This window comes from Lissotriton helveticus, chromosome 6 (assembly GCF_964261635.1).
Source record: "Lissotriton helveticus chromosome 6, aLisHel1.1, whole genome shotgun sequence".
NCBI classification, from domain to species: domain Eukaryota; kingdom Metazoa; phylum Chordata; class Amphibia; order Caudata; family Salamandridae; genus Lissotriton; species Lissotriton helveticus.
The window spans coordinates 2,109,498,562-2,109,642,740 of NC_136067.1; the positions used below are offsets into that span (position 1 = coordinate 2,109,498,562).

Here is a 144,179-nt window from a genome sequence, read left to right on the forward strand (position 1 = left end):
CTGCAGTCTCTCACAGGCGCCGAGGCTGCAGTCTCTCACAGGCGCCGAGGCTGCAGTCTCTCACAGGCGCCGAGGCTGCAGTCTCTCACAGGCGCCGAGGCTGCAGTCTCTCACAGGCGCCGAGGCTGCACTCTCTCACATGCGCCGAGGCTGCAGTCTCTCACAGGTGCCGAGGCTGCAGTCTCTCACAGTCGCCGAGGCTGCAGTCTCTCACAGGCGCCGAGGCTGCAGTCTCTCACAGGCGCCGAGGCTGCAGTCTCTCACAGGCGCCGAGGCTGCAGTCTCTCACAGGCGCCGAGGCTGCAGTATCTCACAGGCGCCGAGGCTGCAGTCTCTCACAGGCGCCGAGGCTGCAGTCTCTCACAGGCGCCGAGGCTGCAGTCTCTCACAGGCGCCGAGGCTGCAGTCTCTCACAGGCGCCGAGGCTGCAGTCTCTCACAGGCGCCGAGGCTGCAGTCTCTCACAGGCGCCGAGGCTGCAGTCTCTCACAGGCGCCGAGGCTGCAGTCTCTCACAGGCGCCGAGGCTGCATTCTCTCACAGGCGCCGAGGCTGCAGTCTCTCACAGGCGCCGAGGCTGCAGTCTCTCACAGGCGCCGAGGCTGCACTCTCTCACATGCGCCGAGGTTGCAGTCTCTCACAGGCGCCGAGGCTGCAGTCTCTCACAGGTGCCGAGGCTGCACTCTCTCACAGGCGCCGAGGCTGCAGTCTCTCACAGGCGCCGAGGCTGCAGTCTCTCACAGGCGCCGAGGCTGCAGTCTCTCACAGGCGCCGAGGCTGCAGTCTCTCACAGGCGCCGAGGCTGCAGTCTCTCACAGGCACCGAGGCTGCAGTCTCTCACAGGCACCGAGGCTGCAGTCTCTCACAGGCCCTGAGGCTGCAGTCTCTCACAGGCGCCGAGGCTGCAGTCTCTCACAGGCGCCGAGGCTGCAGTCTCTCACAGGTGCCGAGGCTGCAGTCTCTCACAGGCGCCGAGGCTGCAGTCTCTCACAGGCGCCGAGGCTGCAGTCTCTCACAGGCGCCGAGGCTGCAGTCTCTCACAGGCGCCGAGGCTGCAGTCTCTCACAGGCGCCGAGGCTGCAGTCTATCACAGGCGCCGAGGCTGCAGTCTCTCACAGGCGCCGAGGCTGCAGTCTCTCACAGGCGCCGAGGCTGCAGTCTATCACAGGCGCCGAGGCTGCAGTCTCTCACAGGCGCCGAGGCTGCAGTCTCTCACAGGCGCCGAGGCTGCAGTCTCTCACAGGCGCCGAGGCTGCAGTCTCTCACAGGCGCCGAGGCTGCAGTCTCTCACAGGCGCCGAGGCTGCAGTCTCTCACAGGCGCCGACGCTGCAGTCTCTCACAGGCGCCGAGGCTGCAGTCTCTCACAGGCGCCGAGGCTGCAGTCTATCACAGGCGCCGAGGCTGCAGTCTCTCACAGGCGCCGAGGCTGCAGTCTCTCACAGGCGCCGAGGCTGCAGTCTCTCACAGGCGCCGAGGCTGCAGTCTCTCACAGGCGCCGAGGCTGCAGTCTCTCACAGGCGCCGACGCTGCAGTCTCTCACAGGCGCCGAGGCTGCATTCTCTCACAGGCGCCGAGGCTGCATTCTCTCACAGGCGCCGAGGCTGCAGTCTCTCACAGGCGCCGAGGCTGCAGTCTCTCACAGGTGCTGAGGCTGCAGTCTCTCACAGGCGCCGAGGCTGCAGTCTCTCACAGGCGCCGAGGCTGCAGTCTATCACAGGCGCCGAGGCTGCAGTCTCTCACAGGCGCCGAGGCTGCAGTCTCTCACAGGCGCCGAGGCTGCAGTCTCTCACAGGCGCCGAGGCTGCACTCTCTCACAGGCGCCGAGGCTGCAGTCTCTCACAGGTGCTGAGGCTGCAGTCTCTCACAGGCGCCGAGGCTGCAGTCTCTCACAGGCGCCGAGGCTGCAGTCTCTCACAGGCGCCGAGGCTGCAGTCTCTCACAGGCGCCGAGGCTGCAGTCTCTCACAGGCGCCGAGGCTGCAGTCTCTCACAGGCGCCGAGGCTGCAGTCTCTCACAGGCGCCGAGGCTGCACTCTCTCACATGCGCCGAGGCTGCAGTCTCTCACAGGCGCCGAGGCTGCAGTCTCTCACAGGCGCCGAGGCTGCAGTCTCTCACAGGCGCCGAGGCTGCAGTCTCTCACAGGCGCCGAGGCTGCAGTCTCTCACAGGCGCCGAGGCTGCAGTCTCTCACAGGTGCTGAGGCTGCAGTCTCTCACAGGCGCCGAGGCTGCAGTCTCTCACAGGCACCGAGGCTGCAGTCTCTCACAGGCGCCGAGGCTGCAGTCTCTCACAGGCGCCGAGGCTGCAGTCTCTCACAGGCGCCGAGGCTGCAGTCTCTCACAGGCGCCGAGGCTGCAGTCTCTCACAGGCGCCGAGGCTGCAGTCTCTCACAGGTGTTGAGGCTGCAGTCTCTCACAGGCGCCGAGGCTGCAGTCTCTCACAGGCGCCGAGGCTGCAGTCTCTCACAGGCGCCGAGGCTGCAGTCTCTCACAGGCGCCGAGGCTGCAGTCTCTCACAATCGCCGAGGCTGCAGTCTCTCACAGGCGCCGAGGCTGCAGTCTCTCACAGGCGCCGAGGCTGCAGTCTCTCACAGGTGTTGAGGCTGCAGTCTCTCACAGGCGCCGAGGCTGCAGTCTCTCACAGGCGCCGAGGCTGCAGTCTCTCACAGGCGCCGAGGCTGCAGTCTCTCACAGGCGCCGAGGCTGCAGTCTCTCACAGGCGCCGAGGCTGCAGTCTCTCACAGGCACCGGCGCCGAGGCTGCAGTCTCTCACAGGCGCCGAGGCTGCAGTCTCTCACAGGCACCGAGGCTGCAGTATCTCACAGGCGCCGAGGCTGCAGTCTCTCACAGGCGCCGAGGCTGCAGTCTCTCACAGGCGCCGAGGCTGCAGTATCTCACAGGCGCCGAGGCTGCAGTCTCTCACAGGCGCCGAGGCTGCAGTCTCTCACAGGCGCCGAGGCTGCAGTCTCTCACAGGCGCCGAGGCTGCAGTCTCTCACAGGCACCGAGGCTGCAGTATCTCACAGGTGCCTCTTCGTCCTCTGGTGGCCGCTCCTTCGAGAGACTACTGGAAGCTGCCCCTCCTCCACGTGCAGCTTAGCGCCCGGTCCACTGGTCTCTCTGCTGAGAGCTCTTGCAGAAGATGGCCAAGCCAGATTCCCTCTCAGAAGCACTGCTGTGACAGGTAGCCCTGCCATCATATTTGGGGCTTTGAATTGAAGTTGCTGGGTAGTTTATTTGACTTTATCCCCGCCCCCACAAAAAAACTTACTGTATATTGTGCTCTGCGTTTTGGAAATGCCCATGGGACAAGTATGTTGTACAAAGAACTTTATGACAAGGACACTCGCCTATTGAGCGCTTTTCATGTGCTTGGAACCACATATGTCAGGAGCAGGCACACTGACTGTATGAGCTACCTTCCTGTGTCGGGACCCGTTAACCTGAGTGTTGCACGAACACATACATACATCTCAGTAGTAGGCACTTAAACCCGGTGTGCTATCTTCCAATGATTGGAACGTGAGGCCCTAGGGTTACACATACATTCTAACTACTTCAGCTGTGTTGCTGTCATTGAACGTGTGACCCGAGGATTAGACACATACCTCAGCAGTAGGCACATGACCCCCTGAGCTATCGTGCTGGGTAAAGGCCAAGAGTCCATTATGGACGTCATCAACATCCGAAACCATACCGCTGAACAGTCTCGCATGTGGAGGGTCGAGCCCTCGATTTCTCTCGGATGTCCCCTGCCTATAAGGGACAGCCTTTCAATTGTGACCTTCGGGTGTTTTCAAACAGATTCAAGGTTAGACCGGGTCAGCATGTTTATGTCCAAGAATACCTCTGCATGGATCGGGGGCTCCACAGCTCGAGACTACCGGGGACGCAGAGAGGGTCAGGGGCGGTGACCTGGTCTAAGGGCTGAAGCCACCCCGCTGGGACTGCTCCAAGCTCCGCTCCGCACTTGGGTTGAAACGATGTGATTTGTGACGAATCCATGAAGCTCCGCATGTCTAAATCAATAATGTAATGAAGCTCCGCATGTCTAAATCATTAATGTAAGGAAGCTCCGCATGTCTAAATCATTAATGTAAGGAAGCTCCGCATGTCTAAATCATTAATGTAAGGAAGCTCCGCATGCCTAAATCATTAATGTAAGGAAGCTCCGCATATTAAGTGTGATTGTCTAAGTCAAATGAGATGATGGACACAACTTTTTTGTATGCTCCAGACCTCCTTCTTCATTTTAAAGGCAGACAATGAGCCAGAGTTCTAATCCTGACTTTCTACACTTGGTAAAAATGTGTGATCATCACGTGACTTTGTTTAAACAAGTAATAGGGGCGTTGTCATAGTTTTTTGAGACATTTTGCACAGTGGTAGTACCGGTAGCGGGCACTGCCACGGGGCGGGGTGAGGAGGCTGCGACTCAAGGACCCGCAAAGCTGGCACTGCGTGTGGCAGCCATGGCACCGTCTCTTATCTCCTCATCCAGCGTCGCCCAGGGGCTGGCTGCTAGTATGGTGCTCCTGCGGTCATAAATGCAGGGAGTGGGCAGCCCCCCCCCCCGGGAGGCTCCTAGCAGCCCTGTGGTCCACCACGGCTGCTATCGTTCCGGCTGCTTCCTGCTTTGAAAGTGGAAGTGGGCGTGGCTCGTAAATGTAAGCAAAGCACATCCTGGATAACTAGAAAAACTCAATAAATAAATAGTACATGTACGTGTTACAGCCAAGTAAAGGGGCCAGTAGCCATGGGAGGATACAATTGACAACATGGCCATAATAAGCAGGGACTAACAAGACTCATAATGAATAAGAGGCCAGCATTTACGAAGGACAAACAAACAATCCAATGAAAAGTATGGGCGGGATAGTGGGCGGGGCTTCTCTCTTGTACTGAACATGCCCAGATCTTCCCTAGAGCAGCGCTTGCGCACTGACTCTAGGTTCGACCTAAAAAGGACCAGTATTTAGTGAAATCATACATATGAACGCCTCCCGCACATCTTTTAGTTTTCAGGCGATGAGTGCTTAAATATGTGAAGTGCAGGCGTCTACGGCAATGCTCGGCTTGTGTACAGTGAGCAAAGCTGGATTCCAACCACTCCATCGCTTCGAACCAAATGGTGCCTCTGTGGGGGAATCAGTAAAGATAAGGACAGCGCCAGCGCTGTGCATCAGTGAACAGGAAGGGGGTCGGTGGAGCTCAATGTCAGAGACTCCAGGGATATGCACTATTTACGAGTGCAGGGCTGAAATGTAAATAATGAAAATAGAGTGCCTGCGACCAGTAATTCAGTAAAGTTATACACATGAACGCCTCCTGCACAACGCTTACTAATCAGGCAGCAACAGCTTAAATATGTGAAGCCCAGACACGGCATGTAGACGTGCGCCTCTCTAATTGTAAGTGCATTTATATAGCATTTATATAGCACTTAGGTGTTGAAGTGCTCTTCAGTGGATAGCACGCTACTTCGAACCCAAACAGGATTTGTTGTGAATTAGTATAGGGAAGTATGAAATTAATTTGAGCAGTGGACATGTGACTTTATTTATATTGTATTGAGAAAGGATAGTGGAGGGATAGAAGAGGGGAGGGTATTGCTCCCAACTGCTCCCCAGGGGGTGCATAAAGACAATGGCCATTCAGGGCAGCCCTCCGTGTTGCTAGTGGGCCTTCCACCCCCAGGGGGGAAGATCAGGGGCTATTGCCCCATCTGCCCCCCGGTGGCGCAAAGACTGTCCCCTCTAGTGTTAGTATTTGGTGGGTGGGGGCATTGGCATGTCCATTTTGGGGAGTCCCCACCCCTACATATTAAAAAAAAAAGATTTTCTGGTGCCTTATGTGCTTTCTGTACCCCCCGGGGAAAGATCAGTGACTATTACCCCGTCCCATAAGTGTTTGGTGGGTTGTGCTGGGGGTATTGGCATGCCCAGTTTGGGCAGCCCTCACCCCTATATATTGAAATAAAAAGAATCCCTGATGCCTAGTGGGCTTTCTGCCCTCCCTCGGGGAGGGGGGCAGATAGGGGGCTGTGTCCCCCATATGCCCCCCCGCCGAGGAGGTAGTAAGATTGGAAATGCCCAAAATAGTTGGGGGGAGCAAAGGTCCTTGCCCAAGGGATGATCCCACTCTCTGATGTGGAGTGGTGGATCCCTGCTTGGGGATCAGCCTCCTGTGTTGATCCCCATGCAGGGATCCATTAGGGAATGGTAGCATTGGAAAGGAGAAAGTGTCCGCCTTCCAATGGTACGTCTCCCGTCTGACTACGTGCTCAGGGGGCTGAGATAAACCCATGACCATGTAGGCAGTGAAAGTGAAATGAGCCGATCGCCATTACACTGAAAGACAAATATGCCTTGGCCAGCCTCTGAAGCTCTTCCCCAGCTCCAGAGGCTGAACAAGTAAAAAGTAAATCCCTCTGCCGTTCTTAGAAGAGGGATTTCTGAATGGTGTGCCCTGGACGTAAGGGTTACGTCCTCAGTACCGGAAAACAAAGGGAAATGCTTTATAAAAAATACTGACCTGTAATTACATTAATTTGTCTAGAAATAACTCTCCTCGCCAGATCCAAAGCTTGCAAGTCAGACACATGCTTATAAGAAAACAGTGATCAATTTGGCTGACAATTGCTTTATTGACAGGTATTTATAGCCTGGCCAAGAAACTGAAAGCTCCAGACTATGCTAACGTTCGATAAAACAGAATATGCAGGCTGAGGAGGCTTCGCCATAAGAATACCTCTCATCAGCTTACATGCTATTGGCTGCTCGCTGGCTGGTTTACCGCCAAAGGTGAATAACCCGCTGAAATAACTGATCTAAGACTGTTCCCCCATTGGACGGCCATGCCCGCATAGGCTAAGGATGACAGATTATTCACTGCCAAACTACAGTCTGCTCCAACGGGCTCCGCACTCCATTCACAGCACCAATTACACCAGCTTTTCCAAGCTGACGCAAATAGTTTGTGCATTCCTGAGGACCAGGCTTGACAGATAAAAGCATTAGCCTTTTGCGAAAGGCCCAGGAGACTCAATTTTTCCCCGGAAACCTGCCAAGCTATTAGAGAGGTGTTCTGACAGGATCCATGGATGTGGAAGACTGACTAGATCCATAAGAAGGTTCCAACAGAAGGGAATTGGGGAGTCACAGACCACTTCCTGAAGCACTGGAAACAACACTTGTGCTCTCCAAAGCGGAGTCACTAAGATCAACTCTTCCCTCCGGCATCTCAACTGTGTCAAAAACCTGGGTAATCATCATGAATGAGGGAAAGGCGTAACACAAGAAGGGGGACAAATCTGGAAGAAATGCAATTGTGGCCTCGGCTCCCGGATGCAACTGAAAAGGTCAGGGGTTTACGATTGAGGTAAGATACAAACAGGTCTACCAAGCAGGCCCCCAAGATCAGTGAAGCACACGGAATACAGTTAAATACAAGGGAAACTGCTGCATCGAAGACGTAGACACTGACTATATGGCACATTTTCTCTCAAGGCACGCAGATTGAAACTATAAAATGTAAGTAAATTGTTCTTATCTGTTGTCTTATAATAAGTCCTGGTGCCAAGATGAGTGCCTTCCAGAAAGATCCTAATATCCAAGGTGGAAGAACGAAAACTTACCATATAGTCAGTATCTACGTCTTTGACGCAACTCTAGTAACACAACTGACTTCAAGATACAAGCAAAAGCCTTCAATGAAAAATTAAATATCAGAGATTATCCAACCAACATTGTGACCAAATGTTAAAAATGAGTAAAAGACCAACATTGGAATATCCTGCTCCAAAAAAGAGGCACCCTCTAATCAAGATCAGATGGCATCTACAGCTACGTCCAATGCAGCATCAAATCATCGTAAGACGCTCATCCGTAAGAACAGGAGGATTGTCAACACAGGAGTTTTCAGTTGGCCAAAACCCCGCTTGGCCTTCAAAAGGGAGAGAAATCTGAGAGATATTCTTGTACATACGCAGCCTAAAGAGAGAGCAGAGAGGCATGAAACTATTACAACAGCGTGGCGTCTACCCCTAGTGTAGGCCATTACCCATGCGGCTCCTGCTCAGTCTGCCTTCTGACCACAGCCACTAAAGAGATCGGTTGAAAACCAGATCTGAAGTGGATGTTGAAGAAGTAAACTCATTGTAACTGCTCGCATGTTAGAAATATGATCACCCGCTGTAGGAAGGGGGAGTCTCTGGTTGGCGCAGTGCAACACTGGCGACAATCAGGGCCTCTCTCTTCCTCGTCAGGGCTGAGGGTTACCTTCGAGACAACCTCTGCTTACCCTCTAGGTAGTGTGGCTTAAGCAGTCTTAGGCTAATCTCTGGGGCATGAAGGGTTAAACATTTGCAATATTACACCATCACCACCAACCCACCACACAATGACACCAAACTGTATTTGTAAAAATATATTCTCTTTATATAAATCTCAAGCAGGCTTGTAAATACAGTCTTGGTTATTTCAAATGCAGGTTCCAGTTACTCTTTAGGTTAAGTTGCCACAGTTCTTTCTCAGTAATAAGCAATCTTTGTTTAGTGTTATTCCCAAACAGTTCTTTAAGTCCCTTTCACACAACAAAAGGGGGGTTCAGGCTCTTCAAGGTATCGTGGGGGTTCTGCTGGCGCTGTTCCTTGTCAGCCAGGGTCACCCCGGGCTGTCCGTGGACCTCTCTGCGCCCCTCGGCTCCTCCGCGCTGGAAAAGCGGGCCCGGTCTACCCACCCTCACGCTTCTGGCGGGGCCGGCGGCCGGGGAATCAGAGTCCGCCTCTCTCTGCGCGCTGCACGGCTGTGCGCGGCTGGCGGGGGGAGAGAGCGGGGGCCCTGGGAGCGCTCAGCACGCGGCTCCTGGGGCGAGGCGAGGCAGCGGGCGGTGCGAGCGAAGCAAGACAGAGGCTCGCACCGCGGAGCAGGACACAGTACCTTTTCTGGTTGAAGTAGCCTGGGCACAGTTCAGCGCGGTGATCCGCGTCGCGGTGTCTTCCTTCCGACGTTGGAGCGAGCGGCGGCTCGGCTCTGGCTCGGGGGTTGGCGTTGCGGCGCGGGCCAGGCTGAGGAAGCGCCTCAAGATTTCCTGGCACAGGGGGGGCACACGAACAAGGGGTAGCGATCGGCAAAGCACGCCTCTCTCAATCCAGGCGACGTTCAGGCACCCCACGCAACAGCTGTTTCTCGGACAGCGGCGGCGCGTTCAGGGGCACCAGACACGGCGGGTGCAAGCAGGCAACGGGTACCACCTCCTCTTTGCGTTGCGAGCTGCGGCTCGGGGTCAGTCACGATGTTTGGGTCAGCTGGGCTGACCTTCACGGTGCTTCTGGGCCAGGCAGGCAGCAGTCACGGTGCTTGGAGAGATAGCAACACCCAGAGCGTTGCTGAAGAGCGCGATGGTCACAGCGCGCTCCGCTTTTCCTGGTGAGGCGGGCAGAGGGAAAGCAGCTCCCCACGGCGGTTCCTCTGTCAGGGGGTAGCGCTCACTGTTCCTGGAGCGCTGGTCAGGGGGCAAGTTCACAGGCAAGCCCTTGGAGATCTTTCAGCAGAGTTTGGCACAAAGTTCAAAATAAAAGCAAAAGTCTCTTGTAGTCTTTTCTCTTCCTCTCCTTTGGCAGCAAGGCACCAGACACAGGCCAGAGTCAGCACTCCTCCTTGTAGTCCTTCCAGGTCCTTCTCTTCGGGCAGAGTTTCTCTTGTGGCACAAACAGGATCTAATTTACAAGGAGCAGGGCTCCTTCTTTTATACCCAGTTTCTTTTGTTCTAGCAAGCCAGGGGGGCCTCTGCATAACTGCTCCAGTCTCTGAGTACTTGTTGTGGGTACTTCTGGCTTCTGTATTCAGTGTGAGGGCAGGCACATCAGCCGCTCCCCAGGGGGGCGGAGCCGGCATTGTGAGGGCAGGAGTGGCCTGAGCACTTTGTTGACAAGCTTCGGTCCTTCCTGGGCCAGGTGCAGGCTGAGTCATCAGTCGCTCCCCAGGAGGGCGGAGCCAGCATTGTGGTGTCAGAGCACAGCCTGATGCATCATTCAGGGGAAACTCCCACCACCCATTAAGGGGTCCTCCTGCTAATCACTACCTGTCAACTCCCAGCCCTGTCACTCACACACACCAGACAGTCAGATCCACATCCAAGCAGAGGCGGGCTGAAATGGTTAGGCAAGCAAATGCTAACTTTCTAAAAGTAGCATTTGCAAACACAGGATATTAAAATAAACTTTACTAAAAGAAGTATTTTATTATTCTGAGTTCAGGCATACTAAACATGAATTTCTACCATGTTCCCTGAGCCTGCTGGGATTATAGAGTGTAATAATTCCAGCAGCCCATCTGGCCTAGAAGGGAACAGGTAGCCTTACAATAGTGAAAAACGAATTTGGCAGTAATTCACTATTAGAACATGCCACACACATCAGGGCATGTTCTACCTTACACTTACAATGCACCCTGCCCTCAGGCCTACCATAGGGGTGACTAATATGAAGTTTCAGGGAAGGTTTAGGGGCTGGCAAGTGTGTGCACTTGCCCAGCCAGGGTGACAGTACCAGACTGCACGCAGGTTCTGCAATGGCAGACCCTAGACACATTTTAAGACTGCTTCTGTGGGTGGCGCAACCAGCGCTGCAGGCCCACTAGCAGTATTGGCATTTACAAGCCCTGGCACTCCTGGTGCGCTTTACTGGGGACTAACAGTAAATCCAATGAACCAATCATGGACATCAATCACATGTACACTTTTCACAGGGAGAGCATATGCACTTTGGCACTGGTCAGCAGTGGCAAAGTGCCCAGAGTCATTAAACCAACAAAAACAGGTCAGAGAGAGTATTGGAGGAAGGCAAAAAGTTTAGGGATGACCCTGCCAAGAGGCCCAGGTCCAACACAACCCCCTTCCAGCCAAAACGCAGGGTAGACCAATCACCACTGTGATGGGCTTCCCTGCTTAGGGCGATAGAACAGGGACCTGGCCCGCAACAGCAGGGGCACATTCCAGTTCTACGCCAATCTGAACCTTTTTCAAATCCTCTGTCCATACTCTCAGGGTCCACCCAGCTAATCCATGGGGCACCCTTCTCTTCCTCTGTGGACACCACCTGTGCAGCCTCTAACCTTAACTTGCTCACAGGTGTGTCCCAACAGACAGACAGAAAAATGTCACAGTGGCCACTGACAGTAGTCAGGGATGAGACCCAGGCCTTATGCCTCTCAGGGCTCTCAAACCTCTGTGGCCTCAGAGAGCGGGGGGCATTAGCCCCAGGTGCTTGGCACCCTTGGTCCACTCTCCCTCCTGTCAGGTCAGGTATGACATCCTGGCACTGACCCACCAGTCCCAGGTCTGTACCTGGTGGCTGTACCAAAGACTGGGGTGGCCTCTCCCACACCCGGTCCTCCTCCTTGGGGCTCTGTACCCTCCCACCTGGAGTGGTACCCCCTTCCAGAATTGTCAGGGCACCTGTGGCAGGTGACCTGCACAATTCGCCCACCAGTTCAGGGGTGCTATCCTGCAACTGGGGCACCAGGTCAGGGGGGACACCCTGCACCTGGCCCTTAAACCCAGGGTCTAAACCCTCAAACTGCACCGGGGTCAGAGGCGAGGACTCCCTCCCTCTGCACCCCCTTCCAGAGTACTGCCCACTCCCAACTGGAGTGGTACCCCTAGAAGTGACATGGGCCAGGACACTGATTACAGTGGTCCTGCCCTCCAGGTCAGACAACACCTGACCCTGGCTTCTCAAATCAGGGACCCAACCCTGCAGTTGAACACTTGCCTGGCGCACCAGGACTACCCGGGGAGCACGCCTGCCCCCCCTGAGGGTGGCACATAGCTCATGTGTCGTGCGACAGTCTGCCTGGCGCAGATCTCCCAACCCCTGTCCATCTGACAGTGCGGGAAGATCCCCCAGGACAGAAGTGGTGTCCCCCTGGTCATTCACTGGGGACGCAGCCCTGCTGGCTGGCCCCTGACCCACTGGTTCTTCCACTGGGGACTCTTTCCCCCTCTCGCCCCTCTTTCTGGACTTCTGCACCCTCCCGACTGGAGGGGTACTGCCAGACACCAGAACTACTGGAGGTCTGTTTACAGAGCCTCCACGTTTTCTAGCCACTGGGGGATCCCCCTCAAAGGGTGACTCATCCGGACAGCCTAGGCTCCCCACCTGGTGTTCCCTTAAAGAACCATCCAGGCTCTGAGACTGAGGTTGGGCACTACCGGGACAAAACCCATTCTCACTCCTTCCCCTTAAGGACAGGACGTGAGGCCCTACACCCCTCTCACTACTACAGGACCTAGCGGGGCTACTCTGCGCCACTTCCACCACTCTGGGCTGGAAGATATCTGAGCCACTCCCCACAGGATCACACCCCAATGCCTCTCCAGACCCTCTGGAATCCACCACAAGGCCTGCCTCCAATGTGAGCTCCCTGGGGTCAGAGAACTCACTCTCAAACAGGTGTTGGCATAGCTCTGGAAAACTGGGACTTAAAGTATGCTCTCCCACAATTGGATTACACAGCCCCCTAGCAGGGTTAACCAAATTATCCTTCACCTCACCATCCAGCGCCTCACACACATACTCCACACCATCCTTCTGAGACTGGCCAGACAGTAGAGGACTGTCTCTGTCACACAACCCACACTCTTCTGGGCGGTCCTTACACTCACCGCCAGGACCTCAACCATGGGGGAATCCCTCCCACCACTAGGACCATGAACTCCTACGCCAGCTACCCTATTCCCTTCAGGGACGCTGCGCACTACTGGAGCTACCTCATGCCCTTGAACCTCCTGGTGTATGTTAACCCCCTCCAAGTCAGGTGCCATACCTCTAGGTGCGCGCGCTATGCTGTCAGCACTAGATACCTGAATGTTGCTGCCACCATCTGAGCTGGACTCCACCTCCAACTCAGCAAAGCTCAATCTCTGAGCTACACACATTTCTTGTTGCTGGGCTGAAGCCCTCCTGGCCTCACGCCCCTCGAGCTCCAAGTCAAGTTTCCTCATTCTTAAGTCATGCGCAAGCTCCATTTTCATTTCTTCCAGGGCTAACTTCCTAGATTCTAGCTCCAGTTGGAAATTCAATTTCAGCTCCGCCAACTTCATTTCATGTATTCTGGCCTCCTTCCTGTCCGTCAACTCCTCTGGCGACAGGGCTCTACCAAAATCCATGATGCTTCCTGCTGGTTCAATTTCCATTCTGACTGATCCAGGCATGACTTCACAACAAATGGGGATTCTCTCAGTAAAACATAAATCAAAAAAAAAAGTCTGTGGCTTAGTTACTGGACTGTCATCACTGTGCAATGGTCAATAGTTAATGTATGAACACTGCAAATGTAATTTCGCGAATCCTCACCGCTGCGTCCAATGTAGGAAGGGGGAGTCTCTGGTTGGCGCAGTGCAACACTGGCGACAATCAGGGCCTCTCTCTTCCTCGTCAGGGCTGAGGGTTACCTTCAAGACAACCTCTGCTTACCCTCTAGGTAGTGTGGCTTAAGCAGTCTTAGGCTAATCTCTGGGGCATGAAGGGTTAAACATTTGCAATATTACACCATCACCACCAACCCACCACACAATGACACCAAACTGTATTTGTAAAAATATATTCTCTTTATATAAATCTCAAGCAGGCTTGTAAATACAGTCTTGGTTATTTCAAATGCAGGTTCCAGTTACTCTTTAGGTTAAGTTGCCACAGTTCTTTCTCAGTAATAAGCAATCTTTGTTTAGTGTTATTCCCAAACAGTTCTTTAAGTCCCTTTCACACAACAAAAGGGGGGTTCAGGCTCTTCAAGGTATCGTGGGGGTTCTGCTGGCGCTGTTCCTTGTCAGCCAGGGTCACCCCGGGCTGTCCGTGGACCTCTCTGCGCCCCTCGGCTCCTCCGCGCTGGAAAAGCGGGCCCGGTCTACCCACCCTCACGCTTCTGGCGGGGCCAGCGGCCGGGGAATCAGAGTCCGCCTCTCTCTGCGCGCTGCACGGCTGTGCGCGGCTGGCGGGGGGAGAGAGCAGGGGCCCTGGGAGCGCTCAGCACGCGGCTCCTGGGGCGAGGCGAGGCAGCGGGCGGTGCGAGCGAAGCAAGACAGAGGCTCGCACCGCGGAGCAGGACACAGTACCTTTTCTGGTTGAAGTAGCCTGGGCACAGTTCAGCGCGGTGATCCGCGTCGCGGTGTCTTCCTTCCGACGTTGGAGCGAGCGGCGGCTCGGCTCTGGCTCGGGGGTTGGCGTTGCGGCGCGGGCCGGGCTGAGGAAGCGCCTCAAGATTTCCTGGCACAGGGGGGGCACACGAACAAGGGGTAGCGATCGGCAAAGCACGCCTCTCTCAATCCAGGCGACGTTCAGGCACCCCACGCAACAGCTGTTTCTCGGACAGCGGCGGCGCGTTCAGGGGCACCAGACACGGCGGGTGCAAGCAGGCAACGGGTACCACCTCCTCTTTGCGTTGCGAGCTGCGGCTCGGGGTCAGTCACGATGTTTGGGTCAGCTGGGCTGACCTTCACGGTGCTTCTGGGCCAGGCAGGCAGCAGTCACGGTGCTTGGAGAGATAGCAACACCCAGAGCGTTGCTGAAGAGCGCGATGGTCACAGCGCGCTCCGCTTTTCCTGGTAAGGCGGGCAGAGGGAAAGCAGCTCCCCACAGCGGTTCCTCTGTCAGGGGGTAGCGCTCACTGTTCCTGGAGCGCTGGTCAGGGGGCAAGTTCACAGGCAAGCCCTTGGAGATCTTTCAGCAGAGTTTGGCACAAAGTTCAAAATAAAAGCAAAAGTCTCTTGTAGTCTTTTCTCTTCCTCTCCTTTGGCAGCAAGGCACCAGACACAGGCCAGAGTCAGCACTCCTCCTTGTAGTCCTTCCAGGTCCTTCTCTTCGGGCAGAGTTTCTCTTGTGGCACAAACAGGATCTAATTTACAAGGAGCAGGGCTCCTTCTTTTATACCCAGTTTCTTTTGTTCTAGCAAGCCAGGGGGGCCTCTGCATAACTGCTCCAGTCTCTGAGTACTTGTTGTGGGTACTTCTGGCTTCTGTATTCAGTGTGAGGGCAGGCACATCAGCCGCTCCCCAGGGGGGCGGAGCCGGCATTGTGAGGGCAGGAGTGGCCTGAGCACTTTGTTGACAAGCTTCGGTCCTTCCTGGGCCAGGTGCAGGCTGAGTCATCAGTCGCTCCCCAGGAGGGCGGAGCCAGCATTGTGGTGGCAGAGCACAGCCTGATGCATCATTCAGGGGAAACTCCCACCACCCATTAAGGGGTCCTCCTGCTAATCACTACCTGTCAACTCCCAGCCCTGTCACTCACACACACCAGACAGTCAGATCCACATCCAAGCAGAGGCGGGCTGAAATGGTTAGGCAAGCAAATGCTAACTTTCTAAAAGTAGCATTTGCAAACACAGGATATTAAAATAAACTTTACTAAAAGAAGTATTTTATTATTCTGAGTTCAGGCATACTAAACATGAATTTCTACCATGTTCCCTGAGCCTGCTGGGATTATAGAGTGTAATAATTCCAGCAGCCCATCTGGCCTAGAAGGGAACAGGTAGCCTTACAATAGTGAAAAACGAATTTGGCAGTAATTCACTATTAGAACATGCCACACACATCAGGGCATGTTCTACCTTACACTTACAATGCACCCTGCCCTCAGGCCTACCATAGGGGTGACTAATATGAAGTTTCAGGGAAGGTTTAGGGGCTGGCAAGTGTGTGCACTTGCCCAGCCAGGGTGACAGTACCAGACTGCACGCAGGTTCTGCAATGGCAGACCCTAGACACATTTTAAGACTGCTTCTGTGGGTGGCGCAACCAGCGCTGCAGGCCCACTAGCAGTATTGGCATTTACAAGCCCTGGCACTCCTGGTGCGCTTTACTGGGGACTAACAGTAAATCCAATGAACCAATCATGGACATCAATCACATGTACACTTTTCACAGGGAGAGCATATGCACTTTGGCACTGGTCAGCAGTGGCAAAGTGCCCAGAGTCATTAAACCAACAAAAACAGGTCAGAGAGAGTATTGGAGGAAGGCAAAAAGTTTAGGGATGACCCTGCCAAGAGGCCCAGGTCCAACACCCGCCATTTACGTTATGTTGGGATGACGCGCCGGAAAGTCAGAACTACCTCTGCGAGCATCGAAGCCATAATCAACAGTGTTCAAAGATCTAGGATTGCATTCGGTGCATTCAGCAGATGCTCATTTTAATACAGATGAGCATGTTTAATAAATACACCGTACAGAAGTAGAAAGAATACAATTGTTGCCTACACGTGATATAGGAGATTGTAATCACTGTTGTAAGTAGAGGCCACTTATTCAGATTGTCCAGCAAACTGTCTAGCAATATCTGTACAAATGGTGGCGGCTCCTGTCCCACACAAAACCATAAACCTGATGCACACATACTTTTGGGGGCTCCAAACATCTAAGGACACTGGTGTCTGTCTTCCAACCAACCCCAAAACCCCACTTCTCAGCTCCAGGGCAGGATTGCTATTCAGTGGGTTACATTTAAGGGGTAGATTGTGGTAGAGGAGAGTAGAGTAAAGTGAAGTGGGTTAATGTGAAGAGGGGTGGACTGGGGTAGAGTGGAGTGGGGTAGAATGGAATGAGGTAGAGTAGGGTACATTGGAGTGGGATAGATTGTAATGGAGTAGAATGAGGTATATTGAAGGCTGTTGACTGGTGTAGAGTGGGGTACATTGGAGTGGGATAGATTGTAATGGAGTAGAATGGGGTAGATTGAAGGCTGTTGACTGGTGTAGAGTGGGGTACATTGGAGTGGGATAGATTGTAATGGAGTAGAATGAGGTAGATTGAAGGCTGTTGACTGGTGTAGAGTGGGGTTCATTGGAGTGGGATAGATTGTAATGGAGTAGAATGAGGTAGATTGAAGGCTGTTGACTGGTGTAGAGTGGGGTACATTGGAGTGGGATAGATTGTAATGGAGTAGAATGAGGTAGATTGAAGGCTGTTGACTGGTGTAGAGTGGGGTGCATTGGAGTGGGATAGATTGTAATGGAGTAGAATGAGGTAGATTGGAGGCTGTTGACTGGTGTAGAGTGGGGTACATTGGAGTGGGATAGATTGTAATGGAGTAGAATGAGGTAGATTGAAGGCTGTTGACTGGTGTAGAGTGGGGTACATTGGAGTGGGATAGATTGTAATGGAGTAGAATGAGGTAGATTGAAGGCTGTTGACTGGTGTAGAGTGGGGTACATTGGAGTGGGATAGATTGTAGTGGAGTAGAATGAGGTAGATTGAAGGCTGTTGACTGGTGTAGATTGGGGTACATTGGAGTGGGATAGATTGTAATGGAGTAGAATGAGGTAGATTGAAGGCTGTTGACTGGTGTAGAGTGGGGTACATTGGAGTGGGATAGATTGTAATGGAGTAGAATGAGGTAGATTGGAGGCTGTTGACTGGTGTAGAGTGGGGTACATTGGAGTGGGATAGATTATAATGGAGTAGAATGAGGTAGATTGAAGGCTGTTGACTGGTGTAGAGTGGGGTACATTGGAGTGGGATAGATTGTAATGGAGTAGAATGAGGTAGATTGAAGGCTGTTGACTGGTGTAGAGTGGGGTACATTGGAGTGGGATAGATTGTAATGGAGTAGAATGAGGTAGATTGAAGGCTGTTGACTGGTGTAGAGTGGGGTACATTGGAGTGGGATAGATTGTAATGGAGTAGAATGGGGTAGATTGGAAGGCTGTTGACTGGTGTAGAGTGGGGTACATTGGAGTGGGATAGATTATAATGGAGTAGAATGAGGTAGATTGAAGGCTGTTGACTGGTGTAGAGTGGGGTACATTGGAGTGGGATAGATTGTAATAGAGTAGAATGAGGTAGATTGAAGGCTGTTGACTGGTGTAGAGTGGGGTACATTGGAGTGGGATAGATTGTAATGGAGTAAAATGAGGTAGATTGAAGGCTGTTGACTGGTGTAGAGTGGGGTACATTGGAGTGGGATAGATTGTAATGGAGTAGAATGAGGTAGATTGAAGGCTGTTGACTGGTGTAGAGTGGGGTACATTGGAGTGGGATAGATTGTAATAGAGTAGAATGAGGTAGATTGAAGGCTGTTGACTGGTGTAGAGTGGGGTACATTGGAGTGGGATAGATTGTAATGGAGTAGAATGGGGTAGATTGGAAGGCTGTTGACTGGTGTAGAGTGGGGTACATTGGAGTGGGATAGATTATAATGGAGTAGAATGAGGTAGATTGAAGGCTGTTGACTGGTGTAGAGTGGGGTACATTGGAGTGGGATAGATTGTAATGGAGTAGAATGAGGTAGATTGAAGGCTGTTGACTGGTGTAGAGTGGGGTACATTGGAGTGGGATAGATTGTAATGGGGTAGAATGAGGTATATTGAAGACTGTTGACTGGTCTAGAGTGGAGTATAATGGAGTGGGATAGATTGTAATGGAGTAGAATGAGGTAGATTGAAGGCTGTTGACTGGTGTAGAGTGGGGTACATTGGAGTGGGATAGATTGTAATGGAGTAGAATGAGGTATATTGAAGGCTGTTGACTGGTGTAGAGTGGAGTATAATGGAGTAGGATAGATTGTAATGGAGTAGAATGAGGTAGATTGAAGGCTGTTGACTGGTGTAGAGTGGGGTACATTGGAGTGGGATAGATTGTAATGGAGTAGAATGAGGTAGATTGAAGGCTGTTGACTGGTGTAGAGTGGGGTACATTGGAGTGGGATAGATTGTAATGAAGTAGAATGAGGTAGATTGAAGGCTGTTGACTGGTGTAGAGTGGGGTACATTGGAGTGGGATAGATTGTAATGGAGTAGAATGAGGTAGATTGAAGGCTGTTGACTGCTGTAGAGTGGGGTACATTGGAGTGGGATAGATTGTAATGGAGTAGAATGAGGTAGATTGAAGGCTGTTGACTGGTCTAGAGTGGAGTATAATGGAGTGGGATAGATTGTAATGGAGTAGAATGAGGTAGATTGAAGGCTGTTGACTGGTGTAGAGTGGGGTACATTGGAGTGGGATAGATTGTAATGGAGTAGAATGAGGTAGATTGAAGGCTGGAGACTGGTGTAGAGTGGAGTATAATGGAGTGGGATAGATTGTAATAGAGTAGAATGAGGTAGATTGAAGGCTGTTGACTGGTGTAGAGTGGGGTTCATTGGAGTGGGATAGATTGTAATGGAGTAGAATGAGGTAGATTGAAGGCTGTTGACTGGTGTAGAGTGGGGTACATTGGAGTGGGATAGATTGTAATGGAGTAGAATGAGGTATATTGAAGGCTGTTGACTGGTGTAGAGTGGAGTATAATGGAGTGGGATAGATTGTAATGGAGTAGAATGAGGTATATTGAAGGCTGTTGACTGGTGTAGAGTGGAGTATAATGGAGTGGGATAGATTGTAATGGAGTAGAATGAGGTAGATTGAAGGCTGTTGACTGGTGTAGAGTGGGGTACATTGGAGTGGGATAGATTGTAATGGAGTAGAATGAGGTAGATTGAAGGCTGTTGACTGGTGTAGAGTGGGGTACATTGGAGTGGGATAGATTGTAATGGAGTAGAATGAGGTATATTGAAGGCTGTTGACTGGTGTAGAGTGGGGTACATTGGAGTGGGATAGATTGTAATGGAGTAGAATGAGGTAGATTGAATGTTGTTGACTGGTGTAGAGTGGAGTATAATGGAGTGGGATAGATTGTAATGGAGTAGAATGAGGTATATTGAAGGCTGTTGACTGGTGTAGAGTGGGGTACATTGGAGTGGGATAGATTGTAATGGAGTAGAATGAGGTAGATTGAAGGCTGTTGACTGGTGTAGAGTGGGGTACATTGGAGTGGGATAGATTGTAATGGAGTAGAATGAGGTAGATTAAAGGCTGTTGACTGGTGTAGAGTGGAGTATAATGGAGTGGGATAGATTGTAATGGAGTAGAATGGGATGTATGTCGTTACAACGCATACTTTTACTCCGCGTACCATTACAACGCGGTATTTACAACGCATACCGCTACAACGCATAGCGCTTTGGGGTGCTGGATAGTGGTAAGTATAATTTACTATTCTAACTCCAGTCCCCGTGGACCCTAGGGAAGGTTTAGGAAAGTAAATTAAACTTACCTCTTATCCTAGAGCGCCCACCAGCGCAATGCGTTGTAACGGTATGCGTTGTAATGCCTGCGTTGTAGTGGTAGTGCGGAGTAAAAAATGCGTTGTAACAGGTGCATACCTGTAGAATGAGGTATATTGAAGGCTGGTGACTGGTGTAGAGTGGAGTATAATGGAGTGGGATAGATTGTAATGAAGTAGAATGAGGTATATTGAAGGCTGTTGACTGGTGTAGAGTGGGGTACATTGGAGTGGGATAGATTGTAATGGAGTAGAATGAGGTAGATTGAAGGCTGTTGACTGGTGTAGAGTGGGGTTCATTGGAGTGGGATAGATTGTAATGGAGTAGAATGAGGTAGATTGAAGGCTGTTGACTGGTGTAGAGTGGGGTACATTGGAGTGGGATAGATTGTAATGGAGTAGAATGAGGTATATTGAAGGCTGTTGACTGGTGTAGAGTGGGGTACATTGGAGTGGGATAGATTGTAATGGAGTAGAATGAGGTAGATTGAAGGCTGTTGACTGGTGTAGAGTGGGGTTCATTGGAGTGGGATAGATTGTAATGGAGTAGAATGAGGTAGATTGAAGGCTGTTGACTGGTGTAGAGTGGGGTACATTGGAGTGGGATAGATTGTAATGGAGTAGAATGAGGTAGATTGGAGGCTGTTGACTGGTGTAGAGTGGGGTACATTGGAGTGGGATAGATTGTAATGGAGTAGAATGAGGTAGATTGAAGGCTGTTGACTGGTGTAGAGTGGGGTACATTGGAGTGGGATAGATTGTAATGGAGTAGAATGAGGTAGATTGAAGGCTGTTGACTGGTGTAGAGTGGGGTTCATTGGAGTGGGATAGATTGTAATGGAGTAGAATGAGGTAGATTGAAGGCTGTTGACTGGTGTAGAGTGGGGTACATTGGAGTGGGATAGATTGTAATGGAGTAGAATGAGGTAGATTGAAGGCTGTTGACTGGTGTAGAGTGGGGTACATTGGAGTGGGATAGATTGTAATGGAGTAGAATGAGGTAGATTGAAGGCTCTTGACTGCTGTAGAGTGGGGTACATTGGAGTGGGATAGATTGTAATGGAGTAGAATGAGGTAGATTGAAGGCTGTTGACTGGTGTAGAGTGGGGTACATTGGAGTGGGATAGATTGTAATGGAGTAGAATGAGGTAGATTGAAGGCTCTTGACTGCTGTAGAGTGGGGTACATTGGAGTGGGATAGATTGTAATGGAGTAGAATGAGGTAGATTGAAGGCTGTTGACTGGTGTAGAGTGGGGTACATTGGAGTGGGATTGATTGTAATGGAGTAGAATGAGGTAGATTGAAGGCTGTTGACTGGTGTAGAGTGGGGTACATTGGAGTGGGATTGATTGTAATGGAGTAGAATGAGGTATATTGAAGGCTGTTGACTGGTGTAGAGTGGAGTATGATGGAGTGGGATAGATTGTAATGGAGTAGAATGAGGTAGATTGAAGGCTGTTGACTGGTGTAGAGTGGGGTACATTGGAGTGGGATAGATTATAATGGAGTAGAATGAGGTAGACTGAAGGCTGTTGACTGGTGTAGAGTGGGGTACATTGGAGTGGGATAGATTGTAAAGGAGTAGAATGAGGTAGACTGAAGGCTGCTGACTGGTGTAGAGTGGGGTACATTGGAGTGGGATAGATTGTAATGGAGTAGAATGAGGTAGATTGAAGGCTATTGACTGGTGTAGAGTGGAGTATAATGGAGTGGGATAGATTGTAATGGAGTAGAATGAGGTAGATTGAAGGCTGTTGACTGGTGTAGAGTGGACTGGGGTGTAATGGAGTGGGTCAGAGTGGGGTATAATGGAGTGGGGTAGATTGGCGCAGATTGTTGTGCAGTTGGGTAGTTGTAAGAAGGTAGATTTGGGTACAATAGCGTGGCGTAAAATGGGTGGAGTGGGGTAGATGGGGCTAGAGTGGGAGGAGTGGGGTACATTGAGGAAGAGTGAATTGAGGTAGATCGGGTAGAGTGGAGTTCAGTAGATTGAGGTACAGTGGGGTTGGGTAGATGGGGTAGAGTGGGTTAGAGTAGGGTGGGTAGATTGCGGTATAGTGGAGTGGGGTATATTGAGTTAGAGTGACATGATATATAGAGGTTGAGTGGAGTGGGGTAGGTTGGAGTAGGGTAGACTGGTGTAGATTGAAGTAAAATGGAGTGGGTACATTGGAGTGGTGTGATTTGTGGAAGAGCTTGGTAGGTAGATTGGCGTAGTTTGAAGTGGAGTTGATTGAGGTAAAGTAGGTAGATTTTGGTTAGAGTAGGATAGATTGGCGTAGACTAGATTGGGGTAGAGCGGAGTTGGGTAGAGTGGTGGGGTAGATTGGGGTTGGGTGGAGCGGGTATATTGGGGAGACTGAAGTGGGGTAGAGTGGTGTAGATTGGGTTAGTGTATATTGCCGAAGAGTGGAGTCGGTGGATGGTGGTAGAGTGGTGTTGATTTTAGGTACAGTAAGGTAGATTCGTTTAGAGTCGTGCAGATTTGTGTGGAGACGATTGAGGTAGAGTGCAGTGGGGTAGATTATAATGGAGTTGATTGCATTAGTGTGGATTGTGGTAGATTTGTGTAGAGTGGAGGGGTAGATTGTGTTAGAGTGGAGTGGGGTATACTAGAGTAGCTTTGATTACATTGGTGGAGATTTGAGTGGGGTAGAGTGTGGTAGGTTGGAGTGGAGTAGATTTTAATGGAGTGGGGTTCATTGATTGGGGTAGATTGGAGTGGGGTAGAACTGGGTTGAAGGGGTATATTGGTTTAGGGTGGGACAGAATGGGGTGGGCAGGATCAACTGGAGTAGGGTGGATTGGGGTAGAGGGAATGGAGTAGATTAGATTGGGTAGAGTGGAGTGGGGTAGAGATGGGTATATTGGAGTATAGTAGATTGGGGTAGACTTGAGTAAAGTAGATTGGGGTAGGGTAGAGTGGTGTACTATAGGGTAGCTTGGGGATCAGTGGGGTAGAGTGGAGTGTGGTAGGTTGGAGAGGAGCAGACTGCAGCAGAGTGGGGTTCACTGGAGTGTAGTAGATTGGTGTAAATTGAAGTGGGTAGATTGATGTAGATTGTAGTTGAGTGAAATGAGGTAGATTAGAGTGGCATAGATCAGAGACGGGCACATTAGGATAGAGTGGAGTGGTTGTAGAGTGGGGTGGATGGTAAGAGTGGGGTAGAATGTAATAGAGTGGGGTAGATGTTGATAGAGTGTAGTGGGATAGATTGGGGTGTAATGGAGTGGGGTAGATTGAAGTGGTGTAGATTGTAGTGCAGTGAAGTGAGGTAGATTGGAGTGAAGTAGATTGGGATAGAGTAGAGTGGGGTAGATAGTGAGAGAGTGGAGTGGGCTTGTTTGTAGTAGAGTCAAGTTGGGTAGATTGGAGTGAAGTAGATTGGGTAGAGTAGAGTTCGGTAGATAGGGGAGGAGAGGGGTGGATTGGGGTAGAGTGGGGTGGAGTGGGGTAGTTTGGAATAGAGTGAAGTAGGGTAGAGTAGGGTAGATTGGAGTAGGCTAAATTGGGGTAGATTATAGTGGGTAGAGAGGGGTAGATTGGGACAAAGTGAACTGGAGTAGATTGATGTAGATTGTAGCGGAGTGAGGTAGATTTGGAAAGATTGGAGTGGTGTAAATTGTTCCAAAGCGGAGTGAGGTAGAGTGGGGAAGAGCTGCAGACTGGGGTATATTGGAGTAGGTAGTTTAGGGTACAGTGGAGTGGTATAGAGTGAAGTGGAGTAGAATGGGATAGTGGAGTGGGTTACTTTGGGGTAGAGTGAAATGGGATAAAATGGTGTTAAGTGGGTGGAGAAGAGTAAGGTAGTTTTGAGTGGGGTAGGTTGAAGTGGAATCTAGTGGTGCAGATTGGATGATGTAGATTGGGGTAGAGTGCAATGGGGTAGAATGGGGTGGGTATATTGTGGTGGAGTAGGGTAGTTTGGTGTGGAGTGGGGTATAAAGGGCTAGAAGGGGGTAGACTGGGGTAGGGTGAAGTGTGGTAGAACTGGGTGGAGGAGGTAGATTAGGGTAAAATAGTATGGGGTAACTTGTGGTTGAGCAGATTAGGGCATAGTGGAGTGGGGTGGCATACAGTGTGGTGGAGTAGATTTGTGTGGGGTAGATTGTAGTGGAGTACAGTTAAGAAGACTGGGGTAGGGTGAAGTGAGGTAGGGGTAGATTGGGGTAGGATAGTAAGTGGTAGATAGAATATGGTAGAGTAGGATGGAGTAGTGTATAGTGCAGTGAAGTGGAGTAGATTTGTGGTAGTGTGGGATGGGTATAGAATGGGGTAGATTGGTGTAGATTGTAGTGGGGTGTGGTGGATTATAGTAAGGGTGGGCGTAGTACGCGTAGTCATGCTACGCGAAGCTACGCGAAGCCGTTCTCGCACTACGCGAGCTTCGCATAGCTCCGCGAGCTTGTGTAGTAGCTTGCTGGTCCCGTTCGCAAGCCGTTTTTCTTGCTCGGGAGCGCGTAGTGCGTGTTCGGGGCGCTGTCTGCGTGTTCGGGGGATTGTAGCGTGCGACCTTACCCATGTGGTGGGCTATGGGCGCGGCCATCTTGTTTTTTCAATTGTCCCGCCCGCCCGCCCACGTCCCCTACTTCCTCTTCCGGGTTGCGAATAACGCGTTTGCGCGGTGCACGTCTTGTTCGGGAACACAACTACTTGTTCACACTGACAAAGTGCGTGTTCGCGTGAATCTCGCGCGAACTTACCCACGTGGTCGCGATGGGCGCGGCCATCTTGTTTTTCACACTCTATGATATGGTTCTGGGCCTAGTTTTCTATCCACCTTATATCTGTTCAATCTTTACCTATTTTCACAGTTTTTCTTACTTTTTTTACTTCTCATCTATCTCTCTCTGTCCCTAAGTTTATATTTTGCATTTTATTTCTACTTTCCACCTTTATTTTTAGCTTTTCTACTGTTTTATTTTACTTCTTTATTTAAGCTCCTACTTCTTCCCCCTAACTTTTTTTCTTTTTGTTCTAACTTTTCTTTTCCACCTCCACCTCCACCCCAGAACCATGGCAAAGGGGAGCAGCAAAACCGGCTCGAAGGGCAAGGCGCCTGCGCCCAAGAGCCGGCTGCCTTGCGGCAGAATGCGACCTGCAGGGGTGCAGGCCCGGAATCTTTTCGGGGAGGCGGAGGTGGCCGCCCTGTTTTTTTTTCATCCAGCGCCACCTCCCCTTGACCTTGGCAGGAGGCGGCAGGCCAGGGTCCGGTTACCTTCCAGAGGAGCATCACCGCCGGTGGGCGAAGGTGCGCCGGGCAGTCTACCGTCGCTCGGAAATCCGGCGCACCCACCAACAGCTGGCCCACGGGTGGGCAGACATTCTGGACAGGGAGCAGGACCTGTTGGACCTGATAGGTGTTGAAGTTGTGGAGCTTGGTGAGTAGCTAGTAATATTAATAATTTAATATATATTATAGTAGTATAAGTATTGTGTATAATTCTTGGACGAATAAGTAACACGGTTACTGGTGTGCTTAGTTACATTGCAGATCAATTCTGTCCCAAATTCTTCTGTTATTGTATGACACAGGTGCTGCTCGCCACTTCTCTTACTGGTTTGTAACTTAGCACTAGCTTGGGCTGCTGATTATTGATGTTAGAGTTTTTAGAGAACTGAAGTTAGTTGATGCTATTGCTAGAGTCTAGTCCTTACATTGTCCTTTAATGAAATAGTGGTGGATGGATAGTATTAGTTCATATTTTTTTAACGGTCTGCATGACGCCTCTTCTGTCACTGAATGCTTAGTTAGTTCTTATTTACCCCACTCCTCCATAGAACCGTTTTGAGTTTGTTTACTGAGTGGTAGGCTTAGCATAGCAATAGCATGGTCAGGTGAGTCAGTAGCAGTTCTCACGCAAGCAACCAACAATTATGTGTATGTACAAATTTATGCATGTGTCCTCCATCTCATCATCTATGCATGTTTGAGGGCAAAAATAAAATTTAAATGCCGACTTACTGAACAATTGGCCCGTCTGGATTCTTGAATAGGTGGTGTAGGTCAGGTGGTACTGGCTTCATTAGTATTCTGCACTCAGAATATTTATGGCACATTTTATTAGTGTTCTATAAGTAGACGGTCTGTGGATCTTGCAAGCCAGTAGTCATTTCGAATTCAATTTTATTGGAATTGTTATTCCCTAAAATGTTTGAGAGGATTTTTGAATGAGGTCTTTGTTTCACAGCACTTAATGTTTCTCTTTCTTTATTATTTCTTACATGATCAGCACCACCCAAGGGCAAGAAGACGGGGTCCGAGTTGGCGGGACAACCACAGGAGCGCTCTTCTACTGAGGATCCTGCTGCTGGCCCCAGTAAGTCCTACACTGCTTATATTATTAACAATTATATTTCCCTAACTTTTTAACGCACCTTATTTTTTCCAACCTATTAATCCTCCTTCCTAATTCAATGTTAGCAAAACCTTCTTTAGTCTTAAATTTGTTTTCCAAATTTTTGGTAACTATCCAATGCCATCCCTGACTTTCAGTTCCTTCAAACTGCCTCTGCCCCAAGACTCTCTATGCTACTACTATTAGACTGTGTGTAGCTAAGCTTGCCCTGTTGGCCACTCTTTAGTTAAGGTATTCTTTTGAATAAAGCTGTGATGGAATAGCTGAAGGCACTGGGTCCACTCGTGTCTTTTGTGTTGTCCTCTGTAATCTCCAGTATTTGTCAATTCCCACCAACAAAAATGCATAACCAGATGTTGGCCTACCAATTTTTGTTCAGTTAGTATACTTCTACTACTGTTGTGGTTATTATTCTCTGCACATACACAATCACATATTTATTTATTTATTTATTTATTATGAAGCTTATAAAGGGCACGGCTACCCCCAATGGGGGTGTCCCAGCGCTGTAGACTGCAAGCTAGAAAGAAACGGTGCTACTTACGAGAGAGTGAACAACCAGGTTTTCAGTTTGCTTCGGAACAATGATTCAGAGGAGATAAACCTAAGATCCAGTGGGAGGCTGTTCCAGAGTTTAGCGGTTATTACGCCAAATGCTCTGCCGCCACTTCTAGAACGACGAAAACTGGGCACCACCAGGAGGCGTAGGCTATTCGATCTCAGAGACCTGACAGACTGGGACAGTTTAATCCTCTTTCTCAAATATCCTGGGCCCAACCCATTAAGGGCACGAAAAGCAAAAATCAAAGCCTTGAACTGAATGCGACGGGCAATGGGAAGCCAATGCAGCTTCCTCTGATAGGATGAAACCGAGTGGCGAAAAGGAATATTGCCAATCAGTCTAGCCGCAGCATTTTGAACTATTTGTAAGCGTTCAATTTGGTACAAGGGGGCGCCAGCATAGAGACTGTTGGCATAATCTAGATGCGATGTAATCAGGGCATGAATAATAGTTTTACGGGAATCAAGTGGGAGGTATGGAAATATCTTCCTGATCATATGCAGTTTGCCAAAGCAAGCTGCTGTGACCTTGTTAATTTGTGATTTGCATGATAGTGCATTATCAAATTGAAAGCCCAGATTTCGAGCTGTCTGGACTGGGACCGGAGGAGGATTAAGTACAGTCGGCCACCACTGAATGGCAGGCAGTGCGGTTTTCTGATTAAAAAATAAAACCTCCGTCTTATCGGTATTAAGTCTAAGATGATTAGAGGTCATCCAGGAGCAGATATTGCTGAGGCAGTAGCGAAAATTGATAAAATTGATGTCAGAGTGATCTCTAAATGAAAACACGAGCTGAGTATCATCAGCGTAGGAGATCACTCTGACCCCCCAAGATTCGACCACCTTCGCCAGAGGTGCGAGATAGACATTGAAAAACAAAGGGCTCAAGGCTGAACCCTGAGGCACTCCACAAAGTAGAGGTTTACCCTCTGATTAAAAAGGTCGAAGAAAGACCTTCTGGGTCCGACCTGAAAGGAAAGATCTAATCCACGTTAACACAGAGCCTCCAATTCCAGTCTGGCCTAACTGATCCAACAGTATCTCGTGAGATACTGTGTCGAAAGCGGCGGATAGGTCGAGGAGGACCAGCATGGCCTCCTCGCCCCTATCCACACACTCACGAATCGTCTCCGACACCTCTAAAAGAGTGGTCTCGGTACTAAAACCTGTTCTAAATCCAGACTGCAAATCATGTAACAATTGGTTGGCTTCTAAATAGTCCTCCAATTGTTTCTGGGCAGCCTTTTCCAGGATTTTTGCCGGCTTAGGAAGGAGAGAAATTGGTCGGTAATTACAGAATTGCGTGGGATCCGCATCTGCTTTCTTCAAAATCGGGACTAACATTGCCTGTTTCCATGCAGTCGGGAATTGACCAGTGCATAACGAAGAATTCCAAATAGAGAGGAGTGGGCTGATCAGTAGAGTGGCCAGATTGCCCCTCACCTTAGCAGGGACAGGATCTAAAGGAGACCCCGATTTGCATTGGACAAGCAGACTTCAGGGTCACTGGGAAGAGGGGGGGCCACAACAGGATTGAATGAGGATGTTAAATTAATAATTTTGTCCTGAAAGTAGTCCGATAACCCATTGCATAGGACCTTGCTAGGGGAACTCTGAAACAGCATGGCGGGAGGGTTAACAAAGTCCTTCACAATATTAAAAAGTGTTTCAGTAGAGTTTTCAGCATTCTTAATTTGTTGGGTGAAAAAATCTCTCATTGTGGACTGTTTAATTTTTGAATTTTTTTTAGGGCAGTCTTGTAAATCATTTTCGACTCAAGATCATATGTCTGCCGCCATTTGCGTTCCAGCTGTTTACAGCGGCTCTTTTCCTCTGGCAAAGCGGGGGAGAACCAAGGAGCAGATGGCCGGGATCTGGCGGAGGCGATAGGTTTTAATGGGGTAATGGCACCAATGGCAAGTAAAAGGGAGGAGTTTAATGTCGCCACTTCTTCGTTAAGGTCCTTTGAGAGAGGATCAAACTGATAAGAAAAGAGAGGATCAACGGCAGCACGTGTTACTTCATGCCATTTTCTCCCAAATTCCCTATCAAGAGTTGACGAGATGGGTAATAGGGGAGGAGTTAGATCAAAAGGAGGAGGTAATGATCCGACCACGTAAGGGGACGTGAGGGAAGAGTTGTGATCCCAGGGTGATTCGTGAATATCAAATCAAGAGTGTGTCCCGCTAGGTGGGTCGGGCCCTGAACTAATTGGGTCAAGGTCAGGCCCTGCAAGGTCTCTAGTAAATGAGACGCTTGTGAGCATGAGGGGTTTTCAGCATGAAGGTTACAATCTCCTAGCACTATAAAGTGCGAATGTCTAAGGGAGAGATCCACTATCATGTGTAATAGTATTGCTAATGATGAGGCGAAAGCATTGGGGGGGTGTTAGACTAAGATGCCAGCCAGAATAACAGTAGCCAAATCTAGAATAGTAAAGTACATGGCTTCCATAAGCCCAATATTAGTTAATTTCTTGGAAGTCATATTGAGATGTGACCTTAGGATGATGACAAGACCGCCACCGGTTTTAGCGTTTTCTCGATTAATACCCACCAGTCGATAGCCTATGGGTGTAGCTAAGTGAATATCAGGTTTCGAGGTGTCTTTGATCCAAGTCTCAGTAAGAAATAGGATATCCCAAGCATGGGTATCGAGTGAGAACCAGATCTCACTAGCATGGCGAGTAAGGGAGCGGCAATTAATCAGGGCCGCCTTCAGCGTCATAGTGTGGCTAGGGCGTTTGACCAGATTCGAATGATGAGAGGACCGTTTCGACCAAGGAGTGAGGATATGCTCACAAAGTGGGCATTTAAAAGGGCGGCCCTCAAGGCTGAGTGGACAGCAGCGGGCAGCTGGCAAACAAGTACCTAGTCTCCACTCCAGGAGTTGAGTTCTAGACCAGCAAATCTGTCTAGTGTTGGAGCAACCGACAGGGGGACTGGCGCTGGTCGCGGGCCAGGGGCGGATGGGCACAGACGGGCTTGCCTTAGGCGTGCCTTCGGTGCACCTTCGGTGCGCCACCGGCGCACCCGCTGTGCCCGCCCGCTGCGCGGACGGGGAGTCACTTTGTTTTTATACATGCTGGAGGAGGGTCGGAGGCGTCCAAGTGCTGGACCGCTACCCTGCCTCCCCCTAAGATGGCGGCTAGCCCTCTGACACCCGGCGTCAGCGCCTCAATCGGCTGCGCCGATAGGGAAATCTAGTACAGGGAGCCTTGGTGCGATGCAAGTCTCGGACACAAGGATCGCCACAGTAGGTACATAAAACTGCACAATTAAAATATATACAGATTTAAAAGAGATCTTACAATGTTACCAGCAAAGTGCATACATACAGAACTATGCACAAGAAAACAGGATGTTGTTGATGTTGGTGATAGGGAGGTTAGACCTTACAACCTGGTCACAGAACTCAGTCAGAAGAACCCATAATCCAATGACCGTCTAGTCTACCTACCTAAGTGTCTCGGTGGAATTTGTTAATAATTTTGGAGCTGTTTTCTTTGTACAGATGCTCTGTGGATCCTATGCGTTTAGCTCTGAGTAACAGATAATAAGGTAGGTGACGCTTGAGACTGGGTTGATGAAAGCTTTTATGGTGCAGGTAGTTCTTGCGGTCTGTTGCTTTGGTGTAGATGGAAGTTATGAATTGATTGTCACATACTCTGATGAGTACATCCAAGAAAGAGATTTCAGTCTTACTTAATGTGTGATTGAATTGAATACGTTCATTCACTGTGTTGAGTTCATTGATTGCAGACAAAAGTTGAATCTCGTTGCCCTGCCAAACAAGGAAAATGTCATCAATGTACCGGAAATATGCACACAAAAAAGGTTGCCATTGGGAATTTTGAAGAATGTGTTGTTGTTCAAATGCGTACATAAAAAGGTTAGCATATGCTGGAGCAGCACAGTTTCCCATGGCTACTCCAGACAGTTGAAGGTAGGGTTGATAGCACCTCAGGATCCAGGAGGTGAACACCCGGTGCACCTATAAGATTTGTACTTTCGGTTTCACCATATAGAATACCATAACTACATTGGAGTGCAGCGGTTATTTCCCTTTGTTGTCATAGTTGAGCCATACTTATTGAACCCAACAACCACACACCAGGCCTTTCCATCACAGAACTTCTCCAGAGGCTTAAAGTGTAAGCCTTGTTTAACCAATATGGCCACTTCCTTAGCTACGGAGGAAGAGTAATAGAAGTATAAGCTCCAGCTATTGGCAAAATGATTTGCTCTCACAGAAGCAGCATGCTACATCCACCTAATGTCTATTGACTGGTCAATCACCAGTCGAGCCTTGTGGTTGTCATTCACCCCAATCACATTCCAGATAGGTCATGCGACACCCACCTAATGTCTATTGAAGTACACGATCACCAGTCGAGCCTTGTGGTTGTCATTCACCCCACTTACATTCCAGATAGGTCATGCGACAACCACCTAATGTCTATTGAAGTACACGATCACCAGTCGAGCCTTGTGGTTGTCATTCACCCCGCTCGCATTCCAGATAGGTAGTCTAATCTTACATCCAGGGCTTTCCTCAGTCATTTTTGTTGTGTCTGCAGTTTTTACTCCGTCTTCCCTCTAAGCTCTTCTGTCAGATCAGGAGCATGTCTGACATCAAACCCCTGTGCCACCTGTGTTCTAGTAACAGCTCTCCCAACAATCCCCTACCCACATTGCATGAGTAACCTTACCAGAGCTTTATAGTCTTGCCTCGGGATGGCTAAACTAGCATCAATCACATTGTTGTACAGACTCATGTGATGCTCTGCAGTGTTAGATATAACAGTAGTGTTAGAAGCCCGTCCTTCTTGCATATCGATGAGAGATGTAACTTGTCTTGAGACTGTGGGTGGTTATTCGAGGATTAGTAGCTACTGAATTCTGTATGGGGGAGACCTTTTCTGACTCACACACTGACTGCCTCCCTCTTTTACAATCTATAACGCACAAGAGCAAGTCTTTCTCTCTGCGAAACTAACAGCAGTTTGCCTTTCATGAACAAGTGAAGAGAAGCATCCAGATTTTTAATATTCTCCATCCAAGTGTCAATGTCTTCAAGATGGTGAAACGACGACCTATCATTTGCCCCCTTTTGTCCATTCAAGGACTGAGGATTCATCTTCGTATTCTTCCTGCTGTGGCTCTTTGGTCACCAGATGGGTCCATACAGATCAGTAACATGTTTTTTTATCATTGTTACTAGCTGGGATCCCAGTCGGAGGCCAGGTCGGATGGGAGTGTGGTAAAATGCTGTTGCATTTGTCATTACAGTTTATTATTATTTATTTATTTGCAGAGTTTTTTAAAGCATGAACATACACCCATCAGGGTATCAAGAGTACTGTGCATATAGCAGTCAGGGCATACAAACAAGAACATACAATGCAAGAGGGAACAAGCAGAGAGCAATGTAAATAAAAAAAACAGGTTGGTTTTTTTCTAGTTCATGGGCATAGTCTGAATGGATATTCAAGCGCTTTAGTAACGGTATAAGAATGATTGCAGTGTTCAAACATCTAGGATTGCATTTGGTACTTTCCGCAGATGTACATTTATTGAAGATGAGCATGTTTAACAAATTCACCGTACAGAAGTAGAAAGAATACAATTGTTGATACATGTGATATAGGAGATTGTAATCACTGCTGTAAGTAGAGGCCTCTTATGCAGATTGTCCAGCAAACTGTCTAGCAAGGTCTGTACAAACGGTGGCAGCTTCTGTCCCACACGAAACCATAAACCTGATGCACACATACTTTGGGGGATGCAAACCTCTAAGGCCAGTGGTATCTGTCTTCCAACCGACCTCCAAACTCCACTTGTCATCTCCAGGGCAGGATTGCTATTGATCGAAAGGAAATGTCAACAACAAACAGCAAGAACATAACATCCTAGATAACAAACTGAATGTCATTATCAGAAATGTCCCTAAAACTTTGGATACAAGCTCTAGAAGGCCTTGCAGAACAAATATCACTTTACTGAGTGAATAGGCAGAGTGAGGTCTTATCACAAGATGGCCAAAATTGTCCTTATACTACAGTAGGCTGGGAACAAGGAAATAAATCTAGCTGTTGTTTTCTATAGCATTTGCATTTTGTCGAAGTTTGATGCTCTCTGGAGTTTGCATCTTTTAATCTCTGTCGGATAGGGGTAAGGTGGGACCTTTCCTTGAATAATCCTTTGGCACCTACGATGACATCCACTTTTCTGTTCCTTTGTTCCACATTTTGTTCAGGTAGTTCGTTCCCCTCTATCTGTGTCAGGTGTGGATTTTTTTAACGTAGCAACTGATGACTATTTCAAATGAAAGACTTCAATATCAGTACTTCTTAAACCGGGGTGGCCATTTTGATAACTTATCAGAGAGCGTTTGGCAGGAAATGCTCTTTCACGTTTATAATATTTAAATGGCTTCTCCCTGGTGTATAATTTCTGAACAAGCATTAGCTATTCCTTTGTAATGAATGTCTTATCGCACGGAAGACAGATATAGTTTCTAACTGGAATACATGTAGACACATCAGGACCCTCCTGTGAGAAAACGTTTGCAAGAACAAGGTGTTTCTACCATGTTGATCATCTGAGCAATTCCTGGCCACACATATTGCTTCAGTTACTTCCCAGTGTGGATTTTCAGATGTTGCATTAATAGTCCTTTCGGTGTGCAGTGGTATGCATTCTCCACCATCATGACTTTCTACTCTGTGTTGACTTACTGCTATTGTATCAGCTGTGCCCGGCCAATAAATTAATTGTCATATTCAGTACATTTATATGGTCTCTCCCTAGGGAGGGCTTTTTGACGATGTGTTTGGTCTTTCTTTTTTAATAAATGCCTGTACGTATTAGTTGTGGTATGCGTTCTTTGTGTCTTGACTTTCTTCACTTTGTGGACTTTGATATTACATTAGCTGTGCCTTACTAATAACTGCTTTGTTAAATTGAGTGCAGTCATATCATTTCTATCCCATGTGATCTTCCTGATGTCATGCTAGTTTGCTTTTTTAACAAATGCCTTGTCACAGTAAGTGCACTGATGAGGTTTCTCTCCTGTGTTGACTTTCTGATGGTTTGTGCTGTACCCATGTAATAAATGCCTTGTCACTTCTGTACATTGAAGCAGTTACTTCCAAGAATACTTTGTCACATTCTGTACATTCAAAGAAATTTTCCTCAATGGGGACATTTGATGTTGTTTTTAGTCTCCCTTGCTAATAAATGCCTTGCCTCATTCCATGCAGTCTTCAGTGTGGACTTTTGATGTTGCGTTACCTCTCCATTTCTTATGAATATATTGTCACTTTCAATACATTTATATGGTTTGTCACCTGTGTAAACATTCTGATGTCATTGATTTTGTTTTTGTAATGAATCTTGTAACATTCTGTACATTAATATGGTTGTTCCCTAGTGTGGATTTGTTGATATTGCATTAACGTATTCTTCCTGTGGACTTTATTACATTCTTAGCATACATAGGATTTCTCTCCATGTGGAGTTTCTCATGTTCCTTCGGCTCTCCAGTTGTTATGAATGCCTTCTCACATTCTGTACACTGATATGGTTTCTCTCCTGTGTGAACTTTCTGATGGGCAATTACATTTTGCTTTCTAAAAAATACCATGTTACATTCAGAGCATTCATATGGCTTCTCTCCAGTGTTGAGTTTATGATGTATTTTTTAACTTTGCTTTGCAATAAAGGCTTTGACACACTCTGTACATTAATATGGTTACCCCCCAGAGTGAACATTCTGATGTTGTTTTAGCTGTCCATTTGTTATAAATGCTTTGCCACACTCTGTACATTGCTTCAGCTTCTCCCCAGTGTGGTTTTTCTGATGTAGTTTTAGCACTTCATTTGTTATAAATGCTTTGTCACACTCTGTACATTGCTATGGCTTCTCCCCAGTGTGGATTTTCTGATGTTGTTTTAGCACTTCATTTGTTGTAAATGCTTTGTCACACTCTGTACATTGATATGGCTTCTCCCCAGTGTGGATTTTCTGATGCCGTTTTAGGTCTCCACTTTGTATAAATGCTTTGTCACACTCTGTACATTGATATGGCTTCTCCCCAGTGTGGATTTTCTGATGTCGTTTTAGCACTTCATTTGTTATAAATGCTTTGTCACACTCTGTACATTGATATGGTTTCTCCCCAGTGTGGATTTTCTGATGTTGTTTTAGCAGTCCATTTATTACAAATGCTTTGTCACAGTCGGTGCATTGATATGGCTTCTCACCAGTGTGGATTTTCTGATGTCGTTTTAGGCCTCCATTGGTGATAAAAGCCTTGTCGCATTCTGTACATTCATATGGTTTCTCACCAGTGTGCATTTTCTGATGTTGCTCCAGGTTTCTATTTGAAATAAATGCCTTGTCACATTCAGTACATTCGTATGGTTTCTCCCCAGTGTGGATTTTCTGATGTCGTTTCAGCCTTCCAATTGTTATGAATGCCTTGTCACAATCTCTACATTGATACGGTTTCTCGCCAGTGTGGATTTTCTGATGTTGCTTTAGGCTCTCCTTAATCCGGAACACTTTATTACATTCTGTACATTCATATGGTTTCTCTCCATTGTGGACTTTAAGATGTTGCTTTAAATCTCCATTTGTTATAAATGCTTTGTCACACTCAGTACATTGATATGGTTTCTCCCCAGTGTGGATTTTCTGATGCCGTTCTAGTGTTCCATTTGTTGCAAATGCTTTGTCACACTCTGTACATTGATATGGTTTCTCCCCAGTGTGGATAATTTGATGTTGTTTTAGCTCAACCTTTGTTATGAATGATTTGTCACATTCTGTGCATTGATATGGTTTCTCCCCAGTGTGGATTGTCTGATGTCGTTTTAGCACTCCATTTGTTATAAATGCTTTATCACACTCTGTACATTGATATGGTTTCTCCCCAGTGTGGATTTTCTGATGTCGTTTTAGGTCTCCGTTTGTTATAAATGCTTTGTCACATTCAGTGCATTGATATGGTTTCTCCCCAGTGTGGATTTTCTGATGCAGCTTCAGCTCTCTCTTTGTTATAAATGCTTTGTCACACTCTGTACATTGGTATGGTTTCTCCCCAGTGTGGATTTTCTGATGTCGTTTTAGATCTCCATTTGTTATAAATGCTTTGACACATTCAGTACATTTATACAGTTTCTCCCCAGTGTGGATTTTCTCATGATTCTTTAGCTCTCCATTTGTTATAAATGCCTTGTCACACTCTGTACATTCATACGTTTTCTCCCCAGTGTGGACTTTCTGATGTTGCTTTAGATTATTCTTCCTTCGGAACAATTGATTACATTCTATACATTCATACGGTTTCTCCCCTGTGTGGACTTTCTGATATTTCATTAGGTTTCCACTGGTAATAAATGCTTTGTCACTTTGTGTACATTTATGTGGTTTTTCTCCTGTGTGAACCTGCTGATGTACTTTTAAACTTAGCTTTGCAATAAATGCCTTGTCACACTCTGTACATTGATAAGGTTTCTCCCCAGTGTGGATTTTCTGATGTTGCTTTAGATTATTCTTCCTTCGGAACAATTTTTTACATTCTGTATATTCATACAGTTTCTTCCCTGTGTGGACTTGCTGATATTTCATTAGTTTTCCACTGGTAATAAATGCTTTGTCACGTTGTGTACATTTATGTGGTTTTTCTCCTGTGTGAACCTGCTGATGTACTTTTAAACTTAGCTTTGCAATAAATGCCTTGTCACACTCTGTACATTGATAAGGTTTCCCCCCAGTGTGGATTTTCTGATGTTGCTTTAGATTATTCTTCTTTCGGAACACTTTATTGCATTCTGTACATACATTTGGTTTCTCTCTAGTGTGGACTTTCTGATGTTGCTTTAAATTTCCATTTGTTATAAATGCTTTGTCGCGTTGTGTACATTCATATGGTTGCTCACCAGCATAGATTTGTAGATCCTGCTCTTGAATTTTCTTCCTTCTGAACACTTTATTATATTCTGTATATTTATATGACTTTTCCTCTACGTGGACACTCTGATGCTGCATTAGATCTTTCATTTCAGAGAAAACTTTTCCAAGTTAGTCCACCAGTATGACTTTTCACCAGTATGAAGTTGCAGATGTCGCACTTGCTATTTCTCTGCCGAATAAATGTTTTGTGACATTCATATGGTTTCTCTCCGATGTGTTCTTTCTGACACCAGGTTATCTCTTCCTTCGTAATGAGCACCTCATAAGGCTTGCTTCAGTATGTCGGTGTGTTATATCTTCTATGTGTATCATCTGATGCCCCAGAGTCAAGTACAGACCTCATTGGCCAGTTTTGGTTTTCTGTTGTGATTTTGGCGAGGCATTAGCCTTCAAGGAAAGAGATTTCGAGATATACTGTTTTTACATCACTTCCTAATCGATTGATGTTTAATGGCTTCATCGTTTTCGTTTATCACTACATTTATTTCACCTGTTAGATTAAGAAAAAGAAACACTAAATAACCTGAAATGCAGAGTCCATCACAAAAATCTATTGTCATTTAATTGTCCCTATTGATAAGCAAGGTGAAGAAATTCTGGATTACACTTTCAATGTAAAAATGCAATCAGCAGAGTAAGGGTATACAACCCTTCTGTGTTCCCCTTCTATCGAGGAGTGTGAACTCAAGGATTAACCAAGACCCCAGAGAAGGTTGCTTTTTAAGCGAATGAGACCCTTTCCCCTATGACAAACTACAGTGTTAAATTCATAGCGACAAGATGCCTCCCTAGTCCAGGGAATGCTTTTATTATCACGCGACCTAACAAATGAAACAAGACGGAGACTTTTCCAGTGAATGGACCATGCAACACAGAGCATCACAATAACAGAGGAAAACATAAGCAACTGCTGCAAGGGAGCACGGGAGTCCTTTATGCTATCAGAGAGCCTGGGCTAGGACCCGGACATGATATATGAGCATCCTCCACATAGTGTAACTCCAGAGATCCAAGCCTCTGACCAGAGCTACACAAGGAAAAGGAGGTTTACAACCATTTTAAACACACATTGGCAAAGTCAATAAGTCTCACCTTTTAGGAGTTTTGGCTTTCCCAATGCAGAACAACATTAGAAAAAAAAGAAAAACAGAGAGGCTATGATACGGCTTCTTTTGCATCATTAGGTAGGTTGGACGACATTTCTCCACATATGCGCACACCTACAGATTGACACATGCACTATTATCTGTGTTCAGTCTGGTGTTAGCCAAGACATTTTATTTTACACAATTACGTGCATTATATACTTACTTAAAGGGGCTTTCAGCTGCCCTTCAATTGGTCGGTTGTTGTGCCATTCACATTTTGCTTCCATCCACTACAGAATATAGCATGGGGCAGTGGGTCTGCCTACTTCAGTCACTGGCTAACTTCACTCTGAGTGACAGCATTTTACTCTTTCACAAGCAGGTAGTTTCCCTCCGTGCCAGTGTTTATGTTTGCACTTAATTACATTAGTGTTGCCGGTGCGGTTCGAGCTTCATTTTATAGCAGGACGCTTTCTACCAGCTTGTCACAGCACAGGACACATTTCAGCTTTATCAGCTTTATCAGTACCTGCCTCCTGCCAATGATGTTGTAAATTCCTTTTGGAGCCGCCTTTGTTTATCAGATTGCTGCTATATCAGAGTATACCAGATGGTGTCCATTTGAACCTATTCTTTATAAAGTAATTCACTTTTTAGAATGTACACAATGATATACAATTATACCTGCACTCCTGTCTGTATTTTAATTGAGGACTACAGCTCTGATTGTAAGCCAACTTAGTCTGTATGTCCTGCTTGTAGGTCTTTATAGTTTGCTTTCAGTGTTTGTTTGTTGTGCGTATATAGATATTTAACTGTTGTATTACTAATTGAATCTGCACCATCTATGTTTGCAATCCTATCTGTCTACCTCTGTCTGTGTTTGTGTCGATCTACCCGTCTCACTGTCCATCTATATATGTGTCTACCTGTCTATCCATCATCCTGTCTATTTATCTAGTATCCCTCTATCTACTGTCTTTCCTGCTATCTATGAGACTTCTATCTTTGCAACTCCATCAATCTTTTTGACTTCTATGTCTCTTTGCAAAGATATTTATCTTTGCAAATCTGTCATTCTATTTGTCAGCCTATCTATCTTTTCAGGTGTATCTGTCATATCTACAAGGTTATCTCTATCAATCGGTCTATCCAATCCTGAATGCCTGTCTTTACGAGCTGCTCTGTTTTGCAAGCTTCTCTATTTATCTATCTTTTCAAACATCTCTATCTATTTGTAACAAAGATTTCCTAAAAAGCATTCTCAAAGGCAAGAGGATTGCAGCCAACACCAGACCAATTTTTTGTTAGGTTGGGTGTTGAACCTTTCGATTTTATCAAGTTGATGTATTACACACTGTTATTTATAGTGGCTTCAGTCAGACTTCATCTATAAGTCTGTTTTATCATTCACATTTTTTATTATTTTTCCCTTTGCTTTTAGAGCTACGAGGGTCCGGAATCTTCCTCAATAATAATGTTTTGCAAAAACCATGTCTGAACAAATCAAGCCTTGACAAAGTCAAAAGGCTGGTGACCAATGACAGATCTGCAAGCTTGGATTGCAGCATTTATAGTGCCATCCACTAGAGTGGCAACAAAACGTGCCTTCACGCCAGGACTGCAGCATTTGTAGCGCCATCTGATATAGTGGCAACGAAACATTGCTTCAGACCAGGACTGAAGCATTTATAGTGTCACCGACTAGAGTGACAACAAACGTGGCTTCAGGCCTCCCTGTGTAGCCTGGTTTTGAAAGACAATTACAAGGAAAAAGAAAAAAATACATATGGAGCCCCATGCCCTTGAACAGAAATCCCTGGTAGTTTGGAGGTGGGGGAAGGAGAGGGGGGGGTTATTTGTTTTTTAAATAACTATATTGGGAGTGAACTCACTATTCCAAACTTTTCATACGAGTGTTTGTTCTTGCATTTAAAAGTGATGATATCTTCTAAAATCTGTATCTCCAGAACCCTCAGGTGGATTTTGTTCATCAAGGTCTCTAAAAATTCATAAAATTATAATTTATATCTAGGATTCGAAGTCTTCTTTCGTTCATGTGTCGTTGTTTTCTTAGTTCATTGTTTGGTGCTGTTAAATGCTTTGGACATCGGGGCTTCTTTACAAGCCCTTGGCGCCGCCGGTGTGTCACTTTTTCCCACATTAAAAGTGACGCGCTAGTGGTGCAAGGGGCTTGTAAATAAGCCCCATAGTTCCTCTGCTAGCCTTTACTGCTCAAAGCCCCAGTTACCCAGGGCGGGGCTTGAGGTTAAGTAACCAAGCCTGACTGGACCCAAGATGGTATTTGTGAGTGTTCTGTGTGATAAGGCCCCACACCCAATCCTCACATTGATGGCAGCGGTGGGATCCAGAACGTGTGTTTAGCTGTAGCTTACAATTAATAAGTCAGTGACCACTGAAAGAAAACATCTAAGTTGAAAATGAGAATAAAAAGAATTCTGAGGCTACTAAGTTCTGTTACAAGGCACCTGATTTCCAAGAAAAAAAGTTACAAAGTTTGCAAAATGTTTAACCAAACGTCTTCAAAGATGGAGAACAAGGAAGTTGACTTGTCCACCTTCCCCACATTGATGATGAATGAACTAAGATGTCACACTTGGAAATTCTCTTACCAACTTTGGTGCACTGGAGTGGTTCCCAAATTTGGTTCATGAAGGTTCTGGTCTGTCCCAGGTATGGGTGACCCTATCCGCTAGCCACAGTGCTGCCGGCATTGTAACACCAGAGCAGACTGTGCCTTCCAGAAGGAGTCCCAAAGAGGAATAAACCCTAAAGGGAAAAAACTCTCACTGTCAGTGCAGACTCCAGGAAGGAAAGGGTTGAAAGGAGATGAACAAGAAAAAGACCAGAGGAAACCAGCAAGGAGAATGGACCTGAAGACAGGAACTCCAGGCAAATGCAGAAGGCTTCAAGCAAATCCAAAAAGCATTGGCATAGCCAATAGGTCTCGTGTTTTGGGATCTTATAAGTATTTAGTTATGCAGCACAATATCCTTGGTGCAACAACATCAACTGTTGCATGGCTAGACACTTCTAAGGTCCCAAAGGCAAGACCTATTGGCTATGCCAATGCTGGTTTAGGACTTTGTGCCCTGAGGGAGCCCAAGGGGTAGTGTGTGTTGTCAATGGGGTCAGGTACATTGGGCAGAGTGCAGTTGGGTAGTCTGTGAACAAAGGGGGGATTGTTCAAGCAGAAGGCACAGGGAGCCGATTTGGGAGTCAGTGAGATGGGAACAGTGTGAGAGCAGAAGGGGCAAGGGGCAGAGTGGAAGTGTGAGAACAGAAGAGAGGTTGTGTGCATACAAAGGGCAGTGTGTGAGCAGAAGGTACAGTGAGCAGAAGGTTCTGTTGTTGAACTGAAGGAGCAGGGTGCAAATTGGGCAGCGTGTGAGAAGAAGGGTCAGGGAGCAGAGGGAGTAGAGGAGGAGAACAGGGTCAAGTATTAGCAGAATAGCCAGGAAACAGCGTATGGGATGGGGCATGTTCCGAGGGAAGGGGCAGTGTATGACCAGTAGTCAGTGAGTCAGCAGAGGAAGCAATGAGTGAGCAGAACTGGTAGGGAGCAAAGTATCAACAAAGGAGGTAGTGTGTAGACAGAAAGGATAGGGGCATGATGCTGTGGTAATCGTTATATGTGAGTATACAGGTAGTTTGTGGGCACAGAGAGCAGTGACTGGCCATAGTTTTTCTAACTGTATATCCAGGGCTTTAATTGGGCCAGGTCCTGCTATTGCGGAGACTGTTCTCTATCAGACTCTCCATTTGTGCCCTCACCATCAGGGTGAAAAAAGATCTTAACTCGGCAGCTGTACATCTCTTCATTGCCTGTGGTACAACTTCAAAGACACTCGTTATAGTTCTTGCAGTCTCATCCTTTCAGAATTTAAACAGTTTCAATATTATATACAACAAAGCCATTGTTGTAGCTGATTTATCCTATGCAACTAACAACCATCGACAAAGCCAATAGTCCCGGCTTTTTGTAGGTGTAATGTTACTTTTTGTATTCTATATCTGGATGCAATGACAAGCAGCAAAATACTAGTCGACTGGTACACTATGCCAAGCACAGATTTTTGGCATATGTGTTTTGAAGCTGCGCCCTTAATTACATCGACCACGCCCCTTTGAGAGAGCCCCCCATTCTCAGTTTTTTGATCCCACATAAACCTGTGTATATTCTTAGGGGTTTATTGTATTTAAAAAATAACCTTGCCATTCCTAAAATGGATAAGATTTAACACATTTCAAGTCGATAAGCCTGTCACACTCAGACCCCATCAATAATTTTATGCACTCCGCTACCAATGTCTATTTTTTAAATGTGTGCTTGCCATGTGGGGTATTTTCCCTCGTGGATCATCGGCCCTGTACAAAACTTTATACCAAGCCTGCAATCCCAAAATATAGCAAAGTCCCAAAGTGCCTCTTCCAACAAAGCCTGTCGGCTGACCTACATACAGTTATTTCCACCGACAGCTGAGAGACAACTGCTTGGAGCTTTATCCAGGTTGGGAGGCAGGGAGAGCAGGGCAGCAGGAGTTGATTGGACGGAGCACAGAGGGGGGGCACAGGGGCGGAGAGAGGCCTTGAAGGTAAAGAGAAATCTGGAGAGAAAGAGAAGGCGACTCAGGCCTAGATCGAAGTGAGCACCACTTAAGGGTGAGATCTCAACCGCCTCAAGGTGTCGAGTTTCTATCCCATTAAACTGCTGGACAAGAGCACATAACTTATTGTTAATGCCACTTAGAAACATCAGGCTTGTAGTGTGCGCACTAGAAAAAAACACTGCCCAACCACAGGAAGGCTACGAACAAGCGGTCTTAGTGGACAGGATCTGAGTGGAGCGACGTGCCATACCTTTTAAATTTTTTTATTGAAGAAAAACAGTTACCCTACTTGTGAAAAAGGCAAAAATCCCAGGTGGTTAATTCCGAGAGATAACAAGCACAAGCTCGCGCGGCAGCAGGAGCTGGGGAGAGAGGAGGAGGCTGGAGCGAGCGGCTGGAGCAGCGAGAATTGATAACATATGGCGCTGCGCGCTCACGCAAGTGAATCGCCACACGTGCACGCGTTATCATTGAAGGCAATGGAACACGTGCACGTTTTTGGCTGAAAAGCCAAAGCGACGGCTAATGGTCTTTTTGCCTATGCAGTGCATGCGCGCTGCATAGGCGAGACCTAAAGTCAAGTCAAGTCAAGTCAGAAATTTATATAGCGCGCTACATACCCAGAGGGTCTCAAGGCTCTTGAGGAGGGGAAGGGAGTTACTTGTCGAATATCCAGGTTTTAAGTTGCTTTCTGAATGCTAGGTGGTTCTGTGTGAGACGTAGGTGGGTGGGGAGTGAGTTCCAGGTTTTAGCTGCGAGGTAGGAGAAGGATCTGCCTCCCATGGTGGTTTTATTGATGCGAGGAATGGTAGCAAGGGCTTGGTTGGAAGATCGAAGCTGGCGAGGGGGGGTGTAGAAGGAAAGTCGTGTGTTGAGGCATTCGGGTCCAAGTTCGTAGAGTGCTTTGTGGGCGTGGGTTAGGAGTCGGAAAGTAATTCTCTTATTGACGGGGAGCCAGTGGAGGTTTTTCAGGTGGCTAGAGATATGGTCTTTGCGTGGGATGTCCAGTATGAGTCTGGCTGATGCGTTCTGGATGCGTTGTAGTTTTTTCTGGAGTTTTGCGGTGATACCGGCGTATAGGGTGTTTCCGTAGTCCAGGCGACTTGTAACCAGTGCATGGGTGACTGTCTTTCTGGTTTCGGTGGGGATCCAGCGAAATGTTTTTTTGAGCATGCGGAGGATGTTGAAGCATGAAGATGAGACTGCGTTGACTTGTCTGTTCATCGAGAGAGAGGAGTCCAGGATGACGCCCAGGTTTCGCGCGTGGTCCGTCGGGATGGGTGCTTTTCCAAGGGCCTCTGGCCACCAAGAGTCGTCTCAAGCGGAGGGGGAGGTGCCTAAGATAAGGACTTCTGTTTTGTCTGAGTTCAGTTTCAGACGGCTGTGCTTCATCCACTCTGCTACTTCTTTCATGCCTTCATGTAGGTTGGTTTTGGCGGTGTTGGGGTCTTTGGTGAGTGATAGGATCAGTTGGGTGTCGTCTGCGTAGGAGATGATGTTGAGGTTGTGTTGGCGAGCGATGGTTGCGAGGGGGCTCATGTATACGTTGAAGAGGGTGGGGCTGAGTGAGGAACCTTGGGGTACGCCGCAGATGACTTCAGTGGCCTCGGACTTGAATGGTGGGAGGCGGACTCTCTGGGTTCTTCCGGTGAGGAATGAGGTGATCCATTCCAGTGCTTTTTCTTGGATCCCGATGTTATTGAGGCGCTGTAGGAGAGTGCTATGGCAGACTGTGTCGAAGGCTGCGGAGAGGTCGAGGAGGATGAGGGCGACTGTGTCTCCGTTATCTAGTAGAGTTTGAATGTCGTCTGTTGCTGCGATGAGAGCGGTCTCCGTGCTGTGTTTGGCTCGGAATCCGGACTGTGAGGAGTCGAGGGATTTGTTGCTTTCGAGGAAGGCGGCGAGCTGGTTGTTGACGGCTTTCTCTATGACTTTGGCCGGGAATGGTAGGAGCGAGATGGGGCAGTAGTTTTTGAGTTCGGTGGGATCCGCTGTGGGTTTTTTCAGAAGGGCGTTGAGTTCGGCGTGTTTCCAGTTTTCCGGGAAGGTGGCGGAGTTGAGGGAGCAGTTGATGACGTCTCGGAGGTGTGGTGCTATGATGGAGTCTGCTTTGTTGAAAATGTGGTGCGGACATGGGTCTGTGGGGGATCCTGAGTGGATGGAGTTCATCAGGCGGATGGTGTCCTCGGTGGAGATTGGGTTCCAGTTGTTAAGGATGTTCGAGGGGGGTGCAGGTACGGCACAAGATTGGGTGGGATGGTCTCCGGGTTGGATGTCGAAGCTGTTGTGGATGTCTGCAATTTTGTTGTGGAAGAATGAGGCTAGGGAATCGCAGAGGGCTTGCGAGGGGGTGATGTCGTTGGAGTTGGCTGAGGGGTTGGTGAATTCTTTGACGATGTTGAATAGTTCCTTGCTGTTGTGGGCGTTGTTGTCTAGCCGGTCTTTAAGTGCAGCTTTCTTGGCAGTCCGGATCAGTTGGTGGTGTATGCGGGTGGCGTTTTTGAAGGCGTCCCTGGTGCTGGTGTTTGGGTCTTTTTTCCAAGCCTTCTCCAGGGAGCGACATAGTTTCTTGGATTTCTTAAGATCATCATTGAACCAGGAGGCGTTTTTGCGGCCAAGTTTGATTTGACGTTTTTTCGGCGGTGCTAGGGTGTCGGCGCTGTTGGATAGCCATTGGGTAAGGTTAAATGCTGCTTGGTCGGGGTTTGAGGAATGGGTAGGTGGGTTTTGAAGAAGCGAAGAGGAGATCTGGTCGATGGTGATTTTGTTCCAGTTTCTTCGTAGAGTTGGTTGAAGTCGGTTGTGAGTGGTGGTTTTATTGTAGAAAAAGTGTACGCAGCTGTGGTCCGTCCACTGGAGGGTAGTGGTGTGACTGAAGGAGGCATGTTTGCTGGAGGTGAAGATGGGGTCGAGTGTGTGACCTGCGATGTGGGTGGGCATAGAGACAAGTTGTTTGAGTCCGAGGTTCGCGAGGTTGTCCCGAAGGGAGGTGGTGTTGCTGTCGTTGCTCTTTTCCAGGTGAAAAGAGAGGTCTTCCAGTAGGATGTATTCCTCGGAGGGGAGGGCGTGTGGGGTGATGAAGTCGGTGATAACATCGCTGAATTTTGCACGGGGTCCTGGAGGCCTGTAGAGGAGAGTGCCTCTGAGTGTGGTCTTGGGGTCGGTGTGGATCTGGAAGTGAAGGTGTTCGGCGCTAGCAAGGTTGATGTCTGAGCTGGTTGAGATGCGGATGGAGTTCTTATGGACGATAGCGATGCCTCCTCCTGTTTGGTCGATGCGATCCTTACGGATGATCTTGTATCCTTCCGGGATGGCAATGGTGATGTCAGGGGCTGATGAGGCGTTCATCCATGTTTCTGTCAGGAAGGCGACGTCGGGAGAGATGGTGTCTAGTAGATGCCAAAGTTCGATGGCGTGTCTGTGGACTGAGCGGGTGTTGAGCAGGATGCATTTTAGGTGGTTGGTGTCGGGTCTCTGCTTGGTGTCGGTGGGAGAGGAGTTGGTTTTGGTGCCGTCGAACTTGCAGGAGTTGCAAGAGAAGGGTCCATGGGTGTGTCCAGGTGCGGCTTGGACGCAGTTGGGGGAACGGCCGGGGTTAAGGGCTAGGAGGGTGGGGGCGTCGTAAGTAATGCGGGAGGGCTGGGCATTGCGAGGACCAGGGGCTCTGGCGCTGGGCGCGGTCCAGGCGTGGACGGGCGTAGACGGGCTTACCTTTGGCGCACCTTCAGCGCGAATTGGGCGCGGTCGCTGCGCGTGAACGCTGCGCGCTAAATCAGCTGTCATATGTGGATGGTGGAAGGGGAGGGGCGAAGGCGGGTCAGCTGGGAAGGCGGGAGCGGGGCGGAGACTCATGCAGGGGGATCAAATGAAACCAACAACAACAAAATGTCCGGCGGAGTAAACAAACAGAGCGCTCCTACAATGCGAGCTGGTTAAGATAATTAATTAATTGAAATACTAGCAGCGCAAAGCGGTCCTGCAAAGCGATCCCAATTAGACTAGCGGCGAGTGCAAGCAGCTGGGTGAGTTACCATACCAGGCAGATAGGGAAGGCAGGTCGGGAGCAGCGTGGAGGAGCGGCCGTGTCTGTTGTTAGCAGGACGGTCACAGCGCGATCAGCACAGCGCGGGGCAGATAACCTCAGTGGGAGGGCGGGTCAGCATGGAAGGCGGGAGCGGGGCGGAGACTCGTGCAGGGCGATCAAATGAAACCAACAACAACAAAATGTCCGGCGGAGTAAACAAACAGAGCGCTCCTACAATGCGAGCTGGTTAAGATAATCAATTAATTGAAATACTAGCAGCGCAAAGCGGTCCTGCAAAGCGATCCCAATTAGACTAGCGGCGAGTGCAAGCAGCTGGGTGAGTTACCATACCAGGCAGATAGGGAAGGCAGGTCGGGAGCAGCGTGGAGGACCGGCCGTGTCTGTTGTTAGCAGGACGGTCACAGCGCGATCAGCACAGCGCGGGGCAGATAACCTCAGTGGGAGGGCGGGTCAGCTGGGAAGGCGGGAGCGGGGCGGAGACTCGTGCAGGGCGATCAAATGAAACCAACAACAACAAAATGTCTGGCGGAGTAAACAAACAGAGCGCTCCTACAATGCGAGCTGGTTAAGATAATTAATTAATTGAAATACTAGCAGCGCAAAGCGGTCCTGCAAAGCGATCCCAATTAGACTAGCGGCGAGTGCAAGCAGCTGGGTGAGTTACGATACCAGGCAGATAGGGAAGGCAGGTCGGGAGCAGCGTGGAGGAGCGGCCGTGTCTGTTGTTAGCAGGACGGTCAAAGGAACAGGACGCGCCAACAGGAAGCGAAAATACACCAGACAGGAGCAGAATGCACTGACAGGAGCAAGACACACCAGCAGGAGCAATGAGTGTTGCAACACAAGGAAATAAAAGATTCTGCCCTTTATATACCCATGGACAGGAAGTGATGTAACAGGAAGTAAGTAGTTGTCATCTTGGATAGGAAAAAAGGAGTGAAGAGAAAAGGAAAGTCCGTTATCTTAGAATGGTAGACCAAAACCCCTACCATAGCCTTCTGGGAACAAGACTGTGGAATCATGGGAGGAAAGGCAAGAAGATGGACCACATATAGAAGGATGGAAAACAGCAATATTGTTCAACAAGTGTAATGTAGGAGTATCAGGGCCCCTGCAGAGCTTTTATATTGCAAGCCATAGTTTCAAGACTAGAGCTGCAGAATTCCTGAAATGCCACAGACCCTACAACGGACCGTGGCGAGGCCGACACAGATAAGCAGAAGACGGGCCATCGCGTAGAACCCCGACATGCCTGTGAAGAAGAGGAAGGCACCAGGGGATGTGCAGTGGCCCACAGCAGCACAACAGGCAGCGTCACAGGCTGAACCACGGCCCGCAACACAACATAAGAGTACTGTGCAAGGAGAGGAAACTTTTCCTTGGCCCTGAGAACACGGGAAGGAGCCAGAAAGAATCAGGCTCAACTGGAGGAAGAAATCACCCTTGAGAGACGAAACTATCCCAGTTCAAGTTCAAGTTCGGGCATTTATATAGCGCACTACTCACCCAGAGGTTCTCAAGGCGCTAGAGGTAGGGGATCATTATTTGTCGAACAGCCAGGTTTTAAGTTCTTTTCTGAAGGAGATGTGGTTCTGATTAAGGCGGAGGTGGGTGGGGAGTGAGTTCCAGGTCTTGGCAGCCAGGAAGGAGAAGGATCTGCCACCTATGGTGGATTTTCGGATGCGCGGGACTGCGGCGAGGGCTTGATTGGATGATCTTAGTTGGCGGGTGGGTTTGTAGAAGGACAGTCGAGTGTTGAGGCATTCGGGTCCTAGATTATGAAGGGCCTTGTGTGCGTCGGTGAGGAGGCGGAAAGTGATTCTTTTGTTGACAGGAAGCCAGTGGAGGTCTTTTAGGTGTCCGGTGATGTGATCTTGGCGCGGGATGTCTAATATGAGTCTCGCTGACGCATTTTGGATGCGCTGGAGTTTTTTCTGTAATTTTGTTGTAATTCCGGCGTAAAGTGTGTTGCCATAATCCAGACGGCTCGTGACCAGTGCATGGGTAACAGTCTTTCTTGTCTCGAGAGGGATCTAGCGGAAGATCTTTTTGAGAATGTGGAGGACGTTGAAGCAGGAAGACGAAACGGCGTTGACTTGTCTGGACATTGAGAGAGATGTGTCTAGAATGAAGCCAAGGTTACGTGCATGGTCTGTGGGTGTGGGTGCTGTGCCCAGAGCGGAAGGCCACCAAGAGTCGTCCCAAGCTGAGGGGGAGGATCCTAGGATGAGCACCTCCGTTTTGTCTGAGTTGAGTTTTAGGCGGCTCTGTTTCATCCATTCGGCTACTTCTTTCATGCCTTCGTGAAGATTGGTTTTGGCGGTGTTGGGGTCTTTGGTGAGGGAAAGGATTAGCTGGGTGTCGTCGGCGTAGGAGATAATGTTGAGGTTGTGTTGACGCGCGATATAGGCGAGAGGACTCATGTAGACGTTGAAGAGGGTGGGACTGAGTGAGGATCCTTGAGGTACGCCGCAGATGACATCGGTGGCCTTTGAGTAGAATGGGGGAAGTCGGACTCTCTGAGTTCTCCCAGCTAGGAACGAGATGATCCAGTCCAGGGCTTTTCCTTGTATGCCGATGTTGCTGAGGCGTTGTATAAGGGTGCTGTGGCAGACTGTGTCGAAAGCGGCGGAGAGGTCGAGTAGAATGAGGGCCACTGTTTCTCCGTTGTCCAGAAGTGCTCGGATGTTGTCGGTCGCTGCAAAGAGGGCAGTTTCGGTACTGTGTTTGGCTCGGAATCCGGATTGAGATGGATCAAGGGAGTTGTTGGATTCAGGGAAGGCGGTGAGCTGGCTGTTGACGGCTTTCTCGATGACTTTGGCCGGGAAAGGTGTTTTTCAGTTCTGAGGGGTCTGCTGTGGGTTTTTTCAGAAGGGCGCTGAGTTCGGCGTGTTTCCAGATTTCTGGGAAGGTGGCATAGTTGAAAGAGCAGTTGATGACATCGCGGAGATGGGGTGCGATGATGGAGTCAGCTTTGTTGAAGATGTGGTGGGGGCAGGGGTCAGAAGGCGAGCCAGAGTGGATTGAGTTCATGAGGCGAATGGTGTCTTCAGTGGTGATTGGGTTCCAGGCACTGAGGTTGTTAGTTGGAGGAGTGGTATCTGAAAGGAGTGGGGCGGGTTGATCACTGGGAGTATTCTTGAAGCTGTTGTGGATGTCGGCAAGTTTGTTGTAGAAGAAGGAGGATAGCGCGTCGCAGAGGTCTTGGGAGGGAGTGATGTCGTTGGATGCTGCGGTGGGGTTGGTGAATTCTTTGACGATATTGAAGAGTTCCTTGCTGTTCTGAGAATTGTTGTCGAGACGGTCCTTGAATGCTGATTTCTTGGCGGATCGAATCAGTTGGTGGTGTTTGCGGGTGGCTGTCTTTAGGCAGGTCATGTTGTCTGAGGTTGGGTTTTTTATCCAATTCTTCTCCATGGTGCGGCATAGTTTCTTGGATTTTTTGAGTTCATCATTGAACCAGGGAGCCTTTTAGCTGGCTGATTTCAACTGGTGCTTTTTCAGGGGTGCTAATTCGTCCGCACTATGGGTAATCCATTGCCTGAGGTTGGTGGCCGCTTGGTCTAGGTCAGTTGAGAGGGTGGGAGGGATATGGTTGAGTGATGTGAGGAGTTGGTCGGTGGTGATTTTGTTCCAGTTTCTCCGGGGAATGGGTTGTGGACGGTTGTGGGTCAGGGTGGTTATGTACCTGAAGTGCACACAGCTGTGATCCGTCCAGTGGAGAGCTGTGGTGCGATCGGAAGAAATGTGCTTGCTGGAGGTGAAGATAGGGTCGAGCGTGTGTCCGGCTGTGTGAGTGGGGGTGTCAACAAGTTGTTTGAGTCCGAGATTGGCCAGGTTGTCCAGAAGGGTGGTGGTGTTGCTGTCGTGTTTGTTTTCAAGGTGGTAGTTGAGGTCTCCTAGAAGAATGTAGTTCTCTGAGGCGAGGGCGTGCGGGCTGACGAAGTCTGTGATGTTGTTGCTGAAATGAGTGCGGGTGCCTGGAGGTCTGTAAATGAGGGTGCCTCTAAGGGTGGTCCTGGGGTCGGTGTGGATCTGGAAGTGGAGGTGTTCGGCGGTTTTAAGATTGTCGTCGGAGCTGGTTGTAATATTGATGGTATTTCTGTGGACGATGGCGAAGCCTCCTCCAGTTTGATTGGTGCGGTCTTTTCGAATAATCTTGTAAGTGTCCGGTATGGCTATTGCGATGTCGGGGGCAGAAGATGCCTTCATCTATGTTTCGGTAAGGAAGGCGATGTCAGGTGATGCTGTGTCGATTAGGTCCCAGAGTTCTGTTGCGTGTCTGTGGACCGAGCGGGTGTTGACCAGGATGCAATTTAGGTGGTTAGAGTCAGAGTTATGTTTGGAGGACGTGTATTTGGTGAGTGTTCTGGAGCAGTTGAACTTGCAGTGGATGCAGGCGAATGGGCAGTGGGTGCGTCCTGGGGTGGCTTCGTAGCATTGTGGTGTGCGCCCGGAGTTGAGAGCGAGGAGAGTGGCGGCATCATATGTGACTCTAGGGGGTAGGGAGCGGCGGGGACCAGGGGGTCTGGCGCTGGGCGCGGTCCAGGCACGGACGGGCATAGACGGGCTTACCTTTGGCGCACCTTCGGCGCGCGAACGCTGCGCGTGAACTCTGCGCGGAAGGGCATCTGTCATATAAGGATGGTGGGAGGGGAGGGCCGAGGGGGGATCAGCTGGGAGGCAGGATCGTGTCGTAGGGGACGGGCTCCGAGGCACAACAGCAACAACGAAATGGCGCGATGTTCAAACGCAGGCAAATGGGGTCAGAGCCACAACAGCGCGTATTCAACCTGCCCTGCGCGCAACAATGAAAATAGTGAATGCTAATAATAGTGAGAGCAGGGAAATCGTCAGCAGCGGCTCCAAATGCTCTGCAAAAATTCTAAATGCTAAAGCGCTCTTACACGCGGCAGCTGGCAGGCAGGCACTAATAGTTCAGAGCACTCGATGAGGCTAAAGAGTGGTGAGGCGTAGTGTCAAGCGGCGGCTAGAGGAGCACAAAGCGCGGTAATTAATTAAAGTAAACAAGCTCTAGCGTAGTGTCAAGCGGCAGCTAGAGGAGCACAAAGCACGGTAATTAAATAAATTAAACAAGCTCTAGCGTAGTGTCAAGCGGCAGCTAGAGGAGCACAAAGCGCGGTAATTAAATAAATTAAACAAGCTCTAGCGTAGTGTAAGGCAGCAGTAAGCTGGGGGCACAGAGAAGCAATTACGATACCAGAAGCAGCAGGCAGCTTGGGGAGCGACCGTCTCTGAGCGCGTCAGGCAGTTGACATTGAGAATAAATAAAAATCTGAGACTACTAAGTTCTGTTACAAGGCACCTGGTTAAAAAGAAGAAAAGTTACAAAGTTTGCAAAACGTTTTGCCAAATGTCTTCAAAGATGGAGAACAAGGAAGCTGACTTGGTCAACTACCCCATATGGAGGATCAATGATCCCCACATTGAGGATCAATGAACTAAGATGTCCCAATTGGGTCTTCTCTTACCAACTTTGGTGCACTGGGATGGTTCCCGACTTTGGCTCTTGAGGGTTCTGGTCAGTCCCAGGATTGGGCGACCCCATCTGGTAGCCACGGTGCTGCCGACATTGTAACACCAGAGCAGACTGTGCCTTCCAGAAAGAGTCCCTAAGAGAAACTCTTACTGCCAGCGGGGACTCCAAGAAGGAAAGGGGTGAAAGGAGATGTCCAAGAAAAAGACCAGAGGAAACCAGCAAGGAGAAGGGACCTGAAGACAGGAACTCCAGGCAAATGCAGAAGGCTTCAAGCAAATCCAAAAGGGAACAAAAAGCGCCAACAAGAAGCAAAAATACATCAGCCATTAGCAGAATGCACTGACAGGTGCAAGGACACACCAGCAGGAGAAAGGAGTGTCGTAGCGCAAGGAAAGGAAAGATTTTGCCCTTTACATACCCATGGGCAGGAAGTGATGTAACAGGAAGTAATTAGTCACCATCTTGGATAGGGAAAAAGTAGGGAAAAGAAAAGGAAAGGCTGCCATCTTAGACTGGTAGAACAAAACCCCGGTCATTGCCTTCTCGGAACAAGACTGTGGAATCATGGGAGGAATGGCAAGAAGATGGCCCTCATACAGACGAATGGAAATCAGTAATATTGTTCAACAAGCATAATGTAGGAGTATGAGGGACCCTGCAGAGCGTTTATAATGGAAGCCGCAGTTCCAAGACTGGAGCAGCAGAATTCCTGATATGCCACAAACCCTACACCGGAACGCGGCGTGGAGCTGTAGCGTGCCTGACACAGAAAAGAAGTAGACGGGCCATCGCGTAGAACCGCGGTGAGCCCGTGAAGAAGAGTAAGGCACCACGGGCTGTGCAGCGGCCCACACCAGCAAAGAAGGCAGCTTCATGAGCTGAACCACGTCCAGCAGCAAAACATAAGAGCACTGTGCAAGGAGAGGAAACTTTTCCTTGGTCTTTCTGCTGGAAAAAGCCCTGAGAACCTGGGAAGAAGCCAGAAAGAATCAGGCTCAACAGGAGGAAGTAATCACCCTTGAGAGTGGGGATAAAGAAGAGGGCAGTATCCATTCTGACCCAGAGGTGGATCCTGAGAGCGTGATCCCCTCAGAGAGATCAAGAAACATATGCAAAGGACACTAAAGACATATTAAACATTATTCAAGAGATTGATTTTGTTCCAAAGTCCAATTTACTCATGACTCTAGATGTAGACACCTTGGACACAAGCATTCCTCAGTTTTAGAGATTTTACGTAACTAAGTACCATTGGATTCCATCGCAGCCGTAGACTTTATACTTGATTGTGCACATATGGCCCTTACTCAAAACACTTTCCATTTGAGAAACAATTCTACCTATAGACACACCAGACATCAATGGGCAGAATCTTCACCCTAAGCATAGCACGTCTTTATGTACACCATTTTGAAACCATGCTTATCCTTAATAGTGACAACCCATTCAATACCAACATACAAATCAGGAAGTTACATTTTTGTTACCTGGAAGGGGAATGAAGCCGAAGCCTCAGATTTCACCAGATGGATTAACACAAGAGATAAATTCTTAAAATTCACTATAACACGGGACAAGAAGTCGATATCTTTTCACGATTTGAACATACAAGCACACAACACCAGCCTAAAATCCGAGGTGTGTTATAAACTGACATACTGTAAAACCTTCTAAGGTATGATAGTTTCCACCACAAATCACAGAGGGATAATTTATCAGGAGGCACATTCCTAAGATTAAGGAAGAACTGCACCAAGAAGGAGGACTATGAACAGCATGCGGGATTATTGACCAGCAAACTAGAGGCAACAACCTATCCAGTGAACCGTATAAAGATGACCTGAAGAAGAGCTGTAATGCCAGACAATCTCTTCTACAAACTTTTGAGAAACCGAAAAATGGACACCTCATTCTTATCACCACATTCTACACGCAATCCAACAGAATGAAAAAAATATTAATAAGTATTGGAGGATCCTCCCATTGGGTCCCTTAATTTTCAGAAACCCAGTTTTTTCCCTTTAAAAGTGGTCGACCATTAAGGGATTCACTTGTGCACACAAGACAGAAATCTTCCCAAAGTAGTGTTCTAAGCTACGGCGAGGCTGTGGGTAGTATTAGATGTGCAATCAAAGGGGAATACTATCGCAACTGGGCTCCTGTATGGGATTCTTCGGGTTCTCCGGAGTGTTTGAAAGATGAACGGGCTCTCCAATAAAGAAGGTGGGCATACAATACTAGGGTAACATTTTCTGTGGCTGCAGGTTACTTTCATGGGGTGAGATAGGGGAAAGCTCTCCAGGTTCAAGTACTTGCAGCTGAAAAGTTGGGAGCAGAGTTTTTAATCGATTAATCACCTGTAGGAACAACTGTCTGTGAATCTCCCAGCGAAGAAACAAGTTCCAATCTAATATTGGGAACTTTTAGAGACCCTGGATCAGGATTGAAACTGGTAGAGGAACTCTGGGAGGATGCATGCAGAGGGAGCAGTTACAAGACTTGTGGCAAGTATTGAGGAACACTTTATTTTCTGTTGTCAAGCCTGCATTTTTAAGAAGAAACCATCTTTTCCCTCCACAGAGCTTATTTATCGCTGTACAGAATATCGAAGATGCAGTAAGGGGGTGTCGCCATATGTACTAAATGTGGGTTAGAGAAGGCAATGGACATTTATATTATCATGTAATGCCCAGAAATCCAGATGTTTTGGGAAGAAGTGGCCAACCCTGTTTCAAGCATTGTGCGGGTGGATATTAAGGTAAGCTTCTCTTTGATTATTTTTGAGATAGCAGAGGGCTGGGGTAGTTGAGTGGGAATACGAGAAAGCTACTCCTCTATCTCATTGTGCTGGTGAGAAGGGAAATCGGTCTGAAATGGGTGGGTGATCTGCCTCCTCTCCACTCAGAGTGGCTTCATGCCCTTCTTTATATCTCAAAAATGGATGCGGCTGGGGAGTCTCTAAGATTTACAGACTGTCGGAACAAGTCAAGGCAGCATTAAAGCTGAAGTTGCTAAGATGCTGGAATTGGGGGTGTTTGAGCCCTCTAGTATTCCATGGGTGAGCCCAGTGGTCCCAGTGTCCAAACCCAAACCAAGGGAAAAACCAGTGATGAGATTGTGTGCTAAATGACCAGGGTCAAGATCAACCAGTTACCTTTATCAGCCGGCGACTCCTCCCCAGATCGCTGGCTGCGGCACTGAAGGGCCATTGAGCGGGAAGCCTTTGCTGTGGTTCGGTCCCTGAAGAAGCTAAAACCCTGCTTGATTGGGACTCACTTCACACTTCAAACTCACCACAGGCCTCTCAGATGGCTGATGCAGATGAGAGAACCCCAAATTGTTGAGGTACAACATTTGGCAGGAAGCTGTATTTTGTTAAGTAAGACATATTTTTAATATGCTTTAAACGGCAATCCTTCCGAATTGTCATTTTGCTGTAGATAAAGTTAGTAGCACTGATGGCTAACACAGGGTTAGCAGTTTCCACCCCAACTCGGTTAACTCCTGAATGGGACTACCTAACTGGATCATGTACGGTATCAAATTCATTATGGCATTAAACCCAATGTCAAATTTAATACCACTATTAAAATATAAACAACTTTTAAAAAGATGCCACCTTGTACTCCAGATAGCCCACCGGCCTCATAAAGGCCCTGGCACACAGACAGCTTTCTGACCACCTGAGGAGACATTTGAACGTCTCCCCAGCACAGGAACAAAGGCAGCTGCAGCAGAGTGAGGTGTCACCTCCTCTCCAGGGATGTAAGCCCAAAAGGCAAGCTTCAAAGGTGAAGCCGCCTTGTAAGGGAAGTAGAAACACCACCCCAGAGCTGGATGTCTTTTGCTACTGCAGACAAAGTGGAGACAGGGTCAAGCAGGAAAAAAACTTGCCCGCAAACTGGTTCTACAATAGTTGGGTAGCCCTCTGGCAGCCACAATTCTAGGGCTGGCTACCAACCTCCTAACGGCTGAGGAAGGGTTGTACCATCTTGGATGGGCAAGAATGTGACACTCTGGGGTAGCCAGATGGCACATATCAAAGAAGCTTTGTCGTTAGATAGGAGGGGACCCAGTAGCCCATTTGCTGGTGACCGTGTGGTACCCTCGGGCACTTTCCTGGGATAAATATGGCACAGAGGCACTCTGACCCTTTGATCACACTAGAATTGGAGAGAGAGTCGAAGGACTACCCAGCTGTCCTTCAACCTGAAAAGCTTTTACTGTGACTGCAGGTCCTGGCTTGGGGAAATGTTTTTTGCCCAATCCACCCATGGACGGGGAAGCACCCATAAAGACAGCCCTGTCGAGCACCACAGCCAGAACATTCTTAGAGCATCTTTTGTCTGCTTTCTGCGTAATCACGACCACTACATAGATGTCGATGCTGTTGTCCTGAAAAGTTTGGATTTTGCTTCAAAAGTGTTCTGGTGGCCAGGTAACTGCCCTAAGCTTTGTTACAATTGTCTGTTTCAGCCCCCATTTTTAATTTCCTTGTAAGCATATCTGTGCCATTTTAGGAGGTGCAAGCCCGTCAGTACCCATCCGCACCATGACTACGCATAGCACCATACCCCCTGGCGGTTTCAAGCCCCATCACCCCCAGAGGAGATGCTATACTCGTGAGGCGCTACTAGCGCTAGCAAGGGTGGTAACGGCATCAGAACTGAGCCAGGTTCTTTGGCTAATACCTTCAACTTGCCTTAAGGGCTGTAATAACTTGCTGGAGAGCTTTCAAACTTGTGGCAATGGTAACCCAACTAATACCGTGGAGTCTCGCCCACACCCCAGTCAAGGAAAAGTAATCTGTGCTGCCTTTAAGGCGAGGTCACTGGTGAAACACAAAATAGAGTTTGCAGTATTTTTGATTATCACAGCTTGGGTTTTGCCTACAGAACCACCTGGTAATGCGCTCTACAGACTAGATAGGTCTCAGAAGAGGGCGGGAGGATTTGCTGTCATATCGAGGCCAAGTGCCGGCGTATTAACAACCAGTTCCCTCCTTGGAGTTGAAGCACTTTTCTTTAATAGTGACTTGTCAAGAACCCAGTTAGTCATGGGTCTGTTCATCTATTGTCCACCCGGACCTAGGAACATTTTTATCCAGGATGTTACCTCCCTCTTGGAACTGTGTTTACATTCATCAGATTACACCTTCCAAGAGGACTTTAATTTGCACGTGGATAAAGATATGGATGCTTTAATTGACATCATGTCCTGCTCTGGCCTCGCCCAAAGGGTGGATGGCCCAACCCTCCTTGCAGGACACACGCTAGATGGCATCTTTACAAACAACCCCTTTATAACCAAAACAGATATTCTACTGCTGACTCAGTCTGATCATAACAGGGTAATATTTGATATAAAGTTTGCTCACAGCGGGCATTCGGCCACAGCGCGTGCACCTCTCAGTCAGTCAGTCAATCAAAATTAACATTATTTGGCTAATTAAAGCCATCAAAGTACAAATTACAAAACAATACAGATCAAATCTAGATTCATAAGATCCCCCGTCTTGTATCCATGTAACAGACACAGAGAGTAAAAAATCATAAGACAATTATTAATCTTCGTAGAGACCTGCTCCACTCAGTGTTCATTAACTACCGCTCCCGTAGGGAACAATAGAATAGATACAGCCCATCTTGTAATACAACAATTCATACAAGAATGAGCACACCTCTCAGATCCATAACTGGGAAGATAACAACAAAAATGACAATACAGCCCACCAACACACAATTAGGCCTGGGAGTAAATCTATACTACTATTATAAAGAGAGAACTTGCACCTTTTGGCCAGGTAAACACGGGAACCACAGCGCAAATCTACACACCCGATACATCTATAAAAATGTCAGGGTGTGTAGATGGACATAGGCTATATAAATAAAAAAAAAAAAGTAAATAAAAAAAATTAAGTTTGTAAACAAAGTAGTCCCCTGAAAGTAGCGCCGGCCGGGACCTAGCGCTGGCCGCGACATGCGTGATGACGATGAAGGAGGAGGGCGGTGCAGTGAGGAGCGGCTGTGCAGTGAGGAGCGGCGGCACAGGTAAGGAAAGGGAAAGTGAGACTGTGTGATGCAGGTGGAGGCAAGAAGGAGGCAGCAGTGAATAAAAATGTTGGAGCGCGAGTGAGTCGGGGCGAGAGGGGGGCACGAGTGAGTCGGGCGGGAGGGGGCCCGAGTGAGTCGGGGCGGGAGGGGTGCGGGAGGGGGGGCGGGAGTGAGTCAGGACGGGAGGGGGGCGCGAGTGAGTCGAGGCAGGAGGGAGTCGGTGCGGGAGGGGGTCGGGGCAGGAGTGGGTGCACTGCCCCCAGCCCCTTTCTGCCCCAGGCAACGCTGGGGCGGGCTGCTAGTAAATAAATAAGCTAAAATTAGCCCAACTCAGACTTGTCCATATTTGCATATAAAAAACAAAAAATAAAATGTAGATAACTTGATTCGATGCCGTATCCTTAGGGTAGCTCAAGAGTGACCTGTTCCTTTGCCTGATTGCTGCTGTTAGAAAACTTGCTACCCCAAAACAGACCAAGGGTGATGCTACAGTTTGTAAGTATACCAGCGCCGGCCTAACTTGTTCAAAATTACAACCTCTAAGCAAAGGAATGATAATTTTCTGCAGAGTGAATTGTAATATGCACAGAAGAATATTATGTGGAGAGAGTTCTGGTCCAAGAAATTATGGCAAGGACAAGGACTTAATTTTCCTTCTTTGAAGTACCTTTTAGGAATAGCAAGTAGTCAGGGAACCATATTCAGCCTGAATCTTGTCAAAACAAAGAGATGGTACGGTTTGTTTCTATAGGAAAGATTTGGTTGCATTTGTCGTCCCAGGCTCAGTATAGCAAATCTTCTCACCGTGGGTTTCTTCAATTCGTTCTCCTCCCTTACTACCCTTTGTCTATCTAGGAACTGCTGCTTGTGGTCTCTGATGGTCGGTTTACCCAATGCTGTGGGGCTCAAAAATAAATCGGGACAGCCGAGGATTCCCAAGTGATCCTTAATAAATCTACTCCACGGAATGTCTAACACCTTTTCCAGGGTGAGACAATCTTGGATGATCAATTTGTTAAAATTTGGAGTAGGCTGTGCCCAAATTCTCAGCCAACGCAATAAAGGGGCAACCGCAATCTGGTCAGAAATGAAACCTGCTCCTAATTCCTTGTGTATGCTAAAAATTGGCGTGGAAGCAGGGACCGAAAGCAGTTTACGCAAAAAAAAAAAATTCGGCCCCCTGGATTTCTCTGACGTCTGTATAACCCCAGATGCTCTAACATGTCAGTTCTAGTGAAAGAATTATAAAAATTAGCGACTAGAAGAGTTGGCCAGTTCTTCCCTGTCAACTCTACTACTAAGATTTGGGGAGAACATGATTTGATCAACTTTACATTGTAAGACAACTTAAGATTAATCATCAGTAGTAGCCCCCCCCCCCCCCCCCCCTGCTCTACCCATACTGGATGGTGTAGCGGGTTTACAGAAAGATATAAACCCATCCAAATAGTAGGTTTCATTAGCCTCCAACGTTTCCTGAGGGCTATAATGTGATGTGTGGCAAGAAAAATTTCCCAACTGGCGTCACCCTTTTATGCTCTTAAACCAGCAATATTCCATGTTAAACCTTTCATTATGCCTCCATCACTTATTGTTAAGATAGGAGTGGATTTTACTATACCCGCTGATGAAGTCTGGTGGTTCAAGGGATAGGACAGACTAAAATTTGATAAACTAACCATGGGAACCAATCAATCAATCAATCAATCAAAGCATTTATATAGCGCGCTACTCACCCAGAGGGTCTCAAGGCGCTTGGGGAGGGGGAGTCCACTACTGCTCGAACAGCCAGGTCTTGAGCTGCTTCCTGAAGGCGAGGTGGTCTTGGGTCTGGCGGAGGTGGGTCGGGTGGGAGTTCCACGTCTTGGCGGCCAGGTAAGAGAAGGACCTTCCTCCAGTGGTGGCTCTTCGGATGCGGGGAACGGCCGGGAGGGCGTGGCTGGTCGATCGAAGCTGGCGTGTGGGAGTGTAGAAGTTGAGGCGGTTGTTGAGGTATCTTGGGCCTTGGTTTTGTAGGGCTTTGTGTGCGTGGGTGAGGAGTCGGAACGTGATTCTTTTGTTGACCAGGAGCCAGTGCAGGTCTCTCAGGTGTCCGGAGATGTGGCTGTGTCGGGGGATGTCGAGGATGAGTCTTGCTGAGGCGTTCTGGATCCGCTGGAGTCTCTTCTGGAGTTTGGCAGTGGTTCCGGCGTAGAGGGAGTTGCCGTAGTCCAGTCATCTGGTGACGAGGGCCTGGGTGATCGTCTTCCTGGTCTCGGTGGGGATCCACCGGAAGATCTTACGTAGCATGCGCAGGATGTTAAAGCATGACGAGGAGACGGCGTTGACTTGTCTGGTCATGGAGAGGGAGGAGTCCAAGATGAAGCCCAGGTTGCGTGCGTGGTCCGTTGGTTTGGGTGCGCTGCCCAGGGCAGGGGGCCACCAGGAGTCATCCCAGGCGGAGGGCGAAGATCCTAGGATGAGGACTTCCATCTTGTCTGAGTTCAGTTTCAGGCGGCTGTTCATCATCCACTCGGCTACGTCTTTCATCCCTTCGTGTAGGTTGGCTCTGGCGGTGGCCTGGTCGTTGGTGAGGGAGAGGATCAGCTGGGTGTCGTCTGCGTAAGAGATGATGTTGAGGTTGTGTTGGCGTGCGATGGCCGCAAGGGGGCTCATGTAGACATTGAAGAGGGTGGGGCTGAGCGAGGAGCCTTGAGGAACGCCGCAGATGACTTTGTGGCTTCTGATCTGAACGGAGGGAGGCGGACTCTGTGTCCTTCCGGCAAGGAAGAGGATGATCCATTCTAGTGCCTTCTCTTGGATTCCGACGTTGCTTAGTCGCTGCACTAGGGTGCGGTGGCAGACAGCGTCGAATGCCGCGGAAAGGTCCAGGAGGATGAGGGCCGCTGTTTCCCCGTTGTCGAGCAGGGCTCGGATGTAGTCAGTGGCTGCAATGAGGGCGGTTTCGGTGCTGTGGTTGGCCCGGAATCCAGACTGCGAGAGGTCGAGGGATCCGTTCGTCTCGAGGAAGGTGGCCAGCTGCTTGTTGACGGTCTTCTCGATGGCTTTGGCTGGAAATGGGAGAAGCGAGATGGGGCGGTAGTTTTTGAGTTTGGTGGGGTCCGCGGATGGTTTCTTCAGTAGAGCGCTGAGTTCGGCGTGCTTCCAACTCTCCGGGAAGGTGCGGTGTCGAAGGAGGTGTTGATGATGTCCCGCAGGTGGGGCGCGATGACAGCGTCGGCCTTGTTGAAGACGTGGTGAGGGCAGGGGTCGGTTGGAGATCCGGAGTGGATGGAGTTCATCATGCATAGGGTTTCTTCGGTGTTGATCTGGGTCCAGGCTCGGAGGGTGGAAGTGGGGGGTGCAGGTGCGGTCTTGGGGTGCGTCGGCTGTGTGCTAAAGCTGTTGTGTATGTCCGCAATCTTGTTGTGGAAGTAGGAGGCGAGGGAGTTGCAGAGGTCTTGTGATGGGGTGATGTTGTTGTTTCCGGCGCTGGGGTTGGAGAGCTCTTTGACGATGTTGAACGGTTCCTTGCTGTTGTGGGCGTTGTTGTCCAGTCGTTCCTTGAATGCGGTTTTCTTGGTGGCGTGGATCAGTTGGTGGTGTTTTCGAGGGGCGATCTTTAGGGTGGTCATGTTGTCTGGTGTTGGGTCTCTGCGCCAGGCTCTCTCGAGGGCTTGGCAGTTCTTCTTGGAGCTCTTGAGTTCGTCGGTGAACCATGGTGCTTTCTTACTGCCGGGCCTGCTGGGAGGGGTCCTCAGTGGGGCGAGGTCGTCTGCGCAGTTGCTGATCCATTTCGTGAGGTTGTTGTTGGCCTAGCTGGGGTTCGCTGAGCTGGCGGGGGGGTCCCGGCTCAGGAATGCGGCGAGCTGGTCGGCAGTAATCTTGTTCCAGCTTCTGCGTGCAATCTGTTGCTAGTGGTGGCGGATCGTGTTCTTACTGAAGCTGAAGTGGACGCAGCTGTGGTCCGTTCAGTGGAGTCCGGTGGTGTGGCTGAAGGCGATGTCCTTGCTGGAGGAGAAGACGGGGTCGAGTGTGTGTCCGGCATGGTGGGTGGGGGTGGTTACCAGCTGCTTGAGCCCAAGGTCGGCGAGGTTGTCCAGCAGGGTGGTGGTGTTGCGGTCGTTGTTGTTCTCCAGGTGGAAGTTGAGGTCCCCGAGGAGGATGTAGTCAGCGGAGGGGAGGGCGTGCGGGCTGATGAAGTCGGCGATGTCTTCGCTGAATTGTGTGCGTGGTCCCGGGGGTCTGTAGATGAGGGTGCCTCTCAGGGTGGTCTTGGGGTCGGTGTGGATCTGGAAGTGAAGGTGTTCGGCGGTTGTGAGGGTGTCGTCGGTGTTGGTCGTGATGCGGATGGTGTTCCTGTGGATGATGGCGATGCCTCCTCCGGTCTGGTTGCTGCGGTCCCTCTGGGAGATCTTGTATCCGTCCGGGATGGCGATGGCGATGTCGGGTGCTGAGGAGGCGTTCATCCAGGTTTCCGTGAGGAAGGCGACGTCTGGTGATGTTGTGTTGAGCAGGTTCCAGATCACATCATCCAGTAATTCCATCAAATTGTCTAAGACAACGGGTACTGCGTTGCTAACAGGTGGTCAATCTTGAGCATCTAAACCAGAAAGTGCCTGAAACCTGTTGGACAAGGGGATGGAGGGAACAGAAACCGTCAAGGTTCTCACAGAAGGCTTATAAAAGTATCTCAATGCCAAGGCCCAAATGGAGGTGGCGAACATTGGGCACGGATCGTACTCCCTTAAAGTCGTCTGTACAACTGCAGGATTTCGAAAATTAATGACCACACAATCCCCCTCAATGTCCTTCAGTGATCGGCCCACCCTCCCAACTCTGCAAATCATGATGATATTGTTGCTCATGAGTACCCTAAAACCTTTATGTTTAGAAAACCCATCTACGGTTTTATTGCGCCGTTGGGTCCAAGATTCAGTTTGGTCTGGTCTAAGTGGTGGACCACCGGCCAGAACCAAGACATAAGGACATGCGGCCGGGGGCAGATCTAGCACATCTCAAGAGCACATAAAATTCACAGCCTACAGCGCAGTGCGACCATCTCTATGATGATCACCAGCTCTCATAGTAGACTTGGCCTGATCAATAGCTGGTGGTCTCGAAGGGCCCACGGGCTGGGTGCGATCTGATCAGCTGGACAAACGGAATTAACCCTACCACTTATCCCCAAGCCTCCCAGGCCCAGATCTGCGGTTCCCATCAGGGCTCGCTGTCATACATAATGGTCGGGGGATAGTGGGACTCGCATCACCAGTGAGCTCAATTCCTGCTCTGCAGGCCAATTCCCTGTAGTTAGCCCCCACAGGGCCAATGGCTTCTGGCATTACGGGTACGTTAGCTGCCCCTTGTGCTGCACATTGACACCCGCATGCCACCTGATTAACTGGCTCATTCCTAAATTTAAAGGGATGTGACAGCTTTCCTTCAATCGCCTCTAATTTACTTAAAAAAGGCGCTAAGAGAGCAGATATTAAAGTCTCCAAATGTTTCCATTGGTCAGGCTCACTTCCAAGATCCACCATGGTGTAGGGGTCAGTGTTTGAAAAAAGAGGCATACCACCATCACCTTTTGGGGAGTGATTCTCGCGTGTCCCTAAAGCTTGATGTTTAAGTTTGGCTTTGGCCTTGTTCCTCAATGCCACACTTCCCCTTGTGCGTTTTGCAGGCGGCTCACCATTCCCACCCACACCATCCCCTCCTAACCTGGATTTAGAAGAGCATGCCACACTTTCCCTTTTCCAAGCAACTCTTTTTGATCTAGTAGCAGGGTCGTCTTGAGCTACGCATGTCGTAGTTGAGGTATGTGCTAAAGTTGAGACAAATGGCAAATGAAAAATCACGGAGATAATGAACTACGATGGACAGCAATAACAAAAGTGGAACAAGATCCGAGAGGAGGGGACTTGGATGCTAAACTGTCAAAAAAAGAAGCAACAATGATTGTAAGGTTTAACACAGCCACAAACGGACTAAATGAACTCTCTGAGATGTTTAAGTTATAAACATAACAAAGACATAACATCAGAATCCAGCACATGATCCATGAACAGGTTCCTTATCCAAGATGGCCCCCGATTAAGGAACAACATGATATATATTTTTTTAAAACAAAGCATGTCGAACAATTCGGAACCAGCTGCGTGACCACCATCCATCTAGGCACATCGCATCATAAGGATTTATAAGTTGAAACCAAAAGCGTTAACTGCACACACGCTAATCACAATAACAAGAGAAAATGACTAGACAAAGATGGCGGCCGCATTACACGAAGAAATCATGTGACTTCAGAAACAGGAACTAAAAGCGCCACAGAGCAATGCGTCCCCGACCATGAGACGGGACTCAGCCGGAACACACCGCGAACGAAAGGTACGACCCATCAGGGAGCCCAAAGATACCGCCACTGATGTCTTTGTTCACATAAAATAAAAAGCAAACTCTGAGATGCTCTCTCCCTTGGTTCCTCCAGGCGCGCCGTGAACCATCAATCTAACCGAACAGATTCCAAATCACAGCGTTTGCGATCAACTAATCGGTAAGACCCACAACCCCCTAAACACTAAATGCGTGGTGAACCAAAATATATAATAGGTCGCTTACACATTCTTCATCATTTTCTTGTTGTAGAACTAAAGAGAAAGATAAACACCTTCAAGTGAGTATGTCTCCAAGCATGTTTGATAGTGAGTGTTGTCATTTCAACTTATGTCGTAGTTGAGGTATGTGCTAAAGTTGAGACAAATGGCAAATGAAAAATCACGGAGATAATGAACTACGATGGACAGCAATAACAAAAGTGGAACAAGATCCGAGAGGAGGGGACTTGGATGCTAAACTGTCAAAAAAAGAAGCAACAATGATTGTAAGGTTTAACACAGCCACAAACGGACTAAATGAACTCTCTGAGATGTTTAAGTTATAAACATAACAAAGACATAACATCAGAATCCAGCACATGATCCATGAACAGGTTCCTTATCCAAGATGGCCCCCGATTAAGGAACAACATGATATATATTTTTTTAAAACAAAGCATGTCGAACAATTCGGAACCAGCTGCGTGACCACCATCCATCTAGGCACATCGCATCATAAGGATTTATAAGTTGAAACTAAAAGCGTTAACTGCACACACGCTAATCACAATAACAAGAGAAAATGACTAGACAAAGATGGCGGCCGCATTACACGAAGAAATCATGTGACTTCAGAAACAGGAACTAAAAGCGCCACAGAGCAATGCGTCCCCGACCATGAGACGGGACTCAGCCGGAACACACCGCGAACGAAAGGTACGACCCATCAGGGAGCCCAAAGATACCGCCACTGATGTCTTTGTTCACATAAAATAAAAAGCAAACTCTGAGATGCTCTCTCCCTTGGTTCCTCCAGGCGCGCCGTGAACCATCAATCTAACCGAACAGATTCCAAATCACAGCGTTTGCGATCAACTAATCGGTAAGACCCACAACCCCCTAAACACTAAATGCGTGGTGAACCAAAATATATAATAGGTCGCTTACACATTCTTCATCATTTTCTTGTTGTAGAACTAAAGAGAAAGATAAACACCTTCAAGTGAGTATGTCTCCAAGCATGTTTGATAGTGAGTGTTGTCATTTCAACTTATTTAAATAGCGTGCACATTTGTTATATAGGTGGTCCCGCTCCGCGGACGGTGACGAATTTATGAGGCACATCCTACTAACATTTAGAGAGGTAAGAAGCAGAGAAGTGGGTGTTGAGCCCAAAGCAGCTTATGTAATTTAAGACCACGCACTAATAGAGGTTCCCCCTGTTTCTCATTTACAGTCTATGGTCCTGACGAGAACTCCATATTCAAGGAGTTCGAAATGCGTAGACCTTCTCAGATAACGTTCTCACGTTGAAACCATAAGAAAATTGAACAAATCTTTGACTACAGGGATTTATATTTACAAATGAGATTCTATGGTTTCTTATTCATGAATTGTATATAAATTGTAAAAAAAGGGTATGTTGTTTTAGACTGTTAGTCGAATGTATGTTTTGAGTATGAAAGAAATGTCTTTCTTTATGAATGAGTATGAATGAGATTTAAGGAGAAAAGTACTTTCATGTTTGTTTTTGTAATGTGCTTCACTAAAAAAGTTTTGTTGAAATACAGAAATGGTTAAAAAATATATGAAAGAAGAAAAGTGTAAATAAAATGCAAATTTGAAGTGATTGACTCTATGATTAGAATCTCTCTTGCATATTGTTTTGTTCATATGTATAGAATGAAATAAGTCCTCAGAATTATTTGGCAGTACTGGCATTTGTTTTGTGATACTATTTAAGGCAGGGTTTGGCCTTACTGCTTGGGAACCCATACCCAGTAGTGATCAGCAAAGTTGAGACAGGGGCGCAAGCATATCTATTTTCTCCCCAGTGAAGAAACCAACAATTCCTTGGGTAAGCTCAATCTCGGATTTTGGGTAAGTTCCAAAGTGCTGAGGTGATCCACCTCCAGTACCCCTGATTTGAAAGCTGAGCCATCAACTGGCTCCCCAACCGGACTTGCGACTAGTGCATCCAAACCTAAGTGGTCCGAGATTTGCGGAGCACACAGGGGAGATTTGGCCAAGGTTATAGCCCACAAGGACGATCTTTTTTGCCCTGCATAGGTGCCCAAAGAGAGCCATTTTTCAGTGAGCTGTATTTCATGTGTTAATACTGAATCAGTCCTTGTTAAAAACGCATCCAAAGTTCCCACTACTCCCCCCAGCCCTCAGACCTGTAGCCTTACCTTTGGTGGTCATGACCAGTGCCTCAATATATAACACCACCTTCTAGGCAAGCAAATGAATCAGGAAAAATATAATAATGAAACAATGAAATGACTTTGAGGTTTGTCCGGAGTTCAAAGTGTCTTGCAAAACAAAAAAGGGGAGTGGCCCAACCCTGCCTCCTCCTCCGGCGTCAGAACGGACCAGAACAGGTGTGCAATGAGGAGTTGTAGAGATCAAACACCAGTAACATGGAATAACAGTACCTTATGTGTCCAAGGCTGCAAATGGAAGGCAGACGTCAGAGGGCTGGCCCTGACCTGCCTCGTCCTGGCTTGGGCGGGTGCAGATGGGCCTGCCCTTGTACGGGCTTTGTCCGGGCATGGCCCGGGCACGTCCGGGCACATCCTGTCCAGTTCTTATCACGCCTCTGGGCGCTAAACTCAGCGTCACATCGGGCGCCGCTGCAGGCTGCTGGGAAATGCAGTCTGTGATGGCCGTTCCCCTCATGGCGTGCTGGCGGACAAAGCAAGGCTCATGGCCGTTTCCCACACAGCGGGCTGGCAGGTAAAGCAAGATTGGTGGCCGTTTCTCTCACGGCAGAGCAGCTAGCCTGTGGTGGCCTACGGTCACACGTCCCCTCAAACATATAATGTCTGGGACAAAATTTAATCTGACTATTTTAATCAGCTTCATTCCGAGTCTCAGCCCAACTGAATTGGGGCTTTGATCAATTAACCTTTACCCATTCCAATAGCTTGAGCTCCGCACCTCTCACTCTGGCACCTGTTAAAGTAGCTGCTCATCTAAGAAGTAGACCTTCGGCGCCCTGGTTTTCTGACAAAGTTAGGAGTCACAAACAATGTTGCAGGAGACGGGAGCAAAAGTGGAGAAACGACTATAATGACTTAAAGAAATACAAATGTGAACAGTGCATTCAGAATATAAGATCCTGTTACAGGATGGATGGATGGGTGAATGGATGGATAGGTTTTTATATAGCGCAATATCACCGCCAGGTCTCAAAGCGCTTTGCATTGGGAACCCGTCCTGGTTTTTCCCTGTGAGATAGCCCCTACTGGGTATCCCCAAGGTGAAAGCCAGGCATCCCGCCGCAGGGGGGCCGTAGTGGAGATTAAGCAAGCTATTGCCCAGAGTTGCAGAGTGTGAACCTGTGATTCGAGTAGGCACCGAAGTGAGAATTACTGAGTCCGTAGACATTTTGGGCTCAAGACCCTGCCGCGTCGGGAATTGAACCCTGGTCCTGGGTCTGATCTCAGCGTCTGGGTCTGCCTCCTCTAACCAGTGAGCCACACTTCTCCAGGAAGTTACAGGAAGAAAAACTCCAATATTATACCCAGAAAATTGAATCAAGCAAAAAATTCAGTGAAGGAACTGTTTCAGCCCGTCAATAGGCTCAGCAATGTATCTTGTAATAATGTAACAGGACGTTGCCACTCCTTCTACAACACGATTGGTATTTTTTTCCACAACAAAGTTGAACTGATTTACAATAGGTTCTTCCATAACATGAAATCTGAGTCAAAAGAAAGTAGTTCAGTTTCCCCTTGTACATAGAACAACACACTCACTGACTATGCCCCTGTCACGGAGAAGTACCCCACCGCTTGAATGAAAGCGATAATTAGACCTATTCTCAAGAAATCCCCTTTGGACCCCTCAGAACCTAAAACATTTCGGCCAATAGCCTGCCTTACCATAGCAGCTAAAGTCTTGGAGAAAGCATTGAACAAGACAGAGTATCTTGATACTAACAATTTGCTGGACCCGACCCAACATGGTTTTAGATGTCATCATTCTACAGAAACTGCCCTCATGGTAGCAACTGAGGAGATCCGGAAGACTGTCGACAGAGGGGGCAAGGCGATTCTCTTCTTGTTAGATCTGTTGGCAGCTTTCGACACCGTAAATCATTCAGTGCTAGTCCAACGGTTGCAGGATCTTGGCATAGGGGGTTCTGCCTTGGCTCTCCTTACTTCATTCCTGGAAGGAAGAGAACAATGTCTGCATCGGGAGGGATTGCAATCAGATGGTTTTGGTCTTCCTTGTGGCATGCCGCAGGGTTAAGCGCTTTCGCCGACTCTGTTCAATATCTATGTCACCCCCTTGGCCGGACTTGTCAGGAAGCACGGTTTTGTAATGGTGTCCTACGCAGACGATTCTCAACTAATCTTCTCGTTGGCGAAGCAACCTGAGGATACCGCTGCCAGGTTCCACGGGTGCCTTCTGGAGATCCTGACCTGGATGAACCAGGGCTACCTAAAAATCAATACAGAGAAAACGGAAGTCATGGAATTTGGGCAAGGACAACTCTTGTGGAATTCCTCATGGTGGCCAACAAGCGCAGGGGAATGTCCCAAGCCGGTGCCCGAAATCAGGAATCTGGGGGTGATTTCCGACAGTCAGCTCAGTTTTTCAGCTCATGTAAACAGCCTTACCTCCTCCTGTTTCCACCTTATAAAAAAGCGGAGAAAAATGTTCCGCTTCATTGACCAGGCGCTACAAAAGAAAGTGGTAGTGGGTCTTCCGCTTTCTATATTGGATTACTGTAATGCGCTGCTTCTGGGAATTGATAAAGCCCAGAGTAACAAATTACAGTCCCTGCAAAATGCAGCTGCTAGGCTGCTGCTAAACATTCCGTAAGGCAGTTCAACGTCGAAGGGATTAAATGCTCTTCACTGACTCCCCATACAGCAAAAGGTGGAGTTTAAGGCCTTATGCATTGTCCATAAGGTGTATTATGGGGGAGAGTCTAAGGATATACAGAGGTTATTTAAACCTTATATGCCGGCCAGGACATTACAGTCTAGCAAAGCCTTATGCAGGTAGACAAAATTGGGAGAGTCAGATGGGATGGAAGAACATTCTCCCATTGTGCAGCTAAGCTGTGGAACAAACTGCCACTTGCTATGCGACTGCAGCCTAACCATCTAGCTTTTAGGAAGGATTTAAAAACTTTGCTGTTTCCACCAATATAGCCTGTTAACCATGTGACTTTCCCCCACTTACACTAGGGCCAAGACGCTGTCTGCATTCACACGCTTTATAAATATATATCCTATCCTATCCTATCAAGAAGGAACAAGTAACACAGCTAATTCATTCTTCCAAATCCGGCTCCCCGTTTGATCCATGTCCCCATCCATTGTGCAACCTGCTCCTGACAATCCTCTCTTGAAAATCTTCAATGCAATGATTAAATTTGGTTATTTTCACAAACCGTGGAAAAGAGCATTGATTCTTCCTTTGCTAGAAAATCTAACCTGAATCCTAGGGACCCACATAGCTTTCGTCCCATCTCTAAAATCGTAGCAAAAGCGATGAATCAGCAATTAGCTACTTTCATGTCGAAGCACCAGCTTCCGGATCCCACTCCATTTGGGTTTAGGAGAGGTCACTGCACAGAAACATCCTCGATAGTAGCAAGGGAGTAGATTAGGGCAACTCTTGATACGGCACTCACCTTACTTGACCCATCGGCGGCATTCGATACGGTCAACCATGGCTTGCCGATTGACCGCCTCTTTCAGATTGGAATCGAAGTGGCCCTTTTCAGTTCCTTTCGCAGTGGGGAGAACAAGCAGTGTCAATAAAGGAGTTTGACTCAGACCACTTCTCCCTGCCCTGCAGAGTCCCTCAGGGGTATTTGTTGAGCCGGACGCTATTTAACATTTATGTAACGCCACTGGCTTGCCTGATCATATATTTGTGTTTCTCTTACGTTCTATGAAGAGAACACTCATATTGTAGGCTTACTTTCTAGCAATTACAATAACACTAGTAACAGATTTCATAACTGTTTGCTGGCAGTCAGGGATTGGATGAGCAATAACTGCTTGAAGCGAAACTCTGGGAAGACGGAGGCCCTTCTTCTCGGTAAAGAGGTCTCCTTATGCTCCCCATCTTGGTGGCCTCAAGACCTGGGAACTCTTCCATTACCAGCCAGGAACTCTCCCATTACCAGCGAGGAAGGTAAACAATCTAAGTGTTTCAATGAACTGCAAGCTCGTATATAGAGTATCAAGTCAATGCCTCTATTTCCTCTTCCTTCTTTACACTAAAGATAGTGAAGAAAACCCTCCATTATATTCCATCGGTTTTACAAAAACCTACGTGGCAGACTTAATCTTGTTTGAAATAGACGACTGTAATGGTTTTTACTTGAACATGCAACAATAGTTTGTGAACAGGCTCCAAAGCCTCCAACATGCAGCGGCACGCATGTGGATGGGGATTCTTACATTTCAACCCGTAACACACGCCCTGCACAAGCTTCATTGGCTGCTTAAAAACAGAGAATCAGATCTGAAGCTTGTGCACCACCTACAAGCACTTCACGAGACAGGCCCAGAATATCTGGGAGAAGGTTTTCAATGGTGCTATCCTAATAGGCAGCTACGTTTCATTGGTGACGAGAATGTTCTCGTCCCTAAATTCAAATGCTGCTCATAGGGCGGGTAATGCTCTGTGGTGTGTGCTTCTAAATTGCGGCACACTCTCGCTCTACACAATAAATCCATGAACGATCTTTTATCCTTCAGGAGGCTTTACAAACCTTTCCTTTTAATTATTAGTAGGGTTCTTCAGACCTTTGTGACAGTGTCAGTGCCAAGTTACCTCTGGGTATGTGTGCATTATGGAAGTATTTGTAACATAACAAAGTGACAACCTTGGCCGCCAAGACCTCTGTCCTGCCGGCATCGGTTCCCCAACCCAGCCGGAGTAACCAAAACTAACTGTTTCAAACTTTTTCAAAGTTTTCAAAGTTTTTGTTGGCCAATGCTTGTTTGCAATTGCATTTAAAAGTGATATTATCTTCTAAAATCTGTATCTCCGGAACGCTCCAGTGGATTCTGTTCATCAAGTTGTTTATATTTTCATAAAAATATAATCTATTTTTATAAATTGATCTCTTCTCTCTTCCATGTGTCGTTGCTACTTATTTCCTCGTTTGATGCAGTTAGGTGTATGTAATGTAGATGAAATGTATTTTCTAATGTACCAAATATAATTTGCGAGTCAGTAACCTATAACTGACTCTCAAAATAGGTTTGCAAGTCACTATTAGGAAGGGCTGTGTAAAGGGCGTCCCTTCCTAATAGCAAATCACACTGGTATGTATGAATGTTTTGCGACCGGGAATGCAGTCACAAAACATTTGCAGATTACCACCGATTTGAAATTGGTGGTAAGGCATTCACAAATGGTAAGGGGTCCCTAAGGAACCCCTTACCCTTTGTGAATGAGGGCGCCAACATTGTTTCAGAGCAGGCAGTGGTCCCACTGACCAGTTACTACTCTTAAGTAAGCATTTGCAATACAATAGGTCCCGTATTACAGAAAGTTTGAGCTATTGGTATTGCTAATAATAATTCAATGCTAATAGCTCAAACTTTCAGTAATGTGAGACCTATTGCATTGCAAATGTTTTTTTTCTATTGTTTTAATTTTTGAAGCAATCGATGCCCCCAAGCTTTAGCTTAACATGTTTAAAGCGCGGGTGCCACGATAGTAACAAAAGTAATGAAAAAAAGGCATGAGGCAATTTTTTTTTAAATGTATTGACTTGTTACAATGGTGGCACACACGCTTTAGCTTTAAAAGTCTTAAGTGTGTCTGCCATGATTGCTTCAAAAATAAAAAATTAGAAAATAAAGGCATGGAGGCGCATTTTTTTCTATTTATTTACTTTGGAAGCAATCGTGGCAGCTGCGTTTTAGCTTAAGATGTTTACATTTAAAGCGTGGGTGCAGCGATTGTAACGAAAGTAAAGAAATAGAAAAAACAGCAAGCGGATGCATTTTTTTCTATTTATTGACTTTTGTTTCAAACACCGCAACCGTGCTTTAGATTAAAATATTTAAAGCTAAAGGGCAGGAGCGGCCAATGCTACAAAAGTAAACAAAGAGAAACAAATGACAGCCACTTGCTTTTTTTTTCAATGTATTTACTTTTGTTATAATGGCGACACCTGCAGTTTAGCTTTAAACATCTTAAGCTAAATCGCGGGTGCCGCAATTTCTTCATTCAAAAGTAAAGAAATAGAAAAAAAGGCACAGGGATGCATTATTTCTATTTATTTACTTTTGAAGCAATCATGGCATCCGCACTTTAGCTTATGATGTGTACAGCTAAAGTGGGCGTGCTGCAATTGCATTGTAAGAAAAGTAAAGAAATTGGGAAAAAAGGTGCTGCTGAGCTCAGCGATCCACAAATAAGAAAAGAAAGGTGCGACTATCATTATTGCAGCTGAGGTGTGCCGCACTGGGAAAAAAAAACACTCACGGACAGTGTGTAGGCACGAGTGAGTGATTTAAGAAAATTGTGCTTACAGACTGTAATTAAAATATGTAGAGTAACGACACATGTAACAGCGGCTGTCCTCATGAGAGGTTACAACAGAAGAAAGGGAGGTACTAAGGAAGGACACATAAGCTTATTAATGAATAAAAAGGCACCACTTACAAAGGTCATTAACAGGAGCTAATTGAAAAGATGGGAGGAAAATGGGTGGAGCTTCAAGTCCATATCTGAATACAGAAAGTCTCGACGAGACAGCGCAAGCGCGGCCTAGGCGAGACCTAAAAATGAAAAGAAAGCTTTTTCATTTTTGAAAGGCATCCTGTTTTCCTTTAAGGACAACAGCCTGCATTTCTTTAAAAAGTGCTTTATTTAAAAAGCATTGTGTCACAGCAAACAAAAGATGGACGGAATGCTGACAATGCAAACATTCTCCCCCAGTCAAAAGGTCCTAGGGATGATTGTTTCCTGTCCAGGGAGGACCTGGCTTGGCAGGTTGGGTGTCTTTTGCTTAAAAAGCAGTCACATACATGGTAGTCTACTGACCCCAGCAGACCACCATCCCAATGAATGCCAACCATTCTCATAAATTGCGACCTGCCTCATGAATTTTAATGAGGCAGTGTCTGAGGCACTGTTGTACATCAATCAATCAAATCAATCAAAAACAACTTTATTCGGTTTTTCATAATGATAGAAACACCATAAAAGTTCATAAAAATGCATTTTTTACATGTTTACTCAATTTATAAGAACATTTAAAAAACAGGAAGATTAAAAAAACCAATTTATAAAAATACAGTATTAATAATGACTTGACTTTTTACTTATATCCTTTGTGCTCAGTTCATTCTTTTCAATGTCAAAGATTAGAGCGATGACGTATACAAAATTTCAGAAAGCATGCAATTGTTTTTGCTATTAGTTCATTTTCAAGATATTGTAACGCCAAGTATGCTGGACGACATTGGCGTAAGCCCCAGTGTTTTAATATGGGCAGTAGCCAATGTCTGCGGGGTGCCACAAAAAATTTGCAAAATAATGTTGTGTGTATGGTTGACTGTTGTGATTGGGAATTGCAAGGGCACGGTAGGAGTCTTAATGACCAGTCATTCTGTATGGGAAAGGAGACCATTAAATGAAACATATTAAACCTAAAACGTGTCAAGAGCAGTTTTTCAAATTGGGTTACTTTATACATCAAATAGGGTTCAACAGACAGCACAGTTTGTACCAATAAACACTGTTGTACAGAGGGTTTATGAATTTCTTTTAACAGACGTAATTGGCTCAAATGTGCAAAGCATGCTTTTCTCAACTCTAGTTTGGAGATATTGTTTAAAGATAATGGGTCTGTAAAAAAATGTTCGAATCCCATATCTGTTAAAAGGGCTTTGACGTAAACTATCCATTTTATCCTCCTGTAATGGTCAAGCGTCTGAATGTCTTGTATGATGGATCTGGTTAGATGGCATTGTTCAGTGACCCAGATTCGACGCCATAGCATTACAGGCTGGGCTTTTATGATGTCCTCTAGGTAGTCTATGCCCAGCTCTACATGGCAAGCATATGTGGAGGAATTTTTGGGTAACCCGTAAACCCGAGTAGGGATCTTAAAAAGGAATTTTCTATTTTTTGTAGTTCAGTCACATTTGCAAAGCCCCATATCCCTGCCCCATAAAGAGCGGTACTGACACATTTGGCATTATATATTTTTAACATTTCTAGTGGTGGTTTATGTCCCAATTTTTGCGCAAATGACCTCAATGCCATTGTTGCTCTCAGAAAGGATAATTTCCTGGCATTGATTGCTGCCTTCCACTTGAATTTGTCATCGATTACGATTCCCAAGTATTGATATGTTGATGTTCTCTCCAACACTTCTCCTTTCACAAATAGTCTTTTGGGTTTTACACTCTTTTTCCCCGCGTGTATAGTAAAAGTTTTTTTCACATTTAAAAACAAATTCAGACTTAGCATAAAGTCACAGTATTTATCCAATGCTCGCTGTAATTCCACCGAGGTTCTGGCTAGGATGACCGCGTCGTCGGCATATAACAAAGCACGTATCTGCCGACGACCAACTGAGGGGAGATCTTTAGTTCCTTCCAGCATGGCGGCCTCGAGGCCATTTGTATAAAGGGTAAATAAAAAAGGGGCCAGCACACATCCCTGCCTGACCCCCTTTTCCACTCTAAAACTTTCTGTCAGTTGGCCCTTTGTCCCAAATCGCACTCTACCTGTTGTTCCGGTGTAGAGTTCTTGAAGGAAGTCCACAATAGGAGGATCGGCTCCCATTGTGAGAATGATCCTCCACAGCCTTGAGTGTATAACACAATCAAAGGCTGCGGATAGATCTACATACACCATATGGAAGACATTTCCCTTAGCCTCCAGATATTTTCCTGCCAATAAGGACAAGTTTAATGCTTGATCTACAGTACCTAACCCCTCTCGGAATCCGTACTGTATATCTGATATGATGTTTTACGTAGCTGACCACTCCTGAGTCTCTCGAGAATGATCCGACCAGCGACCTTCCCAAGAGAGTCCAGGAGTGAAATGGGCCTGTAGCAGGTTGGTAAAATTTGGTCTCCCTTTTTAAAGATCAGGACAAGTACAGATGTTTTCCATGATTTTAACAGGCCTTCTTCTACAGTAGCATTTAATACGTTTGTCAAGAGCGGGGACCAAAGTTCTTCCTTATATTTAAAAATTTCAATGGGAACCCCATCTGGCCCTGGGGCCTTACCAGTTTTTGAGGACTTTAATGCTTTCTTTACCTCATCATGTGTGAAATGCAAGCTTAGCGGGTAGGTGACTTGATTCAATGGATCCATACAATCCATACTATGTGATATCCCTAGACCAAAAACATTAGAGTAGTGATTTACCCATTCATTGTTGGTGATTGCAATGTTGATAGATGGTAAATCCTCTTTGCCTGTAAGATATGGTGACCTTACTATTTGCCAGAACTCTGCGCTATCTTTAAGTTCCGAGCTTTTTTTAAGACGCTCCCATAGATCAGTTTTTATCTCTTGTTTTCTGTTTTTCATCACTAGGACATACTCTTTTCTTAAAGTGATGATCTCCTCTCTATCTCTTTTATCCCTTCCGAGCGCTTTTTTAAATTTTGAGTATGCTTTGGTGCAGGCTGGATTAAACCAGCCTTTCTTCGCCTGGTTTTTTTGTTTGCAGGATTTGGTGAGTGCCTTCTTTATATTTTGTGAGATGGCATTGAAACTGGTTATTACGTCACTACATTTTGTCTCGGACCCTGTGACTATTCCTGTAGTAATCGCTTTTTTATCAATATTTCCCCACTTTAAGGTGTAGCCATTCAGAGAACCCAACTCAAGATTTTGTTGATCTAATAATATCAATGTATCAGGGTCTTTTTGATTCTTTTGATCACTCAGGGCGATTATAATCGGGAAGTGATCGCTTAGAGGGTTTTTGGCTACTTCAAATAATTCTATATTTGGGCCTTTATGTATTGAGATCAAAACATAGTCTATCAGACTCATCAGCCCTCTTCCATTAAAGGTTGGTGTAAAGGGTACTCGGAAAGGCTTTAGTTCGTTTGCGAAGCCCAGTTCTAATTCTGTTAAGACCTCGTTCATTTTATCACCCTCAAATGAGTGTGTAAAGTGAGTTATCCTATTGCCATCGTCTTCCTCGATTCCACATTTATCAGTATTATTATTCTCACATAAATGGAGATTAAAGTCGCCGCCCCAGAGTATAATACATGTTTTATTAGCATATTTCTCTTTTAAATCTTGTAAGATTAGAGAAATCTCTGAGAGGACATTAGTCAAATCATCTAGTTTCTTGTTATTATAAAAGTTTACTATGATATATATCCTCTGTTTGGTTCTCTTTAGAATAATTATTTGATAGTTCTCTATTAACTTAAGAGGGACAATTTCCTCATTGCATAAGGTATTTGCTATATAAATAATTAGGCCACCGCTATTTCTTCCAGATGGAGATTTTTTTGCCGAGGAAAGAAAGGTCTTGTACCCAATTACATGTACTGGGTCAATGGCCCATGTTTCCTGAAGACAGATAACACTACTCGTGTTAACCTGATTTAGGAAATTGGGATTTGTCACTTTAGCCAGCAAACCTGCTATGTTCCAGTATGTTAGATATATTAAAGAGGTACTGCTATTATGACTAGGGGAAGTAGTTGTCATTAATACATTTTCCAGTAGTGCGGGACTAGTTTTCAGTTGTATTAAGTTGGTCTCATTGTTTAATTCTATTTGGGTGAGAGGGGTTTGAATATGTTTATCAGAAAAATTTGCTGCGTCCTTTTCCACTCTGTCCAAAACACTATCTATCACCTGCCCCTCTGAAGTTAATGTACAGATAATTGTCCCTTCTAGATGGTCATTTTTTTGTCGATAATTAAAATCAAGAGTAGACAGTGCAGTAAACCTGTTTTGGATCGGAATACTATAGGAATTGCCTGGTGCAGCAGCAACTTGATGCCAACGAGGGTCCCTATATTCTTTATGCGGCATTGTGGACAAATAAGGATGAGACGTAAGATAAGTATGTATCTGTGGTTGATGTCTTTGTGTATGAACATTTGGATAAGTGAATTTGGGATACTGATGTAAAAAGGGAGAGTTATTTTCTATCATTTGATAGTGATCAAAAAAAGGAGTGGCTAGGTTGGATCCCATAGTTGTTGAATTTGTAATCAGATGTCTATAAAAAATATCCCACCGGGAGAAGAGTGGTATTAAATTCCCAGACCGAAGGTGAAGGGGCCCTTGCCAAGGTTTTCTCAGCCCATTGCGGGTTCTTAAAGCTTATAGATATGCAGTCACCTTCAAATTTTTTCTTCAGGGGGCCTATCCATCCTACTCTCTGTACATTATTTATTTCTCCTGTACATTCTATCTGGAAATTACAATTTGCTATCAGCCAAAGCAAGATCTTGTTTTTCAAAGAGGAAGAAGTTTCCTCCTGATCGTGTCTGAGTTTAGAAACATTAACCAAGACCAATACATAGGCACCACATTCAGGTGGAAGATTGATTCGTGAAGGAATCTGTCTTGAATTGTATGGAGGATCGTGTATTGGCCGAGGTTTTTGAGAAGTTGTGAAAGTAGAATTTGATTGGTTATGTATCTTTGTTATGTCATGAGATGGTACTGTCTTCTTTCCTGTGTTTTCAGTTACAGCCTGGGTGTTAGTAGTTGTATTCGGAGTAGAACCACTTCCTGTAGCAGAGTTATTTAAAGGATTTTCTCTGCTTATAGAAGGGACTGGTTTTAGTTGTGATTTTCTCGCTATATCTGCAGATGAAGTAGCTTTTGCTAACTGTTTGGTAGTGGTAGGTTTACTAATAGTTGTTTTTGCGGCTGTATTAGTAATTACAATGTCTCTAGGAGCCTTTTTGTTGACAGCGATAAGTTCCTCTAGTTGTTTTTCAATACGGGCCAATCTAGATTCAATTGGTGACATAAAGATGGCCAAGAGGTCACCAACTCTTTCTATTAGTTGATCCTATTTTGTATTTTTTGTGGGTGCGTCAACATTATCCACACGCACCTGAGTATTCCCCTGAATATCCTCGGTTGGCGCCCCTGTATGTATTGTTATTCCACTAGCAGTGGGATGTTTGGTTGTGCCTTTTCTAGATGGAACTTTTGTTATGTTACGTTGTTTTTCAGCAGGAAGAATAGATATCGTTGGTTGTTGAATCCGTTTGCGAATGGCACCCTCTTGGCTGGGTCTTATTGACGAAACACTATTCTCTTCTACAATTTCCGGAGTATGATTTATATTTAGGTCTGGTGTCTTTTCTAATTCATTACTCGTGTCAAAGTCACAATCAATTAATGGGTCTGTTGCTGATAGATTAATCTCATTGGGAATAGTATGGAGATCAGGTCGTATTTCTCGAGGACAACCCACTTGTAGGTCATTATGCTTTGCTGGAGTTTTTGCCAGCAGAATGTTACCAAGAGAGGAACGTTTAGTTTTTAATAGTTCTTGTGAAACCCTACACTTGGCAACTTCTAGGTCTTGTGAGACTCTGCGTTCAAGGAGTGAAATGCTGAGATCAATAGCATCGTTTGTTCTTGTAATGAAACTATCGATAGGAGGACCAATAATGGATATGCTTGCCGCAGCAGTCTTACTTCTGCCTCCCCTGGTAGACATCACTGAATACGCATAGATAGTCAGGAGTAACAAAATTCAATTGACTCTAATGAACTCGAAGCAAGGCAGTCCAAAATCAAAATAATTTTTACTCTATAGAGATTAAAATATATCTGATCACAGTGTTCACAGGCAGATTGGATAGACAAGTTTACCTGCTAGATAGCGAAGTGGTAATGTTAGGGGGGTGTACCCAACCCGACCTCCTCGTCCTCTGAGGGCCTCAGAGGGCCCGCCCTTTGCCCGGGCTTCGCCCGGCGCACTCCCGCGTGCTCCCGCGCAGCGGGATTGCCCTTCTGTTATATAGTCGTCCTATGGGCGTGGCAGGCAGGCAGCGCGGACCAGGTGGGCTGCCGAAAACATCCCGCGTAAAGAACACATTTCTGGTCACCTGAAAAACCTCCACTGGCTCCCCGTCAATAAGAGAATAACTTTCCGCCTCCTCACCCACGCACACAAAGCTCTCTACGAACTTGGACCCGAATGCCTCAATTCACGTCTTTCCTTCTACACCCCCTCCCGCCAGCTGCGCTCTTCCAACCAAACCCTCGCTACTGTTTTCCGCGTCAACAAAACCACCATGGGAGGAAGATCATTCTCCTACCTGGCGGCCAAAACCTGGAACTCACTTCCCATGCACCTTCGCCTCACTCAAAACCACCTAGCATTCAGAAAGCAGCTTAAAACCTGGATATTCGAGAAGTAATTCCCCACCCCTCCTCAAGCGCCTTGAGACCCTCTGAGTATGTAGCGCGCTATATAAATTTATTGACTTGACTTGACTTGACTCCTTTCCCCTCCTCGCAATCCCAGGCGTGCAGTGCAGTGAGCTACGACGGCTCCCAGCTGCTCCCAATGACCCCACACAGCGAGGCGGCAAGAAGTTGGATGTCAGGGCTTCAAACTCCCTTCCAAGGTGAGCGGCAATGTTTACAGGCGGAAATTGTTCAGAGCGTCCCCATCAGGGCATTGTACATCAGATTACCAGGGCTGGGCTTGAGGTTAAGAGAACGAGTCTGACTGGACCAAAGACCGTATTCGTGAATTCGTGAATTTACTGCACGATAAGGCCCCCCCCATATCATACAGTACCCCCAAATCCTCACAATGCCCCTTTCACTTTCAGCCACATTGTCCTGCTCAGGCTTAAAGTCCTTCATTTGAGAAAAGAATAGTTTTTTAAAGTGCTTCATTGCACCCTGATGCTTTGTATAATGAAATAGAAGGGGCTGTGAATGGTGGCTTGTTCACTACAGCTGTTCTGTCGCAGTGATTCAGGGGTCGCTCAGAACACCTCGGGGTGCAGTGCGTTGGCACCATCGGGCACAAACCCCACTCTAAGAGCTGATGCCCCAGCAGTGATTGACACCTGAAGGCTTTGTCGCCCTCTGATGCCGGGAACCCTTCACATGTTAAAGGTTTGCTTCTCTCACTCCCTGTGCTGATAATAGTGGAGGTCTGTATGCAACAACAAGGGAACCCAATCGGTTATCCGGGGACCGTGGGTAGCTATAGTCTAAGAACAACAGTGGTCCCCAAGAGTATATAAATTCAAAATCGGATAAACAATAGTCCACAATGGGAGCTATATTGGCCACTGTCCAGCCGGACAGGGTAGTTTATTTTTTACAATGAAACAAATACTGGGGTGTGGAAGGGCACAATCCTGGACCGTTTTCAGGAACAAACAAGGGGAGTTTTTTAGGCAAGAAGGAGCATGATTGGCCACTTGTAATTCAGTAGACATTGAAAGTAGTGCCAATAAAAGTGCTAGACACAGCGTAAATCAGACATAATAGTAGGGCTGTGAAAACACTTAAAACAAGTCGACGTTTCTATCCCATATGCTCAATGTTGCGGGACCATCATCAGGACTAACAATACATACATTTGCTTGCCTGGTATAAACAGTTAAACACACAACCGCCCATATGGGTCGGCGGGTTTCAGGGAATTTTAATAAATTGAGATAGGTCCTCGTTTTGATATTCGCCTGTTTGGTACAGGTAGTTCCGTTATGTCCACCTCATTTCCGTTAGGACAGAATTTTCTTGCGGGGGAGATTGGCCTGTTAGGTCCGGTAATAATCAAAACGAGTCAGTGGGAGGCAATGCCTCCGTAGTGTCTGAGGTCCCTGGGTGCTCTGCCGAGTCGCAGTCACTCTGAGTGACTGCGACTCGGCAGAGCACCCAGGGACCTCGTTTTGACTCGTTTTGATTATTACCGGACCTAACAGGCCAATCTCCCCCGCAAGAAAATTCTGTCCTAACGGAAATGAGGTGGACATAACGGAACTACCTGTACCAAACAGGCGAATATCAAAACGAGGACCTATCTCAATTTATTAAAATTCCCTGAAACCCGCCGACCCATATGGGCGGTTGTGTGTTTAACTGTTTATACCAGGCAAGCAAATGTATGTATTGTTAGTCCTGATGATGGTCCCGCAACATTGAGCATATGGGATCGAAACGTCGACTTGTTTTAAGTGTTTTCACAGCCCTACTATTATGTCTGATTTACGCTGTGTCTAGCACTTTTATTGGCACTACTTTCAATGTCTACTGAATTACAAGTGGCCAATCATGCTCCTTCTTGCCTAAAAAACTCCCCTTGTTTGTTCCTGAAAACGGTCCAGGATTGTGCCCTTCCACACCCCAGTATTTGTTTCATTGTAAAAAATAAACTACCCTGTCCGGCTGGACAGTGGCCAATATAGCTCCCATTGTGGACTATTGTTTATCCGATTTTGAATTTATATACTCTTGGGGACCACTGTTGTTCTTAGACGATAATAGTGGAGGTAGCCGCACGTCATGTGGTTGTGGGTGAACTGTCCATGCACCTAAAATTGTACATTTTTGTTCGGTAAAGAAAATTCAGTAATATGATTTCAGCCAGACTCCCCCAGGCACATGTTCAGCAGGTGCATATACCAACCAAGCTATCTTACTGGCTTTCGAACAAGTGACCTGCATGTTATCCACAGACCACCCCAGCAGGCACTGGACTTCCTGACCTCGCCCAGTGGGACTGGACTGTGTAACCTGATGTTATCCACAGTCCACCCCAGCAGGCAAGGGGCTTCTGACCTCTCAGTGGGACTGGACTGTGTAACCTGATGTTATCCACAGACCACCCCAGCAGGCACTGGACTACTGAACTCTCAGTGGGACTGGACTGTGTAACCTGATGTTATCCACAGACTACTCCAGCAGGCACTGGACTTCTGACCTCTCTCTGTGGGACTGGACTGTGTAACCTGAAGTTATCCACAGACCACCCCAGCAGGCACTGGGCTTCAGACCTCTGAGTGGGACTGGGCTGTGTAACCTGATGTTATCCACAGACCACCCCAGCAGGCACTGGACTACTGACCTCTCAGTGGGACTAGACTGTGTAACCTGATGTTATCCACAGACAACTCCAGCAGGCACTGGACTTCTGACCTCTCTCTGTGGGACTGGACTGTGTAACCTGATGTTATCCACAGTCCACCCCAGCAGGCACTGGACTTCTGACCTCTCTCTGCGGGACTGGGCTGTGTAACCTGATGTTATCCACAGTCCACCCCAGCAGGCACTGGACTACTGACCTCTCAGTGGGACTAGACTGTGTAACCTGATGTTATCCACAGACCACTCCAGCAGGCACTGGACTTCTGGCCTCTCTCAGTGGGACTGGGCTGTGTAACCTGATGTTATCCACAGTCCACCCCAGCAGGCACTGGACTTCTGACCTCTCTCTGTGGGACTGGACTGTGTAACCTGATGTTATCCACAGTCCTCCCCAACAGGCACTGGACTTCCTGACCTCTCAATGGGACTGGACTGCGTAACCTGATGTTATCCACAGACCACCCCAGCAGGAACTGGAATTCTGACCTCTCTTAGTGGGACTGGACTGTGCAACCTGATATTATCCACAGTCCACCCCCAGCAGGCACTGGACTTCCTGACCTCTCAATGGGACTGGACTGTGTGACCTGATGTTATCCACAGTCCACCCCAGCAGGCACTGGACTTCTGACCTCTCTCAGTGGGACTGGACTGTGTAACCTGATGTTATCCACAGTCCACCACAGCAGGCACTGGACTTCTGACCTCTCTCAGTGGGACTGGACTGCGTAACCTGGTATTATCCACAGTCCTCCCCAGCAGGCACTGGACTGCTGACCTCTCTCAGTGGGACTGGACTGTGTAACCTGATGTTATCCACAGTCGACCCCAGCAGGCACTGGACCTCCTGACCTCTCTCAGTGAGACTGGACTGTGTAACCTGATGTTATTCACAGTCCACCCCAGCAGGCACTGGACCTCCTGACCTCTCTCAGTGGGACTGGACTGTGTAACCTGATGTTATCCGCAGTCCACCCCAGCATGCACTGGACTTCCTGACCTCTCAGTGGGACTGGACTGTGTAACCTGATGTTATCCACAGTCCACCCCAGCAGGCACTGGACTTCTGACCTCTCAGTGGGACTGGACTGTGTAACCTGATGTTATCCACAGTCCACCCCAGCAGGCACTGGACCTCCTGACCTCTCTCAGTGGGACTGGACTGTGTAACCTGATGTTATCCACAGTCCACCCCAGCAGGCACTGGACCTCCTGACCTCTCTCAGTGGGACTGGACTGTGTAACCTGGTATTATCCACAGTCCTCCCCAGCAGGCACTGGACTGCTGACCTCTCTCAGTGGGACTGGACTGTGTAACCTGATGTTATCCACAGTCCACCCCAGCAGGCACTGGACCTCCTGACCTCTCTCAGTGGGACTGGACTGTGTAACCTGATGTTATCCGCAGTCCACCCAGCAGGCACTGGACCTCCTGACCTCTCTCAGTGGGAATGGACTGTGTAACCTGAAGTTATCCACAGTCCACCCCAGCAGGCACTGGACCTCCTGACCTCTCTCAGTGGGACTGGACTGTGTAACCTGAAGTTATCCACAGTCCACCCCAGCAGGCACTGGACTTCTGACCTCTCAGTGGGACTGGACTGTGTAACCTGATGTTATCCACAGTCCACCCCAGCAGGCACTGGACCTCCTGACCTCTCTCAGTGGGACTGGACTGTGTAACCTGATGTTATCCACAGTCCACCCCAGCAGGCACTGGACTTCCTGACCTCTCTCTGTGGGACTGGACTGTGTAACCTGATGTTATCCACAGTCCACACCAGCAGGCACTGGACTTCTGACCTCTCAATGGGACTGGACTGTGTAACCTGATGTTATCCACAGTCCACCCCAGCAGGCAGTGGACTTCCTGACCTCTCAATCGGACTGGACTGTGTAACCTGATGTTATCCACAGTCCACCCCAGCAGGCACTGGACTTCCTGACCTCTCTCAGTGGGACTGGGCTGTGTAACCTGATGTTATCCACAGACCACCCCAGCAGGCACTGGACTTCCTGATCTCACAATGGGACTGGACTGTGTAACCTGATGCTATCCACAGTCCACCCCTGCAGGCACTGGACTTCAGACCTCTCAGTGGGACTGGACTGTGTAACCTGTTGTTATCCACAGACCACACCAGCAGGCACTGGACTTCCTGATCTCTCAGTGGGACTGGACTGTGTAACCTGATGTTATCCACAGTCCACCCCAGCAGGCACTGGACTTCCTGGCCTCTCTCAGTGGGACTGGGCTGTATAACCTGATGTTATCCAGAGACCACCCCAGCAGGCACTGGACTTCTGACCTCTCAGTGGGAATGGACTGTGTAACCTGATGTTATCCACAGTCTACCCCAGCAGGCACTGGACTTCCTGACCTCTCTCTGTGGGACTGGACTGTGTAACCTGATGTTATCCACAGTCCACCCCAGCAGGCACTGGACTTCCTGACCTCTCAATGGGACTGGACTGTGTAACCTGATGTTATCCACAGTCCACCCCAGCAGGCACTGGACTTCTGACCTCTCAGTGGGACTGGGCTGTGTAACCTGATGTTATCCACAGTCCACCCCTGCAGGCACTTGACTTCCTGACCTCTCTCAGTGGGACTGGGCTGTGTAACCTGATGTTATCCACAGTCCACCCCAGCAGGAACTGGACCTCCGACCTCTCTCAGTGGGACTGGGCTGTGTAACCTGATGTTATCTACAGTCCACCCCAGCAGGCACTGGACCTCCTGACCTCTCAGTGGGACTGGGCTGTGTAACCTGAAGTTATTCACAGTCCACCCCAGCAGGCACTGGACTTCCTGACCTCTCAGTGGGACTTGACTGTGTAACCTGATGTTATCCACAGTCCACCCCAGCAGGCACTGGACCTCCTGACCTCTCTCAGTGGGAAGGGACTGTGTAACCTGAAGTTATCCACAGTCCACCCCAGCAGGCACTGGACTTCAGACCTCTCAGTGGGACTGGACTGTATAACCTGATGTTATCCACAGTCCACCCCAGCAGGCACTGGACTTCCTGACCTCTCAGTGGGACTGGACTGTATAACCTGATGTTATCCACAGACCACCCCAGCAGGCAGTGGACTTCCTGACCTCTCAGTGGGACTGGACTGTGTAACCTGAAGTTATCCACAGTCCACCCCAGCAGGCAGTGGACTTCCTGACTTCTCAGTGGGACTGGACTGTGTAACCTGAAGTTATCCACAGACCACCCACGCAGGCACTGGACTTCTGACCTCTCAGTGGGACTGGGCTGTGTAACCGGATGTTATGCACAGTCCACCCCAGCTGGCACTGCACTTCTGACCTCTCTCAGTGGGACTGGACTGTGTAACCTGATGTTATCCACAGTCCACCCCAGCAGGCACTGGAGCTCCTGACCTCTCTCAGAGGGACTGGGCTGTGTAACCTGATGTTATCCACAGTCCACCCCAACAGGCACTGGACTTCCTGACCTCTCAATGGGACTGGACTGTGTAACTTGATGTTATCCACAGTCCACCCCAGCAGGCACTGGACCTCCTGACCTCTCAGTGGGACTGGACTGTGTAACCTGAAGTTATCCACAGTCCACCCCAGCAGGCACTGGACTTCCTGACCTCTCAGTGGGACTTGACTGTGTAACCTGATGTTATCCACAGTCCACCCCAGCAGGCACTGGACCTCCTGACCTCTCTCAGTGGGAATGGACTGTGTAACCTGAAGTTATCCACAGTCCACCCCAGCAGGCACTGGACCTCCTGACCTCTCTCAGTGGGAAGGGACTGTGTAACCTGAAGTTATCCACAGTCCACCCCAGCAGGCACTGGACTTCAGACCTCTCAGTGGGACTGGACTGTATAACCTGATGTTATCCACAGTCCACCCCAGCAGGCACTGGACTTCCTGACCTCTCAGTGGGACTGGACTGTATAACCTGATGTTATCCACAGACCACCCCAGCAGGCAGTGGACTTCCTGACCTCTCAGTGGGACTGGACTGTGTAACCTGAAGTTATCCACAGTCCACCCCAGCAGGCAGTGGACTTCCTGACCTCTCAGTGGGACTGGACTGTGTAACCTGAAGTTATCCACAGACCACCCACGCAGGCACTGGACTTCTGACCTCTCAGTGGGACTGGGCTGTGTAACCGGATGTTATCCACAGTCCACCCCAGCAGGCACTGCACTTCTGACCTCTCTCAGTGGGACTGGACTGTGTAACCTGATGTTATCCACAGTCCACCCCAGCAGGCACTGGAGCTCCTGACCTCTCTCAGAGGGACTGGGCTGTGTAACCTGATGTTATCCACAGTCCACCCCAACAGGCACTGGACTTCCTGACCTCTCAATGGGACTGGACTGTGTAACTTGATGTTATCCACAGTCCACCCCAGCAGGCACTGGACTTCCTGACCTCTCAGTGGGACTGGACTGTGTAACCTGATATTATCCACAGTCCACTCCAGCAGGCACTGGACTTCTGACCTCTCAGTGGGACTGGACTGTGTAACCTGATGTTATCCACAGTCCACCCCAGCAGGCACTGGACTTCTGACCTCTCTCAGTGGGACTGGACTGTGTAACCTGATGTTATCCACAGTCCACCCCATCAGGCACTGGACTTCGGACCTCTCTCAGTGGGACTGGACTGTGAAACCTGATGTTATCCACTAACCACCCCAGCAGGCACTGGACTTCTGACCTCTCTCAGTGGGACTGGACTGTGTAACCTGATGTTATCCACAGTCCACCCCAGCAGGCACTGGACTTCGGACCTCTCAGTGGGACTGGACTGTGTAACCTGATGTTATCCATAGTCCACCCCAGCAGGCACTGGACTTCTGACCTCTTTCAGTGGGACTGGACTGTGTAACCTGATGTTATCCACAGTCCACCCCAGCAGGCCCTAGACTTCCTGACCCCTCTCAGTGGGACTGGACTGTGTAACCTGATGTTATCCACAGTCCACCCCAGCAGGCACTGGACTTCTGACCTCTCAGTGGGACTGGACTGTGTATCCTGATGTTATCCACAGTCCACCCCAGCAGGCACTGGACTTCTGACCTCTCAGTGGGACTGGACTGTGTAACCTGATGTTATCCACAGTCCACCCCAGCAGGCCCTAGACTTCCTGACCCCTCTCAGTGGGACTGGACTGTGTAACCTGATGTTATCCACAGTCCACCCCAGCAGGCACTGGACTTCTGACCTCTCAGTGGGACTGGACTGTGTAACCTGATGTTATCCACAGTCCACCCCAGCAGGCACTGGACTTCTGACCTCTCAGTGGGACTTGACTGTGTAACCTGATGTTATCCACAGTCCACCCCAGCAGGCACTGGACTTCTGACCTCTCTCAGTGGGACTGGACGGTGTAACCTGATGTTATCCACAGTCCACCCCAGCAGGCACTGGACTTCTGACCTCTCTCAGTGGGACTGGACGGTGTAACCTGATGTTATCCACAGTCCACCCCAGCAGGCACTGGACTTCTGACCTCTCTCAGTGGGACTGGACGGTGTAACCTGATGTTATCCACAGTCCACCCCAGCAGGCACTGGACTTCTGACCTCTCTCAGTGGGACTGGACGGTGTAACCTGATGTTATCCACAGTCCACCCCAGCAGGCACTGGACTTCTGACCTCTCTCAGTGGGACTGGACGGTGTAACCTGATGTTATCCACAGTCCACCCCAGCAGGCACTGGACTTCTGACCTCTCAGTGGGACTGGACTGTGTAACCTGCAGTTGACAGTCAAGGGCTCTACTCACCTCTTTATTGTCAGCTTCTCGAGCTCTTTCTGTCCAACTGACAGACCTCAAGACTGGGAGAGGTTTGAAGGGTTCAAGAATGATTCTACCTTCCCACTACAGTCCACCCTGACACTCACATGGCCCCCTCAACCCACCCTCAGCCCCACCCCCTCCTCTTTCTCCCATTCTTGTGTGTTTGCTGCAAATGCAACATAAACATGCAAAGTAAACACTGAAATACAGCGCTGTGAGTCTTCTTACAGACGCTGCAATTTAAAATATGAGAAAACTGACTTTAAAGAGTTATGAAAGCAGCACACACACATCAAAGCCATTAAAAAAAAATACTGACAAATGGATTCCACCCCCCACACCCACCCTCCACCTCGATGCCTGGATTCCATCCAGAGGGAAACATTACACTGACACCCCATTGGCTCACTGGACCAGAGAGCATGCATGGAGCCCCGCCCACAATACCCCTGTCAAGTGAACCCACAACCACAGACAATCTAACACTTGAGCACGAAAATAACACATCATTGTAAACAAAAGTATGTTAAACAAACATCACTTACATGAAATCTCCTGTAAGATGACATCACACCCCATACCTTGTCATGACTGCTTCTAATATCTACTTCACAAGAATGAGAAGCTGAGACAGCCCTGCTGGGATCAAAGCTTGATAGCCTGATCACCAGTGGCTTCTTTTAGGTGGAATAGTTATTGCACCTGATAAAATCAGGGAAAGAAATGTATGTAGAGATGAAAGATAAAGATGGAACAAACAAAGGGGAGGTGGATGGTACAGAGGGAAAGAGGAGGGGTGTGGTGGAGAAGGAGGCAGGGGGGAGAGAGGGAGGGTGAGAGGGAGAGAGAGGGAGGCAGAGGGTAGAGAGGGGGAGAGAGGGAGGCAGAGGGGAGAGAGGGAGAGAGAGGGAGTTAGAGGGTAGAGAGGGAGGGCGAGAGGGAGAGTGGAGGGGAGAGAGGGAGAGAGAGGGAGGCAGAGGGAACAGATGTTACAGAGGGAGGCAGAGGGGAGAGAGGGCGGGTGAGAGGGAGAGAGGGAGAGAGAGGGAGGCAGAGGGTAGAGAGGGAGAGAGAGGGAGGCAGAGGGGCGGGAGAGAGAGGGAGGTAGAGGGTAGAGAGGGAGGGCGAGAGGGAGAGTGGAGGGGAGAGAGGGAGAGAGAGGGAGGCAGAGGGTACAGAGGGAGGCAGAGGGGAGAGAGGGAGGGAGAGGAGGGAGAGGGAGGGAGAGGAGAGAGAGGGAGGGAGAGGAGAGAGAGGGAGGGAGAGGAGAGAGAGGGAGGGAGAGGAGAGAGAGGGATGCAGAGGGGAGAGAGGGAGGTGCAGGAGAGAGAAGGAGGTAGAGGGGAGAGAGGGAGGTAGAGGGGAGAGAGGGAGGCAGAGGGGAGAGAGGGAGGGAGAGGAGGGAGAGGGAGGGAGAGGAGAGAGAGGGATGCAGAGGGGAGAGAGGGAGGTGCAGGAGAGAGAAGGAGGTAGAGGGGAGAGAGGGAGGTAGAGGGGAGAGAGGGAGGCAGATGGGGAGAGGGAGGCAGAGAGGGAGAGAGAGAAGCAGAGAGGGAGAGAGAGGGAGACAGAGGGGAGAGAGGTAGAGAGAGGGGGGCAGAGGGGAGAGAGGTAGAGAGAGGGGGGCAGAGGTGAGAGAGGGAGAGAGGGAGGGAGAGGGAAGAGAGGGGGAAGAGGAGAGAGAGGGGGAAGAAGGGGAGAGAGGGAGAGAAGGAGGGAGGGGTAGGAGAGGGGGATCCGGGGCAGAGGGAGAGAGAAAGGCAGAGGGTAAGAGAGGGACAAAGGGAAGGGATGGGGTAAAGGGAGGAGAAGGAGACAGAGAGGAGAAAAAGAGGCAAAGGGGGAGATGACGGTTCAGGAGAGAGGGAGGCGAGAGAGGCAGAGGGGAGAGAGGGAGGCAGGGTGATAGAGGGAAGCCGAGAGATGAAATGGGGCAGAGGGGACAGAGGGAGGCAGAAATGAAAGGGAGAGTGGAGGAGAGAGAAGGCAGATGAGAGAGGGGGCAGAGGGAAGGGATGAGGCAGAGGGACAGGACTGGAAGCAGCACTGGAACAGCCGTCGCCTTTATAGCCATGTAGACCAGTTTCAATGGTCACAGGCCTGAGACCCTCTGGGAGCGCCCCCTTTTTATTACACTAAGTACTTCACAAAAAAGGCAACATCACCCACTCACTCAGTAATTTCCCTGGCTCAAGCGCTCCCACACAAACAACTCACCTGCAGCAGATCACACAGCGCGCTCACCTGCAGCAGATCACACGGCCGCTCACCTGCCGCAGATCACACGGCGCGCTCACCTGCCGCAGATCACACGGCGCGCTCGCCTGCAGCAGATCACACGGCGCGCTCACCTGCAGCAGATCACACGGCGCGCTCACCTGCAGCAGATCACAAGGCGCGCTCACCTGCAGCAGATCACACGGCGCGCTCACCTGCAGCAGATCACACGGCGCGCTCACCTGCAGCAGATCACACGGCGCGCTCACCTGCAGCAGATCACACGGCGCGCTCACCTGCAGCAGATCACACGGCGTGCTCACCTGCCGCAGATCACACGGCGCGCTCACCTGCAGCAGATCACACGGCGCGCTCACCTGCAGCAGATCACACGGCGCGCTCACCTGCAGCAGATCACACGGCACGCTCACCTGCAGCAGATCACACGGCCGCTCACCTGCCGCAGATCACACGGCGTGCTCACCTGCCGCAGATCACACGGCGCGCTCACTTTACACAACACTTTGGGTTGAAAGTAACTGGCCTGTCGGAGTCTGACTTTCAGGGCTTAAACAGTCGCCCCCACCCGTCATTAGCAGTGCTCAGATGGGGGGAGTCCCAGAACACCCTCCAAGCACCCCCACCCTAAATGATGGTGAGAGGTTGCAGGACGGAGAGATGAGGGGCGGGCGGAGCCTTTGGTCTCCCTGGTTACACAATAAATGTGCCCCCCCTTGTGCTCTGTGGCGCAGCTCCTCTCAAGACAGGAAGGGGCTGGCAGCATCCTGTAGACATGTGCTCAGGAACTTCCTCTCCACCCAGCCCCCACCCCCTGCTTCCTCTTGTCATCTCCGCTCCCTCCCTCTGACCCCCCCTCCTGCTTGTGGTCTGTGGTGTGGCCTCCTGTAGGGACGTGTGAAGGGCCATCCTGCCCTGAACACACCCCACACCCTGTGCTGATGGAGCGAGATAGAAAACAAAATTTTGTTTAAACTCGCAAAGTCACATTTCCATAACATGAATAAAATTATTAATGATTTGTGATATGTCGTACTAATACAACTTAGATTAAACTTTACATGTGGGGGGACTAACATGTGTGCTCATAAACGTGCATATTTGTTGCATCTTTTTGTTCGTGCAAAATAATAAAATAATTTATTGTTTTCGTTTTTGTCATTACTAACTGCTGCAAACTTAAAATAAGCATGTGCTTGTTTTGCTTTTCCTTGTCTGTGTGATGTCATTTCTACTATTCTAGGTGCATATGGGTCTCATAGAAAAACGGAGACTGGTAAATATAAACGCTGCTTTAATTGTTTGCATTAGCTAGGTAACATTTTGATTAATCGGGTGGGTTAATTAATTAGTAAACCATGGGGTGGATACAGAATCTACATTATTTCTTACATTAATACTTTTCTTGTGTTTGTTTTATACTAGAAAACATAAGTTGCCTGCTTTTGGGCCTAGTTATTTGAGCCGCAGAAAAAGAGCTGATCTATAATTCTGCAGAAAGTCACGAGACGCCCATTCTGAACTAAAACGTTTATTGAAGCTGCATTCACAAAGCAAAAACTGATGAGCTGACATCATTCTGTCGGACATGGCCAAGGTCGAAAGTGAACTTTTTGTCAGTCCTTAACTTGGCATCCGCGGAAGTTGTACTGAAAGGCTATGGAAGTTGCGAGGATGACTTAATACAAAGTTGCAATCGCAGGAAGCTTCTGGCTTCACGTGGAAGAGACAATGGTCTTTGTAAGACATGATTTTGTGGAACTTTTTAAGAATCGGGTGACATGTCACTTGTCACTCTCAGCCAATGGGACGTCGAAGATTTCTGAAAACTTTCCTTTGCTAGTTTAGTTAGCGTAGAAAGGTATAAAAAGTCATGCCCTTAGGGTTGGGCTGGCTGCTGCTTTCTGACTTTCCGATGAGGGTGATGTGCTGCTGGACTTTGCGTGGAGCACGTAAGAATCCTCAAAGATCTTTACTTTAATTTCTGTCTATTTAGCTCAGTTAGGGAAATAGGTTTTAGAAATGCTAAACTTTATATAATTTCTTTAAATTTGATTCAATTGCTTAAATTGTATTTTTCTCATATTTCTTACCATTATGCTTGCTTTATTGCAAATAAATTTCATTTATAAAACTTTCAACTTATATACCATAATTTAGAAAATAAAATCTTACTTTTGACAAACAAGCTGGTCTTGGTTATTCAGAAGTGTAGGTTACCTTTAGCTAGATCACGTCGCCTATGGTGGTCGTTTAAATGATTGGGTTTTATTCTAATGACAATATTCTTTCTGCAAATGTATAAATATGTATATAGTGTGTAGATAATGTGTATATAGATTTATTCTGACCACCTGATTCAGTAGGCCCAAAATATATCAGGTTCATAAATGGGTCCATATTTAGTATAGAATTTTGTTTATAGGTTATGTAGTTGGGTAGCGTAGTTTATGATATATTTTCTATAGCCCGCTGGATCAATTCTCTGGTAGCAGAAATTGATGGTTGCTAAGAGGTAACCAAGGTAATATGTTGGTTGCTAAGGGTTACGTCATGGTATGGAAATAGGATCGATGTTTTAACACATGTTAAGTTCGTTTTTCGTACTATCTGTAAGCTATACCGGTATAGATTGTGTGGCGAGAAATTAGTCACGCAAGCCATCTGTTCAGTTTGTAGTGATATCGCCGAGTATCACAAGAGGTATCGCCGTGTACCATAGTGTTGTCGCCGAGCAGCACAGTTATAGGGCTAGGTCTGAATCTTGTATAGTGAGGATTTTCTAAGAAATCAAAGCAGCATGAGAATAGGGACAAAGCGCCTTCCATAAAACTCACTGTGATGAGAGTATTAGTTATTTCCGAGCTTGAGTGAAGGGTAAAATTAACGTCGGTGCATGATTATCTATAAACAGGTTAGAGTCCTGTACGGGTACATGTTTCATATCTATAAACAGGTGAGAGCCCTGTACGGATAACGTCGTTATTTTGCTAACGGTGCATGAATTCTATAAACAGGTGAGAGTCCTGTACGGATTTCATGTGTGTTTGAATTTAGGGAATTTTCCGTGTAAAAGTGCGAGTTTGAATTGTATTTTATGTTCAAGTGGAACTCTTAGAACTTTCACTTCGCGGTGGATTCAGAGCAAAGCGAGTTCATAATTATACGTGTTAGAAGGGTGGGGTAAGGTTACTCTACTGACAATTGAATATTATCCTTAGTGTGAATAGCGCCGTCTATTCCGAAGTGTGGATACTTGAATGTATGTAAACTATCCTAATTAGTGAAACGAACAGATGTTGTCTTTATAAGTCATTGTTAAGAATTAATTTACACTGAAAAGTGTTCTTAAAATGGCGCTGTGAAAAGATTTTGTGAAGGAGGGGTAAGCGCCAGGAGTGAGAAGCGAGAAACCGCAGCTGCTGTGTACGTCACAGAGCCGCGCTAGGATTGGGTGACCTACGTCACAAGCTGTATTCTGATTGGCTCCTGAGTCTCTGACGGCCTGTGAGCTGATTGGTCCTTCGAAAATTCTCCAAATTTATTGGTCGAGCTGAAAAGTGACGCAGCTCAACTGCCATTGGCTTGTTGGTGTGTTTCGCGCACGGATTGGTTGTTTTGCGGAACATCCCGGAAATATTTTACGAACGATTTTGTGAATTAAATTTAACTTTTTAAAAAAAAAAATGAGTTATCATTTTAAACATGTTGAGAAAAAGACAACATTATTTCAGAAATTTAAAAATTTATTTTCACCTGACAAGAAAATCGAAACGCGAGGTGGTAAACTACTTCATAAGTATAAAACACCTGCAGCGTATATGGAAGGTGAATACGGATATCATACTGTCTTATGGTTCGACAGTTGGAAACGCTATACTAAAAACGACGGTGTTTTAGCTTGGCCTGATGATGGTTCATTTAATGTAAGAGTTTTAAGAAATTTACGAGAGAAAATGAATGCTCTTGTTCCAAAACCGAGACCTACTCAATTTGAAGCTTTAGTTGAGTGGGAAGATGAGATGTATCAGTTACAAAGAGAAGCTAGTGGAATTAAAAGACCTTCTAAAAATCCATCATGGAAGAGAGAAACTCATGAAGATAGATTACGAATGTGGAGACAGGGAAACATGAGTGAAGGATTGTATTTAATTCATGAAATGGTAATGGGTTCTCCTACAGGGAAATCTATGGAAAGTGAATCTGAGGATGCAGTTATGGAAGAAATATATACAACTGCTAGAAAGAAACAGCCAAATCAGCCTTTGAGACCTCCTAGATCATGGTCTACTCCGGTGGTTTCTACTGAAACTTCACCGAGTGCACCTCCAATTAGTGAAGCTCCTAAACTTTATCCAAATAATAGTGAAATCACTGAAACTCCTAGAAGATCAGAATTTGAGAATGCTCGAAATGAAGGCAGACATTTTTCAATGACTCCAAGAGCAAGGGAACCTCCAAAAGATTATGCAAGAGAGACAAGAAACGTTGAGGATGTTGATTATAATGAATATTTAAGGTCTAAAGAAGAATTAATTAAAAGAATGACAAAAGGCATGGAAGCTGTCACAGTTCCAGTAACAATAGGTCCTGTTCAGCCTGTATTTGATCAAAGAGATACAAACAAAAACGGATTAACTATTCCTTTAAATACAGAAATTCAAAAGTCTACTGAAAAATTTTATTCAGACTTGACTGAATTAAACACTTCTAGATCGAGAATGCCTGATTTAACCTTTAATGAGGATTTATCTCCAAAAACACCAATGGGTGCTATGTCAGATGTAGGAAGTCCTGAAGTCAGGGTAACCACACCAAAACTTGATGTGGCCAAATTAAAAGCGAATATAGAAGAATTAATAATTGGAACAATTGGTCCAGATAGTTTAAATTACTATCGGGATGATGAACTACTATTCATTTGCAAAAGTATTCAGTGGAAAACGAAAAATAAATATGATCAATTAGAGGATCTAGCTGCAGAACTTGAAATCGATGTAAGTAAACAAAAGAATTTTGCAAAACATTACAGATTAGATTTTTCAGAAAGTGACATTGAGAGTTTGAACTCAATGGGAAGAATAGTTCACATTAAAGATTTGATTGTCTATATCAAAAAGCTAGGAGAACTGAACAAATGGAGAGTGAAATGGACCAAAAGGAAGGAAGATGAAAGATTGGAAAAATTATCAAAACAATTTCCAATGAGAGAAGTTGCAGGTGGAGGATATGTTCATGTCCCATGGTCTAGACAAGACATTCTGTTATTCACAAATGACTTTCCAAAATTAAGAGAGAAACCAGTTGAGTGGTACAGGCAAGTCGATAGATTTATTAAGGTGTCAAAAGTTCTGTGGATTGATTTGGATGGATTTTTTGACATTGTAGTCCCATCTGATCTTTGGACAGAATGTAAAATATCTATTAGTTGGCCAAAAGCAGAACCTGAGCGAATTAAAGAAACAGGTGCCCCAAATCCACTTGTAATGGATTTCTATGAGAAAGTAATTGTTTGGATGAAAAACAAAATTCCACCCAAAGAAGTTGATTGGGTTAAAATAGAAAGAACAGAACAGGAAACAAAAGAATCAGTTCATTCTTTTTATGAAAGACTATTGTTAATCTTTAAACAATACAGTGGTTATGAAAAATTAGATGAAAAAGACATGAGTCATTTTATCTATAGATTTGTTTATGGACTAAAACCTGAAATTGGAGAAATGATCAGAACTAGTATTGTCGGATGGCAAGCACTATCTGTAGATGATATTCTAAGAAAAGCAAAATATTGTAGCGATGAATTAGAAGTAAAACAGAAGAAGCTGAAGGAGAAAGCCATGTGGGCTCAGGTAAAGGTGGCTGAGCAACAGATTGCCAGCATGGGAAATAAGAACACTAATTTTGTTCAAACTGGAAATACAAACCAGATACAAGGAAAGTTTAAAGGTAATAATTTCCCAAAGAAATTTAGCCCAAAGATAGAAGAATTGAAACAAAGATTACCTTGTTTTAATTGTGGCGAAATTGGACATTGGAGGGACGAGTGTCCTCATCCTCCTAGAAACTCAAAGAATCCCTTATTGAATCCACAGATGCAGAATGGTGTTAACCTGCAGCAACAGCTACAGATGCAACAGGGGTTAAATGAATTTAATATTCAACGACAGTTACAACAACAGCAACAACAACAGGTGAATAATCGTCAAGACCAATTGCCACAACCACCTTTTCCGAATTGTGGGGGAGTTCAAAAATATAATCCAAACGTGGGATTTCAGGGATGTGAACAGGTAATAAAACCACAAAAACAGCAAAAGCAGCAAAAGATTCAAATGCAAAATGCTTCACAACAATTTTTATTAACAGAAAGTCAAGACAGTGATTCTGATGATTATTGCTGACGGTGCCCGAGAGAGGAGGGAGAGTGTGTTGTTGGAGCCACTCTTGAGGTTGACCAGTCTGGTCCTTATGTAAACGGGAAAGTTAATGATGTAGACATCACTTTTCTAGTGGACACTGGTGCTACCCGTTCTACTGTTAGATCAGTGGAAATAGAAAACCTACCTCTCTCTGGGGATACCATCCAAGTTGTGGGAGTAAGTAATCAGCAAATTAAAACAGACTTAACTGATCCAGTACCAGTTGAAATTGGAAATTACAGAGACAAACACAGATTTGTGGTTTGTAATAGTAGTCCAGTAAATCTATTAGGTAGAGATATCCTATGTAAAATGAATTGCAGAATATATTGTTCTCCTGAAGGAGTTGAGTTACAAACAATGGAGGAAGATGGTTTGTACAGAATGACAATGATGATGATGGAAGCAGAAGAAACAAAATTGTTTCCTGCATTTGAAGAAAAGGATTTACCTGAAGAGCTAAAGGAAACAGTGAAATCTGAAATATGGGATTTTACTGGGAATGAGATGGGTCTGATGAAAAACGTAGATCCTGTTAAAATTGCATTGAAACAGGGAATAGAATTTCCAAACACTCCACAGTATAAAATGAAAACAGAGACAATTGAAGGTATTACACCTATAATTGAAAAGTTAATCAAGCAAGGTGTATTAAAGGAAATGAAGAGTAGCTCTTGTAATTCACCAATTATGGGAGTTAAAAAGTCTAACGGAACATTTAGGATCGTACAAGATTTGAGAAAGGTTAATCAAATTGTCATTCCATGTTGTCCTGTGGTTCCAAATCCAGCAGTAATTCTATTTCAGATTCCACATGATGCTGAATGGTACACAGTCATTGACCTTTGCAATGCATTCTTTACTGTTCCCTTACACCCAGACAGTTATGAAATCTTTGCTTTCAGATTCCAAGGTAAGACCCTTGGATGGACAAGAATCCCTCAGGGCTATACAGAAAGTCCTTCAATCTTTAACGAACTGTTAAAAAGATCATTAGAAGATTTAGACTTACCAGGTAGGTCTACATTGGTGCAGTATATTGATGATTTGTTAATAGCTGCAAAGACAAGAGAAAATTGTGTAACAGACACAATAATTCTGTTAAATCGCCTTGCAGAAGAAGGACATAAAGTGTCCCCAGCAAAATTACAGTTTTGCAAACAAGAAGTAAAATATCTTGGTCACAGAATTGCAAAAGGAAAAAGACAAGTAACAATAGAGAGAATAAAAATGATTCAAGCAATGTTACCGCCAAGAACACAAAGACAGGTCAGAATGTTCCTGGAAATGGTAGGTTACTGTCGACAATGGATAAGTGGATTTTCAGTAATTGCAAAACCACTACAAAGACTGACCAAATCAGATATAAAAGATCCAATTATTCTCAATGATGCTGAGATGGAATCTTTTGAGAACCTGAAAAAGAGCTTATGCCAAGCTCCTGCTTTGGGTATGCCAAATTATGAGAAAGATTTTGAACTGTATTGCAGTGAGAGAGAAGGATGTGCATTATCTGTGTTAATTCAGAGACATGGAAATTTAAAGAAACCTATTGCATACTTCTCTGCAGTTCTTGATCCAATTGCAAAAGCATTACCAGGTTGTTTAAAAGCAGTTGCAGCTACAAGTATCAGCCTTGAACAAAGTGAAGGAATCATAATGGGATTTCCTGTAAAAGTTTTTGTGCCTCATTCAGTTGAAATATTACTGACAAGAGGTAAGACTCAACATTTAACAAGTAGCAGATTGACAAAGTATGAGAAAATCATACTGGGAGCAGATAATGTTTCGATTTCAAGATGTTTGAATCTGAATCCTTCTACATTACTGCCTGATTCCGAAATTGTTGATGACATTGAGACAGAACACGAATGTTTAGATGTCATGGAATTCTGCACTAAACCAAGAAAAGACATCAAAGACAGACCTTTGTCTGAATCGGATTTTGTCTACTTTGTAGATGGCTCATGCTTAAGATCCGAAGGAGGTGTCTTGAAAGCTTCATACTCAGTTTGTACAGTCGAAGATGTTGAAGAAGCATCATGTCTTGAAGGAGTTCGTTCAGCACAAGTGGCTGAATTGATTGCTTTAATTCGTGCATGCGAAATATCAAAAGATATTAGAGTTACCATCATTACTGATAGTCAGTATGGATACGGAGTTGTGCATGATTATGGACAACTCTGGTCACAGAGAGGATACATGACATCAACAGGATCGCCAATTAAAAATGCAGTTTTCATTAGAAGATTAATTGAAGCAATACAATTGCCAAAAGAAATTGCCATAGTTAAATGTGCAGCGCACACTAGAGGAACTGATTATATTTCCAAGGGAAATGCCTTCGCAGATGAAACAGCAAAGTACTGCGCAAGGAAAAATTATTCTTACAATCGGAATAGGAGTAAAGAAACTGATTCAAATTCATTAATGCTAACAACTGTTGTAGAAACATGGCATGAGATTAGGGATTTACAAAATGAAGCAGATGATGAAGAAAAAGACCTATGGTTAAGATCAGATTGTAGACCACGTGAAGAAGATGGAGTGTGGGTTTACAAAGATGGCAGAATAGTCTTACCAAATTGCTTGATTGCTGACATGGCCAGATTATATCATGGTCCTGCACATTTAGGAAGAGATTCTATGGTCAGACTTTTTAGAGAAACATGGTTCAATACAAAATTTAGAACCATTGCAGAATCTTTTTGTCAAAGGTGTTTGTCATGCCAACAAATGAATCCAAACAGAAAATCAGTGGTGGGGACAGGAATAATTGGTCGAGAGGGTGGTCCCTTTACCAGGTTACAAATAGATTTCATTGAAATGCCCTTACACAACTGTTTGAAATATGTACTTGTAATTGTATGCTTATTCTCAAGGTGGGTAGAGGCTTTCCCTACAAGACATTGTGATTCAATTACAGTAGCAAAACTAATGCTCAGAGAAATCATCCCAAGGTACGGTTTTCCAGTCACTATTGAGAGTGATGGAGGAAGCCATTTTGATAACAAACTGTTGAAGTTAATTAATCTGCATTGAGCAGAAAATACACTGTGCTCTTCCACTTGTTTTGATGTCATTAAGAAGTACACCAGATAAAAAGACAGGTCTGAGTCCTCATGAAATTATAATGGGAAGAGTTATGAGGCAAGCTTTTGTACCTGTAGGTAAACTGTTGAGCATAAATGACAGTGCAATTTTGGATTACTGTAAAAGGTTATCTGATATGGTAACTTCTGTGTCTAATCAGGTGGGAACTGAAGCTCAATCAAATGACAAAGTTTTGACACATGATCTGAGACCTGGCGATTGGGTCAGAACGAAAGTACATCGGAGGAGGAATTGTCTATCTCCTAGATGGCAGAAACCTAGGCAGGTAATCTTGATCACTACTAATGCTGTAAAGTGCAGAGGATTGAAGCGCTGGATTCATCCAAGTCATACCATTCCAGTACCAACTCCTGAGAGTTCTGATGTTGAAAGTGATACCACAGATGATTCTGATTCTGAAGCAGAAGACAGAACAGAAGGTGAAGTAATTCCAGATTCTGAAGATCGACAAGAAAGTCGACATCTGGAAACTGTGCCAGTGAATGGAAATCTGACAAGAAAAGACTTAGAAATAATTGAAATAGATTCTGAAGGAGAAGAGAATCTGTTAAAAGGAAAGATAACTGAGGATTCGGTTGTCTCTATTGAAGACAAAGAAGCTGAACCAAAAGAAGTTTCAGACCAGGAGAGTATCGAAAGGCAGAGAACAAGCTCTGAAGTAAGGAACAGAAATCCAAAATCTGGGAAGTTAGAGGTAATTGAGGAAGAGGAGGAGAACGAATTACCAAGTACCAGTGATGGAAGACAGAGTGAAGTTCCTGAAGGAGTGAAATTGCCGAATAGAGAAGTTCCTGAGTCAATTGAAATTTCAGACTACGAAACCGAAGAAAGTGACGTGGAAGGTGGAAGTGAAAACGGAAAGAAAAGGACTTGGAAGTCAGAATCAAATAATTCTGAACCAAAGAAAAAGTACGTGAGAAAAGCAGACTACTGGCCTGGTGGAAGATTGAGAGTAAGATTGATCAAAAAGCCAATAGAACAAGTTGAAGAAATCAGTAGTCAAAAGAGTCCAGGAAAAGAAGTTGGAGTTGGAAGAAAAATTGAAGTGATATCGAGAAAAGGAAAGAGAATAATTAGACCAAACCAGAAATACAAGTCTCCTGAGTGGACTTACTTAGTAATTCCACCTGTTATTGACATATATGATAGTAGTGAAGAAGAAAACGAAATCCAAGAAATTAGTGACAATGATTAAAGTACAAAATTATTAAATTGGCAAAAGGCTGAAGAAATCCTGTTAGTTGACACAAGGTCGAAGAAAAACTGTTTAGTTGAAGAAAACTTATGTATGACATAAGGTCGAAGAAATCTTGTTTAGGGTCATAAAAGAAAAAAATATTTTAAAAGGGGGGTGTATATAAATTTAAAAATTTATTTTTATTTTTGAGGCTAAAAACTAACCTAAAAATGCCTTACGTTAAGGAGAGCACTTCAAAATGTTCTGTTTTTAAAAGATGCTGTAAGATGACTCTGGTATGTCTGCTCATTTTAGTTCTGCTCTGGTTAGTACTAGCTGTAATTATCCCTTTAGAAATGAATAGAGAATTACACAAAGTTAACATAACAAGCAAAGCTCTGGTTAGCCAAACTAAACATAGTGCATCTGCAAAAGTAATTGATCATCAGCCTAACATCCATCAAGATAAATCAATAGGTGATTTTTCAAGCAATACATTCACAAAGCTTTTGAGTGAATATGTAAAGGTAATGGATGCAAAGGACTGTTATGTCTGTGTTAAGTTACCTGCTTCTGTTTCTGAGGGAGTAACATATAATATGCTTCCTCTCACTTATGCTGTAACATGTAGTGTATTAACTAGTTTATTTTATCAAACTGGACGTTTAGAATATTACTATTCAAATTATGATGAAATTTTTGCTAATGTTAAGATTGATAATGTTTTAAATAAGCATAAGAAAGCAAAACAATTGAGAGAATATTTTCTTGTTACTAACGAACTCACTTATGAGTATGCTTACAAGAATAATCTAACATGTAAATTAAGTGCTGAAGGAAAGAAATTTTTGAATATGGTTGAGGAGAGAAGAGCAATTTATAAGAGAAATGAATTAGTCAAGCAGACTAAGTCATCCTTCTGGCAAAAAGAGGATGAGAAATTAAATGGCAAAATGCTTGAAAATATTGCAATTCACATAGACAAACCTGTTAGTGGAAAGCTTTGCATTAGAAGAGATAATACACTTTTTGATAATTATTTTGTAGGTGCAAGCAACTGTGAAGATACTTATCAGATTATGGGAGGTTGGGGATTTAAAGGTGGAAAAGATCCTATATTTCCTGGAATTTATTTTGTTTGTGGTGACAAAGCTTACTATAACCTTCCTGACCATTGGTATGGAACTTGTTATGTGGGAATTGTTTTTCCTAAAGTGTTTCATGTTGACAGAGATTCAGAAGGATTGTTTAAAATTCATAATTATGTAAATAGAGCTAAAAGAGAAACTTTTACTGAAGTTCTGGGAGATATTTTTCAAGCTGTAATACCTTTTGTTGGTATAACCCTAAATGCAGGGAGAATCAGAAAATTGTCCACTATAGTTGATAGATTATCAACTGACACTGCTGATGGATTTCAATTAGTGAACGTTGAAGTTATTGCTATTAGATCCATGGTAATTCAAGATCGTCTTGCTTTAGACATACTCCTAGCAAAAGAGGGAGGAGTCTGTGGCATTTTACATATCCAACATTGCTGTACATATATACCGGATGAAAGTAAGAATATTGAAATGTATATTAAGAATATTACACAAATGCATTCAGAAATAATTCCTTTAGAAGAAGAAGATTTTACAGGGAAACTTTCAAAAAGGTTTCAAGCAATTAAAAACTGGTTTCATAATATCGGAAGTTCAATTCTTGGCAAGATTCTGGCACCTTTGATTATAATATTTTTCATTTTTATTTTGACTAAAGTAGGTTGTTTGTTACATAAAAGAAAGAAACAGTTAAAGGAAAAGAAGAGAATCTATAAACTCAGAAAAGAAGAGGAAAGGGAGATTGAGTTACAGGAGTTACATAGAGAGCGTCATGTTAATTGCAAAGATTATGCTGAAACAGACTTTTAGGTTTACTAATACAATTGAATTTGAATCGATTTCTTAAAAATTTAATTTACCAAAATTTTGAGTGCTGGTGTGGTGATTTGTTAATCACCAGATGAGGGAGTTGATGGAGCGAGATAGAAAACAAAATTTTGTTTAAACTCGCAAAGTCACATTTCCATAACATGAATAAAATTATTAATGATTTGTGATATGTCGTACTAATACAACTTAGATTAAACTTTACATGTGGGGGGACTAACATGTGTGCTCATAAACGTGCATATTTGTTGCATCTTTTTGTTCGTGCAAAATAATAAAATAATTTATTGTTTTCGTTTTTGTCATTACTAACTGCTGCAAACTTAAAATAAGCATGTGCTTGTTTTGCTTTTCCTTGTCTGTGTGATGTCATTTCTACTATTCTAGGTGCATATGGGTCTCATAGAAAAACGGAGACTGGTAAATATAAACGCTGCTTTAATTGTTTGCATTAGCTAGGTAACATTTTGATTAATCGGGTGGGTTAATTAATTAGTAAACCATGGGGTGGATACAGAATCTACATTATTTCTTACATTAATACTTTTCTTGTGTTTGTTTTATACTAGAAAACATAAGTTGCCTGCTTTTGGGCCTAGTTATTTGAGCCGCAGAAAAAGAGCTGATCTATAATTCTGCAGAAAGTCACGAGACGCCCATTCTGAACTAAAACGTTTATTGAAGCTGCATTCACAAAGCAAAAACTGATGAGCTGACATCATTCTGTCGGACATGGCCAAGGTCGAAAGTGAACTTTTTGTCAGTCCTTAACTTGGCATCCGCGGAAGTTGTACTGAAAGGCTATGGAAGTTGCGAGGATGACTTAATACAAAGTTGCAATCGCAGGAAGCTTCTGGCTTCACGTGGAAGAGACAATGGTCTTTGTAAGACATGATTTTGTGGAACTTTTTAAGAATCGGGTGACATGTCACTTGTCACTCTCAGCCAATGGGACGTCGAAGATTTCTGAAAACTTTCCTTTGCTAGTTTAGTTAGCGTAGAAAGGTATAAAAAGTCATGCCCTTAGGGTTGGGCTGGCTGCTGCTTTCTGACTTTCCGATGAGGGTGATGTGCTGCTGGACTTTGCGTGGAGCACGTAAGAATCCTCAAAGATCTTTACTTTAATTTCTGTCTATTTAGCTCAGTTAGGGAAATAGGTTTTAGAAATGCTAAACTTTATATAATTTCTTTAAATTTGATTCAATTGCTTAAATTGTATTTTTCTCATATTTCTTACCATTATGCTTGCTTTATTGCAAATAAATTTCATTTATAAAACTTTCAACTTATATACCATAATTTAGAAAATAAAATCTTACTTTTGACAAACAAGCTGGTCTTGGTTATTCAGAAGTGTAGGTTACCTTTAGCTAGATCACGTCGCCTATGGTGGTCGTTTAAATGATTGGGTTTTATTCTAATGACAATATTCTTTCTGCAAATGTATAAATATGTATATAGTGTGTAGATAATGTGTATATAGATTTATTCTGACCACCTGATTCAGTAGGCCCAAAATATATCAGGTTCATAAATGGGTCCATATTTAGTATAGAATTTTGTTTATAGGTTATGTAGTTGGGTAGCGTAGTTTATGATATATTTTCTATAGCCCGCTGGATCAGTGCTTACACCCCTGCCCTGGTCTGCGCCCCTCCGACCCACACCCACCCCCCTGCTTGCACCCCCCCTGTCCTGCTGCACCCCTCGAACTGCAGTGCAGCTCCCCCCTCCACCACTCCCTGCTTGCACCCCCTGTCCTGGCTGTACCTCTCGGACTGCAGCACAGCTCCTTCCCTCCACCCCGGCCCCCCTGCTTGCCCCCCTGTCCTAGCTGCACCCCTTGGACTGCAGCACAGCTCTCCCCTCCACCCTGGCCCCCCTGCTTGCCCCCCTGTCCTGGCTGTACCCCTTGGACTGCAGCACAGCTCTCCCCTCCACCCCCCCCCTGCTTGCACACCCTGTCCTGGCTTTACCTCTCGGACTGCAGCACGGCTCTCCCCTCCACCCTGGCCCCCCTGCTTGCCCCCCTGTCCTGGCTGCACCCCTTGGATGCAGCACAGCTCTCCCCTCCACCCTGGCCCCCCTGCTTGCCCCCCTGTCCTGGCTGCACCCCTTGGACTGCAGCACGGCTCTCTCCTCCACCCTGGCCCCCCTGCTTGCCCCCCTGTCCTGGCTGCACCCCTTGGATGCAGCACAGCTCTCCCCTCCACCCTGGCCCCCCTGCTTGCCCCCCTGTCCTGGCTGCACCCCTTGGATGCAGCACAGCTCTCCCCTCCACCCTGGCCCCCCTGCTTGCCCCCCTGTCCTGGCTGCACCCCTTGGACTGCAGCACGGCTCTCTCCTCCACCCTGGCCCCCCTGCTTGCCCCCCTGTCCTGGCCGCACCCCTTGGATGCAGCACAGCTCTCCCCTCCACCCCGGCCCCCCTGCTTGCCCCCCTGTCCTGGCTGCACCCCTTGGACTGCAGCACAGCTCTCCCCTCCACCCCCCCCTGCTTGCACACCCTGTCCTGGCTTTACCTCTCGGACTGCAGCACGGCTCTCCCCTCCACCCTGGCCCCCCTGCTTGCCCCCTGTCCTGGCTGCACCCCTTGGATGCAGCACAGCTCTCCCCTCCACCCTGGCCCCCCTGCTTGCCCCCCTGTCCTGGCTGCACCCCTTGGACTGCAGCATGGCTCTCTCCTCCACCCTGGCCCCCCTGCTTGCCCCCCTGTCCTGGCTGCACCCCTTGGATGCAGCACAGCTCTCCCCTCCACCCTGGCCCCCCTGCTTGCCCCCTCTGTCCTGGCTGCACCCCTTGGATGCAGCACAGCTCTCCCCTCCACCCTGGCCCCCCTGCTTGCCCCCCTGTCCTGGCTGCACCCCTTGGATGCAGCACAGCTCTCCCCTCCACCCTGGCCCCCCTGCTTGCCCCCCTGTCCTGGCTGCACCCCTTGGACTGCAGCACGGCTCTCTCCTCCACCCTGGCCCCCCTGCTTGCCCCCCTGTCCTGGCTGCACCCCTTGGATGCAGCACAGCTCTCCCCTCCACCCCGGCCCCCCTGCTTGCCCCCCTGTCCTGGCTGCACCCCTTGGATGCAGCACAGCTCTCCCCTCCACCCTGGCCCCCCTGCTTGCCCCCCTGTCCTGGCTGCACCCCTTGGACTGCAGCATGGCTCTCTCCTCCACCCTGGCCCCCCTGCTTGCCCCCCTGTCCTGGCTGCACCCCTTGGATGCAGCACAGCTCTCCCCTCCACCCTGGCCCCCCTGCTTGCCCCCTCTGTCCTGGCTGCACCCCTTGGATGCAGCACAGCTCTCCCCTCCACCCTGGCCCCCCTGCTTGCCCCCCTGTCCTGGCTGCACCCCTTGGATGCAGCACAGCTCTCCCCTCCACCCTGGCCCCCCTGCTTGCCCCCCTGTCCTGGCTGCACCCCTTGGACTGCAGCACGGCTCTCTCCTCCACCCTGGCCCCCCTGCTTGCCCCCCTGTCCTGGCTGCACCCCTTGGATGCAGCACAGCTCTCCCCTCCACCCTGGCCCCCCTGCTTGCCCCCTCTGTCCTGGCTGCACCCCTTGGATGCAGCACAGCCCTCCCCTCCACCCCGGCCCCCCTGCTTGCCCCCCTGCCCTGGCTGCACCCCTCGGACTGCAGTACACCTCTCCTCTCCCCTCCACCCTCCGACCCCCCCTGCTCACACCCTCTTTTATTTATTTATTTATTTATTTAAAAAGTTTTGTATAGCGCTAGCTTGACCCGTAGGTATCAAGGCGCTTTACATACACACTGTAAAAACCCGAAGGAAAATGCATGACATAGTAGGCCGGCAGTAAGGAAGCAAACCAGAGATAAAAAAAATACAGCATGAAAAATAAGTAAACAGTGCATCGGAGGGGGAGAGAACAAAAAAAAAGTGGTTAACAGAGTCCGGTCACCAACTATCCTTGAATGTCAAGAGAGAGAGGAGTCAGCTCGAATCTTGAAGTCTAGGTTTGTTGACGTTGGTCAGGAAAGTATTTGTTGAGGAGATGGAGTTTCAGGTCCCTTTTGAAACAGGAGAAGGAGGGGTTGCATCTGAGGACTCCAGGGAGAGCACCACATCCTGGGAGTGGTGTCAGAAAGCAATCGCTATTGGGTGGTTTTCTTTTTCAGTTTTGAAGGGATGAGAAGGAGTGAGTTGGGGTTTCTCAGAGTTCTGGATTGACCTGCTCTTACCAGTTTGTTGTTCAGGTAGTTGGGGGCCGGAGAGTGAAGGGTTTTGTGTGTGATGCAGGCCAGCTTGTAAATACACCTCCCTTTCATGGGAAGCCAGTTGAGGGAGTTGAGGGCTGGAGTGATGTGTTCAAATCTTTTTACTCCAGATACGAGTCGAGCGGCCATGTTCAGCACTGCTCTTTAGTGGGGCTAGGTGAGCTTTTGGAGTCCCTGTTAGGATAGCGTTCCCGTACTCGATTTTAGAGAGAACTAGGGATTGGAATACTGTCTTGAGGTCATCATGGGGAAGAAAAGGTTTCAATTTCTTGAGGTGTTTTAGAGAGAAAAGAGCACTTTTTTCAGAGTTTTTGATGTGGGCTTCCACTGATAAGTTCTTGTCAAGGGTGATGCCTAGAGACTTAACTGAGTCAGATAGGACGAGGGGACAGTTTAGGGCAGCCAGATTCTTGAGCCACTCTTGGATAGGACAATGGTTGCTTTTTGGAGAGAATAGGATTAGTTCTGTTTTATCTGGGTTGAGCTTTAAGTGGTCAGCGTTGAACCAAGTTTGGATCTCGGTTAGAGTGGCATTGAGGTGTCGGATGTTGCAGGGAGACTTGATTTTGAAAAAGATTTGGGTGTCATCCGCGTAAAGGTGGTAATTCACTCCACCTTTTTCCAAGATGCTTGTGAGGGGCTCCATGAAGAGACTGAAGAGGGACGGTGAGAGGATCAAGCCTTGCGGGACCCCAAGTGGGACTTTTGTTGGCTTCGAGAGACAGGAGTTGATTTTAATTTGTTGCGAGCAGTGTTGAAGGAAGGAGGTGAACCATTTTAGTACTGTGCCATTGATGCCGGTGCGCTTCGACAAGGTCTCCAGAAGAGCTGGATGGTTTACTGTCTCGAATGCCGCAGATAGGTCAATAAGGATGAGTAGGCAGGCATCACCTTCATCTAAAGCCTTGTGAATATCGTCAGAGACGTTAAGCATAGCTGTTTCCGTGCTACAGCCCTTCCTGAATGCTGATTGAAAGGTGTCGAGGAGGTTGAACTCATCAATGTGTTTGTTGAGTTGGTGGAGAACGCATTTCTCCAATGTTTTTGCAAGGAATGGGAGGTTAGAGATAGGTCTGAGGTTGTTAAGATCATTAGGGTCGCCCCTGGTTTCTTGAGAATGGGTGTGATTTGTCCTATTTGAAGCGAGTCTGGGACACAACCTGAGGTGAGAGAGGCGTTGATGATTTTTGTTCAGAAAGGAGAAATGGTGTGGTTGAGTTCTTTTATAATTGTGAATGGGATGGAGTCCATGGTGTTGGACCATTGCATATTGTTTTTTAGCTGGAGGCAGACCTGATTGTCCTTGGTAAGAACTCTTTCTGAATGGTCATTGGTGGTTAAAGGGCGGCAGGTTAAGAGGGAAGGAGGGTTAGTGGTTTGGATGAAGGATTGATCCATTTTTTAGACTTTATCAGTGAAGAAGGTGGCACTTTCTTCACAGCGCTCTTTGGGGGCTTTGATTTCTTGAGAGGGAGTGCAGTTTGTTTAGCTTTCGACAATGTTGAAGAGTTCTCTCGGTCTGTTTTTCGCCAGATCTAGTTGGCTGCAGAAGAAAGACGCCTTTTCACTAAAAATGTGTTTTTTGTATGGCAGCCGAGCTGATCTAAGTTGCGCTGGGTGTAAGGTCGAGGAGTTTAGTCTCCAAGACCTTTCCGTTTGTCTTAGTTGACGCCTCTCATCATTCAGATCCACGTTAAACCAGGGTTTAGATTTGTTTCGCCTCAATTGTTTGAGTTTGAGTGGAGCTACTTGGTCTATTTTTTAGTTAAATTGTGTAGTGAGGTCAATGGCCGTCCATGATGATGGTTGAAGTTGAAGATGGGCAAGAATCCTGGATTCAAGTTCGGAGTGGAGAAGTGTGGCTCAGGGGTTAGAGGCGGCAGACCCGGAAGCTGAGATCGGCCCTGGACCAGGGTTCAATTCCCCGCCTCGACGGGGCTTGGGCTCAATAATTCCAGGGACTCGATAATTCTCGCTCCGGTGCCTACTCGACTCACGGGTTCACACTCTGCGACTCTGGGCAATAGCTTGCTTAATCTCCACAACGGCCCCTCGCGGCGGGATGCCTGGCTTTCACCTTGTGGACACCCTGCCGGGGTTATCTCACAGGGGAATACCAGGACGGGTTCCCTAAGCAAGCGCTTAGATACCTGTGATGTGGGTGGTTTGCGCTATATAAATACATGTACATTTACATTTACATTTACATTTACATAAAGGGACTTCTTTGATGTTTGTGGTCCAGTGTTTAGGTTTGTCCTCACGAATAGGTTGCTGGCTGACAAGTGCGTCAATCTTGAACAGAATGAGGTGGTGGTCAAACCAGTCAATGGGAGAAATCGCTCTCAGAGAGACCAGTTCATTGTTGGTAATCAATCAATCAGAGTACTTGTAAAGCGCGCTACTTACCCGTGAGGGTCTCAAGGCGCTATGGGGAGGGGGGGTGCTGCTACTGCTCAAAGAGCCAGGTCTTGAGGAGTCTTCTGAAGGCGAGTACGTCTTGGGTCTGCCGTATGTGGGTAGAGAGGGTGCTTCAGGTATTGGCGGCGAGGTAGGAGAAGGATCTGCCACCGGAGGTCGTTCTTTGGATGTGGGGAACAGCAGCGAGGGCGAGGCTGACAGAGCGGAGCTGGCGGGTGGGGGTGTAGAAGTTGAGTCTGCTGTTCAGGTAGGCTGGTCCGGCATTGTGGAGTGCTTTGTGTGCGTGGGTGAGGAGCTTGAAGGTTATCCTCTTGTCGACAGGGAGCCAGTGTAGGTCTCTCAGGTAGGGGTGATGTGGCTGCGGCGGGGGACGTTGACGATCAGTCGAGCGGAGACTTTTTGGATGCGTTGTAGTCGTCATAGGTGTTTGGCTGGGATTCCTGTGTAGAGTGCGTTGCCATAGTCCAGTCAGCTGCTGACGAGGGCTTGTGTCACTGTTCTTCTTGTTTCGGTTGGGATCCACTTGCAGATCCTGCGGAGCATGCAGAGGGTGTTTGTTAAATTTGGGGGTCTCTAGTTGGTACAGGTAGGTACTTGTGACAAGTAGGGACCCTCTCCTCTAGTCAGGGTAAGGGGATTACACTCCTAAATTAAACCCCTGCTCACCCTCTAGGTTGCGTGGCGCGAGCAGGCAAGGCTTATTTCAGAGGCGTTGTAAGTTAAACAGCTGTGACCACATACAGTAACCCAGTGACTCCACTACAAATGGACACCACACAGGTTTTATATAAAAAATAAGTAGACTTTATATAGAGTTACCACAAGACCATAAACAACACAAATACACACTATGATTACTTTAAGATGGTAGATTTCAGCTTAGTTCAGTTCAGTTCTTAGATGCAACACTCTGCGTCAATGTACCTTACGTTGCGATGCGCTTCCACGACAAGCAATATCGCAGCGATGGGAAATGCGGCATAGTTCAGGAGCAAGGAAATAAAGACGTGAAGATCTTTCAGATGCGGCACGCTCCTTGGGGATGCGAGAAGGTCTCGGTTCGATGTGTGGACTGCAGCGGCGACACCCTTATGATGCGACGGCAACAGTTCCAGCGGCAACGCTCTTCTCCCATGATGCGTGAAGCATCCACTCGATGCGACAACTACAGTGGCGACATCCAAAATGCGATGGCAGCAGCTCCAACAGCGGCGCGCTTCTCAGGGATCTTTGTCGATGCGGTACAATGCGACAGTTCCAACGGCGACACCCTCCTTCTTCCGAGTTGTGAAGGCAGGCACAGCGACTGCGACTTGCTCCGACCTCTGACTACTGACCTCTCAGTGGGACTGGACTGTGTAACCTGATGTTATCCACAGACCACTCCAGCAGGCACTGGACTTCTGACCTCTCTCTGTGGGACTGGACTGTGTAACCTGATGTTATCCACAGACCACCCACGCAAGCACTGGACTACTGACCTCTCAGTGGGACTGGACGGTGTAACCTGATGATATCCACAGACCACCCCAGCAGGCACTGGACTTCCTGACCTCTCAGTGGGACTGGACTGTGTAACCTGATGTTATCCACAGACCACCCCAGCAGGCACTGGACTTCTGACCTCTCAGTGGGACTGGACTGTGTAACCTGATATTATCCACAGACCACCCCAGCAGGCACTGGACTTCTGACCTCTCTCAGTGGGACTGGACTGTGTAACCTGATGTTATCCACAGACCACCCCAGCAGGCACTGGACTTCTGACCTCTCTCAGTGGGACTGGACTGTGTAACCTGATGTTATCCACAGGCCACTCCAGCAGCCACTGGACTTCTGACCTCTCAGTGGGACTGGACTGTGTAACCTGATGTTATCCACAGACCACCTCAGCAGGCACTAGACTTCCTGGCCTCTCAGTGGGACTGGACTGTGTAACCTGATGTTATCCACAGGCCACTCCAGCAGCCACTGGACTTCTGACCTCTCAGTGGGACTGGACTGTGAAACCTGATGTTATCCACTAACCACCCCAGCAGGCACTGGACTTCCTGACTTCTCAGCGGGACTGGACTGTGTAACCTGATGTTATCCACAGTCCACCCCATCAGGCACTGGACTTCGGACCTCTCTCAGTGGGACTGGACGGTGTAACCTGATGTTATCCACAGTCCACCCCAGCAGGCACTGGACTTCTGACCTCTCAGTGGGACTGGACTGTGTAACCTGCAGTTGACAGTCAAGGGCTCTACTCACCTCTTTATTGTCAGGGTCTCGAGCTCTTTCTGTCCAACTGACAGACCTCAAGACTGGGAGAGGTTTGAAGGGTTCAAGAATGATTCTACCTTCCCACTACAGTCCACCCTGACACTCACATGGCCCCCTCAACCCACCCTCAGCCCCACCCCCTCCTCTTTCTCCCATTCTTGTGTGTTTGCTGCAAATGCAACATAAACATGCAAAGTAAACACTGAAATACAGCGCTGTGAGTCTTCTTACAGACGCTGCAATTTAAAATATGAGAAAACTGACTTTAAAGAGTTATGAAAGCAGCACACACACATCAAAGCCATTAAAAAAAAATACTGACAAATGGATTCCACCCCCCACACCCACCCTCCACCTCGATGCCTGGATTCCATCCAGAGGGAAACATTACACTGACACCCCATTGGCTCACTGGACCAGAGAGCATGCATGGAGCCCCGCCCACAATACCCCTGTCAAGTGAACCCACAACCACAGACAATCTAACACTTGAGCACGAAAATAACACATCATTGTAAACAAAAGTATGTTAAACAAACATCACTTACATGAAATCTCCTGTAAGATGACATCACACCCCATACCTTGTCATGACTGCTTCTAATATCTACTTCACAAGAATGAGAAGCTGAGACAGCCCTGCTGGGGTCAAAGCTTGATAGCCTGATCACCAGTGGCTTCTTTTAGGTGGAATAGTTATTGCACCTGATAAAATCAGGGAAAGAAATGTATGTAGAGATGAAAGATAAAGATGGAACAAACAAAGGGGAGGTGGAGGGAACAGAGGGAAAGAGGAGGAGCGTGGGAGAGAGAAGGAGGCAGGGGGGAGAGAGGGAGGGAGAGAGGAGAGAGAGAGAGAAAGAGAGGGAGGCAGAGGGGAGGGAGGGAGAGAGAGGGAGGCAGAGGGGAGAGAGAGGCAGAGGGGAGATGGGGAGGCGGGGGGAGGGAGGGAGAGAGAGGGATGCAGAGGGGAGAGAGGGAGAGAGAGGGAGGCAGAGGGGAGAGAGGAAGAAGAGGGGGGAGAAGGAGACAGAAAGGAGAGAGTGAGGGAGAGGGAAGAGAGGGAGGCAGAGGTGAGAGGGGGCAGAGGGACAGAGGGAAGGGATGAGGCTGAGGCTGAGGGATAGGACAGACAGCGGCACCGGAACAGCCGTCACATTTATAGCCCAGTGTCAATGGTCACAGGCCTGAGACCCTCCGGGAGCGGCCCATTTTTATTACACTAAGAACATCACAAAAAAGAGAACAAAACCCACTCACTCAGTAACTTCCCCAGCTCCAGCCCTTACAGACAGACAACTCACCTGCAGCAGATCACACGGTGCGCTCACCTGCAGCAGATCACACACGGCGCGCTCACCTGTCGCAGATCACACGGGTGCGCTCATCTGCAGCAGATCACAAGGCGCACTCACCTGCCGCAGATCACACGGCGCGCTCACCTGCCGCAGATCACACGGCGCGCTCACCTGCCGCAGATCACACGGCGCGCTCACCTGCCGCAGATCACACGGCGCGCTCACCTGCAGCAGATCACACGGCGCGCTCACCTGCAGCAGATCACACACGGCGCGCTCACCTGTCGCAGATCACACGGGTGCGCTCATCTGCAGCAGATCACAAGGCGCACTCACCTGCCGCAGATCACACGGCGCGCTCACCTGCCGCAGATCACACGGCGCGCTCACCTGCCGCAGATCACACGGCGCGCTCACCTGCCGCAGATCACACGGCGCGCTCACCTGCCGCAGATCACAAGGCGCACTCACCTGCCGCAGATCACACGGCGCGCTCACCTGCAGCAGATCACACGGCGCGCTCACCTGCAGCAGATCACACGGTGCGCTCACCTGCTGCAGATCACACGGCGCGCTCACCTGCAGCAGATCACAAGGCGCACTCACCTGCCGCAGATCACACGGTGCGCTCACCTGCCGCAGATCACACGGCCCGCTCACCTGCAGCAGATCACAAGGCGCACTCACCTGCAGCAGATCACATGGCACGCTCACCTGCAGCAGATCACATGGTGCGCTTACCTGCAGCAGATCACACAGCGCGCTCACCTGCCGCAGATCACACGGCCCGCTCACCTGCAGCAGATCACAAGGCGCACTCACCTGCAGCAGATCACATGGCACGCTCACCTGCAGCAGATCACACGGCGCGCTCACCTGCAACACATCACACAGCGGGCTCACCTGCAGCAGATCACACGGCGCGCTCACCTGCAGCAGATCACACGGCGGCCTCACCTGCAGCAGATCACACGGCGCGCTCACCTGCCGCAGATCACACGGCGCGCTCACCTGCCGCAGATCACACGGCGCGCTCACCTGCCGCAGATCACAGGGGCGCTCACCTGCCGCAGATCACACGGCGCGCTCACCTGCAGCAGATCACACGGCGCGCTCACCTGCCGCAGATCACACGGCGCGCTCACCTCACACAGCACTTTGTTTGGGTTGAAAATAGCTCACCTGTGAGTCTGCCATCCAGGGCTTAAGCGTCGCCCCCACCCCGTCATTAGCAGTGACGTCAGAAGTGCTTCATCCAGAGGGGGTGGGTAGACGGGGGATCCCCTGTACACCCTCCAAGCACGCCCACCCTAAGCGATGGTGGGAGGTTGCAGCACAGATGGTTATGGGGCGGGGGCCCTTTCGGCTCCCTGGTTACACAATAAATGTGCCCCCCCTTGTGCTCTGTGGCGCAGCTCCTCTCAAGACAGGAAGGGGCTGGCAGCATCCTGTAGTCATGAGCTCAGTAACTTCCTCTCCACCCAGCCCCCACCCCCTGCTTCCTCTTGTCATCTCCGCTCCCTCCCTCTGACCCCCCCTCCTGCTTGTGGTCTGTGGTGCGGCCTCCTGTAGGGACGTGTGAAGAGCCTTCCTGCCCTGAACACACCCACCCCCTGCTTGCCCCTGTGGCCAGGTTCAACCTCTCGGACTTCAGTACAGCTCTCCCCTCCACCCCAGGCCCCCGCAAGCCCCCCCCCCCTGTCCTGGCTGCTCCCCTCAGACTGCAGTACAGCTCCCCCCTCCACCCCAGGCCCCCCCTGTCCTGGCTGCACCCCTCAGACTGCAGTACAGCTCCCCCCTCCACCCCAGGCCCCCCCTGTCCTGGCTGCACCCCTCAGACTGCAGTACAGCTCCCCCCTCCACCCCAGGCCCCCCCTGTCCTGGCTGCACCCCTCAGACTGCAGTACAGCTCCCCCCTCCACCCCAGGCCCCCCCTGTCCTGGCTGCACCCCTCAGACTGCAGTACAGCTCCCTCCTCCACCCTAGACCCCCCTGCTTGCCCCCCTGTCCTGGCTGCTCCCCTCAGACTGCAGTACAGCTCTCCTCTCCATCCCTCCGACCCACACCGCCACCTCCTCTGTGGTGCAGCCTCCTGTAACTTCCGGCCCCAGCACCTTTGGGTAATGTCAGCGCTCCTTGATTAAGCATGAATGAATGAATACACAAAATTTGCTGTTGCTGTTTTTTGCTTCATCACATGGTGCCTTATGGTCCAAAGGCTTATTGCCGATATAGGCACTCTCCTCCCGCAAGAAGAGCAAAGCACGCACAGCAAAACAATAAACACACAAGACATGTTTGTTGGGAAGCATTATGCTGCAGGCTTATTTCATACAAGAAATCTACCAACATGGAGGGTTAACTTACGGGGGATCCAAGGGCAGGCAGCAGTGACTAACCTAAGCTGCCCTGCCCGCCTGATGAGCCAACTGCACCGTGGCAGACCAATTGGTGCTTTTGTGGGGTTCACCCCTCTTAAATACCATCGACCACCAGTCCATCCCTTTACGCATGCCTTTTTAGGGCGGAGCATGTCCGGGGAAGCCCTCGGTTGCTCGGAATTACAACCACCCGAAGGACTAGGGGGGCGCCGTTGCTTTCCCCCAGGGTCCTGCGGTAAAGACTCCTGAGGTTGTCTTGCTTCTGCACCCCTATTGTGCTCCTGAAGAGGGTACCCCGTACGTACCATTCAGCCTCTGGATCGCCCTGTAACTCCGCCAAGCCCTGGATGTGGCCGCCGTCATATCTGGGGCCCCCCACCATGGCAGGCTCCATAACCTCCTGCACCCTACAGATACCAGTCCTTCCAGCTGGACCAATTGTCTCTCAACCTCTGGCAAGTGTGCCCCGTCCCTATCGGGGTCCCATGTTTTGTTTGCGCTAAAGAGGCCATCCCTAATATACCAAGCCATCTTGCTTGGTGAGCTTGCACTTGGCTTAATTTACCCTTCTGTAGGAACTACTGCTCCAATATATGTCCCTCTGGTGCCCTCATGTGCTAATGGGCTTTCTGATCGAGGTTTGGCTGGGCCCAGTATTTACCCCTCACTGCTCAGGCCTGACTTCAGGATTCGCTGGTAAGCGTAGAGGTGTCCGCCTTCAAGGCCACAAGTATGTTTATTTTAAATAAGTTATTGTTGTGGCCAATACAATACCCTTATCTTTATCCCCTGACCTCCATTTGCATAGGAGTGCGGCTCCGGCCAGGAATGGGGCCTCTTGGGGTTATAAAACGGCTCTCACCGCAACCACAGTTCTGTGTGATGCAACCATGGCGCACTCTGTGTCAGTTTGTGCCTTTTCTTTGAAATGAAATGAAATGTCAATTTATAGAGTGCGATTGTTGCCCTGGGGCGTCCAAGCGCTAGCAGCCAGATTTGAAGTTGCTTAAAAGAAGGGAAAGAGTTAAAATGGAGCATTAAACAAAAAGGTCTTCAACTGTTTCCGAAAGGTGGAAAGGTTTGGATTAGACCTGAGTTGAAACGGAAGTGAATTCCACAGCTTGGCGGCGTTGAAAGTGAACATCCTGCCGCCAGCTCTTGCCTTTTTTATTCTGGGGATTAAAGCCATACATGCCTGGCTAGAACGAAGATTTCGGCTGGGCTGATACTGTGTTACTAGGTCCCGGACAATAGCCGGTCCGGTGTCCCAGAAGGCTTGGTGTGATATACACATCACCTTAACGGCGATTCACTGTCGTACTGGAAGCCAGTGCAGACTGCACAGTCCAGGTTTGGCTGACAGTCTGCGCGGCAACTGGAGCACGGTGCGAGCCGCACAGTTTTGCACAATCTGAAGCTTGCGCAGTGTATATTCCGGAGCGCCAAGATAGAGGACGTTGTTAGAGTCCAAGCGGGACTGAATCAAACCCTGAATAGCCTCCTGCTTTGCCTCCACAGGCAGAAGAGGGAGAACTTTCTTCAACATCCTAAGGAGACCAAAGCAGGTAGCCGAGAGTTTTGTGGCCTTTTGAGGAGACGATTAAGCCCTTGTGAACCCCCTTACTTGAAGGGTACCAATTACGAGGGTTCAGACTGATGACCAAGTGCTCTCCAGCGAGTGAACATGTAGAACTGATTCGAGTTTACACTGCGTCATGTACTTTCAAGGACACCTGGTGCTCCTCTCCCTCCTAAAACACGACCAGGTGGATCTAAAAACAGGGTCAGGACTGAGGTCCACTATGTGTACTCCAAATATAATGCTACATATCATGTCCTTATTTTCTGTAAAACCCATCCCCCTGACTGCGATCTGCAGATGCTGTGTCGCCATCCTGGTGTCCCCACCCTAGCTTATGTAGCCCATAGCCAGACTTTTGCTAAAGATATACCACTGTGCAGAAAAGGTGCCACAGCTTTTGGGTAGTGAGAACCAAGGGTAACATATGAACAAAGAACTAAGGCTGCAAGACTACAAGCTGTGTTCTGGTGATAGTCAGCATATCTGCCTAAAACCCAATGTATCCACACTATTGAAGCCACGGCTCACTTGTTGGAATGCAAAACTAACGCAACCCACCTAGTGAAGGGCTTCAAGGTATATAGCTTAAATGCCGGAACCCTTTACCCACACTATTCTTTACAATATTCTGCTTCATGTCATCATTGCCTGCAAGTCCATCACCGTCTGACTGCGATCCTTAGCTGCGGTGTCACCCTGCTGGTGTACCCACCCTCGCGTGAGTAGCCCTGTGGTCTATCACCGTCTGACTGCGATCCTTAGCTGCGGTGTCACCCTGCTGGTGTCCCCACCCTCGCGTGAGTAGCTCTGTGGTCTATCACGGTCTGACTGCGATCCTTAGCTGTGTTGTCACCCTGCTGGTGTCCCCACCCTCGCGTGAGTAGCCCTGTGGTCTATCACGGTCTGACTGCGATCCTTAGCTGCGGTGTCACCCTGCTGGTGTCCCCACCCTCACGTGAGTAGCCCTGTGGTCTATCACGGTCTGACTGCGATCCATGGCCACGGTGTCACCCTGCTAGTGTCCCCACCCTCGCGTGAGTAGCCCTGTGGTCTATCACGGTCTGACTGCGATCCATGGCCACGGTGTCACCCTGCTAGTGTCCCCACCCTCGCGTGAGTAGCCCTGTGGTCTATCACGGTCTGACTGCGATCCTTGGCTGCGGTGTCACCCTGCTGGTGTCCCCACCCTCGCGTGAGTAGCCCTGTGGTCTATCACGGTCTGACTGCGATCCTTGGCTGCGGTGTCACCCTGCTGGTGTCCCCACCCTCGCGTGAGTAGCCCTGTGGTCTATCACGGTCTGACTGCGATCCTTGGCTGCGGTGTCACCCTGCTGGTGTCCCCACCCTCGCGTGAGTAGCCCTGTGGTCTATCACGGTCTGACTGCGATCCTTAGCTGTGGTGTCACCCTGCTGGTGTCCCCACCCTCGCGTGAGTAGCCCTGTGGTCTGTCACCGTCTGACTGTGTTCATTAGCTGCGGTGTCACCCTGCTGGTGTCCCCACCCTCGCGTGAGTAGCCCTGTGGTCTATCACCGTCTGACTGTGTTCATTAGCTGCGGTGTCACCCTGCTGGTGTCCCCACCCTCGCGTGAGTAGCCCTGTGGTCTATCACGGTCTGACTGTGATCCTTGGCTGCGGTGTCACCCTGCTGGTGTCCCCACCCTCGCGTGAGTAGCCCTGTGGTCTGTCACCGTCTGACTGCGATCCTTGGCTGCGGTGTCACCCTGCTGGTGTCCCCACCCTCGCGTGAGTAGCCCTGTGGTCTATCACGGTCTGACTGCGATCCTTGGCTGCGGTGTCACCCTGCTGGTGTCCCCACCCTCGCGTGAGTAGCCCTGTGGTCTATAACCGTCTGACTGTGTTCATTAGCTGCGGTGTCACCCTGCTGGTGTCCCCACCCTCGCGTGAGTAGCCCTGTGGTCTGTCACCGTCTGACTGTGTTCATTGTGAGAAGTTGGCCTGGTATATAATGCTCACTAATTCTAGTGATCACTTTGTACCATGCCAAGCAACCCTTATGATGATCGGTTGTAATTCAACCTTGTAGACCAGTTATCCTAGTGGTAACGTGGACAAAGCAGTCTTAGGCTAAACTCTGAAAGGCATGTGAAGCCAGCTGTTATACCATACACAACCCCCTTGAGTACCAAATGAAAGGGACACCACACAGATATATATTGAAAATATATATTGATTTATTAACTATAAAATCCCCTGGACTCTTTATGAGCACAGAAGCACAAGCGTTAAATCACAAGACAGTTTAAAATACACAAAAGTTGCACAATATGGATGAGCCCTAGGGGCCACCTAAACCATATACTAAGAAAGTGGTATAAGAGATACCAATAGGAAAGGGAACAGGCCTAGGGCCTTGGGAATCGCTGGAGCTATTCGAGACTAGCAATGATTAGGTCGGGAAAGGCCCACGGGACTCGGGTGCAGTGTTCAAAGTGCACGCACTTTCCAATGTAAAGTCTATGGTGCGTAAAAGTTACACAAAGTTAGTTTAAGGGCACTTCCGCTGAACCTAGAGGAACAAAACTTAAGACACAGACCCTAGAGGTGTGTACCAGTGTAGGGACACCGGCGTTGCAATGTTACCTCACCCACAGGAAGTGGGTGCACAGGGTCGAAGTGGCGTCGGGTTTTGACACGCAGGTTCTTGGCGCTTGAAGCTGAAGATGCTGCAGGCGATGTGAAGGAGAAGTGTCCGATGGATCCAAGGGTGGATCTGAAGTGGTGAAGACCTGAAAGCAGAGGGGACAATGTTCAAAGTCCCTGACCAGTGACCACCGTGGAACCAGATTGGAACCAGGCAAAGCCGGGTGCAAACAGGTGATGAGGTGTTGCTTCTCTCTGCAGCCACGTGGACACGAAGAGGTCAAGGACGTCCAGGAGTCGATCACGAGCTGTCCCTTGAAGGCTCTAGCTGATGGCAGTATCGGCAACTCGATTGAAGCAAACAAGCCTTGGCTAATGCAAGCCATGGGGAAAGTGAAAAAGGCTTATTACTCGGACCAGCAAGGTCAAAGCGGGTACTCCTTTCTACAGGAGCGAGGGCAGCTCTAGAGCAACCAGACCCACAGTGTAAATTGTAGGTTTCGTCACCAAGATGGCCGCTGATCACGTGACAAGCGGCCGGGATGGCGAGTCAAGTGGCACAAAGCAAAAGGGGCCCACGCAGATCGTGGAGATGCTGGAGGGCTGATCTTTGGTGCAAATGCTGCTCGGTTGTGGGGCTTCTTAAAACTCACAGCACAGAGTCGAGGGTGCCTCGGGTGCTGCGCAGTCAGCGTCTCAGGGGTCTTTCAAGATGTCCGCTCCCACGTCTCTCGGTGCCTCCACGGGTCCCTTCTTTGCAGGGACTGTGGATCGGGCTGTGAGAAGTCTCGGAAGCTGGGTCTTGTCAGGCTCTGCACTCGGGCTCTGGCGGGAGGCGGCGGCAAAGCAGACGTCGAGGTGCTGGGTGATGCCTGTGTTCACAGGGTGGCCCCTCCTAGGCCACAAGGGAGATTCTCTTCAGTCTTCTGTGCAGCAGAATGTCGAAGTCCAGTCTTCTTCTTGTTTAAAGTTGATTTCAGGATGATCTGCTGTGCAATGGCACTGCTCCCACTCTTATTCCCAATCTGAGGGGTGGATCACCTACTAGGTCCCTCCTCTGGGTGGGACCAGGAAGGGGAGTGGTTACACCCCCTCTCCTTTGTCCAGCTCCTCGCCAGGACTGGGGCTGGAAAGCCCCAGAACCGGTTTGGGCTGGCTTATGCACAGGGACACCTTGTGTGCCCCAGGCATGTCTCAATCTATTCAGCCCTGTCCTACCCAATACACAAAACCCTGTCTGGGGTGGTGCTCGCACCTCCCCAGGCAGGAAACCCTTTGTCCAGGCCCTCCTCGCTGGAAGGACTCCCAGCAGCAGGAGGTCAGACATGTGTCTGTGGTGGCAGCATCCATTTTGTGATGCTGAGGCTCTGGTTAACTTTAACCGGGGTTAAGGCTACACACATGTCGTGTCCCTCTAGAAGGGTGGAATGCTATCCCCGTCGACAGAACTGTCGAGGGGATAGTATTCCAATTCGTATGACACCTTACTCGACATGTTTTGATAAAGCCAAACCAAAGATAGCATATAACCGCGAGGATTATAATGCACTTAAGAGTATATGGTATGGCAATATCCCGGAACAGCTTAGGGAGTGGTTCCCGACAGCTGCAGACAGGCTCAGCTCACGCTAGAGCACCATTTCACATATTTCCAAGCACTCTGCCTCCAGGATTGATGAGGCCTTCCATAGGAGTGGCTGATAGGAACATATGTGTCCAGTTTAGGGTTAGATATAGGGATACTATATCTAAGCAAGAGGTGATTACACCAACTTACCCCAGCTGAGTGATCAGCCAGTTGTGTCAAATATGGAGGCCAGGCCAGGGGTGGCACAATTCATGCTGCGGCCCCTGGTAGGCCTTGGCTACACCTATGCCCTGGGTACCTATGGTACACTGTTACAGGGGCCTATAAGGTGAACCAATTCCAATTGTGTTATGCACCTAAGGTACATGAAGTCCATTTTAAGGAGAGAGCAATCAGCCTGGGGCCCTGAATAGCAGGATCCCAGGCCAACTAAGTCAAAAACCAGCTAAACACCAGGCAAAAGGTTTGGGGGTAGCCATAGTCAGATATCCACCTTCCTACATAACCCCCCCCCAAACGAAAGGAGATAAGGCTATCCTTGACCAGGTAAGCCTATATTGCCTAAGTGGCCATATAAGGAAGTACCAGCTCTGGCTTGGTAACCCCCTGTCTCATGGTCCACTAAGCAATCCCTCACCCTAAGGGTATCTGAGGGTCTCCACCATAGGGAATCTCTACCTGTGGTGTGTCTTTGCAAAGTCAAAGGCTGGTGTTTAGATGGAGTACTGAAGTGAGTTTCCTCTGTAGGGCTCAGCTTCCTCCAATCACTCTCCACCATGTGTGCCTTTCTTTCTCTGACTGAGTTGCACTGTGCTCTCAGGGTCAACCTCTGGCTACCTAAAGCTGGAGGCTGGGTCCCTCTGTTTGGCTTACTGGAGGGACAGGTCAGGTTTGGGGCCTTTTGGTCCCAGGTTTGGCTGTGCCCAACAATATCCATCTGGGGGAGGTCCCTAACTACTTTTAAGGGGGATCCCTCAGGAGTTTTTAAAGTTTTCACCTCACTAGGGCTACTAGTTTCGGTGCCCCTAATCTGTTGATGGGGGTGCTTTATTTGACAGGGGGCCCTTTGGGTCTCACTGTCCTTCTTGTCCTCTGCAGCCCTGGGCTGAGTAAGGCAAGGTAGAGAGGGGCAGGTTACCTGCTCCAGACTGGGTCCCTCCTGAGAAGGGTCCACTGCCATCAGAGGCTCTGTCAGGCCAGGCCTAACAACCTCTGGGACAATTCCTTCATCAGGGGTAAGATCAGTTCCCTGAGGAGGCTGATCCTTTCCTAAAGTCTGGTGGGAGGGAGATTTCTCTTCCTCCTCAATGCTCTCTGTTTGGGTGGAGTGATCCATCATTTCAGGCTTCTCTACCCATATATCAGTTTGAGTTTGGGCTGTGGCCATCACAGCCCCACCAACCTTTTCAGGAGGAGACTCAGTTTGGGTATGGGCTGTTACTAGTACAGCCCTGCTACTCTTTTCAGGAGGGAAGTTATCTAAAGATGGGGCTGAGGTTTGCTCAGCCCTCCCAACCTTTTCAGGAAGGACATCTTGAATTGGGGCTGTAGCAATTACAGCCCCACTAACCTTTCCATGGAGATTTACCATTCTAGAATGGGTTTGCTGTTCAACCTCAGCCCAGGCTGAGATTTCCAAATCATTACCCAGTAGGCAATCTACAGGCAAGTTGGCTGACACTGACACTCTTTTTGGGCCAGTGACACCTCCCCAGCTAAGATTGACTACTGCCATGGGATGACTGGTTTCTATGCCATCAATGTTTGTCACCTGATATTTGGCATCAGGTAAAAGTTGCCTTGAGGGGACTAGACATTCAGCCACCATGGTGATGCTAGCCCCTGTGTCTCTGAAGGCCTCAACTTTCAAGCCATTGATGAGGGGCTCCTGTCTATACTTGCTCAAAGTGTTTGGGCAAGCAGTGAAATTGGCAAACCCCATGCCAGTCTCATAGACAAGAGTATCTGAGTTAGGGGACCTGGATAGGCCAGAGTCCACCTGCCCTCCAAAAGTAAACCCACCCAAATTCTTGGGGGTGCTCCCACCACCTGGGGTACCACTGCTAACAGTGACAGGAGGTGTTGGAGCCTTACCTGGAGGTATATTCTCTTTATTGCCATTCTTGGGACAACAGCTATCTGTTTTGTAATGCCCCACCTGTTTACAGGTATGACAATAAGGCTTTTTCTGGGTTGTAGAAGTGTCTTGGGACCCACCCCCATTCTTGGAGTTTTGGGGCCCTGGGGAAGTCTTTTCCTTACTTTTATCCCCACCCTTCTCTTGAGGCTTGGTAGTCTCTTTCTTTTGGTCACCACCCTGGTTCTTAGGCCTGATCCTGGTTCCGACCCATTTGTCTGCCCTCCTACCCAATTCTTGTGGGGAGGTCAGATCAGAGTCAACCAGGTGCTGATGTAGAAGCTGATTTTGACAATTACTTAAGATTTGCTCTCTCATAATTAAATTATACAATCCTGTATAGTCAGTAACCTTGCTTCCCAGCAACCATCCCTCCAGAGCCTTAGTGGCACGCTCAACAAATTCAGACCAGTCCTGAGTCTGTGTCTTCTGGGTATCTCTGAACATTAACCTGTACTGTTCAGTGGTTAAGCCTAACCCATCAATCAGAGCACTCTTCAGGACCATGTAGTTTCTAGAATCCCCATCACTAACTGTGAGGAGTCTGTCTCGGCCTCTACCTTCAAAGGAGAGCCACAAGATTGCTGCCCACTGCTCCTGAGGGATCTGCTGTACCATGCAGGCTCTCTCAAGTGCAGTCATCCATTTGTGGATATCATCCCCAGCTTTGTAGGGGGGCACAATCTTACTCAGGTTTCTTGTATCAAAGGACCTGTCTTTATCCTTCTGGATATTGCTGCCACCAGTGGATCCTAATCCACTCTCTCTAGGCTGTCTTGCTCTAGCAAGTTTCTCTTGGGCCAGGGCAATTTCTAACTCTTGTCTCTGGACTTTCAATTCAGCCTCTCTAATTTGAGCTTCTCTCAATTTGGTCTCATGTTCCCTTCTCTGAGGGCTAGTCATCCCCTTTCTGGAGTGACCATGAGAGCCTCTAGAAGCATGGGATTTGTCAGAGTCACCTGAGTGAGTCCTTCTCCTCCTAGGCTTCTGGTTAAGTCCACATGGGGGTCTGAATGGGTTGTTACCTGATTCATTCCCAAGTAGGCTTAAGTTAGCCTGGTTCAGTCTACTGACCAGCACCTGACTATTTCTGTCATCATCTGACTCACTGCTCCCCCCTTCTGTCTCTTCTTCCTCTTCCTCTTCCTTCTCATCTACCTGAGGAGCTCCAGTGATGGGGGCTTCCTCATCTACCAGGATGATAGGACCAGGGGTGTCTACAGTGTCATCCTCTGAAGGATGGCCTCCTTCAGCATTCCCAGTGGGGTCTGCCTTAGAGGGCTTTAGAGTCTCAGACTGGTCTAAGAGCTCTCTTAGGTGGTCTGTAGTAGGGGAAGGCCCTGTCTTCAGACCCCTTAAGACACAAAGCTGTCTTAATTCCTTAAAGGAAAAAATAGCAAATTTGGATGGTGCCCTTGGAGGGTCACTCTCAACAGGGATGTTCCCAGTGGAACCCTCTGCTCCAGACATTGCTCTAGTGTGGGTGGATGTGTTGCAATCTACCTACACTGGTGTTTACCTACTAAACCTATCTAGTAGTTGTAGCTAGGGTGTGCTACTCCCTTTGCTCTACAACAACTAAGTTCAGTAGAACTTAAGTATACTAGTCTTGTTTTATATGTACCTAGCAGGTACCTGTATGATCTTTCAAATGATAATCTCAAAGATTGTAATGGTAAAACAACAGCAAGCTCAGATCCCAATCCGCTGCTCACCAATGTGAGAAGTTGGCCTGGTATATAATGCTCACTAATTCTAGTGATCACTTTGTACCATGCCAAGCAACCCTTATGATGATCGGTTGTAATTCAACCTTGTAGACCAGTTATCCTAGTGGTAACGTGGACAAAGCAGTCTTAGGCTAAACTCTGAAAGGCATGTGAAGCCAGCTGCTATACCATACACAACCCCCTTGAGTACCAAATGAAAGGGACACCACACAGATATATATTGAAAATATATATTGATTTATTAACTATAAAATCCCCTGGACTCTTTATGAGCACAGAAGCACAAGCGTTAAATCACAAGACAGTTTAAAATACACAAAAGTTGCACAATATGGATGAGCCCTAGGGGCCACCTAAACCATATACTAAGAAAGTGGTATAAGAGATACCAATAGGAAAGGGAACAGGCCTAGGGCCTTGGGAATCGCTGGAGCTATTTGAGACTAGCAATGATTAAGTCGGGAAAGGCCCACGGGACTCGGGTGCAGTGTTCAAAGTGCACGCACTTTCCAATGTAAAGTCTATGGTGCGTAAAAGTTACACAAAGTTAGTTTAAGGGCACTTCCGCTGAACCTAGAGGAACAAAACTTAAGACACAGACCCTAGAGGTGTGTACCAGTGTAGGGACACCGGCGTTGCAATGTTACCTCACCCACAGGAAGTGGGTGCACAGGGTCGAAGTGGCGTCGGGTTTTGACACGCAGGTTCTTGGCGCTTGAAGCTGAAGATGCTGCAGGCGATGTGAAGGAGAAGTGTCCGATGGATCCAAGGGTGGATCTGAAGTGGTGAAGACCTGAAAGCAGAGGGGACAATGTTCAAAGTCCCTGACCAGTGACCACCGTGGAACCAGATTGGAACCAGGCAAAGTCGGGTGCAAACAGGTGATGAGGTGTTGCTTCTCTCTGCAGCCACGTGGACACGAAGAGGTCAAGGACGTCCAGGAGTCGATCACGAGCTGTCCCTTGAAGGCTCTAGCTGATGGCAGTATTGGCAACTCGATTGAAGCAAACAAGCCTTGGCTAATGCAAGCCACGGGGAAAGTGAAAAAGGCTTATTACTCGGACCAGCAAGGTCAAAGCGGGTACTCCTTTCTACAGGAGCGAGGGCAGGTCTGGAGCAACCAGACGCACGGTGTAAATTGTAGGTTTCGTCACCAAGATGGCCGCTGATCACGTGACAAGCGGCCGGGATGGCGAGTCGAGTGGCACAAAGCAAAAGGGGCCCACGCAGATCGTGGAGATGCTGGAGGGCTGATCTTTGGTGCAAATGCTGCTCGGTTGTGGGGCTTCCCAAACCCCAAAGCACAGAGTCGAGGGTGCCTCCGGTGCGGCGCAGTCAGCGTCTTGGGGGTCTTTCAAGATGTCCGCTCCCACGTCTCTCGGTGCCTCCACGGGTCCCTTCTTTGCAGGGACTGTGGATCGGGCTGTGAGAAGTCTGGGAAGCTGGGTCTTGTCAGGCTCTGCACTCGGGCTCTGGCGGGAGGCGGCGGCAAAGCAGACGTCGAGGTGCTGGGTGATGCCTGTGTTCACAGGGTGGCCCCTCCTAGGCCACAAGGGAGATTCTCTTCAGTCTTCTGTGCAGCAGAATGTCGAAGTCCAGTCTTCTTCTTGTTTAAAGTTGATTTCAGGATGATCTGCTGTGCAATGGCACTGCTCCCACTCTTATTCCCAATCTGAGGGGTGGATCACCTACTAGGTCCCTCCTCTGGGTGGGACCAGGAAGGGGAGTGGTTACACCCCCTCTCCTTTGTCCATCTCCTCGCCAGGACTGGGGCTGGAAAGCCCCAGAACCGGTTTGGGCTGGCTTATGCACAGGGACACCTTGTGTGCCCCAGGCATGTCTCAATCTATTCAGCCCTGTCCTACCCAATACACAAAACCCTGTCTCGGGTGGTGCTCGCACCTCCCCAGGCAGGAAACCCTTTGTCCAGGCCCTCCTCGCTGGAAGGACTCCCAGCAGCAGGAGGTCAGACATGTGTCTGTGGTGGCAGCATCCATTTTGTGATGCTGAGGCTCTGGTTAACTTTAACCGGGGTTAAGGCTACACACATGTCGTGTCCCTCTAGAAGGGTGGAATGCTATCCCCGTCGACAGAACTGTCGAGGGGATAGTATTCCAATTCGTATGACACCTTACTCGACATGTTTTGATAAAGCCAAACCAAAGATAGCATATAACCGCGAGGATTATAATGCACTTAAGAGTATATGGTATGGCAATATCCCGGAACAGCTTAGGGAGTGGTTCCCGACAGCTGCAGACAGGCTCAGCTCACGCTAGAGCACCATCTCACATATTTCCAAGCACTCTGCCTCCAGGATTGATGAGGCCTTCCATAGGAGTGGCTGATAGGAACATATGTGTCCAGTTTAGGGTTAGATATAGGGATACTATATCTAAGCAAGAGGTGATTACACCAACTTACCCCAGCTGAGTGATCAGCCAGTTGTGTCAAATATGGAGGCCAGGCCAGGGGTGGCACAATTCATGCTGCAGCCCCTGGTAGGCCTTGGCTACACCTATGCCCTGGGTACCTATGGTACACTGTTACAGGGGCCTATAAGGTGAACCAATTCCAATTGTGTTATGCACCTAAGGTACATGGAGTCCATTTTAAGGAGAGAGCAATCAGCCTGGGGCCCTGAATAGCAGGATCCCAGGCCAACTAAGTCAAAAACCAGCTAAACACCAGGCAAAAAGTTTGGGGGTAGCCATAGTCAGATATCCACCTTCCTACATTCATTAGCTGCGGTGTCACCCTGCTGGTGTCCCCACCCTCTCGTGAGTAGCCCTGTGGTCTATCACGGTCTGACTGCGATCCTTGGCTGCGGTGTCACCCTGCTGGTGTCCCCACCCTCACGTGAGTAGCCCTGTGGTCTATCACGGTCTGACTGCGATCCTTGGCTGCGGTGTCACCCTGCTGGTGTCCCCACCCTCGTGTGAGTAGCCCTGTGGTCTATGACGTCTGACTGCGATCCTTTGCTGCGGTGTCACCCTGCTGGTGTCCCCACCCTCGCGTGAGTAGCCCTGTGGTCTATCACGTCTGACTGCGATCCTTGGCTGCGGTGTCACCCTGCTGGTGTCCCCACCCTCGCGTGAGTAGCCCTGTGGCCTCTCAGGGTCTGACTGCGATCTTTAGCTGCGGTGTCACCCTGCTGGTGTCCCCACCCTCGGGTGAGTAGCCCTGTGGTCTATCACGGTCTGACTGCGATCCTTGGCTGCGGTGTCACCCTGCTGGTGTCCCCACCCTCGTGTGAGTAGCCCTGTGGTCTATCACGGTCTGACTGCGATCCTTTGCTGCGGTGTCACCCTGCTGGTGTCCCCACTCTTGCGTGAGTAGCCCTGTGGTCTATCACGGTCTGACTGCGATCCTTAGCTGCGGTGTCACCCTGCTGGTGTCCCCACCCTCGGGTGAGTAGCCCTGTGGTCTATCACGGTCTGACTGCGATCCTTGGCTGCGGTGTCACCCTGCTGGTGTCCCCACCCTCGCGTGAGTAGCCCTGTGGTCTAACACGGTCTGACTGCGATCCTTAGCTGCGGTGTCACCCTGCTGGTGTCCCCACCCTCGCGTGAGTAGCCCTGTGGTCTATCACGGTCTGACTGCGATCCTTAGCTGCGGTGTCACCCTGCTGGTGTCCCCACCCTCGCGTGAGTAGCCCTGTGGTCTATCACGGTCTGACTGCGATCCTTAGCTGCGGTGTCACCCTGCTGGTGTCCCCACCCTCGCGTGAGTAGCCCTATGGTCTATCACGGTCTGACTGCGATTCTTGGCTGCGGTGTCACCCTGCTGGTGTCCCCACCCTCGCGTGAGTAGCCCTGTGGTCTATCACGGTCTGACTGCGATCCTTAGCTGCGGTGTCACACTGCTGGTGTCCCCACCCTCGCGTGAGTAGCCCTGTGGTCTATCACGGTCTGACTGCGATCCTTAGCTGCGATGTCACCCTGCTGGTGTCCCCACCCTCGCGTGAGTAGCCCTATGGTCTATCACGGTCTGACTGCGATCCTTAGCTGCGGTGTCATCCTGGTGGTGTCCCCACCCTCTCGTGAGTAGCCATGTGGTCTATCACGGTCTGACTGAGATCCTTAGCTGCGGTGTCACCCTGCTGGTGTCCCCACCCTCGTGTGAGTAGCCCTGTGGTCTATCACGGTCTGACTGCGATCCTTGGCTGCGGTGTCACCCTGCTGGTGTCCCCACCCTCGCGTGAGTAGCCCTGTGGTCTATCACCGTCTGACTGTGTTCATTAGCTGCGGTGTCACCCTGCTGGTGTCCCCACCCTCGCGTGAGTAGCCCTGTGGCCTGTCAGGGTCTGACTGCGATCCTTGGCTGCGGTGTCATCCTGCTGGTGTCCGCACCCTCGCGTGAGTAGCCCTGTGGCCTGTCAGGGTCTGACTGCGATCCTTGGCTGCTGTGTCACCCTGCTGGTGTCCCCACCCTCGCATGATTAGCCCTGCGGTCTATCACGGTCTGACTGCGATCCTTGGCTGCGGTGTCACCCTGCTGGTGTCCCCACCCTCTCGTGAGTAGCCCTGTGGTCTATTACGGTCTGACTGCGATCCTTGGCTGCGGTGTCACCCTGCTGGTGTCCCCATCCTCTCGTGAGTAGCCCTGTGGTCTATCACGGTCTGACTGCGATCCTTAGCTGCGGTGTCACCCTGCTGGTGTCCCCACCTTTGTGTGAGTAGCCCTGTGGTCTATCACGGTCTGACTGCGATCCCTAGCTGTGGCGTCACCCTGCTGGTGTCCCCACCTTCGCGTGAGTAGCCCTGTGGCCTCTCAGGGTCTGACTGCGATCCTTGGCTGCGGTGTCACCCTGCTGGTGTCCCCACCCTCGCGTGAGTAGCCCTGTGGTCTATCACGGTCTGACTGCGATCCTTGGCTGCAGTGTCACCCTGCTGGTGTCCCCACCCTTGCTTGAGTAGCCCTGTGGTCTATCACCATCTGACTGCGATCCTTAGCTGCAGTGTTACCCTGCTAGTCTCCCCACCCTCGCGTGAGTAGCCCTGTGGTCTATCACGGTCTGACTGCGATCCTTAGCTGCGGTGTCACCCTGCTAGTCTCCCCACCCTCGCGTGAGTAGCCCTGTGGTCTATCACAGTCTGACTGCGATCCTTAGCTGTGGTGTCACCCTGCTGGTGTCCCCACCCTCGCGTGAGTAGCCCTGTGGTCTATCACGTCTGACTGCGATCCTTAGCTGTGGTGTCACCCTGCTGGTGTCCCCACCCTCGCGTGAGTAGCCCTGTGGTCTATCACGGTCTGACTGTGATCCTTAGCTGCGGTGTCACCCTGCTGGTGTCCCCACCCTCGCGTGAGTAGCCCTGTGGTCTGTCACGGTCTGACTGCGATCCTTAGCTGCGGTGCCACCCTGCTGGTGTCCCCACCCTCGCGTGAGTAGCCCTGTGGTCCATGACGGTCTGCCTGCGATCCTTGGCTGCGGTGTCACCCTGCTGGTGTCCCCACCCTCGCGTGAGTAGCCCTGTGGTCTATCACGGTCTGACTGCGATCCTTGGCTGCAGTGTCACCCTGCTGGTGTCCCCACCCTCGCGTGAGTAGCCCTGTGGTCTATCACGTCTGACTGCGATCCTTGGCTGCAGTGTCACCCTGCTGGTGTCCCCACCCTCGCGTGAGTAGCCCTGTGGTCTATCACGGTCTGACTGCAATTCTTGGCTGCGGTGTCACCCTGTTGGTGTGCTCACCCTCGCGTGAGTAACCCTGTGGTCTATCACGGTGACTGCGATCCTTAGCTGCGGTGTCACCCTGCTGGTGTCCCCACCCTCTCGTGAGTAGCCCTGTGGCCTCTCACCGCCTGACTGCGATCCTTGGCTGCGGTGTCACCCTGCTGGTGTCCCCACCCTCTCGTGAGTAGCCCTGTGGCCTCTCACCGTCTGACTGCGATCCTTGGCTGCGGTGTCACCCTGCTGGTGTCCCCACCTTCTCGTGAGTAGCCCTGTGGTCTATCAGGGTCTGACTGCGATCCTTGGCTGCGGTGTCACCCTGCTGGTGTCCCCACCCTCGCGTGAGTAGCCCTGCGGTCTATCACGGTCTGACTGCGATCCTTGGCTGCGGTGTCACCCTGCTGGTGTCCTCACCCTCGCGTGAGTAGCCCTGTGATCTATCACGGTCTGACTGCGATCCTTAGCTGCGGTGTCACCCTGCTGGTGTCCTCACCCTCGCGTGAGTAGCCCTGTGATCTATCACGGTCTGACTGCGATTCTTGGCTGCGGTGTCACCCTGCTGGTGTCCTCACCCTCGCGTGAGTAGCCCTGTGGTCTATCACCGTCTGACTGCGATCCTTAGCTGCGGTGTCACCCTGCTGGTGTCCCCACCCTCGCGTGAGTAGCCCTGTGGTCTATCACCGTCTGACTGCGATCCTTAGCTGCTGTGTCACCCTGCTGGTGTCCCCACCTTCGTGTGAGTAGCCCTGTGGTCTATCACCGTCTGACTGAGATCCTTAACTGCAGTGTCACCCTGCTGGTGTCCCCACCCTCGCGTGAGAGTAGCCCTGTGGTCTATCACGGTCTGACTGCGATCCTTAACTGCGGTGTCACCCTGCTGGTGTCCCCACCCTCGCGTGAGTAGCCCTGTGGCCTCTCAGGGTATGACTGCGATCCTTGGCTGCGGTGTCACCCTGCTGGTGTCCCCACCATCGCGTGAGTACCCCTGTGGTCTATCACGGTCTGACTGTGATTCTTGGCTGCGGTGTCACCCTGCTGGTGTCCCCACCCTTGCGTGAGTAGCCCTGTGGTCTATCACCGTCTGACTGCGATCCTTAGCTGCGGTGTCACCCTGCTGGTGTCCCCACCCTCGTGAGAGTAGCCCTGTGGTCTATCACCGTCTGACTGCGATCCTTAGCTGCGGTGTCACCCTGCTGGTGTCCCCACCCTCGTGAGAGTAGCCCTGTGGTCTATCACCGTCTGACTGCGATCCTTAGCTGCGGTGTCACCCTGCTGGTGTACCCACACTCGCGTGCGTAGCCCTGTGGTCTATCACAGTCTGACTGCGATCCTTGGCTGCGGTGTCACCCTGCTGGTGTCCCCACCCTCGCGTGAGTAGCCCTGTGGTCTATCACGGTCTGACTGCGATTCTTGGCTGCGGTGTCACCCTGCTGGTGTCCCCACCCTCGCGTGAGTAGCCCTGTGGTCTATCACCGTCTCACTGCGATCCTTAGCTGCGGTGTCACTCTGATGGTGTCCCCACCCTTCGCGTGAGTAGCCCTGTGGTCTATCACAGTCTGACTGCGATCCTTGGCTGCGGTGTCACCCTGCTGGTGTCCCCACCCTTGCGTGAGTAGCCCTGTGGTCTATCACGGTCTGACTGCGATTCTTGGCTGCGGTGTCACCCTGCTGGTGTCCCCACCCTCGCATGAGTAGCCCTGTGGTCTATCACCGTCTCACTGCGATCCTTAGCTGCGGTGTCACCCTGCTGGTGTCCCCACCCTCGCGTGAGTAGCCATGTGGTCTATCACGGTCTGACTGCGATTCTTGGCTGCGGTGTCACCCTGCTGGTGTCCCCACCCTCGCGTGAGTAGCCCTGTGGTCTATCACGGTCTGACTGCGATCCTTGGCTGCGGTGTCACCCTGCTGGTGTCCCCACCCTCGCGTGAGTAGCCCTGTGGTCTATCACGGTCTGACTGCGATCCTTAGCTGCGGTGTCACCCTGCTGGTGTCCCCACCCTCGCGTGAGTAGCCCTGTGGTCTATCACGGTCTGACTGCGATCCTTGGCTGAGGTGTCACCCTGCTGGTGTCCCCACCCCTCGCGTGAGTAGCCCTGTGGTCTATCACGGTCTGACTGAGATCCTTAGCTGCGGTGTCACCCTGCTGGTGTCCCCACCCTCGCGTGAGTAGCCCTGTGGTCTATCACGGTCTGACTGCGATCCTTAGCTGCGGTGTCACCCTGCTGGTGTCCCCACCCTCGCGTGAGTAGCCCTGTGGTCTATCACGGTCTGACTGCGATTCTTGGCTGCGGTGTCACCCTGCTGGTGTCCCCACCCTCGCGTGAGTAGCCCTGTGGTCTATCACGGTCTGACTGCGATTCTTGGCTGCGGTGTCACCCTGCTGGTGTCCCCACCCTCGCGTGAGTAGCCCTGTGGTCTATCACGGTCTGACTGCGATTCTTGGCTGCGGTGTCACCCTGCTGGTGTCCCCACCCTCGCGTGAGTAGCCCTGTGGTCTATCACGGTCTGACTGCGATCCTTGGCTGCGGTGTCACCCTGCTGGTGTCCCCACCCTTGCGTGAGTAGCCCTGTGGTCTATCACGGTCTGACTGCGATTCTTGGCTGCGGTGTCACCCTGCTGGTGTCCCCACCCTCGCGTGAGTAGCCCTGTGGTCTATCAGGGTCTGACTGCGGTTCTTGGCTGCGGTGTCACCCTGCTGGTGTCCCCACCCTCACGTGAGTAGCCCTGTGGTCTATCACGGTCTGACTGAGATCCTTGGCTGCGGTGTCACCCTGCTGGTGTCCCCACCCTCACGTGAGTAGCCCTGTGGTCTATCACCGTCTGACTGCGATCCTTGGCTGCGGTGTCACCCTGCTGGTGTCCCCACCCTCGTGTGAGTAGCCCTGTGGTCTATCACGGTCTGACTGTGATCCTTGGCAGCGGTGTCACCCTGCTGGTGTCCCCATCCTCGCGTGAGTTGCCCTGTGGTCTATCACGGTCTGACTGCGATCCTTGGCTGCGGTGTCACCCTGCTGGTGTACCCACCCTCGTGTGAGTAGCCCTGTGGTCTATTACGGTCTGACTGCGATCCTTAGCTGCGGTGTCACCCTGCTGGTGTCCCCACCCTTGCGTGAGTAGCCCTGTGGTCCATCACCGTCTGACTGCGATCCTACGCTGCGGTGTCACCCTGCTGGTGTCCCCACCCTCGCGTGAGTGGCCCTGTGGTCCATTACATCTGACTGTGATCCTTTGCTGCGGTGTCACCCTGCTGGTGTCCCCACCCTCGCGTGAGTAGCCCTGTGGTCTATCACGGTCTGACTGCGATCCTTGGCTGCGGTATCACCCTACTGGTGTCCCCAGCCTCGCGTGAGTAGCCCTGTGGTCTATCACCGTCTGACTGCGATCCTTGGCTGCGGTGTCACCCTGCTGGTGTCCCCACCCTCGCGTGAGTAGCCCTGTGGTCTATCACGGTCTGACTGCGATCCTTGGCTGCGGTGTCACCCTACTGGTGTCCCCACCCTCGCGTGAGTAGCCCTGTGGTCTATCACGGTCTGACTACGATCCTTAGCTTCGGTGTCACCCTGATGGTGTCCCCACCCCTCGCGTGAGTAGCCCTGTGGTCTTTCACGGTCTGACTGCGATCCTTGGCTGGGGTGTCACCCTGCTGGTGTACCCACCCTCACGTCAGTAGCCATGTGGTCTATCACGGTCTGACTGCGATCCTTGGCTGCGGTGTCACCCTGCTGGTGTACCCACCCTCACGTCAGTAGCCCTGTGGTCTATCACGGTCTGACTGCGATCCTTGGCTGCGGTGTCACCCTGCTGGTGTACCCACCCTCACGTCAGTAGCCCTGTGGTCTATCACGGTCTGACTGCGATCCTTGGCTGGGGTGTCACCCTGCTGGTGTACCCACCCTCACGTCAGTAGCCATGTGGTCTATCACGGTCTGACTGCGATCCTTGGCTGCGGTGTCACCCTGCTGGTGTACCCACCCTCACGTCAGTAGCCCTGTGGTCTTTCACGGTCTGACTGCGATCCTTGGCTGCGGTGTCACCCTGCTGGTGTCCCCACCCTTCGCGTGAGTAGCCCTGTGGTCTATCACGGTCTGACTGCGATCCTTGGCTGCGGTGTCACCCTGCTGGTGTACCCACCCTCACGTCAGTAGCCCTGTGGTCTATCACGGTCTGACTGCGATCCTTGGCTGCGGTGTCACCCTGCTGGTGTCCCCACCCCTCGCGTGAGTAGCCCTGTGGTCTATCACGGTCTGACTGTGATCCTTGGCTGCGGTGTCACCCTGCTGGTGTCCCCACCCTCACGTGAGTAGCCCTGTGGTCTATCACGCTCTGACTGCGATCCTTGGCTGCGGTGTCACCCTGCTGGTGTCCCCACCCTTGCATGAGTAGCCCTGTGGTCTATCACGGTCTGACTGCGATCCTTGGCTGCGGTGTCACCCTGCTGGTGTACCCACCCTCACGTCAGTTGCCCTGTGGTCTATCACGGTCTGATTGCGATCAGTAGCTGCGGTGTCACCCTGCTGGTGTCCCCACCCTCGTGTGAGTAGCCTTGTGGTCTATCACCGTCTGACTGCGATGCTTAGCTGCGGTGTCACCCTGCTGGTGTCCCCACCCTCTCGTGAGTAGCCCTGTGGTCTATCACGGTCTGACTGCGATCCTTGGCTGCGGTGTCACCCTGATGGTGTCCCCACCCTCGCGTGAGTAGCCCTGTGGTCTATCACGGTCTGACTGCGATCCTTGGCTGCGGTGTCACCCTGCTGGTGTCCCCACCCCTCGCGTGAGTAGCCCTGTGGCCTCTCAGGGTCTGACTGCGATCCTTGGCTGCGGAGTCACCCTGCTGGTGTCCCCACCCTCGCGTGAGTAGCCCTGTGGTCTATCACCGTTTGCCTGCGATCCTTGGCTGCGGTGTCACCCTGCTGGTGTCCCCACCCCTCGCGTGAGTAGCCCTGTGGCCTCTCAGGGTCTGACTGCGATCCTTGGCTGCGGTGTCACCCTGCTGGTGTCCCCACCCTTGCATGAGTAGCCCTGTGGTCTATCACGGTCTGACTGCGATCCTTAGCTGCAGTGTCACCCTGCTGGTGTCCCCACCCCTCGCGTGAGTAGCCCTGTGGTCTATCACGGTCTGACTGCGATCCTTGGCTGCGGTGTCACCCTGCTGGTGTCCCCACCCTCGCGTGAGTAGCCCTGTGGTCTATCACGGTCTGACTGCGATCCTTTACCTGCGGTGTCACCCTGCTGGTGTCCCCACACTCGTGTGAGTAGCCCTGTGGTCTATCACGTCTGACTGCGATCCTTGGCTGCGGTGTCACCCTGCTGATGTCCCCACCCTCTCGTGAGTAGCCCTGTGGTCTATCACGTCTGACTGCGACCCTTGGCTGCGGTGTCACCCTGCTGGTGTCCCCACCTTTGCGTGAGTAGCCCTGTGGTCTATCATGGTCTGACTGCGATCCTTGGCGGTGGTGTCACCCTGCTGGTGTCCGCACCTTTGCACGAGTAGCCCTGTGATCTATCACGGTCTGACTGCGATCCTTGGCTGCGGTGTCACCCTGCTGTTGTCCCCACCCTCGCGTGAGTAGCCCTGTGGTCTATCACGGTCTGACTGCGATCCTTGGCTGTGGTGTCACCCTGCTGGTGTCCGCACCTTTGCACGAGTAGCCCTGTGATCTATCACGGTCTGACTGCGATCCTTGGCTGCGGTGTCACCCTGCTGTTGTCCCCACCCTCGCGTGAGTAGCCCTGTGGTCTATCACGGTCTGACTGTGATTCTTGGCTGCGGTGTCACCCTGCTGGTGTCCCCACCCTCGCGTGAGTAGCCCTGTGGTCTATCACGGTCTGACTGCGATCCTTGGCTGCAGTGTCACCCTGCTGGTGTCCCCACCCTCGCGTGAGTAGCCCTGTGGTCTATCACGGTCTGACTGCGATCCTTGGCTGTGGTGTCACCCTGCTGGTGTCCCCACCCTCGCGTGAGTGGCCCTGTGATCTATAACGGTCTGACTGCGATCCCTGGCTGCAGTGTCACCCTGCTGGTGTCCCCACCCTTGCGTGAGTAGCCCTGTGGTCTATCACCGTCTGACTGCGATCCTTAGCTGCGGTGTCACCCTGCTGTTGTCCCCACCCTCGCGTGAGTAGCCCTGTCGTCTATCACGGTCTGACTGTGATTCTTGGCTGCGGTGTCACCCTGCTGGTGTCCCCACCCTCGCGTGAGTAGCCCTGTGGTCTATCACGGTCTGTCTGCGATCCTTGGCTGCGGTGTCACCCTGCTGGTGTCCCCACCCTCGCGTGAGTAGCCCTGTGGTCTATCACGGTCTGACTGCGATCCTTAGCTGCGATGTCACCCTACTGGTGTCCCCACCATCGCGTGAGTAGCCCTGTGGTCTATCACGGTCTGACTGCGATCCTTGGCTGTGGTGTCACCCTGCTGGTGTTCCCACCCTCGCGTGAGTAGCCCGGTGGTCTATCACGGTCTGACTGCGATCCTTAGCTGCAGTGTCACCCTGCTGGTGTCCCCACCCTCGCGTGAGTAGCCCTGTGGTCTATCACCATCTGACTGCGATCCTTGGCTGCGGTGTCACCCTGCTGGTGTCCCCACCCTCGCGTGAGTAGCCCTCTGGTCTATCACGGTCTGACTGCGATCCTCGGCTGCGGTGTCACCCTGCTGCTGTCCCCACCCTCGCGTGAGTAGCCCTGTGGTCTATCATGGTCTGACTGCGATCCTTGGCTGCGGTGTCACCCTGCTGGTGTCCCCACCCTTGCGTGAGTAGCCCTGTGGTCTATCACGGTCTGACTGCGATCCTTAGCTGTGGTGTCACCCTGATGGTGTCTCCACCCTCGCGTAAGTAGCCCTGTGGTCTATCACGGTCTGACTGAGATCCTTAGCTGCGGTGTCACCCTGCTGGTGTCCCCACCCTCGCGTGAGTAGCCCTGTTGTCTATCACCGTCTGACTGCGATCCTTAGCTGTGGTGTCACCCTGCTGGTGTCCCCACCCTCGCGTGAGTAGCCCTGTTGTCTATCACCGTCTGACTGCGATCCTTAGCTGCGGTGTCACCCTGCTGGTGTCCCCACCCTCGCGTGAGTAGCCCTGTGGTCCATCACCGTCTGACTGCGATCCTTAGCTGCGGTGTCACCCTGCTGCTGTCCCCACCCTCGCGTGAGTAGCCCTGTTGTCTATCACCGTCTGACTGCGATCCTCGGCTGCGGTGTCACCCTGCTGCTGTCCCCACCCTCGCGTGAGTAGCCCTGTTGTCTATCACCGTCTGACTGCGATCCTCGGCTGCGGTGTCACCCTGCTGCTGTCCCCACCCTTGCGTGAGTAGCCCTGTGGTCTATCATGGTCTGACTGCGATCCTTAGCTGCGGTGTCACCCTGCTGGTGTCCCCACCCTCGCGTGAGTAGCCCTGTGGTCTATCACGGTCTGACTGCGATCCTTAGCTGCGGTGTCACCCTGCTGGTGTCCCCACCCTCGCGTGAGTAGCCCTGTGGTCTATCACGGTCTGACTGCGATCCTTAGCTGTGGTGTCACCCTGCTGGTGTCCCCACCCTCGTGTGAGTAGCCCTGTGGTCTATCACGGTCTGACTGCGATCCTTAGCTGCGGTGTCACCCTGCTGGTGTCCCCACCCTCGCGTGAGTGGCCCTGTGGTCTATCACGGTCTGACTGCGATCCTTAGCTGCGGTGTCACCCTGCTGGTGTCCCCACCCTTGCGTGAGTAGCCCTGTGGTCTATCACCGTCTGACTGCGATCCTTAGCTGCGGTGTCACCCTGCTGGTGTCCCCACCCTCGCGTGAGTAGCCCTGTGGTCCATCACCGTCTGACTGCGATCCTTAGCTGCGGTGTCACCCTGCTGGTGTCCCCACCCTCGCGTGAGTAGCCCTCTGGTCTATCACGATCTGACTGCGATCCTTGGCTGCGGTGTCACCCTGCTGGTGTCCCCACCCTCGCGTGAGTAGCCCTGTGGTCTATCATGGTCTGACTGAGATCCTTGGCTGCGGTGTCATCCTGCTGCTGTCCTCACCCTCGCGTGAGTAGCCCTGTGGTCTATCATGGTCTGACTGCGATCCTTGGCTGCGGTGTCACCCTGCTGGTGTCCCCACCCTCGCGTGAATAGCCCTGTTGTCTATCACCGTCTGACTGCGATCCTCGGCTGCGGTGTCACCCTGCTGGTGTCCCCACCCTCGCGTGAGTAGCCCTGTGGTCTATCACGGTCTGACTGCGATCCTTGGCTGCGGTGTCACCCTGCTGGTGTCCCCACCCTCGCGTGAGTAGCCCTGTGGTCTATCACGGTCTGACTGCGATCCTTGGCTGCGGTGTCACTCTGCTGGTGTCCCCACCCTCGCGTGAGTAGCCCTGTTGTCTATCACCGTCTGACTGCGATCCTCGGCTGCGGTGTCACCCTGCTGGTGTCCCCACCCTCGCGTGAGTAGCCCTGTGGTCTATCACGGTCTGACTGCGATCCTCGGCTGCGGTGTCACCCTGCTGGTGTCCCCACCCTCGCGTGAGTAGCCCTGTGGTCTATCACGGTCTGACTGCGATCCTTGGCTGCGGTGTCACCCTGCTGGTGTCCCCACCCTCTCGTGAGTAGCCCTGTGGTCTATCACGGTCTGACTGCGATCCTTAGCTGCGGTGTCACCCTGCTGGTGTCCCCACCTTTGTGTGAGTAGCCCTGTGGTCTATCACGGTCTGACTGCGATCCTTAGCTGCGGTGTCACCCTGCTGGTGTCCCCACCCTCGCGTGAGTAGCCCTGTGGTCTATCACGGTCTGACTGCGATCCTTGGCTGCGGTGTCACCCTGCTAGTGTCCCCACCCTTGGGTGAGTAGCCCTGTGGTCCATCACCGTCTGACTGCGATCCTTGGCTGCGGTGTCACCCTGCTGGTGTCCCCACCCTCGTGTGAGTAGCCCTGTGGTCTATCACGGTCTGACTGCGATCCTTAGCTGCGGTGTCACCCTGCTGGTGTCCCCATCCTCGCGTGAGTAGCCCTGTGGTCTATCACGGTCTGACTGCGATCCTTAGCTGCGGTGTCACCCTGCTGGTGTCCCCACCCTCGCGTGAGTAGCCCTGTGGTCTATCACGGTCTGACTGCGATCCATGGCCACGGTGTCACCCTGCTAGTGTCCCCACCCTCGCGTGAGTAGCCCTGTGGTCTATCACGGTCTGACTGCGATCCATGGCCACGGTGTCACCCTGCTAGTGTCCCCACCCTCGCGTGAGTAGCCCTGTGGTCTATCACCGTCTGACTGCGATTCTTGGCTGCGGTGTCACCCTGCTGGTGTCCCCACCCTCGCGTGAGTAGCCCTGTGGTCTATCACGGTCTGACTGAGATCCTTAGCTGCGGTGTCACCCTGCTGGTGTCCCCACCCTCGCGTGAGTAGCCCTGTGGTCCATCACGGTCTGACTGAGATCCTTGGCTGCGGTGTCACCCTGCTGGTGTCCCCACCCTCGCGTGAGTAGCCCTGTGGTCCATCACGGTCTGACTGTGATCCTTAGCTGCGGTGTCACCCTGCTTGTGTCCCCACCCTCGCGTGAGTGGCCCTGTGGTCTATCACGTTCTGACTGCGATCCTTGGCTGCGGTGTCACCCTGCTGGTGTCCCCACCCTCGCGTGAGTAGCCCTGTGGTCCATCACGGTCTGACTGTGATCCTTAGCTGCGGTGTCACCCTGCTGGTGTCCCCACCCTCGCGTGAGTGGCCCTGTGGTCTATCACCGCCTGACTGCGATCCTTGGCTGCGGTGTCACCCTGCTGGTGTCCCCACCCTCGCGTGAGTAGCCCTGTGGTCCATCACGGTCTGACTGCGATCCTTAGCTGCGGTGTCACCCTGCTGGTGTCCTCACCTTTGCATGAGTAGCCCTGTGGTCCATCACGGTCTGACTGTGATCCTTAGCTGCGGTGTCACCCTGCTTGTGTCCCCACCCTCGCGTGAGTGGCCCTGTGGTCTATCACGTTCTGACTGCGATCCTTGGCTGCGGTGTCACCCTGCTGGTGTCCCCACCCTCGCGTGAGTAGCCCTGTGGTCCATCACGGTCTGACTGCGATCCTTAGCTGCGGTGTCACCCTGCTGGTGTCCCCATCCTCGCGTGAGTAGCCCTGTGGTCTATCACGGTCTGACTGCGATCCTTAGCTGCGGTGTCACCCTGCTGGTGTCCCCACCCTCGCGTGAGTAGCCCTGTGGTCTATCACGGTCTGACTGCGATCCTTAGCTGTAGTGTCACCCTGCTGGTGTCCCCACCCTCGTGTGAGTAGCCCTGTGGTCTATCACGGTCTGACTGCGATCCTTAGCTGCGGTGTCACCCTGCTGGTGTCCCCACCCTCGCGTGAGTGGCCCTGTGGTCTATCACGGTCTGACTGCGATCCTTAGCTGCGGTGTCACCCTGCTGGTGTCCCCACCCTTGCGTGAGTAGCCCTGTGGTCTATCACCGTCTGACTGCGATCCTTAGCTGCGGTGTCACCCTGCTGGTGTCCCCACCCTCGCGTGAGTAGCCCTGTGGTCCATCACCGTCTGACTGCGATCCTTAGCTGCGGTGTCACCCTGCTGGTGTCCCCACCCTCGCGTGAGTAGCCCTCTGGTCTATCACGATCTGACTGCGATCCTTGGCTGCGGTGTCACCCTGCTGGTGTCCCCACCCTCGCGTGAGTAGCCCTGTGGTCTATCATGGTCTGACTGAGATCCTTGGCTGCGGTGTCATCCTGCTGCTGTCCCCACCCTCGCGTGAGTAGCCCTGTGGTCTATCATGGTCTGACTGCGATCCTTGGCTGCGGTGTCACCCTGCTGGTGTCCCCACCCTCGCGTGAATAGCCCTGTTGTCTATCACCGTCTGACTGCGATCCTCGGCTGCGGTGTCACCCTGCTGGTGTCCCCACCCTCGCGTGAGTAGCCCTGTGGTCTATCACGGTCTGACTGCGATCCTTGGCTGCGGTGTCACCCTGCTGGTGTCCCCACCCTCGCGTGAGTAGCCCTGTGGTCTATCACGGTCTGACTGCGATCCTTGGCTGCGGTGTCACTCTGCTGGTGTCCCCACCCTCGCGTGAGTAGCCCTGTTGTCTATCACCGTCTGACTGCGATCCTCGGCTGCGGTGTCACCCTGCTGGTGTCCCCACCCTCGCGTGAGTAGCCCTGTGGTCTATCACGGTCTGACTGCGATCCTCGGCTGCGGTGTCACCCTGCTGGTGTCCCCACCCTCGCGTGAGTAGCCCTGTGGTCTATCACGGTCTGACTGCGATCCTTGGCTGCGGTGTCACCCTGCTGGTGTCCCCACCCTCTCGTGAGTAGCCCTGTGGTTTATCACGGTCTGACTGCGATCCTTAGCTGCGGTGTCACCCTGCTGGTGTCCCCACCTTTGTGTGAGTAGCCCTGTGGTCTATCACGGTCTGACTGCGATCCTTAGCTGCGGTGTCACCCTGCTGGTGTCCCCACCCTCGCGTGAGTAGCCCTGTGGTCTATCACGGTCTGACTGCGATCCTTGGCTGCGGTGTCACCCTGCTAGTGTCCCCACCCTTGGGTGAGTAGCCCTGTGGTCCATCACCGTCTGACTGCGATCCTTGGCTGCGGTGTCACCCTGCTGGTGTCCCCACCCTCGTGTGAGTAGCCCTGTGGTCTATCACGGTCTGACTGCGATCCTTAGCTGCGGTGTCACCCTGCTGGTGTCCCCATCCTCGCGTGAGTAGCCCTGTGGTCTATCACGGTCTGACTGCGATCCTTAGCTGCGGTGTCACCCTGCTGGTGTCCCCACCCTCGCGTGAGTAGCCCTGTGGTCTATCACGGTCTGACTGCGATCCATGGCCACGGTGTCACCCTGCTAGTGTCCCCACCCTCGCGTGAGTAGCCCTGTGGTCTATCACGGTCTGACTGCGATCCATGGCCACGGTGTCACCCTGCTAGTGTCCCCACCTTCGCGTGAGTAGCCCTGTGGTCTATCACCGTCTGACTGCGATTTTTGGCTGCGGTGTCACCCTGCTGGTGTCCCCACCCTCGCGTGAGTAGCCCTGTGGTCTATCACGGTCTGACTGAGATCCTTAGCTGCGGTGTCACCCTGCTGGTGTCCCCACCCTCGCGTGAGTAGCCCTGTGGTCCATCACGGTCTGACTGAGATCCTTGGCTGCGGTGTCACCCTGCTGGTGTCCCCACCCTCGCGTGAGTAGCCCTGTGGTCCATCACGGTCTGACTGTGATCCTTAGCTGCGGTGTCACCCTGCTTGTGTCCCCACCCTCGCGTGAGTGGCCCTGTGGTCTATCACGTTCTGACTGCGATCCTTGGCTGCGGTGTCACCCTGCTGGTGTCCCCACCCTCGCGTGAGTAGCCCTGTGGTCCATCACGGTCTGACTGTGATCCTTAGCTGCGGTGTCACCCTGCTGGTGTCCCCACCCTCGCGTGAGTGGCCCTGTGGTCTATCACCGCCTGACTGCGATCCTTGGCTGCGGTGTCACCCTGCTGGTGTCCCCACCCTCGCGTGAGTAGCCCTGTGGTCCATCACGGTCTGACTGCGATCCTTAGCTGCGGTGTCACCCTGCTGGTGTCCTCACCTTTGCATGAGTAGCCCTGTGGTCTATCACGGTCTGACTGAGATCCTTAGCTGCGGTGTCACCCTGCTGGTGTCCCCACCCTCGTGTGAGTAGCCCTGTGGTCTATCACGGTCTGACTGCGATCCTT

The 144,179-nt window shown here is 49.3% G+C and overlaps 1 protein-coding gene across 3 annotated transcripts; it reads right to left on the reverse strand.

Annotated features, from left to right (window-relative positions):
* Window positions 1–32,561: 32,561 nt before the first annotated feature.
* On the reverse strand, window positions 32,562–114,067 carry LOC144764076 (uncharacterized). Of its 3 annotated transcripts, none has more exons than XM_078650237.1 (2): window positions 113,968–114,067; window positions 32,562–37,490 (listed from the first exon to the last, which is right to left on the reverse strand). In XM_078650237.1, exon 2 carries the CDS (start codon window positions 37,085–37,087, stop codon window positions 34,937–34,939), a length of 2,151 nt encoding a protein of 716 aa, XP_078506363.1. In that variant the 5' UTR covers window positions 37,088–37,490; window positions 113,968–114,067; the 3' UTR covers window positions 32,562–34,936. The 3 variants fall into 3 exon arrangements, with proteins under 3 accessions (XP_078506363.1, XP_078506361.1, XP_078506362.1); XM_078650235.1 differs by lacking the exon at window positions 113,968–114,067 and adding an exon at window positions 91,462–91,736; XM_078650236.1 differs by lacking the exon at window positions 113,968–114,067 and adding an exon at window positions 91,409–91,736.
* Window positions 114,068–144,179: the final 30,112 nt, after the last annotated feature.

Excerpts from the sequence above, each read along its gene's own strand:
- LOC144764076 (XM_078650237.1), bottom strand. The coding sequence starts at position 37,087 with ATGAAAGATCTAATGCAGCATCAGAGTGTCCACGTAGAGGAAAAGTCA.